Here is a 144,179-nt window from a genome sequence, read left to right on the forward strand (position 1 = left end):
AACTTATTTAAGAAACGCGATACTGTAATGGGACGATAATTCACACATGACGTGGGGTCCTTGCCTCGCTTTTGGATAGACGTTACACGGCCACAAAGGAAACTATCAGGAGCAAGCGACTGTGCTAAGCAAGACCGAAAAAATGTTTTTAGATGGTTAAGTAGAGCAGGAAAATCATAAGCAAAAAATCGGTAAGAAAGTCCGTCACCATCAAGGCTATTTGAACGCTTAATTTTTCTTAAAGCCCGGCAAATTTCAGATATTGCTACAGGCTTGACATGGGCCTGCAGGAGACGGTATGGTAAAAGCGATTTAAGCAACTTATAATAAAAAGACTGAAGAAAACTATTAAATACACTGAACACACGCTTATAATGATCAACAAAATTAGCTAGCTGGAGACAAGATAGGGTATATGGGGAACGCTTCTCACTATTAATAACTTTATTCCAGGAGGCCTTATCGGTGGGGCCTGGCCATGCATTCAAGCGTGCCCTCTTCAAACTAGCCTTATATTCAAGTTTACACTTCTGTTTCACAGAGTAAAAAGCTCCGGAAGATGGTTGGTCACATGATATCCACATACGTAGCCAAATTTTTGCTTTTTGCTTAGCACGTTTTACTTCAGGATCAACGTTCCAATTAGGCATTCTTGTACCAATCCTGACTTTATCCACAGGCACTGCAGCTTCAAAAGCTGATTTAAGGCAATGGAGGATTTGACAATAATAGAAATTTAGGTCAACTCTACTTGAAGGCGAAGAAACTGACGTTTGCAGCAGGTGATATGGCACCTTTATGGTCGACAGTAAAGCAGTTAGCGTAGCAAGATATAGTGGGACATTAGCATGATCCCAATTTAACTTTGTAAGCCACTTCGGCTGAGCCGAAAGTGTTTTGCCAGATAGCTCACAGGACAAATTACAGCTAAGAATAAGGTGATCGTCATCAATCTTCTCTTCGTCCACCCTGACAATCGATGATATTAAGCTGGAACTGGAAGAGATCACGTGATCCAGGTTCGATTTTGAGCAGCCTCTGTTATGAATATACGTGAATGGGAGGCTCTTAACTGCGACGTGATATATGCTAGGAAGCGATTATAGCAAGAGGATTGATCTATCGGAGGTACCAAGAATGTCACAGCTAAGGTCACCAGCTAAAACCCAATTTAGGTCTTTCAAACGTAGACTTTCGAGTAGAGACTTTAAACTGGAGCAACATATAGCGAAAGATGGGAACGATGCTATAGAACGTCGTTCGCAAGTTAAGTAAACGTTTATAAAGGCGGTACTGTCACACTGAATCCCTAAGATGTTATCATCACAATGAATCACAGAGGGCTTTGATGGGGAACGGAAAAAAGTTGCTAGGCCACCGGAAGGGCGGCCTCTAGTTTTCTTGGCCTCTTGCGAAAAAAAATGATGGACAGAACATCGCTTCAGGCTAGAAACGTTTGATTTGGTCAAAAGATGTTTATGCAAGAACACTATGTCATGGACTAATAATTTATTAATTAACAAGTCTTAGTCTTTTGTGCCGTTAATATTAAGAGAAGCAAAACTAAAAATAGTGGTTTGGTTGATTTTGGAGCAGAGTTCAGAGCGCGTTTTATCACTTGGCAATTCATACTATAGGAAACATGAGCTTTACCGCAGTTGGCACATTTTGGAGCCTCTAAGCAAGGATTGTCTTTAGTATTGGAATGGCATCCAGAACATTTAGAGCACTTCATCTCATTCAGGGCACATGGGCAGTGAGCTTACAAATGATGGATACTTTGGCATCAAAGACACCTTCTGGGCAATTCTTTGTATTTCAATATTATAAAAGACTCATAACCCAAGCGCAGACCTGTAGCGATGGCATATTTTAGTGCAGCAGAATCAAGGAACTCTAAGCGGAATGTATAAGAAGAGTTGATCTGGCTGGCCTCAACAAGACCAGGAATAACGGAGATGAGTATACTGCTAGAAACACTATCGGGAAGTCCCCTAATTACTCCAAGAGGTTTGCGATCAATGACTATAGCAAGAATATTTGGATAGCTCGCAACAGCAGATGCGGCAAGAGAATTGGCGGAAACTTTACCCCGCGTAACAACAACCCATCTTTTCCTTACCGGATCGGACTTTACCGACACAATACCGTCATGTCCGGAGAAAGAATCAAGATTTTCCATGCAAGAAACAGGGTCTCTTAGTTCTGGAGGTGGATATTTAAGAACGACAGCGTACGAGGGTTTGTGATTGGTACCCTTACTATCTGAGACCAAAGAACTATTTATAGACGTTGTTGGACTATTGAGGTGAGCAAGCGATTTTAACTGATCAAGGCACTGGTTGACTTTGGCGGTAAGGATAGAATAAGCTGACGCCGGAATGCTAGGGACTTCAGAGGGGGATTTGATCACGAACTTTAGAATATCAATATTTTCTTCAGAGCAGCGAGAAAGAGTAGCGATAATGTCCAACAATGAACCATTCTTAGCACTGGGTCCCGAACGACGAGGTATAGGCTCATCTGGGAAGCAATTGCTATATAAAAGTTTCTTAGCTCCAAGAACATCTTCATACGGGAAAAAATCACTAGCGTATTTCACAATAGACTGATGGTCCAACCCCTCATCGAGAGTTTGCTGAGCAAAATTCAAAACTGGGCAATAATAAAGCGTACTGGTATTCCAATTGTCCATGATAAGCAAATTTCACTCACGACTCGGCATCAGTCCAAAAACAATTAAGTGAAAAAGGTACATCCACAGAGAAGTTCTCAATAAGCACAATTATGAAATGATCCACACTGGCTAAATGAATGCAATGAGAATAATAATAACTTATCTTTGAGTGGGGCAAGTAAACCAGTGATTTGCAAGTAATCCAAATATTTAAATGCACAAATCAGATGATAGTAGTGCTGAATACTAACTTACAGCCACAATCCATAAATAATCCTTAAGCCGTAATCATATACAAGTTTATCTAACAAGTTTCAATTAAAAGTTCAAAAGTATTTCACTCGTTTTTTATTTTATTTTTTTATTTTTTATACGGTCGGTTTTATGGCACTTGGTATTTACCAAGTGATACAGCAGTCACAATTTCTGCCAGTCTGTCTGTCTATTGGTCTGTCGGTCCTGCTCTTGCTAGTTAGGGCGCTTCCAGATAAGCTAGGACAATGAAAGTTGGCAGGCTTAAGAGGAACAAACCAGATTAAATTAGAAATAGTCAATTCTCCGATTCGACCATCTGGGTGAAATTATAGAGTATTAATTCAGGAAAATTTGAAGAAATGAGTTATTTTTAGCTTGCAACTGGATGATGGCATCCTAATGAAATTTGATTGGTGACATTGAAGAGATTTGAAGAAATTGGTGACATTGGGAGGAGTTGGAGGGGGAAACTAGAACTCCTTTAAAACGCTTAGAGTGGAGATATATGGATGAAACTTGTTGGGAATAATGGTCATTAAGTCCTAGATACACGATCGAAATAACCAGACCAGATCCACTCTCTTTGGAGGAGTTGGGGGGGGACTTTCAGTGCTTTAGTGATTTTGGTGCTTCTGAACGTGCGAGGACGATGAAAATTGGTAAGTATGAAAGGTACCTGCACAAATTGATTTTATGACGGTCTTTTCCCCAATTCAACTATATAGAGGGAGAGGGCTGGAGGGATGGGAAATTCTGAAAATTGAGATTATCTTTATTTTACGAATGGGTGATCGGATCTTAATAAAACTTATTATATAGAAAAATCTTATGTCTCAGATGCTCCATTTTCAATTCGAGTCGGATGCGTGGATATAGGGGGTGGAGGGGGAAACGAAAATCTCGGGAACCGGAAATCTTGGAAAAAACCCAGAGTGAAGAGATCGGGATGAAACTTAATGGGAAGAATAAACACAAGTACTAGATCCTTGATTGGTATAACTAGACCCGATCTCTTTGGGCAAAGTTGGTTTTTCTTAGTGGTTCGACGAGTTTGGTGCTTTTGAACGAGCTAAGACGATGCAAATTGTTAGATGTGTCAGGGACCTAGACAAATTGACTTGATAACAGTGCTTTCCCCGATTCGATCATGTGAGGGACTGGAAGGAAAGGGAAAATTGTAAAAATGAGGCATTTTTAACTTAAGAATGGGTGTTATGATCTTAATATAATTTGATATTTATAAGGATATTGTGTTTCAAAAATTCTTATTATAAATACCAATCGTATTCGGGGGAATTGGATACCAATCGTATCCGGTATTATTCGGGGAAATTGGAGAGGGAAATGGGAAATTTTTGAAAACGCTTATAGTGGAAAGATCGGGATTAAACTTGGTTGGAAGAATAAGCACAAGGCCTAGATACATGACTGACATAACCAAACTGAATCTGCTCTCATTGGGAGAGTTGAAAATTGTGGTATTTTAACTTATGAACGGGTGACTGGATCTTAATGAAGTTTGATATTTAGAAGAAACTCATGTCTAAAAGATCTTATTTGAAATCCCGACCAGATCTGGTTACATTGGGGGGAGTTGGAGGGTTAAACTGAAAATCTTAGAAAATACTTAGAATGGAGACATCGAGATAAGAACTTAGTGGGAAGAATAAGGAAATGTCTTAGATACGTGACTGACATAAGCGTTCTGGATCTGCTCTTTTCGGGGGAGTTAAGGGGGTCCAGTACTTTGGCAAGTTTGGTGCTTCTGAACGTGCTCGGACGATGAAAATTGGTATGCTTTTCTAGGACCTGCACAAACCCATTTAATAACAGTCGTTTTCCCGATTCAACCATCTGGGAGGAGAGCTGATGGGAGAAAAAATTAGAAAATTGAGGTAATTTAACTTAAAAATGGGTGATTGGATCTTAATGAATTTTGATATTTAGAACGACCTTGTTTCTCAGAGCTCATATTTAAAATCCAAACTGATATCAAGCATCTGATTTTCGTTTTAGGTCAATCTATTGAATCTTAGACTTTCTTTGGAGCTCATACCATATGCGTTTTAGGCACTTGGCTCTTCTGACTTTGTCAAAAGTGCCAAATCAGCTCTTAGCCTGTTTTTTGTAGATAATAACCAACTTTAAAAATATTCAGTCCCCAAAACATACGACTCCTTGAACGAAATTTTATGGGATATATAAAGACAAGCGTATTTACTTTCCGTACCAACATCTTAATGACTTTTTTAGTTTCATCACTCGTTATTAAACAAAATTGTTTTTAACTTTTACTGTGTATTTAAAAAAAACATTAATTTAAAAAGCAAAACTTTTTCTGCAGAGCTAAAGAGCGTAGTCAAAACTCTGAACGAACATATTTTATTGCATAGTGGATTAGTTTGAGACATACCTCAGAGAAAGGAAACCATGATCAACCCACACAGTTATGATCACATCCAGAGAGGAGGGAATTTTGTTTTCTTTGAAAGCCTCTCTAACACTCACCTCCCAAGTAAACAAAATTTTTCCTAAAATGAATAATTTTCTGGATCCATAGAAAGATGTTTAAAGGTTTTGAGTTGACCGGAGTAGTAAAGGGTCTATACGAACGACTATCCAAGGGAAAAATACATCCTTGTGTCCTCCCGGATATTTAATAAAATTTGAACATCCAAACAAAAATAATTTCCTTGATCAAAATAACCAGCATGGAGGACCAGTTGTATCACCTTTCCCAATAGAGAACCAGTCATAAAAATTCCTATCCCACTAAAGGACCAATAGTAATCATGCCTATATCAGTGGAGGACTGTTTTCTGCCAGGAGTCTCTAAACCTGTATTGTAACCATCTCCCATGTAATAATATACCTCTGACGGCACTCATTACCCAAACTTCTTATTTTCCGTCTCTACTCTTCAATGAATTATTTTTCAAGAATTGAGGAAATTTTTATTATATATTTAACTGCTAAAAGATTTGATTTCATCTTTTAAGCATAATTGGATGACGGCCAAACAGAGATAACTTTCAAAAAGTTTGTTTTAACTAATACGTTTCGAAGGTTTTTTAAAAGTTTCCTGAGGAATTATGCAAACCCTTTCTCGTAAAAAAATCCATCAGAATTATATGAATTCATGACAAAGGAGAATACGGGCATTGATTTGTAAGTTTTCTCAGAAGCGAGATGAAATATCAAAATATTGCCTAAATTCTTTAAGAAACTTTAACTTTAATTTTATCAATAATGACATATTGGGTTAAAATACATTTGATTTTATTAATATCATATTAGCAAAACTTGAGAAATAGTAATTTTGGTTAGCAATTTCATGCTAGTAAGCGTAGGATTAATATGAATATTGGAAGGTACCAGTTTTAGCAGTAATCAGCCTTCCTTCAATCAAAGTGACAGTACCGTTGTTTTCTTGCACCAAAAAGTAAGGCCATTTATAATTAATTCCGCTAATTTTAACATTGGTTTTCGGAAATTGTCAAGATTCCCACCATTTGAAAAATGGTGTAAGCCCAAACTTTTTTTATAACTGATCCAAATATACTTATTAAGACAATATATATATATATATATATATATATATATAAATATATATATATATATATATATATATATATATATATATATATATATATGTATATATCAATTTTATATATATATATATATATATATATATATATATATATATATATATATATATATATATATATATATATATATATATATATATATATATATATATGTATATATATATATATATATATATATATTTATATATATATATATATATATATATATATAAATATATATATATATATATATATATATATATATATATATATATATATATATATATATATATATATATATATATATATATATATATATATATATATATATATATATATATGTATATATATATATATATATATATATATATATATATATATATGTATATATATATATATATATATATATATATATATATATATATATATATATATATATATATATATATATATATATATATATATATATATATATATATATATATATATAAATATATATATATATATATATATATGTTTGTGTATGTGTGTGTGTGTGTTTGTGTTTGTGTGTGCACGTTTGAGTGTGTGTGTGTGTGTGTATATGTGTGTGTTTGTGTGTTTATGATTGTGTTTGTGTGTGTATGTGTGTGTTTGTGTGTGTGTGTGTGTTTGTTTGTTTGTGAGTATGTGTGTGTGTGTTTGTGCTTGTGTGTGTCTGTATGAGTGGGGTTGTGTTCGGGTGGGTGTGAGTTTTCCCTTTGTTTGTTTTTTGTACCTCCCATCATATCTGTTATTTTGACTTTGTTTGGGCCTGTGGATTTTACTTTGTGTGGTTTTGTTTGTGAATGACTGCGTGTGTGTATGTGTGTATATGTCTGTGTGGTATCCCTCAATTGTGTTTTGTCACTATCTCCGTGCTTATTTGTTTGACTAGGTTTGCGAGTATACCTGTTCTTCTGACTTTGTGCGATAATATTTGTTTTTGTGTTTCCTTCTGTGCGTTATTGCTTCTCCCCTCTTGCCTGTGTATCTGACTTTGTGTGTTCTTGTGTGTCCAACTTTTAGTGGCTTTGTATGTGCGTGTGCGTTTTCCCTCTGTTTGTTTTATCTTTCTCCATGCCTTTGTAAGTGATCTCGTCTTCTTGCCTTTGTGCTTTACTTTGTACTGATGTGTGCGTTTGTTGGTGTGTGTATGTGTTTTATATGTGTTTCTTTGTCTTTCCCTCTGTGTGTTTTTGCTTTTCACCAATGCCTATGTGTCTGGCTTTGTATGTACCAGTGTTTCTGTGTGGTTGTGTAAATGTGTGTGTTTCTGGGTGTGTGTTTGTGTGTGTGTCTTTTTCCTTTTGTGTGTTTTTGTTTCTCCCCTGTGCTTATATGTCTGACTGAGTGTTTGAGTTTTTGAGGCCATCTGTGTGTGTTTTTGTGTGTTTTTTACGTTGTTGAATGTGTATGTGTGTGTGTTTGTGTCTTTCTCTCTGTGTTTTTTTCTCTTCCCTTGCCTGTTTGCCTGACTGTGTGTGTGCCTGTTTCTCTGACTTTATTTGGTTGTGTTTTATTTTATTTGTTGTGCGTGGATTTGTACATATATATATATATATATATATATATATATATATATATATATATATATATATATATATATATATATATATATATATATATATATATATATATATATGTATATGAAAAAATACTTTTTTTGAAAAGTCTGAAAAATGATCAATTTTTTGGTTTAAGTCAGAGACACGTGAATGTGAATTACAGTTTTTTTACTACTGTTGTCTACATAATCCTTTTGAGAACATTAAAAAACATAAATATGGGACAAAGTTATCGTCAAAATTGAAGTGAATAGGAGAGACTTTTTCCAATGACTCAACATCTGAGAAGCGAATTCTTGGTAACAGGGTCAAAACTGGCCAACTAGCTGTCCGTTGAGTCAACCGTTTATCATTAATGGCTTCCAGAAGGGGCTCCTCTCCCAAAAAGAGACCAAGTCTCCCTTAGAGCTTATATGACTAATCTCAGATTCCATCCAGATCTTTTCCAATCAAGCCCAAAATTCAATAAATATCGATTTCCCCCAATCAGTTCAAGATCTCTTTGTCCCCCCTATTATTTACTTATTAATGCTAGCTAGGTATAGCCCATCTATTAATAAATTCTCAATATATATATATATATATATATATATATATATATATATATATATATATATATATATATATATATATATATATATATATATATATATATATATATATGTATATATATTACAAGACATCAGGCCGTTAGCATTCCCGTTATCTGTCCCCGGTCTTGATTATTATTTCTGAATTTTATTCTTGGAAGCACAGGGACAATTTTGCCAATCGTTTGTTATCTGGCCGCATTGAATTTAGCCATCTTATCTTAATGGCTAAATTCGTCATTTTTTTAATTTTTCGTCCATATACATAATGTTTCAAATCTGGAATAAATCTTTGGTAAGGTCCCACCGATCCCAAAAATAACCAAACTGTTTTCTTTTTATTTGGGACTGCTGCGTTTTGAATTTTTTTCCCCTTAAAGGGGTTATAATATCGTTCCCCATTTTGTATCCAAGGTACTCTGTCTGCTACTGCATTAACTAGCATTTATCCGCGATTAAAGTTAATCCTGTTTTTCTGAGCCTGGTCAATACTTGTTTCATATGGTTCATATGCTCATTGAACGATTTTGAAAAAACTGTAATGTCATCTAGGTAGGCTCTTGTATATGGTAACGATTTTAAGATACAATCAACTAGTCTTTTGAATGTTGCCGGCACCTCTTTTTTGTCCAAAAGGTATTAAACCTAAACTGGTAAAACCCAAAAGGCTTAATAAAAGCAGTTTTTGCTGAATCTTCTGGGTGCATTTTTACATGCCAATATCCCCTTCTCAAGTCTAAAATCGATATAAATTTTGCGGAGCCTAGTAACTCAAATATTTCGTCTTTTTTTGTATTAGATAAGCGTCTAATTCAGAAATACTATACAGTTTTGTGTAGTCTACAAAAAATCAATTGGAACCATCCTTCTTCAGGACTAATACGACTGGCTCTGTATATTCCGAGTTTGATGGTTCTATAACCCCTAAATCAAGCATTCGGTCTAATTTTTTTTCATTTTCTGCCTTTTAGCTTCTTGTTTTAAGTATGGGTATTGTTTTATTTTGTTTATTTTCTTTTACTGGTATTTTATGTACCATATCCTCCTTTTTTCCGAGTTGGTATGTTAATGCGTCCACAATTCCTCGAATAACTTATTTAATTGGCATTTCTGAGTTTGGCTCAGATATGTCTCTGACGTAAGTCTTTCAATGGCATTTAAATATGTTTGTGCTGGGTGTATTATACCCCTGGGGGATTTCCTTGTCGTTTTCTGAGATCAAAATCACGAGGAAGCACTTCTATGGATCTTTGTGGCTTTCCTTTCCATTTTCTCTATTAAATTTCCCAAGTATATTCACATGGTTAACTTCCTTCTTTTTTTTGCTCCATCTAATACTGTCCTATAATTTACATCATTAATTTTCTTTTTCACCTCTAAGTAGTCCTTTTCATATTAATTCCAATTTAATATTTCCGTACAGTAACAATGTGATGACTTCATCCCCTTCCACGAATTCGCATATGCGTGCGGATTTACCTAAGCTTATTTTTTTTGGCGTATTCTCCCTCTGCCTGTATTAGTATGCAATACATCTACTGTAGAAGATTTTTGTTCCCTTCTGTTTCTTTGGTGGAGGTATGTCTCTCACTTCTTCTTGACCACAGAATTTTCTGGAATATCTTTTCCTGTCTTGAAGTTCACTGAGCATATTTGATGATAAACAGTATCCTCTGCATGAGGGTCAAGAGTCTTTGAATTTATCCGACCAAGCACTGTCATGGCCCACTGATCGTTCCTGCTCTAACAGATTTCACTAATCGAGTAGTCGAAGCTATGAGTTCATACTGCATAAGCTTCAGCGAATTCACAACTTATGATCTCGCGTAATTTCACTGCTTCATCACAGAATAGGCAGTTCTTCGAAAAATTAAAGCGTGGAGCTCAATATCTGGTCCGGGGGGGGGGGGGGGGGGGGGCTGCAACCGGTTCCTTCTGCTCAAGTTTCCTTTGAGTGTCTTTTTCTCTGTCGATCCGACGTCTGTCACAGAAGTTACGACGACACGCGGTGTGGACTTCATTTCCAGTCGTCACAGCTATGCTACTACCTCTTTCATTGCTTGCGTTATTCACGGCATCGGCTCTTTTCTTGGATAATATGTTTTCACCGGGTTTGATGCTGCTTTGGCATATCGGGTAGACCGTGTTCTCTTCATTGATGGCTCTAGAAGAAAAAGAGACTGATTATTTCATACAACTTGTTCGTTCAGTAAATCCAGGCACAATCCAATCGGATTTCAACCCATCACCACCTAGAAGAACAAATTCAGCTTGAATGATACACAGTAGATGGTATTGCACAAATGAAGTTGAAAAGCAGAAATGAATATCCGCTCTTTTCGAAAATCAGAAGCATGATCTTAAACACTATCTCACTAAATACTTTTAATCAACGCTCGCGGATCCCAGTTTATTATTTTGTCTTTTCTTTGCGGAAGTAAATAAAACGGCACAAACCTTGTATATAGCCTTGAACACACCAATCATCTAGCGAGTACTATGGTAGATGGATCTACTGATTAGATCACCTAAAGAATGACACTAAGGAATGGAAACTGAAAACTGGAGAGGGAGTCTGGAATGCTGGTTTGAAATTAGACTGTTCGAGATTCATATTCTAAGGCACCATTCCTAGCTTGATAGGAAATGAAAATAGCGACGAACACCACACTGCCTTTCCATAACAAACAAATATAACGTAGAGACAATAGGGAAAATTTCAAGACAGTGGAAATTATTTCTGTAGATATTTCGGCCCTATGTCCAAGGTCCGTCTTCAGCACAACACAAGAACAAGAGAGAAACTATATATAAAAGAACTTACATCAAAATGTGAGGATTAAAACTGAATAATTAAAAACCCTTTTTAAAACTTAAAAAAAAAAAAAACACAAGTATTTCAGAAAACACACTAGTTAGTAGTTTCGACATTGTTTCAATGTATACAAATATAGATGTAACTATTTCAGAGGAATTATTAAAAAACAAAATAGAAGAAAATTACCACTTGATCGAGACTTCAGCGACGGGAATTGATTGTGAAGTTTTAATGACTCTTGTTAAATTTTGTAATAAGTTTTTTATGTATTTTTAATTTAGAGATTCTTTTTATCAGCAAAAAAAAATGGGTTACCCATGGGAGCACCTTTTTCCAGGCTACTAGCAAATATGGACGTAGAGAATCTTGAGAATTGGGCATTGAATTCTCATTTTTTAAAACACATATATTGGGGTCGTTACATGGATGACGTAATTTCACTTTGGAATTATGGGGAAGCTGAGCATCGGGGCTTCTTAAATCATCTTAACACTTATGACCGAAATTTGCAGTTCACCCTAGAAGTTGAAATTGAAAATAAACTTCCGTTTTTAGATGTATTAATTATTCGTAATGCTGATGAACGGGATTTTACTATATATCGAAAGCCAACACAAAACAATAGATATCATCACTTTAATTCAAATCACCCCCCACAAGTTAAAAGAGCAGTTGTAACTTCCCTCATTGATCATGCCCTGAATATTTGCTCCAATTCATATATAAATGCAGAAATAAACTTTATCAGAGATATTCTTTTTGGCAATGGATACCCCATTCCTTTTGTAAATAAAATAATTAACCGTAGAATAAAAAGACATTCTTGTAAAATCGAAGAAGATACTTCACAATGTGAGGCTACTGATAAGCCCTCAAATATTGTCTATCTTCCGTATATCCCAAAGATCACAACAAAATTAAAAAATATTTGCACAAAAAATAATCTGTACGTAGTTTTTACTAATTATTTTAAAATCATCAATTTCTTAAATTCGGGTAAAGATAAGACCCCAGTTACTCGCCAAAGAGGGGTCTATCAAATACCATGTGATTGCAGAAAATACTATTTCGGCAGGACCCATCAGAATCTAGACAAACGGTTACAACAGCATAAAAATGACATAGACAAGGCCTTAATTTCAAATAGTTCCAACAACTCCTTTGATTCTGCTTTAGGTTGGCATATATTCAATAATCCGTCCCACATGATACTTTTTGAAAACTCTTCACTCATTAGTAATGATTTGGGAATAAAACAAGTGGTTCGAGAATCAATCGAAATTAATCTCAAAATAAATAATAATATTTCTTTGAACAGGGACTTGGGGGAATACTCACTAAATTCTTTATACTCAAATTTAATTAAAAAGGACCTAACAAAATGTTTTACTAAACCGATTTATAATAGTACTGAACCAACTACGAAAAGGCCTTTGAGACAAGCTGCTAAACAAGCAAGATTAGCTTTAAGAAATTGCATCTAATCATTTTATTCTTTAGTTTGAATGAGCTTATATTCTCATTTCATTCTTTTCGCCTTTCCTGGTTGAACTTCGTTGAAGTAAGGATGCTAGGGCTATTTTTAAAAAAAAAGTTTTAAAAGGTGTTTTTAATTATTCAGTTTTAATCCTCACAATTTGATGTAAGTTCTTTTATATATAGTTTCTCTCTTGTTCTTGTATTGTGCTGAAGACGGCCCTTGGACATAGGGCCGAAATATCTACAGACATAATTTCCCCTGTCGTAAAATTTTCCCTATTGTCTCTACGTTGTATTTGTTTGTGATAGGAAATGGCGAATCAACCGACAAATGATTAAAATAACTAGTTTATGTAAGTCAACTTTCACTGCAGATTTAGGTAAGATGAGGTACAGGACCACGTAAAATCAAGTTTTTAACTTCATTTTCGAATTCACCACCATTAATTCCAAAGGTAACAGCCAAATATGCAACAACCTCTTAATTTCGAGTTTTGCCCCCCCCCCACCCTTTAAGGGAGAAAATGGGTACTAGGGTACGGAAAAAAGGAACATCTGAATTCAGATTTGGCCTTGAATACTTGATTTAATAGGAAACGACTATTTAAACTCAAAAACTTTTATAAGCTCAAAAGTCGGTTTTTCCCCCTCATTTTTCCCCTTCAAGGGCAAATTTTGGGATACTTTTGCAAGGGGAATTTGGGAGGATTTTTTGTGTGATTAAACTGATTTTTTTAAACATTTTGGTGTCAAAAAAATTATGTTGCAATTTTCCCGAGGTTTGACCATTTTTATCCGTATCTTTCCTCCACTATTAGGTAAACCAAAAGACACTACTTGGTATAAGGTTTTCAAATTACTGTATCTGCAACGTCACTTTGCTCTTTTCCAAAATCAGAATTTTAATCTTAAACACTATTTCTCTAAATACATTTAATCAACGCTCACGGATCCCAGTTTATTATTTTGTCTTTTCTTTGCGGAAGTAAATAAAATGGCACAAACCTTGTATATAGCCTTGAACACGCCAATCATCTAGTGAGTACTAAAGTAGATGGATCTACTGATTAGATTACCTAATGAATGACACTAAGGAATGGAAACTGAAAACTGGAGAGGGAGTCTGGAATGCTGGTTTGAAATTAGACTGTTCGAGACTCATATTCTAAGGCACCATTCCTAGCTTGATAGGAAATGGTGAATCAACCAACAAATGATTAAAATAACTAGTTCACGTAGGTCAACTTTCACTGCGGATTTAGGTAAGATGAGGTACTTGACCACGTAAAATCAAGTTTTTAACTTCATTTTCGAATTCACCGCCATTAATTCCCAAGGAAACGGCCAAATAATGCAACAACCTCTTAATTTCGAGTTTTGCCCCCCGCCCTTTAAGGGTGGAAATGGGCATTAGGGTACGGAAAAAAGGAAAATATGAATTCAGATTTGGAGTTTGCATACTTGATTTGATAGGAAACGACTATTTAAACTCAAAAATATTTATAAACACAAAAGTCAGATTTTTCCCCTCATTTTTCCCCTTCAAGGGCAAATTTTGGGATACTTGTGCAAGGGGAATTCGGGGGAATTTTTTGTGTGTGATTAAACTGATTTTTCTGAACATTTTGGTGTAAAAAAAAATTATGTTGCAATTTCCCCGAGGTTTGACCATTTTTATCCGTATCTTTCCTCCACTATGAGGTAAATCAAAAGACACTACTTGGTATAAGGTTTTCAAATTACTGTATCTGCAACGTCACAGGAATGGCTTGGGGTGTCAAGTTTTGACGTCCAACTAATGTGCGGGGGCTGAATGGTCCACTTTTAAGGCCCATACTTTCTTCAAAATATTTACTCCCTTTGTATATTTTTGACCCCTTGTATATATCTACACAAAGTTATAAGCCGATTGGCGTCGGGACAAGCCTGAGCCAATTTTTGGTGTCACGAATCAGTCCAACAAATAAGTTTCAACGGTATCTGTATTCATTGAGATTACCTGTTTGTATGCCCTGTAAGTTTGGGCCAATCTGAGGCAACAGAATTGCTTGGACTATGTCCAGTTGTAAAATGTATTTGTCCTTGTACTAGCTTCTACTTTGGCAACATTTCAAAAAAATCATAAACAGATGTTTCAGCCCAGTTTTAAATTTCAACCCAAGGCCTCTTTCCACCATCCCAATGGTCACTAATAATTTTTGGAAAAATATTAGTTGGGAATTAAGTTCTCTCTGATTCTCAAGGTAAAGTTAGTTTTATTGGTATATGTGAAAGTTTTTTGAGTCAGGAATACTCTGTCTCATTGTACTCTTTTCCAGATTATAATTTCGAGATTAAAAACCTGACGTCACTTTATAGAAGGGGACTCGCTTGTTTGATTTCTAAGTCGTTGACCTACCAAGTGAGAAATGATATTGATGTTTGGATAGAGGGTAAATTCGAAAGTTTTAGTCTGGATTTAGATATGGAAAATAGTAAATTTTTTATTAGTGTTGTGTATAAAACACAAAGTGCTAGCTGGAAAGAATTTGAACGTTGGTTTGATCAGCTTGCACTTGCGGGTTTCGGACAGGTTTAGATTTTATTTGTATGGGTGATTTCAACTTTAATCTGTTTACATTGAATGGAGCGAATTTTGATTTTTTTAATTTGATGGTTGCTCATGATCTTTTCCCCATAGTAAATATCCCAACACGTGTTACGATTCATTCAGCCACTCTCAATTATAATGTTTTTGTTGGTTCTAAGTATCTGGATTGTAGTTATGCCGATGTGGTTCTATACCCTTGTTTGGACCACTTCCCAGTTGTTGAAGCGGTACCTTGTGGCCCAATAAAAAAAAGTAACGACTGGGTCGTTAAAAAAGGTGAATTTACAGAGGTTTGGCAAAGAGTTGAGTACCATTAATTTTAGTGAGATTTTGGATATGAAAGATGATGATTCTGGTGCATTTGATCGTATGATGGGGGTCGTACAGCCAATTTATGATAAGACTTGCCCAGTGAAATTCTTGAAACCACGTAAGCCTGAACCCAGGCAGCCCTGGATAACTATTGAAATTCTTAAAGTGTCAGATTTTAAAAATCAAGCGTTTGTGGAATATTTAAATAGTGAATGTCCCAAGAAACTGGAAGTATTCAAAATAATACGCAACAAAGTAAACTCGATGAGAAGAAAAGCTAAAAAAGGATACTTTGCCAACCAATTGAGTTTAAATAAGGATAACACTAAAGGAGTTTGGAAAGTTATTAATGACCTATTGCGAAAGAAGAAAGAAGCTCCACCTAATTCGCTACTGATTCAAGGAGAACTTCTTAATGATCAAATAAGTATCACGACTAAATTTGCTGAGTTTTTTTCAAGTGTTGGGCAAAATTTACAGGCGCAAGGGTTAGTGAACTTCAATAACGATTTAATGAAAGATGAATTTGTGGATGATAGAGGAATTGGAAATGAAATTGAATTTCAGCCTTGTAATAGAGCTGAAATTCTGAAGGTTGTGAAAACAATCAAATCGAATTCAGCAGGGACAGAAGGCATTAATCTGAAAACTTTCAAGTCAGTGATATGTTATTTAATGCCATGTCTAGTCCATATAATCAATCTTTCCCTCCAAACTGTTATATTCCCTGATGTACTTAAAAGGGCAAAAGTAATCCCCATTCACAAAGGTGGCTCTAAGCTAGAAATTGAAAATTATACACCCGTATCAGTCCTACCCTTGTTTTCGAAAATATTTGAAAACATTGTGCATAAAAGGCTTTATGATTACATTATGAAAACAGGGATGTTAAGTGAAAACCAGTTTGGCCTTAGGAAAGGTCACTCGACGTTGGACGCCGTGCATTCCCTTTGTGATGCTGTAAATAAATGCTTTGAACGTGGTGAAATCCCTTTGACTGTTTTTATCGATTTTAGAAAAGCATTCGATACAGTGGATTTTAATATTCTAATCAAACGTCTACAATCCCTTGGAGTTCGTGGTAACTATTTAAAGTGGTTTCATAGTTTTATAAGTGGATAATCTATTGAAGTTGTATTAAATGATGTGTTTTCGTCTCCTTTTCAAGTGAGGTGTGGCGTATCTCAGGGGTCTGTTTTGAGAACACTTCTGTAGCTTGTGTATGTTGATTCAATGCTTAAGAATGTACTTCAACTATACCATATTCGGGAAGTATTAAATGGTTGGGTCTCTTTTTTCCACGTCACTTTTGTCTACTTGCTCTGCCATTACGTCCAACATGCTGAAAAGTATGCAGGCTGGTTATGGAAAAATTTCACCATTTCGTGGTTCGTATAACCAAAAAGGACAATGCCGTCTTTATTCTAGTTTTGTGCCCCTTGATTAAGAGCAGTTAAATGGCTCTCAAAGATTTCTGGGAAAGTAGGTTTCAGCTTTTAGTTTCGGTTGTTTGTTCGGATCCCAGAATCCATGCTCTACAAGTTATGGCAAGACGACCCAACCAATCTAAATAGTTTGGTCACACAAATAAAAAAAAAATTGCTCTGTTCAACAAAAAAAAATTCACACTCTATAAAAATCTAAGTTTCATTAAAATTGAAGAACTATATCTCTGACACAAAACAGGAGCAGTTAAGTGGCTTTCAAAGATTTCTAGGAAAGTAGGTTTCAGCTTTGTTCTACTACTACTACTACTACTTTGCAATTTTTTAAACCTCTGGTCTCATTTCATACTTCTAAATCTTTAGATTCAGAATCTTTAGATTAAATCTATTGCACTATACGAATACGTAGCGATATTTTATATTTTTATAATTTTATTGCGTATATTAGGGGGCTCTCCCCCCTCGCCAGTACCTTTCTCTCTACATAAAAGCTTGAATTTAGTCCCAATTCCTTAAGAATGACCCTGACCCCAGAAATGGGTGGAAACAATAGATGGCAGCACTGTCGGACCCGTGGGAAAATGCCACTTTTTTGCTTCTGTCAATTTTTCTATTTATCACTCAAAGAAGATATATTGTCTGTGGGGCCAGGAAACTGCCGCATATATTTAATACTTATAGATTTTAGTCAATCTTCAATTTTAAAGTGATGCCTGTCTGCTTGCCTGCTAGAACGGAGCTTTCCACTCGAAAGCAGAAACAAAGTTTGATGAAACGAAAGCTTGGCTGCAAAACTTCAGATACTCCTCTCTGACATAGGCTATATAACTCCACTTCACTTCGCACACCATAGTCTCTGTCTCGTGGACAAGCAAAAACCATCCTTTTTGGCCCCAGGCAAGAGTTCTGCGGAGCTTTCCAAAATGTAATGCCATAGTCATCAATCTGGCCCGAGGTCCTACTTTCCGTAAAAACCACACAGATTAGACCCTTACCAGTTTCCAGGAATAAGCCGAGATCGGCGGCATAGGAAAGAAAAAAACGGGACAAATTCAAAGTCTTGCTCTCGCAACACAATTACATCATCAGATTCCGAGTGTCAGAAAACCCTATTGTAGAAGTTTCAAGCTCCTATCTACAAAAATGAGGAATTTTGTATTTTGTGCCAGAAGCCAGATCACAGATGCGTGTTTATTTGTTATTTTGTTTTTCCTCTTTTTTCCCCAGGGGTGATCGTAACGACCCAGTGGTCCTAGAATGTTGCAAGACGGCTCATTCTAGCGGAAATTAAAAGTCCTAGTTCCCTTTTTAAGTGACCAAAAACATTGGAGGGCATCTAGGCCCTCTCCCGCACTCAATTTTTCCCAAAGTCACCATATCAAAATTTTGAGATAGACATTTTGTTCAGCATAGTGAAAAAACCTAATAACTATGTCGTTGGGAACGACTTAATTCCCCGCAGTCCAAAGGGGAGGGGCTAGAAGTTGCAAACTTTGACCATTGTTTACATATTTTAATGGTTATTAGAAAGTGCAGAGACGTTTCAGGGGGACTTTATTGTGGTGGGGGGGGGGGTATGGAAAGAGGTTACGTCGGAGGATTTTTTCTTGGAGGAATTTATCATGAGGGAAGAGAATTTCCATGACGGAGGCACAGGATTTTCCAGCACTATTAAACAAAAAGTGAGAATATAAATAAAAAAAAGTTTTTTCAACTGGAATTATGGATCAGCATTAAAACTTAAAATGAACTGAAATTATCAAACAGTTCGTGGTAACGAACTGTAGTAAGGAGCGATCCGGCTCAATAGGAACCAAAACTCTAAAAAATTGAATTTTGATATCAATAGCTACATCAAAAGAATCGCATTTTAATGCTGATTTTAAATATATAAGTTTCATCAAGTTTAGTCTTAGCCATCAAAAGTTAAGAGCCTGAGAAAATTTGCCTTATTTAGGAAAATAGGGGGAAACACCCCCTAAACATCGTAGGATCTTAACGAAAATGACACCATCAGATTCAGCGTATCAGAGAACCCTACTGTAGAAGTTTCAAGCTCCTATCTGCAAAAATGTGGAATTTTGCATTTTTTGCCAGAAGACAAATCACGGGTGCGTGTTTATTTGTTTGTTTTTTTTTTTGTTTTTTTTTTTTGTTTTTTTTTTTTTTCCCCAGGGGTCATCGTATCGACCAAGTGTTCCTAGAATGTCGCAAGAGGGTTCATTCTAACGGAAATGAAAAGTTCCAAAAAAATTGGAGGGCATCTAGGCCCCCTCCCACGCTCATTTTTTTCCCAAAGTCAACGGATCAAAATTTTGAGATAGCCATTTTGTTTAGCATAGTCGAAAATCATAATAACTATGTTTTTGGGGATGACTTACTCCCCCACAGTCCCTGGGGGAGGGGTTGCAAGTTACAAACTTCAACCAGTGTTTACATATAATAATGGTTATTGGGAAGTGTACAGACGTTTTCAGGGGGATTTTTTTGGTTTTGGGGGTAGGGTTGAGGGAGGGGGCTATATGGGAGGATCTTTCCTTGGAGAAATATGCCATGGGGGAAAAAATTCAATGAAAAGGGCGCAGGACGAATGTGGTCACGTTAGAAAAAAACGTCAAATTAAGAGCTTAACATACAATGCTGGGTGTTCGGAGCCTCTCTATTATGGAGTATAATTTGAAAATAACACAACTATACGAGCGATAAAACATATATACCACAACCATAACTCAACTAACGAAAGAACTGCTAAGAGATAACACAACTATCAAGCGAAAACAGGTGAAAACTAACGGGAAAATAAACGAACTAAGAGGTGGAAGGGGCCCAGAGAAAAAATATAATCCTTTTTCAATTTTGAGCCTAACTTCCGCAAAGGAGTAATAATGTCAGAAGCCCCGAAATACCGAATTATTTTCTTTTCAAACAGTTCGTGGTAAGGAACTGTAGTAAGGGGCGACCCGGCTCAATAGTAAACGAAATTCTAAAAAACGGAATTTTGATGCTAAAAGATACATCAAAAGAATCGAATTTTTACGCTGATTCTAAATATATAAGTTTCAATTAATTTAGTCTTTGTCATCAAAAGTTACGAGCCTGAGAAAATTTGTCCTATTTTGGAAAAAAGGGGGAAACATCCCCTAAAAGTCATAGAATCTTAACGAAAATCACACTATCGCATTCGGTATATCAGAGAACTCTATTGCAAAAATTTCAAGCTCCTATCTAAAAAATGTGGAATTTTGTATTTCTTGCCAGAAGACAAATCACGGGTGCGTGTTTATTTGTTTTTTTTTTGTTTTTTTTCCCAGGGGTCATATTATCGACCAAGTGGTCCTAGAATGTCGCGAGAGGGCTCATTCTAACGGAAATGAGAAGTTCTAGTGTCCTTTTTAAGTGACCAAAAAACTTGGAGGGCAAATAGGCCCCCTCCCATGCTCATTTTTTTCCAAAAGTCAACAGATTAAAATTTTAAGATAGCCAATTTGTTCAGCATAGTCGAAAACCATAATAACTATGTCTTTGGGAATGACTTACTCCCCCACAATCCCTGAGGGAGGGGCTGTAAGTTACAAACTTTGACCAATGTTTACATATAGTAATGGTTATCGGGAAGTGTACAGACGTTTTCATGGGGATTTTTTGGTTTGGGGGGTGGGGTTGATGGGAGAGGGCTTTGTGGGAGGATCTTTCCTTTGAGGAATATATCATGGGGGAAGAAAAATTCAATGAAAAGGGAGCATGATTTTCTAGCATTACTATAAAAAAACAATGAAAAAATAAACATGAAAACGTTTTTTCAAATGAAAGTAAGGAATAGCATTGAAATTTAAAACGAACAGAGATTATTACGCATATGAGGGGTTCTAAAAATACTTTAGCATAAAGAGCGAGGTATTTAGGAGGAGATAAATACCTCGCTCTTTATGCTAAAATATTTTTAGTGATTTCAACTATTTATTCTACGGCCTTTTTGATTCAGGGGTCATTCTTAAAGAGTTGGGACAAAACTTACGATTTAGTGTAAATAGCGAGGTATTAACGAGGGTACAAACCCCCTCGTACACATAATAAAAATATAAGAATATAAAAGTTGGTTACGTAAGTTAATTCTTAAGTTACGTATATTTTTTACTAATAAAAACGTTCGTTGAATATTAAAAGTTCTAGTAGCCTTTTTAAGTAACCAAAAAATTGGAGGGCAGCTAGGCCTCCTTCCCCACCCCTTATTTCTCAAAATCGTCTGATCAAAACTAAGAGAAAGCCATTTAGCCAAAAAAAAAATAATTAATATACTAATTTCATTTCAATAATTTATGTGCGGAGAGCCAAAATCAAACATGCATTAATTCAAAAACGTTCAGAAATTAAATAAAAAAAAACTAGTTTTTTTAACTGAAAGTAAGGAGCGACATTAAAACTTAAAACGAACAGAAATTACTCCGTATATGAAATGGGTTGTCCCCTCCGCATCCCACGCTCTTTACGCTAAAGTTTTTAATTGTTTTAAAAAGTAGAATTGTTGCAAAGAGTCAAACTTTAGCGTGAAGAGCGTGGGATGCGGAGGGGACAACCCATTTCATATACGGAGTAATTTCTGTTCGTTTTAAGTTTTAATGTCGCTCCTTACTTTCAGTTAAAAAAACTAGTTTTTTTTTATCTAATTTACGTATATAAGGGTGTTAGTCTCTTCCAAAATACCTCGCTCTTAACTCTAAAGTGTTTTTAGCAATTTCAACTATTTATTAAACGGCTTTTGTGATTCATGGGTCCTTCTTAAAGAATTGGGACTAAATTCAAGCTTTTGTTTACAGAGCAAGGTACTGACGAGGGGAGTACCCCCTAATATTTGTAATAAAAATATAAAAATGTAGAAGTTTGCAACATATCCGTATAGTAAAATAAACATCTCATAGCAATCAACCCCCCATAAAAACTCCCCCCTTGAAAATTACTCATGTACTCCAAAAACAATAAGATATTGAGAAAATTGACAAACAGAACTACTTATTTAGCTTTCCAGCCACACAAAATTCCCTTCCCCATTAGATAATTCCTCCATTTAAAATTCTCGAATCTAGTCTCCCTCAAGAAACCTCCCCCTTCCGGATAATGTGTTTATAAAGTAATTAAAATAAGTTTGACGGCACTAGATCCTTAAGGTCCAAACTGGCAATGCCTACTCCCAGTGGAATCTTGGGGGCTAGGGAATCCTCAAATACATGGTTATTAGATCTTTTGACTCTTCCTTCTTTGTGAAAATTCTCCCCCCTTCTCCCTGAGAATTCCTTCTGTTTGAATGTTCTTAGGGTAAACAAAAAATTCACCCTAGCTCAAATTCCTCTTTTCCTCTTAAGGTTTTCTCCGAACCATTTCATCTTCACAGAAACTTTCCCCTTTACAATTCCCTCTAACAAATTCTCTTTAATTTCATATAGGTTTTATTTTATTTCTTATAGTTTCTGATATAATTCCAAGAATCTCTTTATCTTTCTTGAATAAAATTATCCGAGTAAAAATCCACCTCATATGAACTCCCCATTTGAAAATTAGTCGTATATTTAGAAGTAACAAATTATGTATTAAGAAAAGTGATAAATAGGGCTACTTACCCGGCTGTCCTACCAAGAAAATTATCTTCCTCCATGAGGAATTTCCTCAATGTAAAAATTTTCCATTCTAAGCTCCCTACAGAAAAATAGACCCCTTCCCCCTGCCCCAAAAATTATTTTTATAAGGTAACTAAAGTAAGTGTTACAGCAATAGACCCTTAAAGTCCTAACTGACGATGCCTCCTCCCAGTAAATTTTGGAGGTCAAATCTTGCTAATAGACATGGTTGTTACATATTTTTAACTATGTTGTACAAAATGGCTATCCCAAAATTTTGATCAGATAATTTTTAGTAAAAAAGGGACATAGGAGAGGGGGAAAAGCGAGCTGCCCAACAAACTATCAAACAGTTCTTGGTAATGAACTGTAGTAAGGAGCGACCCGGCTCAATAGTAACCGAAACTTTTATAAACGAAATTTTAAAACCAAAATTTACATCAAAAGAATTGTATTTTTATGCTTACTTTAAATACATAAGTTTCATCAAGTTTAGTCTTACCCTTCAAGCCTAATAAAGTTTGCCTTATTTTAGCAAATAGGAAAAATCTCCTCCTAAATTCACTGAATCTTAACGAAAATCACATGTTTAGATTAAGCAAATCATGAAAATTTTTTCTGTAGAAGTTTCAAGCTTCTACCTGTAAAAATGTAGAATTTCGTATTTATTGCCAGAAGACAGATCATGGATGCGTGTTTATTTGTTAATTGTTTTTTTCCAGGGGTGATCTTATCGACCCAGTGGTCCGACAATGTCGTGAGAGGGGTCATTCTACCGGAAATTCAAAGTTCTAATGCCCTTTTTAAGAGACCGAAAACATTGGAGCCTAGGCCCCCTCCCATGCTAATTTTTTTCCCAAAGTCACTGGATAAAAATTCTGAGATAGCCATTTTATTCAACTTAGTCAAAAAACCAAATAGTTATGTCTTTCTAAACGACTTAATCCCCCACGGTCCCCGTGGGAGGGGCTGCAAGTTACAACCTTTGACCATTGTTTACATATAGTAAGGGTTATTAGGAAGTGTACAGACGTTTTCAGGGATACTTTTTTTGTGTTAAGGGTTGTATGTTTGTCGGAGGAGGGGGTTACCTAGGAGGATTCTTCCATGGAGGAATTTATCATGAGGGAAGAGAATTTCTAGCATTATTAAAAAAAGAGAAAAAAAATTCAGCTGGAAGTAAGGAACTGCATTAAAACCTAAAAAGAATAGAGATTATTACGTATATAATGGTGTTCGTCTCCCCCACAATACCCAGCTCTTTAAGCTAAAGTTTCTTATTGTTTTAAAAAGTAGAGTTGCTAAAAAGAGTCAAACGTTAGCGTAAAGAGTGAGGTGTTGAGGAGGGGACTACCCCTTTCAAATACGAAATAATTTTTGTTCGTTTTGCAGTTGAAAAAATATTTTTTTTTTATTTGAATCAAGAATGAGCAGAAATAGAGTCAAATAATATGTCAGGTGTAAAACTACCACAAGTCATCACAATAAACAAATACTACCTAAAACAAACAGATATTACAAAAAATAATCGAGTTAAACTCAAAACTAGCAGAAACTAACAAGGTTAGGTTCTTCAACCCTCATGCCTTCTTTACAATGGACATAATTTGCACTTACCCCAAATCCTTCTCAAGACCAGTATATAATTTGCACTTTAGTGACAAAAAAATAGTTTTTGCTTTCTCATGCTTTTGTTCCAGAATCTCCCTGAAAAAACATTCTGCCAATGAAAAGGGAAAAATAACAATGAAATGGGAGATTATTTTGCAAGCCCCCTGCATCACTTTCCCGAAGATAGCACACCAAACTCAGCCATCTTTAAGCACGAAGAACCAAAACAAGCCTCCCATTCCCTAGTGATACATCTTTATTAAATTGAATAGTGGTCTCATTTAAGGATGATCAGCTTTAATGCTTCAAAAAACTAATTCAAAAACAAATGCTTCAAAAACAAATAACCCGATGAAAGGTGCTAAGAGAGCACCCAAGTTTAATTTTTAAAAATGAAATATGAATCTGAAAGGAAAATCAAAGAGATTTGTCGTTTGGCGATTAATTTCTCCATCAATCTTTCTTGGATTTGGCAATAATTTTCATTGAATTTTTTTTTTAATAATTTACAAGAAGTTGTTTTACTCTATTGCCTGAAAACTATAAAATTAATTACGCTTTATTTAAAACAATAAAAAACAATAAAATTACGCTTTATTTAAAAGTACTAATCACTTTTTCTCTTTTTTAGAACCCAACCCTATTTTTTCTCTTCCTAATTTTTTTTGTTTCCATGCTATCTCTGTATTTTTCGTTACTTATGAAAAAACTTGTCTTTGCGACTTTCAATACTTTTTTGTCCTTAGTTAAAAAAAACAGTGTTTTGTCGTACGTGGATATAAAAGTGATATCTAGAGTTTTTAATTAGTTGTTCTATAGTTTAGAAACCAGTTTTGTAAAATATATATTTTGGATATGATAGTGATATTTTGAGTTTTTGCCTCTTTGTAGTATTATTTGGAAACCAGTTTTTATATATATTAAGTTTTCTATATCAGTTTTTACTATTTAGGTTCTAAGAAATGATTTAAACGAATGTAAAATCCAATAAAAGTATTAACTTTTCAGCTTGTGATCTATTTTTCGGGTACCTTTCTTTTTCAAAAAATATCATAAAATCAAAGAAGATTTAAAAACAATGGAGTAAATGTGAACTTCTTGAGGATTAGTCCATCCCCTGCCCCACCTGTATAGTGAACCAAAAGCCATTATACTTGACGCTCAAAGATTTATTCTTATATGTTATATTAAAACAAAATTAACAGACTCTAATTAATTACTTAATAAATTATTTCTAATAAATTTAGTGACTCTGTAAGTGCAAATTCAAATTTAAACTCCCTTTGAATACCAGAACATAAGTTACAACAAGAACAAAGTACATACTTTATTCCTATGTTCACGGCTTCACTTACTTAAAGATATTTTATATACCACTACTCGATTCCCTGGTTTTCAAACCCTGTGGCTTTAAATGTCTATTCTAAATTCTTCTGATTTAGTGTCATGAAGAATATTTTTAAAAAACGTCCTCATAAACATCGTTCCAGATAGAAGTGCAACGCTGGATGCAGCTCTTCCTCAACTTTTCGGTTCTTGGAATTCCTTCTATAGATAATTGGATCTATCTATACCTTAGGGTCTGCCATGGTTGGATAATGGGGGAAGAATGTGAGAGAGCTCGTTTGAGGGAGGAGAATTCATGTAGTCTGAGAAAAAAGTCCAAGATGCTACAAAAAACCTTTCATTTAGAGGGTAGAGAGAGACATATATAGAGGTACAGCTCATCCTTTTTGACCTATTCTGATCTTCTGGAGTTGTTCTAAGAGTGTTTTAGGGAATTCAGCATATAGAAGATATTCTTATTCACCTAATGGTGTGATACTGGAGTTCTAAAGTGGGATAATTGGGATGGATGGAAGATGATTTTGTAGCGAAAAGTCATTCTGAGCATGCTTGGGCAGGAGTAATTTTTACTCATTTTTTTTAATCCTGATAGATTTTACGATATTATTTTGAAAAAGTAAAAAAGATACCCGAATAATAGATCAAAAGATGGAAGGTTAATACTTTTTTTTAGGAAGTTACATTCTTTTAAATCATGTTTTAGAACCTTTAGAGTGAAAACTAATATAGAAAACATATTATTTATATGAACTGGTTTCTAAATAATACAACTAATAGGTAAAAACTCAAGATATCACTTTAATATTCAAAAATATAGATTATATAAAACTGGCATCTAAGCTGTAGAACGCATAGTTAAAAACTCTATACATCATTTTATATCCAAGTACGACCAAATATTGTATTTTTTTCTTAACAAAAAGGTATTGAAAGACGCACAGATAAGGTTATTCAAAAGTATAGAAAAATAAAGAAATGGCAAAGAGACAAAGAAAAGACAAAAGAAAAAGAGGCAGACAGGTAGAGAGTAAGGTCTAAAAGGGAGAGACAGAGATTACCACTTTTAAATAAAGTGGTAGTCTTAATATTATCTTTTTCAAGCTATAGAGTAAAACAACTTCTTGTAAAATATTAAGTAAAAAAAGATAAAAATAATAAAATCAACCAAAAACATGCAGTGTTAAGTGTAAGGAGCAACATTTCAAATGAACAAAACATTTTATCTCTGATTTAGACTTCCCTTTCCCATACCTTCTATCTGTAAGCTATTGTTTTTAAGGTTGTAACTTGCAGCCCCTCCCCTGGGACTCTCGGGGATTAAGTCAGATAGAAAGACATCTCATATTTTTTGATCCGGTGACTTTGGGAAACAAAATGAGCGTTGGAGGGAGCCTAAGCCCCTCTCAAATGTTTTTGTCTTATAAAATGGGCACTAGAACGTTTAATCTCTGTTAGAATGAGCCCTCTCACGACATTGTTGGACCACTGGGTCTAAAAGATTACCCCTGAGAAAAAAAAATTAACAAATAAACACGCATCCTTTTGGTCTTTTGGAAAAAAAATACAAAATTCGACATTTTTGCAGATTGGAGCTTGAAATAGGAACTACGAATACGTAGCGAAATTTAATATTTTTATAGTTTTATTGCGTATATCAGGGGGCTCTCCCCTTTCAACAGTACCTTTCTCTCTGCACAAAAGCTTGAAATTAGTCCCAATTCTGTAAGAATAACCCGTGAATCCCAAAGAGCACTGAATAAATAGCTGAAATTACTAAAAACACTTTAGCGTAAGACCAAGGTATTGTGGAGGAGACGAGCCCCCTTATATACGTAATAATTTCTCTTCGTTTTAAGTTTTAATGCTCATCAATACTTCCAGTTGAATTTTCTTTTTTATTTATATTCTCATTTTTTTATTTTACATTGCTAGAAAATCCTGCGCCTCTGTCATGGAAATTCTCTTCACTTTTGATAAATTCCTCCAAGGAAAAATCCTCCCGCGTAACCTCTTCCCATCGACCCCCCCCCAAACACACCAAAAAAACGTCCCCCTGAAAATGTATCTGCACTTCCTAATAACCATTAAAATGTGTAAACAATGATAAAAGCTTGTAACTTGCAGCCCCTCCCCTGGGGACAATAGGGGATTGAGTCCCACTACAGAGCGCCTAGGGCCTAGATGCCCTCCAATATTTCGGTCGCTTCAAAAGTGGACAAGAACTTTTAATTTGCGTTAGAATGAGCCGTCTCACAACATTCTAGGACCACTGGGTCGATACAAAATCAAACAGTTCGTGGTAACGAACTGTCGCAAGGAGTAACCCAGCTCAATAGTCAACGAAATTTGAAAGAACAGAATTTTGATACTAAAAGGTACATCAAAAGGATTGTATTTTTTGCTGATTCTAAATAAATAAATTTCATCAAATTTAGTCTTTGTCATCAAAATTTAAGAGCCTGAGAAAATTTGCCTTATTTTGGAAAATAGGGGGAAACAGCCTCTAAAAGTCATAGAATCTTAACAAAAATCACACTATCGAATTCAACGTATCTGAGAACCCTACTGCAAACGTTTCAAGCTCCTATCTATCAAAATGTTGAATTTAATATTTTTTGCCAGAAGACCAATCATGGGTGCGTGTTTTTTTTTCCCCAGGGGTCATCTAATCGACCAAGTAGTCCTAGAACGCCACAAGAGGACTCATTCCAACGGAAATGAACAGTTCTAGCGCCGTTTTTAAGTAACCAAAAAAATTGGAGGGCACTTAGGCTCCCTCCTACACTCATTTTTCCCCAAAGTCAACGGATCAAAATTTTTAGATAGTCATTTTGTTCAGCACAGTCGAAAATTATAATAACTATGTCTTTGGGGATGACTTACTCCCCACAGTTTTCGTGGGAGGGGCTGCAGGTTACAAACTTGACAACTGACAGTGTTTACATACAGTAATGGTTATTGGGAATTGTACAGACGTTTTCGGAGGATTTTATTGGTTTGGGGGGGTTAAGGGGAGGGGGCTATCTGGGAAAATCTTTCCTTGGAGGAATATGTCGTGGGGGAATAGAAATTCAATGAAGTGGGTGCAGGATTTTCAAGAATTATTACAAAAAAAACAATGAAAAGATAAACATGAAAAATTTTGTTTTAACTGAAAGTAAGGAGCAGCATTAAAACTTAAACTAACAGAGATTGTTACGCATATGAGGGGTTCCTCTCCTCCTAAATAACCTTCTCTTTATGCTAAGGTATTTTTAGTAATTTCAACTATTTATTCTACGGCCTTTCCAATTTAGGGGTCATTCTTAAAGAATTGGGACAAAATTTAAGCTTTAGTGTAAAGAGCGAGGTATAAACGAGGGGATTAACCCCCACATATACATAATAAAAATATTAAAATATAGAATTTTGTTACGTAAGTTAATTCTTAAGTTATGTATATTTTTACTAATAAAAACATTTGTTAAAAATTAAAAGTTCTAGTTACCTTTTCAAGTAACCAAAAAATTGAAGGGCAACTAGGTCTCCTCTCCCACCCCCCTTTTCTCAAAATCGTCTGATAAAAACAAAGAGAAAGCCATTTAGACAAAAAAAAATTAATATACAAATTTCATTTTAATAATTTACGTGCGGAGAGCCAAAATCAAACATGCATTAATTCAAAAACGTTCAGAAATTAAATAAAAAAAAACTAGTTTTTTTAACTGAAAGTAAGGATTGACATTAAAAATTAAAACGAACAGAAATTATTTTGTGTATGAAAGGGGCCGTTCCCTTTTCAACGCCCCGCTCTTTACGCTAAAGTTTTTACTGTTTAATAAAGTAGAATTGAGAGTAGAATTACTTTCAGTTAAAAAAACTAGTTTTTTTTCATTTAATGACAAATAAACACGCATCCGTGATCTGGCTTCTGGCACGAAATACAAAATTCCTCATTTTTGTAGATTTGAGCTTGAAACTCCTACAATAGGAATTTTTGACACTCAGAATCTGATGATATAATTTTTGTTAAGATATGGCTCTTATGAGGTATGTCCCCCAATTTTCTAAATTATGGCAAATTTTCTCCGGTTGTAAATTTTGATGGGTATAAATAAACTTGACAAAATTTATATATTTAATATCATCATGAAAATTTGATTCTTTTGATGTAAATATTGGTATTAAAACTCCCTTTTTTAGAGTTTCGGTTATTATTGAGCCAGTTCACTCCTTACTACAGTTCTTAACCATGAACTGTTTGATTATATTATCAAAAATGAAGTGGATCTACTTATATTGTAAATATAAGTTAAAAACCAATTTTAATGTTATTCGAGTTGTTTTGTTAACATTATTTCTTGTAAACTATGTGGCTCTGTAAGTGCAAATGCAAATTTGCACCCTCTTTGAAGAATAACATCATTTGTATTTTTTCTGAATAGAAAGTATATTTGAAATGTATTCACTCTTATGACTTTAATACATGAAAAATTTTAAGGAACAAATTACGCTTTAAGGAACAAATATTAGCATATGTATTTTACACTTAAAATATACTTCTATTTGTGTTTTATTCCACTTTCATTTTTGTTACTTTCATAATGCTTTCCCTCAATGACTTTAAAAAGAATTAAGATTTTAAGCAATAAATACTACTATGTGCATATTAAGCTTAAAATCCACATTCATTTGTATTTTTGCTTCTTATTTTTTAGTATAGTACAAGTTCTGTTCTGGTCCTGAGTAGAATTTTCCACATACCATTTTGTCCTCGCTAAAATTTCCTCTTGGTAGTTACCTGGTTAATCCTTTATTAGAAAAAAGACGAGAAACAAGATCAACTGAGTGGACCAAGCCTGATCCTGTTCCGCTAATCAACAATACATAATTTTCGTAAGAATTGTAGGAGATATTAGTGTAGTCAAGAAAACAGGTGGATTTGATTTCAGTCAACACATGATTAATGCACATTTTGAATAAATATGTGGATAAGACTCCACCTTTACAAATGCCTGACCAGACAGGGATTTTCCCAAAAACACGTGACTACATCTTTAGGCTAACATAAGAATCACCATACCAAAAACACAGCAATAAAATAATTGAAAAATTTACTCCTGATACAGCGAGAGAATGGCAAAGCTCAGCATGGTAGACAGAATCAAATGCCTTATCCAAGTCAAGCGTACAAATGTGAAGTTCATGACCGTTGGGAGGTTCATCCTGTAATAGAGTAGCTAATGCAAGATGAGCTTGTTGACAATTAGCACGTGATTTGAATCCGAACTGATTCACATCAAGGTCACAGTTTGTTTTGATATGTGGTAGAAGAAAGTATTCAAATACCTCACTTAGATTCCAGGCAACTGTAATTGGTCTATAAAAATTGCACTTCAAGAGGTCTATTCCGTTTTTCAAAATAGAAGTGACAGTTCCGCATAAAAATGTATCAGGAACACGGGAAGATGACAAGCACATATAGAAAAATAATTCTAAGTGTAAAATAAGAGCAACTGACTCTAAATTCAAGTGATTCACACAAATACCATCATAGTCAACGCTTTTTGATTTAAGCTGCTTTTCACAATATAGAACAGCCGCAAGGAAAACGGTAATAACATGTTTTGTTGAACATTTGTGGGCAAGAGTCTGGAGCAAGGATCGGTTAAAAAACAAGGCAAATTATTATTACTTATATCATAAATCCCTGTGTAATGATTCAGCCAAACGTCACTAAAAATACAAACACCATTGTCGGTAGAAGTATTCATCTCGGTTAAACTGAGTTAATGTGTCTCCACTGAGCTGTATATTTAGGAAACTCAGAGCCGTTATAGTAAATACTGCGTGAATACCGTTCGAAATGCAGCTTAGACCTTTTCTAAATCAAATGCATGTCCACTCTTTGGTTGGCCAGAGGCGATCCAAATCCCCAGCCACAATTTGGCATCATTATTGACAGATTTTAATTCAGGATCTTCCTTCCAGATAGAACTACGGGTATTAGAACGAACTCAGATTATAGGAACAGCAACTTCTTCAGCACGTTTTAAGCATTCAATGATACGGTAATATTAGAAATTCAAATCTAATCGATCTAGAGATGAGAAAGTACTAGTACAAAGCATGTAAAATGGAACTCGTAAAATAGTGGGGAGTCCATCTAGAGCAGTAATATGTAAATCAATATTAGAATTTGACTAATCCCTTTAGTAATACCACTTCCTTGTACTTGTGCCTGCCAAATTATGGTTAGTCTGGTTCACAAAAGGAGAAATGGCTAGGGGTAAGTGGTCATAATTGCGTTCAGCTTCATTCACGCACACTGTTGAACAAGATATAGCAGTTGAGCAAACACAATGATCAATATTAGATTAAGCCCCACTCTTATGAATGTAAGTGTAAATAAGGTCTTTTTTCACAATTTGGTAGTACTTTGAGAGGGATTCTATGATTAGGTTAGTACGCGTGGACTGGTTAAGCACAATACAGTTGAAATCATCAAAAAGAGCCATTTGAAGCCACTATTTTCTACATCTTTGACTAGATTCAAGTGAGGGAGGCAATGCCTTTTTGGCTACATGGCCGGTAAATATTGATGAGCACACAATCTCTGATGATTATTGCAATGAAACATCCCAAACTTGGGATGATCCCAAAACTTAGCTTAATGATGCAAGCTAGACCAGTAGGGGGTCTCCCTCTGGTGTGCCGGGCAATGGTAGTGAGCACAAAATTCAGACTGGTCTTTTGCAGCAAATTTACACTGACAGCAGGGAGAAGATGCTCTTCTAAAGGTCAAAGATGCGAAAGGGAGAATATACTTGACAATTATGTCGTAGTCTGACATTTTCTGGCTAATTCTGTGGTCCTTATCTTTAGTCCAATTAATATTAGAGGAGCACAAACTTAAGTCCTTCGATTCAGTAGTTTAGGCATGATATTCTTTTTAGACAAGACTACAAAATGGATACGGCAATTGAGACTAAGGGAAAAATGGGGGCCTCCGCAGTAGGTGAATTTCGCATTCACTGCTTGACAGGGGGAGTAACTAGAGGATTCGTGCTGCCCAGCGAAACGAGAACAGTGCACATAACTATCACAGTTGGATATTGTGTAAATAGGAGACTGACATTTGTAGCAACAATGAGGTGGGCTTACAAACATCTGAAATTGAAACACTTCGTATCCCACTGTTATACCAAGCCACCGAGAATTTGAGAGTTTGATTCCATTTGTAAAACTTACTTTTAGTGTCATCGATTTTCTTATTAATTTCGTATCAATCACACCATCAGAGCCCTTAAAAATATCAAGATTTAATTTCTCCCGCATAATTTTCAGTATTGCAAGGTGTTTTTGTTCATTTAACTTGACGTGACAGTCCTTCAGTACACCAGGGATTGCAAGCAAAATCTTTCGCAGCATATATCCAATGCGAACTAATAGCTTATTGCCAGAGGGCTTCATACTCTGTACAGTTTTGGGCTCGCAGACTCAGTCAGCTGCTTACTTTTGCTCAGCAGAATCATTCAATTCAGACGAAAAATTTGAGATAACAACTGTCATAAGATTTTCTGAAGGATGGGGGCTAAGATTCAGTAGTGATAGATAGTTAAGATCATAGGTTCAGTTTAGATTTTTGATAGTCACCTTATCACAAATGGTATCTAGTGTAGTTTCCATTAAAGTTAGTTTAGAGGCAAATTTTGAATAAGCTGCTGCAGATATTACCAGTACTTCCATTGACGAGATGATAACAAAAGTGTGCAGGTCGACTTGTTCATTGTCACATTTTAGCAAAAATTCAAGCATATCATTTAAATGCCTCAGTTTGGCCAGATCACTTTTTTCTGGAGAAGATCACCTTTTCCTGGAAATTCCAGATCTTGAAGGTTTGGTTTAGAGAGGCATAAGACCATAGTTCCGCTTTTGCGCTCTCTATATTATTCTCATCAAAAAAGCCAACGGTATGTTTAGCAACAGAGTCATCATCAACTCTTGCCCAAAGATTCACTTGTAAAAATTTCAGCACAGGTTAATAAATACAAGAAGCGGATTGACTTATAGAATCTAATTCGTTGGGTTTTACCATATCGTAAATAAATCAAAACTCACAATCTTAAATCAGACCAGTAATACGCAAACAAAATCCGTACTATAAAAGCCGATATTAATGATTACTTTTGCAAATTGTATTTGCCGTGCAGGAACTAAATGAATAACCCAAATATTTACAGGCTTATAAATCCAAATTGAATCTGCGGGAATTGCGTAGACTCTATTAACCTATCCCCAGCAATTTAAGGTTTTAAGAAATCAAGCCGGTACCACGGCACTTGATGTTCGCTCTCGCTTCCTTCTGCACAATGAATTTTACTATACGATACATTTACTATATATTATTTTTTTATACAATGAAATTTACTATATAAATATCAATTTATTTACAATAAGTTACGCTTAACTTCTTTGACATATTTTTCCTACCAGATTCTCTTCGGTGTAGATTGTGGGTTCTGCTTCTTCCATCCGTCCTGGTGTATGGCAAGCGTTTGTGTTTTACTCTTTCTGATGTTGATGTCACAAGAAACTTGGACAAGCAATCGAACCATCGTATCTTCAGCATCGTTTTGTGAGGTCACCAACAACCACCTTTCGTAAATCAAGGCCAGATATCGTAATTACAAACAAATGCAGTAGAATTTGAAAACTAATTGCGTAGTAAATTGATTAAGTAAGCCAGAAATTCAGAAAATATTAAGACGAAAAAAAAAATTGCAAAGTTTTGAAACTACTACTTTTTACTAATAGTAGTAGCAGTAGAACAATTTTATTAAAAATAAACATTTCTTAATCAATAGCACAACATAAGGGAAGCTTGCAAGGCTGTAAATAAGAGTTTGAATGAAAAAGCCATTAAACAACCACATAAACTGTGTTAATTGATTTTCTTTGAAGTATACACTTTAAATTATCCTGGACTTCTATAACATGATCAGTAGGTACATTTCATATAAGTAGTTGAGGCTAGCCCTAAATTTGGCGTACTTATTCAGTGACCGTGTAAACTTACCCCCTTACTCCCTCCAGGAGTGTTAATTTAACAACTTTACCACATCTGGTGGAAGATGAAAAACCATGGCCGATAAGACAAAATAAAGGTTTATATTAAAAATAAATAAATGGGAATGGGAACACAAAATGACTTCCAATGTAGTGGTGCTCGAATTAGAAAAACTTCGAATATCTTTGCTCGAAATTTGCTTACTAGAAATAAACATTATGGAATAATGGCTCAACAGTTAATTTTAAAATGAAAAAAAAAGTATTTATTATTTAAAGGCTAGAATTAAATCAGGTGTATTGTTAGTACGCAAGTATTATCTGCCTTTTCCATAGCTCAAAGTCTTCATGATAAAGTTAACAATTGGTGCTTGTCAAAGGGTATGGCTCTTAACAGCAGGTAGAGTGCCATTATCAAATTCAGGACCCTTTACCGTATGAGACACGTACAGGAGCAAATCACCTTTACTTATGGGAACGATATTATACCACAAGCTACTATGGTGAAGTTTCTTGGTGTGTATCTTGGCTGATTTTTTATTTTAAACTGCATATAACTCAAACCCGTTTCTTCATCCACCGCCAATCTTCAATGTTGCACTGGGTTAACTCATTTCTTTCTCCAGATGCTATGGTATCTCTTTAATATGCTTTTTTTATCTTTACATTTCTTATTGGTGCTCTGTCTGGGGTAATACTAATAAATCTCTTCTCTGCTTACTTCAAAGAGGCTAAAATATGGCACGGAAGACTACTTTTACTTTCCTTCAGCTTTACCCTTCCTCTGATCTGTACATTCATACTGGAATAGCTCCACGGGATCGTATTGTAGGTAAAAGTAATCTTTATTTAGCGCATTCTACTTTTCTAGGTACATTTCCACCAGCTCTTCACCAGTTTTTGTTACAGACAGACTCAGGTAGGTATTCTTCTTTCTTACGAAATTCTTCTCGCAGATTTATTTTACCCAGAGGGTCATTGACAGTAGCTCAGAGGTGTCCTGCTTATCAATCAGTTCTATTATGGAACTCCATCCCTCCCGATGTACCTCTATTTCTCTTTGTAAAGACAGTTTCTTGTCTGGTATTTCCAGTTTCAGATTCTTTTTTTGTTTTTTAATTATTATTGTTATTTTGCTGTAATTTATCGTCTCTCTTATGATTATTTAATATATTATTCTAAAACATTTTTGGACCCCATCTTAATTTTGCATCTCCTTTTTTCATTCCAATTATTTTTCAGCTATATGTTTTATTTTTCTTCTACACCTCCTATATGATAAATGTCCTTCTCTTGTTTCAGTTTTTTTCTATTTTATGTGATTTATAAGTGTTTTATTTTTTGTTTTGTTAGCCCATTACACGCTAAGCTTCCTGGGTTTCGTATTTTCTTTACGTTTTGTAATTGTTCCTTTTTAGTATTAATAAATTGATTGATTGATTAGTATAAATGGTTTTAGTATACAAGCGTTAGTCATTAATGCACACTGGGTAATGCAGTGGTCCTTGCTTTGGCTACAGGCTATAGACTTACCATTTTAGGAAAATTCCTCAGCAAGTTAGCATTTGGAACAAAAAAAGGATTGTTATCACAACCATCGTAGGCATGAAGCTACGATTTCTGTGAGTTTTAGGAGTGAATGCAATTCAAAAATCTGGTATTTTATGGGACCAAATAAGTATTAGAGTGGTTCTTACCAAAGCTAACCCAAATACTAGGGTAGTTGTGTAGCGTCACAAGCAAAGAAAAGACAAAAAAGTAAAAATTTGTAACTAAGCACTTAATAAAAGTGTTGGAAAAAATTATCCTAATAAGGAAGAAACAGAATGTGGAAGTTAAAAAGAAATCACTAAAAGAGGTCCAGAAAATTGTTACCTTGTTGATAATGCTAGTGCAAGCCTAACAAAATCCAGTAAAAGTAAGCGATGATCGTGGAGAATGGAGACACAGGAATAGGCCTTATAAAATGCCCTCCTCTCCTTAAGAAGAGAGCCTCCATCTGAAAAGATATATTAGTCGTGTCAGCAATGGTTTAGACTTAACTGAGCTATCCATACAATATATGTCGGAAGAAAGTTTAGATTTGAACTTTTGGCCATGGCTTCTTCTGAGCCATATTGATGTAAAGCAAAACTAGTGTATGAAAATCGTTATGTTTGTTTACATAGAATATAATCCCAAACTAGGACAAACAGTAAAGGTAATGTATCAGTTTGGATAGTCAGTGCTGATAATTCTGGTCCATCCCTACTGCTACTAAATAACTAGGTTTACACTTACTGAGCCTCCAATCTGCTCTCATTTCTAGTCTAAGAAATAATCAGTACAGCTTAGTCGAATAGACAAAATACTAGAAAAGAGATTCTATGGCCTTAAGCCAACACACATGTATAATATGCCAGCCAATTTCTACTAGCTTAGCAGAACACTAGATGCAATTTAGAGCAGCTAATCAGTTTCTTTCTCCTTCCCAAACCCTTCAAACCCTCTCTTCTTACAACCTTCCTATGAGTCAAATTTTTGTTTAATCCTTCTTGGTATTAATTCTTCTCACCCAGTTCAGTGAAAGATGCGTTTTGTTTAGCAATAATTTGCCAAAAAGAAAGATATGTAATTTTTAACCCTTAAACTACATAATTTGTCCGAGCCTTCTCAATCCTTTTCTCTAAATAGCCTTAGAAAGGAAAATTGTACAATATTTTTTATTGGGTTTACTGTTTTAAATAAGGTCAATCAGAAGGATATTCAAGAGAATCCGTTGACAATTCGTATGGAGAATGTCTGACAAATTATCTTTCGCATTTTGCAAGTACCAACTTCTGGTTTTTATTGTAAGCCCCCGATTTTATTACTTATATTTAAAATAGCTATATTACCCAAAGGAATAAATTCATAAATAATAAGTATCGAAAAGATACAATTTCTAATGAATAATTGAACAAGGATTATTGTACAGATTTAATAGGCATGCCAGTATCTGTGGTGGCCCTAGGCAAGGGCATACCTGTAGTTAGATTGGCCCTAGGCAAGGGCTTGCCAGTATCTGATTAGGCCCTATGCAAGCGTGTGCCAGCATTTGTGTTGGTCCAGGGCAAGGGCATGCCAATATCTGTGCTGGCCCTAGGCAAGAGTGTGCAGCTAGATGGGTGCTAAGCAGGGTGTGCTTGGATATGTGTTGGCCCTAGGCAGAGCGTGCTCAGATGTTTGTTGGCCCCAGGCAGGGGTTTTTTACATCTCCGTTGGCCCTAGGCAGATTGTGCTAGAACCCATTTCCCTTTTTTCCAACTTCTCTTTCAATTTATTTACATGTAAAAATTTAACGATTTCTGTCAATAAAATTTACAATGAATTTTTTATTACCAAAGGCCTTAGATTTGAATACTGGAAATCTTCAACGTGTATTATAAGAACTACAACTATACAAATAAAAACTAGTAAATTCTAAATTGTTGTAAAACAGGATTTAGTTTTACTATTGGTGTTTCAGCTTTTGAAAAAAGTCGCGGTAAATCTGTGTTAATTTTGTTCGATGATGTGATTCGAAAATCTTTGTCATGAGTGTAGTCATAATTGGGTGCTGAGTTTGTATGAGTAGAAATTCGCTTAGAGCCAAGACGTAAACTGAAGTTGAAATGAGTAGACGTTTAAGACTTATTTTTATATTATTTTTGCTTTTCCAAAACAAAAGAACAATTTCAAAGTGCTTGCCTTTCAAAGAATTGGTTTTGGAAAAAATAAGTATGGAAAATGAATGCTTAATAAAATACATAAGAAACTTAAAACTCTTCCTTCCATCAAGATTGCCGTATAACTTTACAAATGTACGTACAAATGCGCAACGATCTGTTTCTCCAAAAATAAGTCCAGTTCAAAGTATTATCCAGAACAAAGGAGCTCCTTGGATTGAAGCCTTAATTGCAACTGAAATACTCGTACCAAAGGTAATATTTTTATATTAGAGCTATGAACGGTAAATGGAAAATATCCGTTAAATTGATGTATTTATATTAGTTTAACATTTGAATTCAACCATCTCTTTCTCATGATGTTTTAAAAGGCATTTAATTTGTCCAAAAGGTTCATATAATTAAATGAAGTGGCTTTTTTATGGATATTTCTGAATCCACATTGTCTCAAAATAACAAATTGGTGTCCAAAATTTGAAACTGGGACGTCATATCTGATCGGCTTTAAAATAATGCCCGTAAAGTTGGCTCAAACTCCAAAAACTATGCCCCCCAATCCCTCATGGGAATTCCTCTGTGAAAGTTTCACCCAACATATAGTACACCCATCGTTAATATTGCTCAATTCATTTCCATCCTCGCTACATATCCTCCCTCGTAAAATTTCTTGCGGACAAATCCGCATGAGAGATTCTCCTTAGCATGGTTTCATTTTAAAAAGACTAGTTTCTAATTGGTTTCATAATCACTCTGAAAATGCCCTCTTCTACATATTTTATTCTACAAATAAAATGAAAGCTATTAAGCCGAACTGGCTAGAGATGACAATAAACAACAAAGAGAGATAAAACTCTACGAAAAAAAAACCTCAAACGAGATGACGGCCAGTAGAGAGGAAAGACTGAAATAACGTGGATATTTCACCTGTATCCCAACAAGGCGTCCTCAGCACAAGATAAAAATAAAAGTAAACTAAAAACTAATAAAATCACTACCAATAATAATAAATACAATTGTTGGTACTTATCCAGATAGGGAAAAGAAGCTATTCGAGTTACTTCAATGAGAGCGTCAAAGCAGCTGAGGAAATATTATGAAAATTTAAACTTAGTTAACTATTCTGTTGCAAAATAATTCTCTTGTAACCTAATATTGAAGCAACTTTTTTGGTCTAATAGGTAATCTTGTCCCCTGGTGAATGCATAAATTTTAATTCCCTTATTGATTATTGGTTCATTCTTTAAAAGAAAATCATAAATTGGGTCAATATTTAAATTCCCTGTATCTCTATTTATTGAAAGATTAGCAAATATATGTTTATTAATTTCTATAGCCTCCCTCACCCACTGAGAAAAACCGTTATCATTAGAAATAGCTCTAGCCTCATCAAATTGTGTAAAATGTTCAGGATGAAAGAATGTATGTTCAGCTAGGGCCGAAACAAAAGTTTTCGGAGGCTTTATTAATTGTAGGGTTTTTTCTATTGAGTTAGGATAAATCTTTCAGTAGGTTGTTGGTGAGTTCTACCAATAGTAAACTTTTCACAAGAACAAGGAATTTTATACACCCCACTAACTAAATCTCCCCGGGTTAAATCCTTCCCAAAATTGAAAAAACTACCTAATGGTCTCACTGATTGGAAACAAATATCAATGTTATGTTTATGCAAAATTTGCTTAAGAATCTCCCCCAAAGTAGGTACATAAGGCAAAGAAATGAACCTTTTCGGTAACTTTAATTCCGTGCACTGTGAAACCCCAATAACCCTAATGTTGTGTTTAATGCGTCTATTTTTTATTATTTTATCGATGAATTTAATCGGGTAGCAATTACAAAATAAAACATCCTTCAAATACAACAATTCAGAATCTAAAAACTCCTGGGAACAAATTCTGAAAGCTCTATCCACTAGTGCAATCACAATCCCTCGTTTTACTGTAATAGGGTGGCACGAGTGAAAGTTCAAATACCTATAACTGTGTATAGGCTTTCTATTATACTGAAAAAAGTAAATAGAACTCACTTTTAATCAATAGGATATCAAAAAAGATAGTTTTTCATTTTCTTCAAACTCCACTGTAAGTTTTACATTTTTGTCAAAACTATTTAAATGTTTATGGAAAAGGTCTAAAGACTCTAAACCGTGTTTCCAAATGCAAACCACATCATCCATTAATCTGAACCAGAAACAAGGGGAGGGCCTAAAACTGTGTATAGCGGAGGTTTCAATAGATTCCATGAAGAGATTTGCCAACAAAGGAGAGAGAGATGCCCCTATAGCCAAACCAAATACATGTTTGTAAAATTCACCTCTAAAACCAAAATAAAGAGAATGTTCATTGGCAAGGATAACCAACTTCATAATGACTTCAATCTCCAAACTAGCCATGGTCACATCTTGTATCAAATCAAAGGGTTTTTGTAATTTAATCCTTAATATATCGTCGCACTTTTTCACGTTACAATTTGAATGCTCGGACACCACATCAAAACTACAGAGAATTGAATTCTCCTCCAATGTAAAACTTCTTAACTTATTAGTAAGATCAGTGCAGTTTTTATATATATGATTTTTGTGTTCCTAAGAGTGAACACAATGCCACCGACAACCACTTTCCTAATTTTGCCACTGGTGATGAGAAAATTGATACAACGGGACTGAGGGGGCCTCCCATCTTATGAATTTTGGGTACATAATAAATCTTTGGTGTGGAACAATCTCTTGGATAATTTTTTTTTGTAGAGTTTTATCTCTCTTTGTTGTGTACTAAAATTCAAAATATGCAATAGCCTCCGGTTGATTCCTCTGGAACATCTCTCTAGAAAAATTGAGTTGGCAAAGAAAATATAAGAAAATTAAAAATAATTTCACATAGGAAATTCCTGTTTCATTACCCCAGTGTTCTGCTTGAAAAATTCACTCCACGGAAATATCCCGTCCCAATGAATATTCTTCCTATGGAAATCCACCCCAAGCCGAAAATCCCCCCATCAAAATATATTTGCCTACTTTCTCATACCAATTACTATTTATAAGCAATGGGCAAATTTCATAGCTTGCACGCCTCTCCCCATAGACTCTAGGGGGTCATTCTATCCCTAAAAACAAAATCATTTGATCTTTCAACGTAGTAAACAAATAACTATCTCAAGATTTTGATCAAATACATTTGATGAAAAATAGGGTGCAGAATGGGGACCCAGTTGCCTTCCAAATCTATTTGGTCACTTAAATAGTGCGCTGAAATTAGTCAGTTTACGTTCAAATGCACTTTCTGCTGGTATGCTACAACCATTATTTCAATACAATCAGCCATTGGAAAAACAACAAAAAAAGAAATAAACACGAATCCTTGATGTTTCTTCTGGTAAGAACAGCAAAATTACATTTTTTTTGTATATAGGAGATATAATTTTGAATTAAAATGGAATAGTTGTGGGCATCAAATCATGACTTATTGTAGAAAAAGCCATGACAGATAGTCTAATTGAGTGAGAAGAAAAATCTGACATTCCCCCCCTCATTGTCGACGATACTATCTCCCACTTATGCTAGACCTCTCATGTCACTTCACAATGCCAAACTAGAGTCAAGTTGTTGAGGTTCTCTTAGGTTATTCACGCTTGGTTCTTCCATTACAATGAAAATTTGGTACTCTGAGTACTCTGATACTCTGAAACTGATTACTTTGGTATTCTTGGATCCTGAACTTCGGTATTCTTTAATCCAACTTGGTGCAAATATGTCTATTATATCAACTCTTCGTTTTTGGTATGCTAATTCATATGTTCGACTCAAGTCAGGTGACTCCTACGTTGATAATTTCCCCATCCGTTTTCGTCTTAGGCAAGGGGGAGTCTTATCCCCTTATCTTTTTAATGCTTGTCTTTATTCTGTTTTGCCACGTATTAATCCATCATGTTTTTTAGGCTTAACTAATATTTCGTCTATTGTATATGCATACGATTTACTTTTGATCAGCTGCACAAAATCTAGCCTAATTAAGTCGACCCAGCTTGTTTCTAAGTCTTTTGAGGAAATTGGCCTCAAACTTAATACTGAAAAATGTGAATATTTAGTTTTTAATGCTAAGCATCAAAGTAGTGATCTTGATTGCGGAGTAGTGATCTGATATTAGTACTTGTTCATCTTTATCGGCTTTTCGATCTTGTGGGCTTAATGATATTAAAAGTAAGCTTAAAATTGGGTACGCGAAAATTGTCCCGAACCGAGGTAAGGTAGATTTTCACGAAAGGCTTTATCTAGACTTTACTCTACATATTGCGATCATTCTATATTGTTTCTTTCCGGTCTGCGCCCGTTTTTTAATAATCAAGATTTGCAAGGTATAAGAGTTCTGTTTTTTCGTTATTGTAAATATCTACTGTATCTGCCGCGTTCTTATAGAAATCAGAAGATTATCAGAAAGTTTTGTGCCACTGATATTATTTTTGTTTATAAGAAACTCTATGCTAGATTATGTGCTGAGGCCTGTCAACGCTTGGGTTCTTACCACCCTTTAATAGACTGTATTAATTGTATTGTTTGTGTTATCTTGTTTTTCGTTCCTTAATGTTTTTACTCCACTTAAGTTGTCAAAACAAGCGGGTAACAAATAAATTATTATTATTATTATTATTATTATTAATATATCTTGATTTTTGGGAGTTTCCCCTCCCCTTTTTAAGAAAGCAGGCAAATTTTCTCATACTTTTAACTTTTAATGGGTAACACAAAACTTGATGGATTTTATATATTTAGTATAAGCATGATAAGGCGATTCTTTTGATGCATATATTAATATTGAACTTTAGTTTTTTCGCGTTTCTTAAACTATTGTGCCAAGTTGCTCCTTACTTTCGGTTCGTTACTACGAACTGTTTGAAACTTCTCCATGCATGAAAAATCTCATTGTCAATACTTTTTTACACAATTATGACCACAAATTTACTGCTAAGACCTTTCATTTCGAAGTATCTACACACAAAAATCCTTGACCCTATCTTAGTTGGAATATGGTAATTCTACTATGCTAGAACCTGAAGTAACTGAGGTATAAACGTATTTAAACAAGGAACGAGTTCTTTCAGCTTCGGTCAAAGCAAAGTTAGTAAAAAAATGTGCATATTGTCACTCGCTTCCCAAAAGAATACAAAGTTTATAAAAGTTCTTGAAATTATAAAAATGAAAGAACTCCAGCCTCCACTGACTTAAAAATTGAAATAAATAATGATTTAAATGATGATGCAACACATATTTCTTTTGACAAGATAATGGGGCACAAGTATATTTGTAAAATTTGCTTCTGCTGGGAGTTCTGGATTATTTGACTGACTTCACTACCTCACTTTTTGGTATTCATCTTTAACACTTCGAATTAAGAAAATGCAAACTAAGAAAGCTTTTCCTGTGTGTAGCTATATTTGAAAAATAGTACATTTGGAATGATAAAACTAGAGAAGAATTATCCGATAAATGATAATTCAATTACATCCACTTAGTGCATTGAAAAGTATGAAAGTTTAGAGTAATTTACACATGCCTATTTTTCTACATAAATAGTAAGTAAAATCTTCAGAATGACAGATGCAGGCACAGCCTATAAAGTCTTAAAATAAAACAATGTGTTCTTGGATAAATTTAACAATTTTACAATAATTGATTTTGATTTTCTTATATCAGTGGGATTTGAAGGCACAGATCAGTTCTATATTAATTTATATATTCCACCTGAGCTCGTAGACAAACTATTAAATGATATCTTAGGTCCCGTAGTCACTTGATCTATAGCAGTAATTAATCAAAAAACAAGAAGTTATTTCAACTAAAAGTAAGGGACAACACTAAAACACAAAATGAACAAAATTTATTTGAGATGGGTTGCCCCCCTCACCACCTCAATTTTCACGCTAAAGTTTCTTAAGTACCTCTAAAATGCTGCTTATTGTTCTAATTAAACGAATCTTTTGGATTAGGATTCCTTTTTTAAGAATTTATGACAAAATTCAAACTTTACCGTAAAGAACAAGGTATTGAAAAAGAAGCAACCTCCCTCATGCATGTTATCATTTATATTCTTTTTAGTTTAAATATTGCTCCTTAATTTTAATTGAAAAAACTTGTTTCTCTTAATATTATTTCTGATCAATAATGTAATAAAATCTGGCTCCATTTTCCGGAAAAATACCTTCTCCCGAAGGATTTTTAAGATAATTCAATCTTGGTGAAAATTTACGCCACACAATCATCTGTAGTATTTCCACGCGTAAAATTGAGTTGACAAAGAAAAAGCACGAAGAATTTCGTGTAAGAATTCTGGCAAATCCCCCAGTCTAAAATTTTATCAGGAAATTACAGCCAAACAGCCTAATAGTAAAATATTAACTGGTGTATCAATATTGACACGGAAAAGCCCACGTGGCTTTGTTTCAGTTAAATGTGTATACTTATACTTGGTGCAGCACTAGACATAGACGCATTATCGGACATCTAGAAAACTTCACATGGCTGATTCCCATTTGCTGCGGTAATTAGATTCGTTTATGTTTTTTCATGAAAATTTATTTACCTGACGATTTGCTTCCCCAAGACATACCCTCCTCCTTTCTCAAGGTGGGCCTGGGACTGGTTATTGTTGATTACATCAATGACAGTTGAGGAAAGAATTCAGAAGATATGGTAAAAAAGATTTGTTATTTTTTCTCCTCCGCAACTTGTAGGGCATTTAGACGTCATAGAGGTCTAATTATTGATCTCGTTTTAAAGTAAATTGCATAATTTATTATATTCTTTAATCAACGAAATGCAAAATTTCAATAATTCATTAAATAAAATAATTTGGGTATCCAAGATGGCGAATGAAGTCATAACTGTGGGTTATGCCCTATGCTAAAGATTAATTAGGAGTTTTTCAGAAGGTATAAGTAATAGAAAAAACTTTGTTGTTTCTGACTTAATTAACAACATAAATGAAGCAAAACAATTACTGAAACTAAATTAAAAATAGATAAAAGCTGGGAAGAAATTATATAGCATATATAACGACTGGTGGAAGAAGACGAATGAGTTCAAACAGATAAAGCGAAAGATATAGGAAATCTTGCATAGGTTAAAAATATTAAAGAAAGAACTTTATTCCAATGTAACAGAAGAATTTAAATGTTTCATTAAGGAACAAGATATTTCACTTTTAACATCAAAAGAAGTTAGTAAAATAAATGCCAAATTTTTTATTGCTTCCCAGGAGAACACAAATTTTATAAGAGCAATGATTTTATAAAATTATAATACAGAAAGAGAAAATACCCAATCTGACTGAAATATTAAAATAAATAATCTTACGTGTGATGATTCAACGGACTTATTTTTTGACAAGCAAATGAATTCAAACAACTATATATAAAGTACATTTTGAAAAGTTTTTTTCTGTGGTTAATGGGGGCATATTATATTAACTTCACTTCCTGATTCCTCAGAGTTTGTCTTCAACTATTCCAACTAAGAAAATGCCATAGGCTTTTCTTGTTTGTATTGATTTTTGAAAAAAAAATATTAAAAAAGCATAACATGAATAGTGAAACTTCACATAACCAATCCAGTTAAAAAATTCAATGACTCTCACTTAGTACTTTGAAAAGTATAGAGGTTTAAGTGAATATACAACTGCATCTGTTTTCCTATTAATAATAAGTGTAGTCTTGAGAACGGAAGAAACAGATATTGCGATTAAAGTCTTTAAATGCAGAAATATGCTCTTGGACGAATCTTTTAATATGACAACGATTGACTTTGGTTCTTCTAGATTAATAAGATATTAAGAAACAAACCAGTTCTATTCTGATAGATATATTCCACCTTATTTCGAAGATAAACTATTGAATTATATACTTGGTCCAGTAAACACTTGGTCTTTTTGGTTATTGAAAAAAAATTAAACTGAAACCAGGGAGTATATTAAAATTTAATACGAACAGATATTATTATGTATATGAGGTGGGTTGCCTTATCCTCAACCCCTCGTTCTTCAAGCTATAGTTTCTTTGTACTTTCAAAGAGCTTCTTATTGTTCTGTTCCATTACAGTTCTTATACTGCTCATTACTTTGAGTTGAAACAAACCTTTAATTTTTTTATTACCGCTAAAGACCAACTGTTTAATGTACCACCTATAAAACTTAATAGTTTGTCATGACCTAAGGGAAAAATATCCATCAGAATAGAAATGATTTTTGCTTTCTAATCCCAGTAATGTAGAAGAACCATACTCAATCGTTGTAAAATTTTAAAATTCATGTTTTCTTAGACTAATATCCACAATAATATTTAATACTAATACCCTCTTTAAAATTACTGAGAACTTGCCTAAGACACTCTTCTTTCAAATCTACGAAAGATTTGAAAATATACAAAGGCGGAGTTGAAGAATTTAAATTCACTAGTTTTTCAAGAACATAATAAACTGAATGGGAACCGAATTTGGACAAAATAGGTATTGAGTTTGAAAACTACGAACCAAACTCTTGAGTATGACTAAGAATCAAGTCAAGACAAATTAGAGAAAGATTTTTATATGAGTTAGGTAAGACTAAATTTGGCAATATCTAGGAAGTAGAGTTTATTTAGCTTTATTGATGACTCATGTAGAAATATAACATGTATAATCCAAAATTTCGTATTTGAGCTGGGGAAATAATTATATTTAAATGAGGCATTAATTACAGGAGCAAAAAGACATTTATCTAGCATCATGTGCGTGATATACTACATTTTCAGAAAGTAGGATATTTTGAAAGTTATAGATGGATAGTGATAGCTACTTAATTCACCCAGCCTCACCTACCTTCGACATCAAGACAAAGTCTTTAGCTCAAAGCTATTTGCAGTGTCTTACATATTAGAAACGTAATATTTGAAAATTCTGGTGCCTATTATTTCATTTGATTTACTTCAACACGCTCCAAAACCTTCCATAAAAATTCCGATTTAGCAGTGTAGTAGAATTATGGTTTAGGAGATTTATGGTATCTCGAAAAGTGGCTGTAAAAAAGAAGATCAAACTTTCATAAATGGATATGCATAGTTAAAAATGTCCTGGGGTAGTATTTTAATGTCATTTTCTCCCTACTCCCCCTCTAGTTACTGGATATTGTTACTTATTATTGCTTATTTTCTGCGCACATTTATGTAAATCTTTTCTTCACTAAGTTGAATTTTATTAATTTTGTTCTTCCCAGCCACTTGTTTTCCATAAAATCCTACGAAACATATACAAGGCTAAAACTGGCTTAGTGACACTATAATATAGGTCCTGGCCGTTGTCTGTCTTAATATGACCATTAAAGCTATCGAGCAACCCTTTAAAATCAAACCAAATTTAGTACAAACGGACCCCAGCTAGTAAATTTTGAATATTGAGTTTAAATTTAGTAAGTTTTCGAAAATTTAGTGAATTTTTCAGTAAATTTATATGAAATATTAAAAAAATTTAATGAAGATAATTTTGAGTATTCTAATAGGTGCGTTCGGTACACAATGTTGCATGGTCAGTTTTTGCTCAGTAATTATGAAAAATTGACAGAAACAATATGCAGCTCCCACTGGTGTGGGAAGTTTTCTTGAAAAAAATAGTTTTTTTTCCAATGATTAGACAGAAACCGAAAGCTATTGAGTCCTTAAAAACATTTTGCCTAGCTTTTCCTAACGAATGATTCCTCTATATGCTCATTGCTAAAGAAGGTAAAACACAGACCTTGCCTGTTTCTGCGTTTTTCTCAGAAAAATGATTGAGACATAGGTAATCAAGCTAGCCTTCGTAATACAAGCTATTTTTGTGGGTACTTATTTTCGTGTCCAAGTTTAATTCCAAGATATTTCATAAAAATTGAAGTTTCTTCCATAATATCCATAGTAGTAACCTCTAAGTATTGTTTTGATATAATATATATACTGTATGATCTAGCGGTTGACCCAAATCCAGTTGACCCGAGTTCGATTCCCGGTATAAGAAATTTTTACCTTTGACAATTTCTTAAGAAAAAAATTAAAATAAATTTGTGTTATATTATCTTATCTAAAGATAAATATGTAAGCATCATAATCAATTTGATGAATCCTTTTAATACTTCCGTTACTAGGGGATAAATATTTATTTCCTTAATGTAATGCAACACAGATTTTTCAACAACTATGAGCTAGAGTTGGTTCTTTACTATAACTCTTTTGTAATAAACCATATTGATCGTTTTTGTAAAATTTTAACAATCCATGACATAAAATTATTTTATTTGAAATTTTCAGGAAATGCTCTAGTTTCAATTTACCATTCAAACTTTTTGTTAAAACTCTAAAGGAATTAATACATTCTATCTATATGTCTTTAATATGTTAAAAAAAAATGATCTTCATATGTAAGATGATGTTAAAAAATTTGCTATTACAGTGTTGTACAAAACTAATTTTATGTATAAAAAAGGCTCTATTTACTATGCACAGTGGTATAGTTAATTCTTTAATATAATATTTCTAGTATACTACTGCTGAGACCCTGATTTGGTTATTATTGGCCATGTTCATCTTGTATTAAGTTGTGTACTGTCATTTTACTTAAGTATATAGTTCATTCTTTATTATAAATCTGAAAAAAAAGAAAGTGAAAAAAGTGCCCTTAATACAGAATATCATAGTTCAAGCAAATTTTCTTGTTTTTCCAATCAATGGATTATCTTGTTTGTTGGAGAAAAAAGTTTTAAGTTTCCTATATAAGGGTTGTGGACAAGGTAATTTTAATAGTATACTTTTTATTTTGATCGGACTTTAGTTTTAGGACTGTACGTGATCGTCTCTTATTAAGTTACAAAATACTGCTGCAACCCAGATAGCAGAAATGTCAATTTGAAGTCTAAACAAAAGTTCAATTAATAACTTCTCTATCAAATTCTTATGACTGACACCATATATGATGAACTTTGTCAATCCTTTATGTAAAATCATTATGTAATAAATTTTATTTGAAATTTACATATTAACAAAATATCTAAGAATTTAAATACATTTTTTCAGTTTACAAAATAACTTGTAGTAATCTTTATCTCCACTTACGTTGAAATAACAAACAGGAAAATTCTACGGCTTTTACTACGCCAAAACAGTAAGAGACAAAAGTCAGAGAAACTAGCACCTAAGTAAGTCGAATATGTAAATAATGATGAAGTCCACTCTGCCTTTCCAGCACAAACATCAAAAACAAGGAGAAAAACAGTGAATTAATTTCGTAAGACAGTAGATTTCTAATTTGAATGAACATTGCCAAACATAAACATATAAAAAAAAGACTTACAACAGCATACTATCAGTAAAACTAAATTTTTGTTCTTTTTATTTTTTAAAACTGTATTTTGAAAACAGCTAGGTGAAACAAGGCAATTCATTGAAATGAAAGAAGAATATTTAAAAACACGTTTTTATGGCTAATATTGCCGTTTTGGCAGCTAGCCTCAAAGGTCTTTTAGTAACTGGCTTTGTACTAATGTCCATTTGTTTTTAAGATATTCTTAAGATAGCTTTTAATTAAATTTCTGTATAGAATGAATGGATGAATGAATTTTATTACCCGTAAAAGTATAAAAAACACAAAGTACGAAGTATTATAAGTAAAAAAAACAAAAACATTAAACAGCGAAGAAAAAATTTAAACTAACAAAACACAACATGGACTAATTTACCAGTATCAATATGGAAAAAAGGCTGCAGAGGCTCATAAACGTGAAAAAATTGATAGTCTTTTACATAAATCATCACTGAAAGACCGAATCTGAGAAGGAACATCAATTAAACCAAATCGAGCAATTATTTTGTTGTTTCGGTGCCATCTAGGAAGCCGGACAAGGAATTTACTATATCTGAAATAAGTTATAAGTAGAGTATGTCGATCTTTCTTATGAAACAGCTGAGCCATGCCTGATAATAACAAAAGCACAGGCGCGCAATAAAGGTTATAAATCATGCACAAACTGTTGCTGTTATAACGGCTTTTGTTTGGGGATATTTTTCCGTAAGCGACGCGTAGGTTTTTCATGGCTTGATTCACTAGGGATGAACAGGTATTGGAAAGTGTTGGGCCGAAACCAAGACCAAGCCAACTAATTATATTAGAACATGGTAGAACTGCAGTCCCAGCAACGAATGGTACGACCACATAAGGGCTACTAAAACAAACAAACTCGCATTTTGACGCATTAACTGACAGTCCAATCTTAGATAGTTCATTGGTTAATATAGTAAAATTAGAAAGCAATCCACGGCGAGTTCGGGCAACAAGAGGAACGTCATCTACACATGCAATAGAAGAAAAACCAATATTACCGTAAAAAACAGAACTCTTAAGGGGAGGCAGGCACGATGAAAGCACGCATTTAAATATGCTAGGAGACAAAACGGTACCTTGCCGAACTCCCTTATTAATTTTACCGGGTCAGATATTTGGCCATTCCAGGTAACTTGAATTTTAAACTTTGAATACCAAGAAGGCAATAAACTTGGCACGGAAGGATTAACACCTGAAGACGCAAGGGAAAATTGAGCCTGAGAATGCACAATAGAGAGAAAGATGGGTTTATTGATATAAATAACAAAACAAAACAAATGGCCCAAAGCAAAGCATGTTTGGGCTTACAACCCCAATGCACATACAAATAAAAAGCAATACGAGAAGAAGAAGAAAAGAAAAAGGAAAAGAAAAGGAAAAGATAAAAGAAAAGAAAAGAAAAGAAGAAAAAAAATCAATTACCCTGCAATTCAATCGTCATGGAATTACACTTCAAAAAATACAAAACAAAAAGAAACTAAAACCACTTGACCAGTATCACCTAGAACAAAACCAGCATCTTGGCTCCACTTGAGGTCCGCTCAACTATGAAAACCATAAATATTAAGACAAAATAGCTTTAATTCCCGCCGAAATTCAGGAAAATTAGCCGTGTTTCTTAAAGTCGTAGGTAAACAATTCCATGCATGGGGTCCTAGATGCCGAATAGAAAATTGAGATGTCGATATTGTCAAAAGCTCCAGAAATATCAACAGCAAGAGAGTATAAGGACATTTTAGTTTTTAAGGCATCTTTCATAAGTCGGCTTAAAACATGATGTGCATGGGAGCAACCGAAATCTTTCCGAAAACGAAATTGAAAAGGCGTAAAATCACAATTCGACTCAATTTCTGGTAGGAACCAATGTTCAAGCAACTTACTTAAAAAACACGATATTGTAATAGGACGATAATTTTCACATGACGTCCTTGCCTTGCTTTTGACTAGATGTTAAACGACCACAAAGGAAACTATCAAAAACAAGCGACTGTGCTAAGCAAGACTGGAAAAATATTTGTAGATGTTTAAGTAGAGCAGGACAATCATAAGCAAAAAATCGGTAATAATGGCCGTCACCATCAAGACTATTTGAGCACTTAATTTTTCTTAACACCCGGTGAATTTCAGATATTGCTACAGGCAGGAAATGAGCCTGCATGAGAGGGTATGGTAAAAGCAGTTTAAGCAACTTATAATAAATTACACATTAAATACACTGAACACACGCTTATAATGATCAACAAAATTAGCTAGCTGGAGACAAGATAGGGTAGATGGGGAACATTTCTCACTATTAATAACCTTATTTCAGGAGGCCTTATCGGTAGGGCATGGCCATGCATTTAAGCGTGCTCTCTTCAAACTGGCCTTATATTTAAGTTTACACTTTTGTTTCACAGAGAAAACCACTCCGGACGATTGTCGGTCACATGATATCCACATACGTAGGCAAAATTGGGTTTTTTGCTTAGCACATTTTACTTCAGGATCAACGCTGCAATTAGGCTTCCTTGTACCAATCCTAACTTTATCCACAGGCACTGCAACTTTGGAAGCTGATTTACTGCAATGGACAATTTGATAATAATAGCAATTTAGGTCAACTCTACTAGAAGACGAGGAAATTGACTTTTGCAGCTGGTGATATGGCACTTTTATGGTTGACGTTAGCAAATTAGCGTAGTAAGCTATAGTGGGGCACTAGCACTATCCCAGTTCAACTTCGTATGCCAATTCGGCTGAGCCGAAAGTGTTTTGCCAGATAGCTCACAGGAAAAATTACAGCTAAGAATAAGGTGATCGTCATCAATCTTCTCTTCGTCCACCCTGACAATCACTGATATTAAGCTGGAACTGGAAGAGATCACGTGATACAGTTTCGATTTTGAAAAGCCTTTGTTACGAATATACGTCAATGGGAAGCTCTTAATTGCGACGTGATATATGCTAGGAAGTGATTCTAGCAAGAGGATTGACCTATCGGAGTTACCAAAAGTGTCACAGTTAAGATCACCAGCTAAAAACCAATTTAGGTCTTTCAAACGTTGACTTTCGAGTAGAGACTTTAAGCTGGAGCAAGATTTAGCGAAAGATGTGAACGATGCTATAGAACGTTGATCGCAAGGTAAGTAAACGTTTATAAAAGCGGTACTGTCATATTGAATCGCTAAGATGTTATCATCATAATGACTCACAGAGGCATTTGATGGGGAACGGAAGAACATTGTTAGGCCACCGGAAGGGCGGCCTCTAGTTTTCTTGGCCTCTTGCGAAAAAAAATGGTGGACAGAAGATCGCTTCAGGCTAGAACCGTTTGATTTAGTCAAAAGATGTTCTTGCAAGAACACTATGTCATGGACTAATAATTCATTAAATAACAAGTCTTTGTCTTTTGTGCCGTTAATGTTGAGAGAAGCAAAACTTAAAATAGTAGCTTGGTTCATTTTGGAGCAGAGTTCAGAGAGCCTTTGATCACTGAGCAATTCATACTATAGGAAACATGAGCTTCGCCGCAGTTGGCACATTTCGGAGCCTCTAAGCAAGGATTGTCTTTAGTATTGGAATGGCATACAGAACATTTAGAGTGATTCATCTCATTCGGGGCTCCTGGGTAGTGAGCTAACGAATGATGGATACGTTGTCATCTAAGACACCGTCTGGGCAATTCTTCGTATTCCGATATTTTAAAGGACTCGTAACCCAAGCGCATGCCTTTAGCGAAGGCAGATTTTAGTGCAGCAGAATCAAGGAGCTTTAAACGGAATGTATAAGAACAGCCGATCTGGCTGGCCTCAACAAGACCAGGAATAGTGGAGTTGAGTATACGGCTAGAAATACTATCGGGAAGTCCCCTAATTACTCCAAGAGGTTTGCGATCAATCACTTTAACAAGAATATTTGGATAGCTCGCAACAGCAGATGCGGCAAGAGAATTGGCGAAAGCTTTATCCCGTGTAACAACCCATCTTTTCCTTACCGGATCGGACTTTACCGACATAATTCCTTCATGTCCAGCGAAAGAATCAAGCTTTTCCTTGCTAGAAACGGGGTATCTTAGTTCTGGAACCAGATATTTAAGAAAGTCGGCGTACGAGGGTTTGCGATTGGTACCCTTACTATCTGAGAACAAAGAACTATTTATAGACATTGCTGGACTATTGAGGGGAGCAAGCAATTTTAGCTTATCAAGGCACTGGTTGACTTGACGGTAAGGATAGAATAAGCTGACGCCGGAATAATAGGGACTTCAGAAGGGGATTTGATCACGAAATCTGGAATATCAATATTTTCTACAGAGCAGTGAGAATGAGTAGCGATAAAGTCCGACAATGAACTATTCTTAGCATTGGGTCCCGAACGACGAGGTATAGGCTCATTTGGGAAGCAATTGCTATATAAAAGTTTCTTAGCGTCAAGAACATCTTCATACGGGAAAAAATCACTAGCGTATTTTACAATCGACTGATGGTCCAACCCCTCATCGAGATTGTGCTAAGCAAAATTCAAAACTGGGAAACAATAATGTGTACTGGTATTCCAATTGTCCATGATAAGCATATTTCACTCACGACTCGGCATCAGTCCAAAAACAATTAAGTGAAAAAGGTATATTCACAGAGAAATTCTCATTCACCACAATTATGAAATGATCCACACTCGCTAAATGAATCCAATGAGAATAAATAATAACTTATCTTTGAGTGAGGCTAGTAATTCAGTGATTTGCGAACAATCCAAATATTTCAATGTACTACTCAGATGATATTAGTGCTGAATACTAACTCAAAGCCACAATCCATAAATAATCCTTAAGCCATAATCATATACAAGTTTATAAATTTATCTAACAAGTTTCAATTACAAGTTCAAAAGTAATTGAATCGTTATTTATTCCAAACAGGTACAGAGTTAATCTGGCTTAAATTCAATTAGTTGTTGACTGGTCAAATACCAAAAGAGTACTGTATAGAGTATTTAGTGAATATCAACATCAATCTTCTTGTTTTTCCTCGAGTTCCGATTTAAAGAAATATTATTATTAACCCGAAATCTATTTTCAATTGCTTCTCACATTACCTGCTTTATGCCCAGATCATTGCTAAAAAGGGCAGATTCATAAAAGAGTATCTCTTGGCTAGGATTTTCAAAAGCATGGCTTCTTAAAGATAGAATCAAGAGAAAAATTAGCAATAGTAGAAATTAGAGCTTTGTGATATCAACTTTATGCTGTATAAGACGTTTCTCTAAATTCTGGTGAGTTCTACCTATATAGTATTTGCCAAAGTCGTGTGGTATTTTATTACTCCTCTTTGGGGAGTAACTGGGTTTTTATCTTTGCCAGAATTTACGAAATTTATGATTTTGAAATTACTGGTAAGTACTATATCTATATTCATTATTTTTCGTGCAAACCTTTCTAAGATTCTTGGTGACTTTTGGGATTTTCTATAATACCCCTAAATTTATTTTTACCTAATTTCAAAGTGAAATTAATTGTCAAGAAATATGAATTAAACGCCTAATTTTCAATATGTTTAAACGGGAAAGTTGTGTCCCAACTTATTCCGTGGAGGAATAGAACAAATCGTCTTTTACGCAACAGAACAAAAAATTAAAACCATCACTTCTGCTTTGTTGAGACACCTCCCTTTTGGTCAGGAGTTAATGAAATAAAGGAGAACCATAAAATAGAGGAGAACTATGTTATAGGAAAAATGAGTTTGGATTATTCGAAAATTATATTCAGTTTGTGAAGCCAGAGCCATAAAATTAGTTTAAATTGTTTTAAGTTTTAAAAGTTTCTCTCATTCGAGTTTGACTTCATTGCGCTTTTCTTTCTGGCTTGAATATGGAGCTCGCTTGGTCTGAACATCATAATCCTTGTTCCTGGAAAAGAAGGAAAAACCTCTTCTAGGTGGCACTCACATGGACAACGGAGGCGACGTAATTAGTGCTAATATGGTCCTTACGTCAAAAGTTAAACTTTTTCAACTTTTGACTTAAGAAAGCTTTTGATGAACCAATAGAGAAGTAGTTTTTTGTCAAAAATGTCCAAAATCAGACGTGGTCGGTTCATTAGAAATAAGGGATTAACATTATCTCCTAGAAATATAGATTAAAATTGTGAATAAAGAGAAGTAGAGGAGCATAGCTGATGGTGAAAGGGCTTCTTTTCAACAGGCTTTAGTCCTGTATTCCCCGTTTAGTTGATTTATAGCCTCACTTGAATAAATGCTTTTGGCCAATGCTCAATTTTGACTCCAATTTTGATCCTGAGTGAGCAGAACAAAAACTTGTATCTTATCAGTCTCTTAAATTTGCCTCTTGGGTGCCACCTCAGCCAATCAGAAGTAGCTCCACTATTTTTAAATTAAAAATTGTGAGCCCTTGTGTTGGGTTGTTGCCTCTGAATTATTTGAGTTTTTTTTTTATTTGTTTGCAGTTCTTTTATTTGGTAAATGACGACTTATACTTACGGACGACACGACTGCCCGTCCATCGATTATTCTTTATGGTTGATTGTGTATGGTTATGCTGTTTGACCTTTGTTATTGTATGGATGAGTAGGGTTAAGGCCTCATTCAAGCACTGATCTATACTAACCACAAATGTAGGAAAACAGTCTTCCTTTTCTCCTTCTGTCTTTCTTTTTTCTTTCTTTTTTTATGTGTTTGTGCCGTTGCATTGATGATTTCTCTTTTCATTATATATATATAAAATATATATATATATATATATATATATATATATATATATATATATATATATATATATATATATATATATGTATATATATATATATATATATATATAAATACATATATATATATATATATATATATATATATATATATATATATATATATATATATATATATATATATATATATATATATATATATTATTGCTTGATAGGTCACGACAGTTGGTTTATTTCGAGAAATACAAAAGAAAAAGAGAACCAGACTGAAAAAAGAGGAGAAGAAAAGGGAAGAGTAGAAGAGGAAAAAGAGAAAAAGACAAGAAAATACATCAATCCTTTTTATTATCCTCCCATAATATAATCGAAGCTTAAAGGGACACTAGTGATAGTTGCCAAGCCAACTAAAAATTTTTAGGCATTTGGGAAAAAAAGACACAATTTATTATATTTTTTCCTGTTAGATTGAGTCAAGTCTTCCTTGTAATTGTGTCAAAGGTACAATGACGTTCAAAAGTACAAATAAAAGTTCAAATACTGCGTTCAAAGGTAAAAGTGACGCTGGCTAATTATGTTTTACTTTTGAATTTCAAGCTGTATGTCATTGACTTGTATTTATTCATTGTATGGAGACCTCTAGAATCGTCAGAGCTAACCAGAATTTACGAGGGTGCCTGAAATTTTTTAATTTAGATTAATAAGAAGTTCAGGAAGAAATTTAGACCATAAATTATGTCAAAGGAACATGTTTTTGAATTCCTCCCTCCCCTCAACTGAAATATTTCAAAACACTTATGACTCATGACTTTAGGACTCTAATGAGCCTAACGATGCACCAAAAGTAATTAGAGCACGATTAATGAAAATTCTAGAACCGTAAGTAGAGCATAAATTATGTCAATGAAAGACGTTTTTGAATGCCCCACCCTTCCAATTTTAGTAATTCAAGCTTATAGACTTTAATGACATATTAATTTTGATTAGACCTAGAACCTAACATTAGTCTAATTTGAGATGCTGAAAATATACCAGTTTGACAATGTTGGTTGAAAACAGTTTCTCTTGATTAATCTTAATCATTAACCTTGAATGAATTAATAGTTTTATGTGATTTGATTTCGAGAAGTGGTTACGTCAAACTTCATTAGTAAAAATATTGTCCAGCCCGTTTTTCTCTTTCTAAGATTAAATTTGAATTTAGCATAATTTCCGCACATTCCCCTTATTTCCTTTGCTAAGAATTTACTGCAAGCTGAAAGTTTGTTCTTCACCCTAACACCATTCTCAGTATTTTCAGATCTGGAATCTTGACTACCCAAATGCATATACTGTTTTTAGATTCTTTTCTATTCTTTTCTTCATATAAAATTTTGATCGCACGCCATTTTTGAGAAACTCCAAAAAAAATTTCGAAATCACCATAGATTCATTTCCACAGTAAACTTATACTCATAAGATTATCTGAAGTGATAATTGGTATTTCTAAGTTAAAGTCAGATGGCAGTTTTATTTCTCATTAGGCATTTTTTTTCAGAACGTGTTGTTTTAATTTTGGTTACTATAGACAGCATTTTACTTGGTTGCAGCAAGTACTTCAACCATGAAAACTCCCTAGCACAAAGTAACGAAAAATTTCAAAGACAATTTGACAAAAAAAAGTCGTCTGAATTCTTCAAAGATCGATAAGCTTGCCGATTGGCGGTAGATATAATTGGAGAATATCAGAAAGATGCAGCCCAAGAGCCTAGTTGTAAAATATTATGGTTGTATAATAAGAGGCTTAGAGGAAATAGTTCATATGGGCACGTCTCAGTTAAATGTTTTTACTAATACTTGCTGCAGGGGCAAATGCACACACCACATCTGTTATTTAAAACACTTTGTATGTTTAACTTCCATTCGCTGCAATAGATATATTTCTTCATAGATTTTTTGTCAAAATTTATTTACCCCAAGTCTTTCCACCCCCTGTTGATCCCTCCTTCCTTTTCAAGGCGGGTTTAAGACTGGATATGGCAGATTACCTTAATTATAGTTGAGGGAAGAGTTAAGAATATGCAGGCAATACGATTTGCCATTTTTTCTTCTCCACAGGTAGCAATGGATTTAAACATCATTTAGACATGGGGGTACATTCTATGGGAACTCTGAAAATAATCCAAAAAATTTTTCTTGTCGTCTCGTCAGTGAAGATGAAAATGAATAACAGTAAATAACTCTTTGATTTTGAATTCTTTGATTTTGAATGAATAGTTATCATTTACATGTTGTTGTTTTGCTGCTGAAGAGGGACATTTTAGGTCCCTAAATTGAGTAGTATATTATTGATTGTAAGTACAATTTTAGTAGTTTTTTTTTTGGATGGAATATACGCATACCTATCTACCTGCCTGCCTACTTTTCGAAAAGTTTGAAAATTTGACATTACGCCCCTTCTGTTACTATTAATCTCATTACTTTTTTTCTAGAAGCTACTGAAAGCTACTGGAAGCTACTACCATTGTAAATCATACTTTTAAATGTATTAATTTTTTTAGGAAGGACAGAGAAATTTTTTGGAATACAGAGCTTTTGATGGACTCACATTCTCTGCAACCTTGCACTTGGAAAGATTTTTACAATGGACAGGCGTGTTAATTGAGCCAGATGACCAATTGTATAGTGACATGGAGTCAGTTAACCGAAAATCTTACGGAATACATGCTTGTATAAGCCCAAATGAACACCCATGCAATGCATTTATTAAGCCGTTGCTTAATAGCATTCCAAAAGGTGCGTATGTAAAAACAAAAAAGAGCAAGTTTAAGACCAAGAAATAAAAATAATTTAACGTCTAGTACATGAATAATATGTATATCTATATATATATATATATATATATATATATATATATATATATATATATATATATATATATATATATATATATATATATATATATATATATGTATGTATATATATATATATATATATATATATATATATATATATATATATATATATATATATATATATATGTATGTATATATATATATATATATATATATATATATATATATATATATATATATATATATATATATATATATATGTATATATATATATGTATATATATATATATTAAATGAATCTAAGTTCGTATATATATATACATACATATATATATATATATATATATATATATATATATATATATATATATATATATATATATATATATAATGATGATAGAAGGTAATAAGCTTACCTAAGCTATGGATGTCAGGTGACTGATTTTTCTTCTAACGATAATTTCGACAGGACCTGTGCCTGTCATCATCAGGAATTAACCTGATGATGACAGGCACAGGTCCTGTCGAAATTATCGTTAGAAGAAAAATCAGTCACCTGACATCCATAGCTTAGGTAAGCTTATTACCTTCTATCATCATTATGTATGAAAGTCAGGTTGGCCTCAGAGAATATATTATATATATATATATATATATATATATATATTATATATATATATATATATATATATATATATATATATATATATATACATATATGTATACATACTTGCAAAAGTCTTAGGACTCTTTTTTAATTAACAGGTGATAGGAGGGAACAAGACGCCTCTCTTTTTTCCACTCTTCCAAAGGTTTCCGATCAAAATTTTAGATGAATCTTTTTTACATAATAGTCCAAATATCATATAAGTATCGTTCTAGGATTGATTAAACAAAAAAAACAAGTTTTTTTAAATGAATGTAAGGAGCGACATTAAAACTTAAAACAAACACAAATTACTCCGTAGATGAAAGGGGCTTTTCCTCCTCAATGCCCCGCCCTTTACGTTACAGTATGACTCTTTCTCTTAACTCTACTTTTTAAAACTTTAAAAACTTTAGCGTGAAGAGCGGGACATTGAGGAGGTAAAGCCCCTTCCATCTACGGAGTAATTTCTGTTTGTTTTAAGTTTTAGTGTCACTTCTTACTTTCATTTAAAAAACTTGTTTTTTTTTTAATTTCTGGACGTTTTTGAATTAATGTATGTTTTGATCTTGGCTCTACGCACATAAATAATTAAAATGAAATTTGTATATTAATTTGTTTTGGCTAAATGGCTTTTTCATAGTTTTAATCGGAAGATTTTGAGAAAAAAGAGCGAGGGAGGAGGCTAAGTTGCCCTCCAATTGTTTGATTACTTAAAAAGGCATTAACTTTAAATTTTTTACGAACGTTTTCATAAGTAAAAAATATACGTAACTTCCGAATTAACTTACGTAGTGGACTTCTGCATTCGTATGTTTTTATTGCGTCTATGAGGGGGCTCGCCCCTCGTCGATACCTCGCTCTTTACACTAAAGCTTAAATTTTGTCCCAATTCCCTAAGAATGGCCCCTGAATCACAAAGGCCGTAGAATAAGTAGTTGTAATTACTAAAAATTCTTAAGCGTAAAGAGCGAGGTATTACAAGGAGGTAAACCCCTCATATGCGTTATAATGCCTGTTCGTTTTCAATTTTAATGCTGATCGTCACTTTCAGAAGAAAAAACTTTTCATATTTATTTTTTCATTGTTTTTTTAAATAATGCTAGAAAATCCAGCGCCCCGTCCATTGAAAGTCTCTTCCCCCATGAGAAGTTCATTCATGGAAAGATCCCCCCACGTAAGTCCCCTCCCAAGGGGACTGCGGGGAGTAAGTCGCCTCAGGTGCCCTGATTCGATCCAGTGACTTTGGGGGAAAATGAGCGTTAGAGGGGGTCTAGGTGCCCTCCAGTTTTTTCGGTCACTTAAAAAGGGCACTAGGACTTTTAATTTCAGTTAGGATGAGCCATTTTGCAACATTTTAGGACCACTGAGTCGATACGATCACCCCTGGGAAAAAAAAAACAAATGAAAAAAAAACAAATAAACACGCATCCGTGATTTTTCTTCTGGCAAAAATACGAAATTCTATATTTTGTAGATAGGGGCTTGAATTTTCTACAATAGAGTTCTCTGATACGCTGAATCTGATTGTGTGATTTTGGTTAAGATCGTATGACTTTTAAGGGGTGTTTCCCTCTATTATCTAAAATAAGGCAAATTTTCTTAGGCTCGTAACTTTTGATGGGTATAACTGATCTTGATGAAATTTATATATTTAAAATCAGCATAAAAATGTAATTCTTTAGATGTAACTAGTGGTATTAAAATTCCAAGTCCATGAACTGGTAACAGTTCGTTACCATAAACTGTTTGATAATTCTCAAAACAAAACACTACGCGCTCTCCGGGTGTGAAAAGGGAATATTAGCAATATCTACAGAGCGACTGAAAGTAAAAAGTTTGTGCTTTAAGGTATGTTTAGGATATTTTGATGATATTTCAGGGTAATCAGCCCCCTTGCTTAACCGTTTGGGTGTTTTCAAATTCTGACATTCTTTGATCGTATAGTAAATTTTACATCGGTGGAACGTACAAATTATTTGTAAAATGTTTTAATGAGCATGGATTTTCAATAGATAATACTCTGGAATTATTAAGCAAAACAAAATTTTTACTTTAACTTAAGCAGAATATACTTCATAGTAATCCAGACCATTGTGTAAAGTTTGAGGGAGTCATTACGTCTTCCAGTATTTATAAGAATAGTGCTCTTCTTTGCTCTATTGCATTAATTATATACTCACCAGCTTACGAACTAGGAAAATGGCTGGCAACATTTTTTCGTCAATTTTAAGGCACTTAAATATCTTTTTTTGCAAAATTTAAATTATTTTATTAATAAATTAACCAATGGTCGCTTCAACGAAAATACAATTTTCTACAGTTTTGATGTTATATCAACGTACACAAACTGTTGTGTTAAAAAACAAAACAAAAAATCTATAATAACATAGAAGCATTTTGATCTGTTAATGCATGTAACTATAGCAAGCATGACTTTTGAAATTACAATAAAATTTGTCACTTTGGATTACAAGTGCTCTTCTTAGTTCATTCAGAGAATTTACCAGCAGGCCCTTGGTTTACCCCTGTGTACTCTTTTAAGTCTAAATTTGGCTAAGATTTTCTTGGATGTAACAAAATGGGCACTATTTAGGGTGTTATCTCAATTCTTGTTTCTGTGGTCAGTTTATTTACGACATTTTATTATTTTGGGAATATGGATTTGAGTCATGTAAATATGAACTATTTAATAAAGATTGAAAAATGTATACTTGAATTTGAAAAAGCGGAAAGGCTGTTTTTCCGGGGTATTTTGTTAAGAAAAAGAAGACAACGCTTTACATTTTCAAAATATAAGAAACTAATTCATAACGAAAGATATCTAAATTTGAATTCAGGTCATCTAATTTTGGTTAAAATGGGAGCAGTTAGATCATTGGTTGATAGGGTGTATCGGTTCTGGTCCAAAGAGTATATTGACTGTGAATTTTAGTTTTTCAGGAACATTTTATTTTGAATTGGCTATCCAATTATATTTATCCACGAAATAACGAAAAATACAAAATAAACAGATTTTGAGAACGATAAAAGTTGTAGTGTTTTGGTGAGCAAAGTGAATAGCATTTCTTGCTCGTTTGGAAAAATTCAGACCGGTCGAACGTACCAACTTTTTTTGACACCAAAATTCAATATATAATGCTCTCAGATTATAGTTTATAGTTTTATGATTTGCATTTTACAAACTGTTTTTTTTCTATGGGAGGCCCAAAGGCCTCCTGAAAAGTCTACTTTAGCTTTAGCACAACATATTTTGTGTCATCCGGACCAGTTTTAACAGTACCAAGAATCAACTACCGTTACTAATGATGAAGGTTGCACAAAATGGACCATTGAATCAAGAAAAAAATTTAAATATTCTCTCATATTTATCAGTGAATCAAAATACTGTTAATTTAAATACTGATTATATTTATGGTATTATATAAGAAATAAATCTATATTCCTACCAAAGCCTTGTAAAATCTTCGTGGGAATAGCAAGTGTAAATCTAAAAAATGAAAGCAATAGATACTAGCCAAAGTATTATTCTAGCAAAATAGTAAAGTACAATTTAAATTTATAATCTTGTTTTTCCAGCTGCTTTTCTGTGCTCTTTTAATAGCTTGCTAAATGTATATGTGACTATTAATAGTATATATGCTCGCTAGTTTGCTTCAGATTTATATCTATTTTGAACTATTTTCAATTTCAGATTCTAGTTTATTTTCCTTTTAATTTAGTTTTTCTTAATTGTAATTGTTGCTTAAGATTCCTTCTTTTATATGGGTGAAATCTGTTTATAATTTCCCTAGACCTATTTGTGATTTCAAGATTTATTTCTTTGTTTTGTCATGGTTTCCTTAGCCTTAGATATTCTGAAATACATATTAAGACTTCTGTCTCCCTCCAAGTATATATTTAGCACTGGTTGCCGTTACCAAACCCGTATTTTCTGAAGGTTTGGGTTGTTTTTAGCTAATTCAAAGTAGCCTCAATAACTCTGTTAAACACCTGCAAAACTGAAGCTAATTTTGTTTTGGATTTGGCGCATAGTTACGATCTATTTAAATAATATATATGGGAATTCACTGGCCTAAGCATAGTCTCAATAATAAATACCTTATAGTTTAAATCTTTGCAGAATCCACTAGGGGGCACGTAACTTCGAATTAATTAGTTAAAAATATAAACACGAAAATTTGACAGAAAAAAATGATCGATAATAAAATGGAAATAAGTTTGAGCCAGTTAAGGAATTTGGCTTATGTTTCATCTGATAATAGAGCAGTAGCATCTTTCCTGTTAAAATTAAAAGTGCGGAATTTCAATTTCAGTTCAGCTATTCTATCAGTGCAATATTTGTATCATTCGTTTTCTGAGTTTCCTTATTTTTCAATAACCCTTGTGATTTTATTTTTTGTTGGTTTATTTGACACTTGAAATATTTGTTTAAAGCGACTAAAAAGCACATTCACTAATTAAAGTTTGAATTCACCGAAAATCCAATGGGCTAGTTGAATTTTCGGAAGTATGTCTATTGGATCCAAGACGAAAACAAGGTGAAGGCTTCTCAGACACGGAGAAGATCTTTTGGAACTACATGTTAACTGTATCAAAATTACCACAGTAAATAGATGAAAAGGTTTGTTCAGAAAGACAATTTATATGGAGTTCCCTGTAAAGTCATACGAGATGATGAGCAGCCAGGCAATGAGCAAACTTTATAAAAAACAAATTGTTATTAATTTGCAAGATGATAAATTCGGACTCTGGTTATGCATCTGCATAGTCTACATAGACAGCGAGATCCCCAATTGGCTCACAATAAAAGTATGATTTATATGAGCCGTGGTATCAAAGAGAGTTATTTCAGGAAACAATATCTTTGGATCAGGCAAAGGCTTGTCTTGACATGAGATAGTCGAAAATGCTACAGCATACGTATAGTGCCAAAGACCTTAGGTGCCAAACACCTAAATGTTGATTGTCCAGCTCTAGTCCAACATTTACAACTTCTGTTTCAAATGTGTTTATGCACCTCGGTTGTGCCTGAAAGTTTTTGTGCGGAACAGTTACTTCGATCCTGAAAAGAGGAAAGATTCCGACTGAGTGTGCATCTTACATGCCAATAATGGTTTACTGCAATATAAGCAAAATCTTTGAGTATCTTCTCTTCCCATCAGTTAATTTTTCAGCATATTTTGCTGAATATCAGATTGGGTTTTCAGCTGGGGTAGGTTGCCAGCTCGCTCATCGAGTTTGGGCTAATGTTCTTACTGAGGCTGCTAAAAAGGAATTTGAGTTACATTTATGTGCTTTGGATCTCTCCAAAGCCTTTGAAACTGTTACGCAGTCCCAAGCTATATTTTCCCTTTTTAGTCATGGTATCAAAATATCGGTAATTTTTCTTCTTAGATATTGGTATTCAAATTCCTTTTTGCGGATTAAATGGATATGAGGGTTTCAGAGAGTAAAACTCCAGTACGACGTGGGGTCCGGCAAGGTGCTGTTCTCTCCCCCTCTATTTTCAAACTTTGTATATCATATGTCCTTTCCTCTATCCAACCTAATTGCATCCTTTATTCTGTAAACATTTCTTATCTTACCTATGCGGATGATATTCTTTTGATCAGTAGGACTAAAAAAAAAGGGCTCTCTTTGTCTGTTTAAACAGTATCATCTAAACTTCATGCGATTGGACTTTTTCTTAATTTTTCAAAGTGTGAATGTCTTTCATTTAATAGTAATATCACTACTTCTGCCTGGGGTTACCTAGATGGGAATCAAGATGACAGCCGAGGCCCTCTCTTAGCACGGCTATGGTGCGGTTTGGGTCGCCGAAGCTGTATCTCCGTCTCTAGTGTATCCTTGGGAAGTCGACCACACTACCTCAAAGTGGTGAAGCGGTGGCAACATTCCGTAGCTACATGCCTAGCGAAAGAATGGCTAAAGTGTGGAGGCGCCGACGGACTGGGGACCTGTCGGTCAATAATATTCCCACGAAACGTTATGAAAAAAGCAGGTCAAAGAGTGTTAAAACAAGCTACGGCATTCCCGACAAGCGATGCGTTGGATGATTTACCGGCGTCTCCTTCGAAAAATTGGCGAGCTGGACACCTGTTGAAACGAAGACAATCCCTTGCAATAGGGTGCTGGAACGTCTGTTCGATGAAATGTTTGACGACCCAGACTTTCATAGCTGGTGAAATACATCGCCTAGGCCTCGACATCCTCTGTGTATCAGAGACAAGAATAAATGACACACTAGAAAACCATGAGATAGCAACACCAGATTCAGAGAACTCTTTCTTCTTTTATAACTCAGGACCCAAAGATGGTAGTGGCAGTGCAGGGGTTGGATTTCTCCTTAACATCCAAGCACAAAAAGCTCTAATAGAATGGGAGCCCGTATCATCTCGCCTTGCAAAAGCTAGATTCCGAAGCAAACTGTTTAATGTTACAGTGTTTGCGGTCTACGCACCCACAAGGGTCAGCTCTGAACAAGCAATAGATACGTTTTACGCCGAACTCAACGAAGCTGTAAAAAAGACCCCCAAACGTGACCTCCTCATTATCGGTGGCGACCTCAACGCACACGTCGGCAGCAGACAGGCAAACGGCGACAGGAGCCTTGGAATTCACGGGTACGGCGAAAGATGCGAACGAGGTACCAGGTTGGCCCGATTTGCCCAAGCGAACATCCTTGTAATAGCAAACACCCTTTTCAAACACAAGCCCTCACACGTCATAACCTGGAGATCTAGAGATGGGAGGACGTCTTCCCAGCTGGACTATCTACTCGTGTCGTCGCGTTGGAGAAGCTCGATCCAGAACTGCAGAGCCTACAGAGGACCTGACACAGGTTCCAAGGGCGGGTCGGATCATACCTTGGTCAAAATGTCTGTGAAGATCAGGCTAGTGGCTCGTAAACGGAAGGAACCCCCAAAAAGATTTGACGTTGCCCGTCTTAAGGACCCGACAGTAGTAGAACAATTCCGTGTTCAACTTTCAAATCGTTTCACCACCCTCGAGCATGAACACTCAAATGAGTCTCCTGAGGACGGGAACTCGAGCGGGTCGTCGGTTAACGAAGATTGGCAGAAGTTCCGAAATACACTACAGGAGGTAGCTCTCGAAACTCTTGGAAGAGTGAAGCGAAAGCGAAGACGGTGGATGTCCGAAGAGACCATCCGACTTGCAACGAAGAAAAGTCTGTTACCATCACGCCACTCAGCTGAATTCAAACAGCTACGCAAGCTATGTCACCAGTCGGGCAGAAAAGACAGAAGGAAGTACTGGGAGAATATGGCGGTGGAGATGCAAAAAGCAGCTAGCCTGTCTGATACTAGGAAACTGTATCAGCTGCTTAAAGAGTCCACTGGGAAGAGGTCGAAGAACTCGGCCTCTGTAAGAGACGAACACGGTAACATCCTAACGAGTCGTGACGAAGTCGTTGACCGTTGGAAGCGCCATTTCCAGAAACTCCTAAATCCCCAAGTCGACCCTTCATCACCTGCTCCAAATCTTCAAGTGACCCAACCTCCCCCACCTCCTTCATCAACGCTCATTAACCAATACGCAGGAGTCAAAATAGAGCCCCCTGACGAAGAGGAAATCCTGGCAGCAATAAAGAAGCTGAAGAATCATAAAGCGCCGGGAATTGACGCCATACCAGCAGAAATCTACAAGGCAAGCCCCAGGCTTCTTGCACAGAACCTAGAAAAACTGCTCAAGAAAATTTGGGTACAGGAGGTTCTCCCAGACGATTGGAAAGTTTCAATTATCATCCCCCTGTATAAAAAAGGGGATAAAGCTGAATGCAAGAATTACCGGGGGATATCGCTCATAAGCATCGCTGCCAAAATATTTGCCATGATTTTACTCAACCGCTTCAGCTCAATCAGAAACACGACCACACGCCCGAACCAGGCGGGCTTTCGGCCAGGAATGGGCTGCATTGATCAGCTCTTTACACTCCGGCAAATTCTCGAACACCGCATGAAACACAATCAGATTACTATAGCCGTCTTCATAGATTTTATAACGGCCTTTGACTCGATCGTTAGAGATGGCATATGGGCTGTGATGCAAGAGGACGGCGTCCCTGATAAGCTGATACGCCTTATTCAGGCATACTACCAACACGTTCGTGCCTGTATACAAGCTGATGGAGAGCTGTCCTCCCTCTTCGACATCGATTTCGGGGTGAGACAGGGCTGCATCCTGTCCCCCATCCTCTTCAACTTTGTTATCGATTGGATCATGAAGCGCGCCATGCAATCTGCCAGAGGCGTTGAAGTAAGCCCTGACTTCTCCATCAAAGACCTTGACTACGCGGATGACATTGCCTTGCTAGAAAACGATATAGATCATGCGCAAGCCATGCTGTGTAATGTTGCTGCTACTGCAGATTTGGTTGGGCTGAAGATCAGTAAGGATAAAACCAAAATTCTGACAAATTCTGAGGATGTACTCACAAGGGGCATCTCTATCGACAACTCCCGTTTAGAGGTCGTTGACCAGTTCAAGTACCTGGGATCCCTCATCGACATTTCCGGCGGCTGCAGTACGGAAGTCCAGAGCAGAATATCATCAGCATCGATAGTCTTTGCTCAACTTAGGAAGAACCTGTGGAGACAAAGAGACGTCCTACTAAAAACAAAAATCCAGATCTTTGAAGCAACCGTCCGCTCCGTACTCCTTTACGGATGCGAGACATGGCCCCTGAAAGCAGCGGATGTTCATGCTCTCAAAGTATTCGACCACTCCTGCCTGAGACAAATCCTCGGTGTCTCCCTCCGAGACAGAATTAGCAACGTCGAAATTCGTAGACGATGCCACCAGAAGCATGACATTGAAGCCCTAATAAAAAAACGCCGCCTAACTTGGTTTGGCCATGTTTGTCGGAGGTCAGATGACACCCTCACTAAAAAGGCGCTATACCGCAAACCCCTCGAACACTGGAAGAAGAAGCGAGGTGGACAAGTCAAGACCTGGCTTAACACACTCAAGGTGGACCTAGAGCCGATTGGTGGTTTCTGACGACACGGCCGAAGATGGGACAAGCAGTGGCTTGAAATATGTGCACCACACACACACGACCGAGCGGCTTGGCACTCAACCGTCTGCCAGATCATAGCGCCAGGGAGAGCTGAAGAGCTTGTGTCCTGAAACAAGTACAAGTACAAGTAAGTAATATCACTACTTCTCTAATCTGTGGATCTTTTTCTATCCCGTCGGTTTGTTCATCTCGGTGGCTAAGAATTAATATTAGTAAAACACTAAAATTCTTTTGGACTCTCGCTGTTGCTGTTAGCAAGAAGAAAATCCAATTAAGTTACTCTAAAATTGTTGCTAACCGAGGTAGATACAATAGAAAGTCTCTTTCTAAATTATACTCGGTTTTTACAGATCATGTGGTTTGTTTCTTTCTGGTACTTACCCTATTTTTCATAAGAAAGATATCAGTTCAATTCGTTTTTATTATTTCTGGTTTTTCCGTTTTCTATTGTATCTGCCTCCATGGTATTGGAATAGGAGCCTCATATATATTTATATTTTCCCGGATATTGGGTCGAAGCTCAAGGAGCTTGCTGGCAAAGTACCCTAGTCTACTTATAAGTAGTTGATGAATGATAACACGGAACTGATAACTTCGCAAAATATATTTTAGTAGCCAAGAAAATTTTGAATTTAAAGTGGACAAACAGTCACAGTAGTCTAGCCTAAGACTCTATACACGGGGCTACATATCTAAAAACATAGATTTAAACATCACTTGACCAGCCAAAAGAGGAAGCAGAGAGAAAGAAATTGGAGAAATGTTGTTTAGCCTGCCAAAGGAAAGAGTAGACAGACACGGAATATAGTAACTGACATAATTTCCGAGAAAAATTCTTAAGAACCTAATCAATCGTCTATAACTGATTTAATGAGGCAGGTAACCCTTCAAACATGAAAAATAATCTAGATATACCTTTGAACATCTACAAATCTGAATAAAAACACTGAATTGAATGTGTGACTGAGAGAAGAATAGGTGAAAACAATTTAACCTTTTCTCAATCTCAAAGCACGAACGGCACTTGCAGCATTGCCACTTTATTCAGACTTTCAGAAATGAAAATAATCCATTTAAAAAAGATAAACTTTTGCTCAATTACTTTCAAAGAAAATTCAGGAGAGAAAGAAAGGAATACTAAGAAACTGACTAATAATTCAATTATGAATTAAAGGATATAGTAACAGTGTTAGTAGCGGTAATAGTAACACTGGTGGTGGTAGTAGTAGCAATAGCACACGCACAGTGCATTTTGGCTATTTTAATATCCCCTTATTATTACACGAAGGCTTCACAGCAATAATATAGGCCTTTAAAATTAGTTGTAGTAGTAGCTTAGCACCATTTCCTTAAGTATCAATGGTGCTATTAGTCATGGTTATAGTAGCAGCATACACTTTTTTTTCCTTTTGTTTGATCCCCCTCAACCATTCTCCAACATTAACTTAATACCCAGACTACTCATTAAATACGTCATTTTGAAAACATTGTTGGCATATAATGCATCAAGGTCTATTGAACATCCTGCCCAATAATCCCTTAAAGCTTTACCTTAGGTCTTTGGTCAAATTGGAAGGCCAGGATCAATAATGCCCCCATCCCCGATAAGCTGTACAGGTAATGTCACCACCAGGGGTATAAGGCCTAGCCAATGTAACAAAGCAGCCATTGGATGTCTTTTGGATGAGGTAAAAAAACTTGTTGTAGAAGGAAGGCTAGATCCCTCCTATCACAATACCAATTCAGCCAAAAAGAGAAAATTCTAGTAAAAGATATTCCTTTTTGACCAAAGCAATGATATTTCAGACTAAAGAAAAAGCCCTGAAATTGTGATATCTGTGTTATTTTTCTACAAAAATTATTTACAAATCTCTTACGAGATTGACAGTGGCAAAAAACCAATAAAATATGAAACATGCAGCAGAGCCTTCTTATAAATTTCAGTTCTATCTACTCATATGATACTTCACAATGGGTAAAAGCCTTAGACATACTACCTATTCACTAAAATATTTGCTAAGGTCTCTAGCATAAAAACCAATCAGAGTGTTCATACTTAAGATAAACCCTTTACACTGCTTGCTATGTGCGAAGTTATTTTCTCATAACTCTAGCTTATGCCATCATAATAGACTCTATATTGGGGAAAAGCCTATACATGAAAGATATATGTGAAATTTTTTCTAGAATTTCTAGAAATTCCTAGTTTTTATTAATAAGAGCTTATAGTCCTCTGTCTGCAAATTTTTCATGAATATCCTCTCATAGTTCTGAATTATACACCAACTATAAGACTTGAAACTAGAAAAACCATTTCGTTGAAAAATATATACTAAAATAATTTCTCACGCCTCCACCTTTTACCAACCTATAAACCTTCATATATAGGAAGGAATACCCAAATTTTCAAGTAAGGAACTATAGCTCCAAGTGATTCAATTTTGATTTATTATATATGATATACGAAAATCTTGCAATATATTCGTTTTTTATTATTTTAATCACACATCTTTGACGAATCTAGGTTAAATACTTATTTTAAAATAGAGAAAGTCTGTAAATAAATTATTCGATCTAAAACGTTAGAAGAAACTTTGAGAAGTCAGAAATAAATGTGGATCATTTTCAAACAAGAAAAAAGCCTATAGCAGAATTTTAAAACAAAATATGAACCTTTGGTAGATTTTCAAGCAAGAAAAAACTTTAGTAGATAATTTCAAACCAGAGAAAAACCTTAGACCGAACTTTTTAGTCCAATGGGCTTGTATTTGTAATTTAAAAAACATTGAGATTTTAAATAAAATTCAAAAACTCCCGAATTAAAGAATTCAATATACGTCTGAAACACAAACTTAAGAAAGCACTTAAGCATTGTTACCCTGACCCCAATCGGTGCCAGAGTGATAATGCATGTTACTGCATAAAACCACGGACTCCCTGCCCCTGCTTGAACAGTGACAGCTCTCGTCCACTGGCTTAACAATTTTTTTTCCAAAATGCTGGCTGAATGCAGGGGCGTCATACTATACCACTGACTAATGTGGCTTGGGTCTTTTTATATATCATATGTATATTCCTTTCTTGAATCCGTGATTTATTGAATTTCCTTCGTATGTTCCCTGTTTTTTTTTTATTTTTTTTTTATTCAAACAAAAAAAAATTCTGGGAATGCCATTTGTGAGTGTTTAAGGTTTTAAAAATCCTGTTAAAGTTTTTTTGTAGTTTGAAAATTCTACTATGTGTTTCATTTAATAACATGAGTCTTATAAGTTTCTGTTTAAGTTTCAGGTCATATATTACGTTGAAAGACTTCTACACGCTTTATATAAGCACTTAACCCATCAAAATCAAAGATCTAAGTTAAGAACTAGGAATATATAGCAAAACTATTGTACGAAAAATATGATATATATTTACTATTGCAGAATCAAGTTGAAAAAAATTGTTTTCTTTGGTCTATACTTGCTTCTGTAGAAAAAAAACAAGTCGCATCTCTCATGAACCTCCACGCTTTGGAAAGTACTTTAGTAGTAATTTTACAACTGTACGATTTTTCTCCAGTATGAAGTCCATTATCTCTTTATAGGCCAGATACATAACAAAATGGTTTTTACATGTCTTATAGATATAACACTTTTATAGTATGAATTACCATCTTGTGGGTCATGCAAGAAGTTTTGAAAATTATTTCCAAAGATATCTGGCATATATTTGGTTTTTTACTTAAGACATTTCATATACTTGTAGAAGCTAAGATTCTCAAAAATTATATCATAAATATCTTCCTTGCGAAAAATGAAAATTGAAATTCCTTATTTGCAGAAATTGGATTCTGGTTTCAGTGCATCCAAACCTATAAGATTCTATGCTGTTCTTAGGTATATTGGGACCCAGACCTCGAACTCCAGTGTATGAACATACTTGACACACGGGGTAATTGAAATAAATCAGGGTTTTGAGGACAAAATCAAAAATAGTCCTGCGATTAATCTGAATGGTTTAAAATAGTATTTTGATAAGGAATTGTGATGAGAACGTTGATAATGTAATTGACTTAAACTTAGGAGCCTAAAACATAAAAGTGGTTTTAAATTAATCAGAAATATTAGCTCTGCTTGGCATATCATAAAAATAAAAGACAAAATGCTTCTTTGCGAAAATATCCAATTTTTTCGTCGTGCTGCATTCATTTTCATTGCTTTAATATTCATAATTAATACCAAGCAGAATAAGTAGATATTATATTATGTAAGTGCCTAGAATTTAGTTTTTAAGGCGGTAATCGCTGGGGCAGTTTTCCAACACTTATTCTTATATTGTACTAACACAAACTGCTGATATCCCTTCCAATTTAATTAGCCAAGTACAGATTAAACACCAAACTAGGACATAAAATACTCCAAAAAGGTGCTGCCTAAGAATATAAGAATTTCATATTATATTAATGTGATATTTTGGGAAATCTCACACAGAGGACGCAGCCTCTATACTCTAAAAGGAAGAAATATAAGTACACTGAAAATTTAATATATATTTTTATTAATTCCATGAAATCTCATAAATTCAATGTCTTAGTTCAACTAATTTTTCATAGCTTTTAATGTTATAAATATAAAAACCCTTTGATTACACTAGCAGTCACAAGTAGTCCCTTGAAACTCGCAATGAATAACAGTATTAGTGGAAACACTTTTGTACTTGAAGTGTTAGATAGCTCAAGTCAATGCCAAAGGCTGTCACAGGCAAAAATTATGACAGTTGTGAGAATTAAGATTTCTCAGTATTCTTAAGCGTAAGTTGTCCTAGTCCAAATTGGACATAGTTACAATATTATCTTGTTTTCAAACAGGCAAAGTCGCAGAGAGTCACATTTAAAGGCATTTTTAGTCACAATTATTTATAGTCAAAATCACCTAGTAGCCTTAGTAAAAGTCAAAGTCAAAATAGTCAGAGTAACTAGAATACCCATTCACTAATATTTACCTTAATACCCTCAGCTCTTCCTGAGATATTACTAATTTACTCTTTTGACAACCAGCATGCAGACTATGCATTTATTACTAATAGTTGTTTCGCTAAACTAAAAGTTGAAAGTAAAAGTAGCTCCTGTTTCAAGAAATCGTAATCAGAGTTATAAGCTGTTGCAGTTACTGGCAACAGTAAAAGTCGTAATTTGTCACAGTTGCAACTCTAATAATAGTTATTCCCTATTGCGGTTTCTAATTTATCATAGATTCTTACTTTTGCTAGTCTCTTTTTTACCCTTCTCAAAAGTAAATTCTGAATATGAGCACTTGGAAAATTTCTTTAGTTTACAAATCTTGCCATGAGAGCTCCCGGGGAAGGAGGAGTGGAATCTCTAGATGAAGGGCGGATTTTAACTATTTCAAAATAGAAGTAATACTGAATAAAGCGATCAAGATTGATAAGGAGGTATTCACATTGGGCAGTCCATAGATGCTCTAACTACCCTCTGGTCATTCTTTTCAGCATGCCCCGAAACTTTCTGCTTTTTGTTCTACTTAAACCCTAAGATAGTTCTGTTTTGTCATCCTGACAACCTGTGTCTGCATGCTTTGTTTTAGTCTATCTCCCTCAACATTTTCTGAAAGCAGATGAAAATGCAAGAAGTCACAGTCGCAATGTTGCAGCAACAGTCGCAATTAGTCACATAGACATAGTCAAAGTTCCAGGTAGTCAGAGTTGTTGGTATTCACGACACCAGGTAATAGTCACAATTAGTCACCTTAGCAGTCGTAAGAAGTAGCATTTGCAAGAAATTTGCCGTTGAGGCCACAGTAAAGGCAGTAGTGGCTCTTAAAAATTGAGTTATATAATTTATTTCTAAGATATTGCTGAGAAGCCTTTAAAATACGGTGGATGAACATATAGTCTTTTTATTTAGTTTATCATTCCGTAAAACAGTCTCCAACATTTCACTTCAATACTATTAGTCACTTTGAAGACATACATGAAAAAAACACTCCGCAACTTTCCCAATAATAAATCTTTCATAAGAAATTGGAAAGTTTTTTTTATTACCTCTGACTGCTGTAGGGTTTCTTGCAACTTCAAAGGTACGAACTTTTGACCATTAGACTATTTTAACAAAATAGTATTTGAAATTTCTTTTAGTGATAAGGAATACATCTTAAAGTACCAAGAAAATAGTCCTGTTTACATTAAGATTCATGTTTACCTCCCCCTCCCATCATGCTCGATAGCTTATTTTTTAGATTTTACTACGATTTAATTTTTCCAATGCAAGCCGAACATTTCTTGATATTTTCACTTTATACTGTTAGGCCGTTTTAGAAACCCAAGATTAAATACCCTGGCTTGCTTTAGACTTGGTATAAAAGGTTGGAACTTTTTGTGTTGTATGAGATGGTTTGATCCCGCCCCTCGGTCACAAGCTCCTATCTTAGTACTTATCCCCGACAGGGAAGTCCTGACTGCTTGGCCACATAGTGATATCAGGGTGGACATTACAAAAGTCTTTCTAATCAAGATTGTGACTTCTAACAGTGCTGAAAGGTGACCTTGAGGGTTGGAACCCCCCGATGAAATTAGATGCGGTTTCAATAAGGTGAATGTCCATATGGTCGTTTGATTTAGTTTATCATTCCCTACAACAGTCTCCGATATTTCACCTAAACACTATTAGTCACTTTGAAGATATCCACGATCAAACGTACCCCAACTTTCCCAAAAATGAATCTTACATAAGAAATTACAAAGTTGTATGATTATCTTCAAGTACTCTTGGGGCTATAGGGTTTCCTGCAACCCCAAGTGCACAAACGTTAGACCATTAAACTATTTAAAAAAAATGATATTTAAAATTTAAATTAGTGTTGAGATGCATCTTAAAGGACAAAGAAAATAGGGCTGATTGCACAAAGATCCATCTTTACCTCTCCCCTCTTCCCATCATACTCAAAACGTTAAACTTATTTTTTTCAGTTTTTACTAAAATTCTATCTCTCCAACGTAAATTTAAATTTTCTTGAAATTTCAACCTTAGACCGTTAGGTCGTCTTAGAAATCAAAATGAAATACCATGACTTGGCATAGACTGGGCATAAGAGATTGGAGCTTTTCTAGGGGTATGAGAGGGTTTGAAGCCGCCACTTGGCCATAAGCTTCTATCTTTGTCCTTATCTCTGACAGGGAGGCCCTGCCAACCAGGCGACATAGTGGTATCAGGGTGAACATTAAAGAGTCTTTCCCTACCAAAATAGTGACTTCTAACACTGTTACTTCTGCTGAAAGGTAACCTTGATGATTGGAACCCATCGATGAAATAATTGTCAACAACACAGTATTTTCACTTTGAATTCTGCTGAATTGATATTTTTTCTTGGGTTCAACTGCTTTGACAGTCTTAATTGGGCTGAAAAACCTTTACTGTGCTAAATTTTCTGAAAAACCTTTACTATGCTAAATTTTCCATGGTAATTCAGCTCCAGTTAGTAACATAATGTTTAGAGGAATACATATATATTGAGTCAGAGTTAATAGGTGAAATATTGTCAAACAGTTCGTAGTAACGAACTGTAGTAAGGAGCGACCCGGCTCAATAGTAACCAAAACTCTAAAAAATTGAATTTTGATATCAATAGCTACATCAAAAGAATTGCATTTTAATACTGATTTCAAATATATAAGTTTCATCAAGTTTAGTCCTACCCATAAGAAGTTACGAGCCTGAGAAAATTTGCCTTATTTAGGAAAATAGGGGAAAAAACCCCCTAAAAGTCGTAGGATCTTAACGAAAATGACACCATCAGATTCAGCGTATCAGAAAACCCTACTGTAGAAGTTTCAAGCTCCTATCTACAAAAATGTGGAATTTTGCATTTTTTGCCAGAAGACAAATCACGGGTGCGTGTTTATTTGTTTTTTTGTTTTTGTTTTTTTTTTTCCCAGGGGTCATCGTATCGACCAAGTGGTCATAGAATGTCGCAAGAGGGCTCATTCTAAAGGAAATAAAAAGTTCTAGTGCCCTTTTTAAGTGACCAAAAAAATTGGAGGGCATCTATGCCCCCTCCCAAGCTCATTGTTTTCTCAAAGTTAACGGATCAAAATTTTGAGATAGCCATTTTGTTCAACATAGTCGAAAACCATAATAACTATGTCTTTGGGGATGTCTTACTCCCCCACAATTCCCTGGGGGAGGGACTGCAAGTTACAAACTTTGACCAGTGTTTACATATAGTAATGGTTATTGGGAAGTATACAGACGTTTTCAGGGGGGATTTTATTTTGTTTGGGGGTGGGGCTGAGGAGAGGGGGCTATGTTGGAGGATCTTTCCTTGGAGAAATCTGTCATGGGGGATGAAAAATTCAATGAAAAGGGCGCAGGATTCTCTAGCATTGCTATAAGAAAACAATGAAAAATAAACATGAAAACTTTTTTTTCAAATGAAAGGAAGAAGTAGCATTGAAACTTAAAACGAGCAGAGATTATTACGCATATGAGGGGTTCTAAAAATACTTTAGAATAAAGAGCGATGTATCTAGGAGAAGATAAATACCTTGCTCTTTATGCTAAAGTATTTTTAGTAATTTCAACTATTTATTCAACGGCCTTTCTGATTCAGGGGTCATTCTTAAAGAATTGGGAGAAAAGTTAAGATTTAGTGTAAAGAGCGAGGTATTAACGAGGGTACAAACCCCCTCATATACATAATAAAAATATATGGTTATGAAAGTTTGTTACGTAAGTTAATTCTTAAGTTACGTATATTTTTTATTAATAAAAACGTTCGTTAAAAATTAAAAGTTCTAGTAGCCTTTTTAAGTAACCGAAAAATTGGAGGGCAACTAGGCCTCCTTCTCCACCCCTTATTTCTCAAAATCGTCTGATCAAAACTAAGAGAAAGCCATTTAGCCAAAAAAGAATTAATATACAAATTTCATTTTAATAATTTATGTGCGGAAAGCCAAAACCAAACATGCATTAATTCAAAAACGTTCAGAAATTAAATAAAAAAAACTGATTTTTTTAGCTGAAAGTAAGGAGCGACATTAAAACTTAAAACGAACAGAAATTACTCCGTATATGAAATGGGTTGTCCCCTCTGCAATCCCTTGCTCTTTACGCTAAAGTTTGACTTTTTGCCACAATTCTACTTTTTAAAACAATTAAAAGCTTTAGCGTAAAGAGCGAGGGATTGCAGAGGGGACAACCCATTTCATATACGGAGTAATTTCTGTTCGTTTTAAGTTTTAATGTCACTCCTTACTTCCAGCTAAAAAAATCAGTGTTTTTTATTTAATCTCTCTAAGAATCCAACTCTTGTTGATAAAATAGAGTCGCCAAGTACGGAAAACCGGGTTGTAACCAGGATTGCCATAGGATTGCAAAGGCCTTTGATATAATTGGTGATTCCAGGGACTTTTTGTTGTTTGGTTCTAAATTTTTTTTCATATTTGAGATGTTTTATTTCCCTTATTGTATAGCTTTTGGACTGTTGTTTTAACAGTTAATAGTTAAAATTTGTAATATTAAAAAGTAAAGAAAAAAATAAATCTTATGGATGTTTTGACTGACAATTTTGGACATTTCGTAATAGACTTATTAGGAATTTCAGAGACTCATATCTAAAGGTTGAAAAATACTAGCCTAAATGATATTGAATTAGTTTACCCAGGCAGGAAATATGTGGTACATAAACAGGGAGTAGGTTACATGATGGATAACTCACCTGTTAAGTCTTTTTTAGGTTTTTAATGTCTTGATAATTGAATACTTGCTGCTTATTTTTAAACTAAAAAGTACAAGGTAGTAATAATAGCAATATCGACCTCTCTGCAACTGACTGACGGAAGTATTAATAACTTACGATTTTATTTTTACAGTCAGAAGAACAAATAGACATATAGTCCCAGTTACAAACATGAAATTTTATAAAGGAATCATAAATCTAAGATAGGAAGAATAAGGGAAGGATGGTATCTAGACTAGGTACATTTAGCGTGGGAAAGATAGCGGGAATGGTTACAGAATTTTGAAATTTTAATTTGTAACAAATAAGTTATTACAGACATAGTATACGGTTTTAAAACGGGTAATAAATTAGCAAACGTATTGGTTATGTTATTGAAATACCAAAGTGAGACGGTCGATAGAAAATACATTGTTGCATATGCTACTACTACTACTATCAACTCACCGCAATACCAAGCCGACCAAGACTAACAAAACTAACCAAACTCTTCTTCAATCTCAATCTCTTCAAAGCATCCATATTTATATCCTCCTTCTAATTTCCCTTTTCACTTAGATCTCTTTTTTCGACTTCCTCCCTACCCGTACGTAGATGACCTGTTTTCCGTCTAGCCCTAGACAGTTGAAACAAAAGAATAAATTTCATCAATATATCCTCTTTCATCTGTAAATTTTGCACTAGCCATCTCAGCTTTTCTCTCATTATAGCCCTAAAAAGCGAGACTGAACCACACTTTTCGAAGAGTCTTCTGTTTGAATTATGGTCAATGAGTAGGGAACCCAGGATAATCCGTAGGCGATTTCTCTGTAAAAATTTTCATCTAATGTTCTTATAAAAAATTTTTGACTACTGTCATCACTTAGCTTCCAATATGTTAATTAATCAAAGACCCACGATAAAGAAAGATCACTACAAAAAAGTGACCAGGCTTCATCAAGCTGAAGCAGGTTAAAATATGGAATGTAGGAGAGAAACAAGTGCTTAAAACGAATGTCAGTCGGCAAATTTGAAATATTTTGTACCAATGGGGAAAAGGCGTATCTGCCAAAAATAACTAAAACCAAGATTGGGCATATTTTTATTCTTGGGAGAATTTTTGAGCATTGTGTCTAGTAGAACGTTTTTCCCTGAATGAAATTTTGGATCTAATTCCACTAGTGAAGGATTTTAAGAGTAGAGGGGGAGTAATATCTGTCCAAACTACTGTTAACATTTACCTTACCTTAATTTATGCTACTAAGCTTTAATAATTTATGAGTTCTTCAACTGGTCTACATTAGTGTGAAAGGTTATACTGAAGGAATGAATGAATGTATCTAATATCCATAAATGAAAAAACAGATTGAGCGCAGAAAAAAAAAACAGAACGGAAAAGCAAAGAACACAAATTCATCTGACATATACAAACCAAAAATTGCATCAGATTCAGCATTCAAGCATCAGATTTCGAGTTAAAAAGCAATACTTCAGACTTTTGAGTAATATACTTGAATCTACTATGGGTCTACTCTTAAATAAAGCTTTTAACCCCTGCAGACAGTGGCTCGGGTTCAGTACGCCATTTTGATAACCAATCAAAGACAAATCAAACCGTAGAGAATATAAGTCAGAAGTGACTTATAATAAGTGACAGCCTTAGAATCCGGCTATTAAATGCTTTTGGTGACGAAATAACACCTCGTGTTACCCTCTTCTTTACTAGGAGAAGGAGATTTCCAAACGGAGAAACGGCAAATTTTTATAAGAAACTAGCACAATCATTAGCTGGTAGAAGATGCTTAAGATCTTTTTTCAGGTTTTCAGACATGTCAGCCAGTGAGGCTAGGATACTGAGGTCAACACGGGCCAAACACAGATCAAATATAATCTCCTCATGAATTAGTGAATATATTATACGTCTTACATCATGTAGAGCTAAAGCAAAACTCTCCCCGTGATTTTGTGCATCAACCAAAGCAGATACTAAAGCAGAAGGGGCGTAATCAAACCCAGGGCGGGAGTGAAAATTGGACTGGTGGGCCTGAAGTGCAAATTTAGTTCAAAACTCATGAATTAACAATATAAACCTGATTGTCAGGGACAACTCCAAGATTAAATATCATTTGGTAAGGGAGGACCCTTTTTTTTCGTAAGTAATTCACCACTCAACAGCAGACACTGTGCTGAAATTCAATCATATCCTCTAACATTTTTTATCTTCAGTTTACGGATTGCAGAAATTATAAGGCCCTTTGTAATAGCCTACTCAGTCCTGGATTGGAAGCATACTCAATAAAATCTCGGAGATCGACTTTATAACTATTTTGCAGACGTAGATCTGGAGCAGGAAACTATGTCTTATAATGCTGAACCGGCAAAGGAAGTGGTATATAAGATAGTGATATATATATATATATATATATATATATATATATATATATATATATATATATATATATATATATATATATATATATATATATATATATATATATATATAATGCAAAGAGAAATCACCAATGCTACAGCACAAACACAAAAAAAAAAAAAAAAAAAAAAAAAAAAATATATATATATATATATATATATATATATATATATATATATATATATATATATATATATATATTTATATATATATATATATATATATATATATATATATATATTTCGCAAAATGTAATTATTTGACGGACCGAGATCTTTGGTTCCAGCTTTTACTCGCCTAATAGGTAATGCAAATTTTATCTGAATGAGTTAGGGCGTGAGTAAGTTTACTGCAATAAACACTCAGCCTAGCTCGGGAATCACACACATTTTTTTGAACTCTGCATCAATAAATCATACGACATACAAACTTTCGCGGCATCATTGCATGCATTTTGGAAAAGAGCTGCAAAAGCCTTGTCCCAGTCATTCGCATACAGTACAGATTGCTTTTTTGGCAGCCGGTTAGAAGAAAGACCATTCTCATCGATTTGAGCAGTAAGAGATAAAGGAAAATGATCTGACGTCAAATTGAAATCACAATTGGAAACTCTCGGACGGCAAGTATTTTCCCCAAACGTCACTAACCATCCAGATTACGACAGCCCCGAGCTGTTTCTGAGCCTATCCCAGTTTTGTCCCCATTCGCTGCAGTACTTCCAGATATGAAAAAACCTTTGTCCCCTTCATCACAGAAAAAATAAATAAAATAGCCCACTAGTTTCTCCCCCCCCCCCTTTTTTCATGTGAGGTGCTCTAGGTTGTTACACTAATTTGCTTGCCCCCCGCTGTTTTGGTTTAGTTTCCCTTTTAATCATATGTGTTTTACGTGTGTTTTATGCTTCGTTCCTTTTTTTGTGAATTTTTGGACTTTTTTTATTGTCCCTTTTAATTTGTAGATATATACATTTATCTCTTGTTCTTTTCTGTATTATTAGATTTTTTTGCCCCCTTCCCTTTTTTTCTGACTTGTATTTGTTCAAGTTTAGGCTGACAGATTTTTTTCCTTTTTTTTTTACTCATAATTTGATTGTTCATTATTATTAGTGTTTTTTGCTTTGTTTGCTTTGTTAGTCGACTCCGAAGTCCGAATTCGGCCCTTTAAGGGCTTGTGATAGTGATCTTTTCGAAATAAATATCTTATCTATCTTATCCTATCTTACAAACAACAACCTTCAGGATAGCTACGGACGACGTATGACAAGCATGGTCTGAGCTAGATGTACTACCTAAATTATGGGTATAAGTTAAACTCTCATTCTTCTTTGCAACTTTATAGTCATCACTGAACAGACTAAAAATAATACTTGGGCTATCCTAATCACCAGAAGAATCAAGTGGTTCAGGTAGATTACATTTGAAGTCACCAGTAACGACATACCATAAACAGAGCTCTTTTATTTTTTAGCAAGCATTTAGTTAAACAAGTGACTCTAATGGGAAAAGTCTCTCACATCAGTCGTCAAAATATATCTTGGGCAGATAAACGTTTAACACAACAAAATTCTGGATTTAAATTGCTAAGAAGTCACTTGCTGAATCAAAAATTGACGAAAGAAAACATGACTTCACAGATTTTGCTAGACAACCACGAGGCCAGCCACAGGACTAAAAGTAACGTGCAATGATTTAGAACACTTTACGACTGGCTGATAATTCCAAACGACTCAGGTTCAAAGTAATTGCAAAGTGCTCCTGAATACAAATTATGTCAAATTTATATACAATAGTCCTTTAAAAACACAAACCAATTTAGCAAATTTCCATTTCGATTCATTGAGGCGAACGTATAAGGAAGGAGGATCCTTCTGTTTTTTTCTTCATTATGCCTTGCCCGGGTAGGTTTAATATTCGATTTGATTTTAATTTAGCACTGATTATCGCTTTATTATAATCTTACACTGCAGCATGTAAAGCCTTTCCCTTTACACAAAATGCAGAATATTTCTTTTGTGCTCCTATTATCGTTCATGGAGGTGTGGTCAAAAGCACCGCAACAACCAAAAATAGAGTCAAAATAGAATTGAGCGCTATGCCACCAACTCCATGGCAGAAAAATACCTTTTCGGGAGAAATTTAAACTCTTCTGCAGGCAGCTTATCATAGCCAACCCAAAGTGATACAACAAGTCTATCTTCAAAATTCTTTCTGGTCCCAAAATACAGCTTAGACACTTTGGAACACTCAACGTTACTTATTTCTATTGCCTTTGATCCACTTGGAACAAGGAATTCTGCATCAGCATGAGTCATTTTTATTGGAACCTACTTCAGGAAGGCAATAAACAGAATTTATTTTAGCATGACAGCAACCTCAGGCTTACAATCTTTCATTTCCTCAAAAATTTTCTCATCAAATATTTTAGACTTGATGCACAGGTAAGGTCACTGAATTTTTATCACAATAGTCAAGAACTTTCAAAATATCCACAAAAGTGTCAGCAGCTTTTTTCTCTCCATTCACCCGAGATTGTTTGCCGAGCAACAAAATGATTTTTTTCACTGCGTTAACCATACTTTTTGTGAAAAATTGCAACCAATTTTGATGATATAGGTGCTCATGTCTCCTTTTGATTTCAACCTTACAGCAAAATTCATCAAATCATTCTGTACTAGTCGATCTGGCAGCGTCCTAGGATGTATTACAATAAACAAAGGAAGTGTAAGCCCTGGTTTTCCCCTGATCCCTGCAGTGTAAAGGAGACTCTCCCGGCAGGTACATCGGAATTTGCAACGGAGAACTGCCCCACTTCTGCTTGACAACTATCGCTAAGTTAAAACGGGTTGGCACACTTAAATTGAAACCGTCACAAATCTATTTCTTACAAAATATAAATAAATATCGAGAAACTGGGTCAGTGGATTAAAACATTTGTAATTTGTTTTAAATGTTTTGAAATAATGGTCTTACAATTAACAAGGGTCAGTAAATTAATTTAAGATCCTACCGAGTTTCAAGTTGATAAAACCCAGAAAAAGTGTTTTAATTTTCAAGACTAAATCAATATTCTGTGCAGAACTAAGTGTTCTTGCAGGTTCACTCCCATCCGCTTACCTAACTCCCCTGATGTTATCCAGATATTTCCTTGTTGGTACGCCATCTTTGCACTACACTTACTTTAAATTTTAACGTTATCATTTCAGTATTTATTAAAAGATTTCCTGGTAAGTGCATTTAAGCTAGCTACCTTTTATAGGCCAAGGGCTTAGTTTTGAGTTTTTTTTATTTACTCTTTGACTTCTCAAGCTCTGGTATAATAATAACAAGGACAACCTTCGGACATCTAAATACAAAATATAAGTCAAAGGTAGTTTTGTGTTTTTGTAATTATTGTGCAAGGCCTCTTGTTAAATAAACACCAAAGAAGATGAACGCTATAGTTTTTTTTTCAATTGCCTTATACTATGGGCTAGTAGACATCTACTGGCTTAGAGGTTGCTACAATTACATTTTGTCCATCTTGAAGTCACAAATTGAATTAACGCACTACCTTTTATTACCTCAGTTTTTTCTGCTTTGTATGACCATGTTATTAATATGAATATAAATTAATAGTTTGATTCTCCATGTCACTAAGATAGCTCAGAATTTATCAAAAATCAGGTGATGCTTTTAAGACCGGCTTTGTCTGTATTGCATTGTAATGCAAACCCAATTAATATACTTGAAGAATGCCTTATGAAAGTGATAACCAGTGAGCGGGCCAGCCCATTAGTTGCGAGCTCTTTACTTGCAGCTAAGCAAAAAGGACTTGAAGCTGAATCTTAGTCTGTCGAATGGGATATTAAAGCCTTTTCAAAAGTGGAAGTAACCCCAATCAATTTCGCTTCAATAAAATCGGGATAAAAACCGAATGCCATTGGACAAAGCGGAGTTTTTTTTTAAAGCTTATGACAGTAAAGAAAACCCTGATGTGGGATAGATTCCAGCACTAAAAGTGAACTGAAATGGCTGAAAAATATTTTGAGCTATGCACTCGTTTCATATACTCCTTCAATTTCTTAGCTAACGCTTTCTACGTCGGCGCTTTGAAGTGGTATCAAGTCTACCCTGCATGAATTGTTTAAGAGAAACCACTGGCACGAATGGCCTATAAACCCTAACTTTAAAGAGAAATGCTGCTTGTATGGATGTAAAGCTTTTGTTATACACTTCACGCCACTGGTTTACCAAAAGCCACCAGCTAAACGGGAAACGATTCATATTTATGCCATGCGGTTGCTTAAAGCCGTCTTGAAAGGGATACCTGAAACAGCAAGTAAAATTCATTTCGTTGGTGACAGGTATGATGCACAGCTGGTCACACTGATCCAAACTCAAAAATTTGAAACTTTACAGATATTGTTGCCAATACAAAGAGCAAAGCAAATATTTTGAAGGTGATTTATGAAACATGGAGGGCAAATGAATTTGACTGTATAAGCAGGATATTTACTACTATGACCTTGCGTGCATGGCCATCTGGAAAATTTGAAGACATAATAAGAGCTGTATGTTTTAGTCATGATGTTGATTTTCTTAGTTTTGAGGATTATTTGTGTTGAACACATGAACAAGTAGACACCAAGATGGTAATGCCATTTGCTTTTGCTTCAGAAACGGCTTGGAAAGGGTGACTGTTTATGCTAATGATACTAATTTAGTTGTGAAACTAGTGGACAATCTCTCGTCTTCTTAACATTTTTTTGTGGGACAATATTTTACTTTAACTCTTTGTAAATTTTTTAAATTATTATGTCCCCATTCATCTTTTGTTCCAGAAAACGGAGATGTAAATGTTGAACTCCCTGGCGTTCATTCAAAACATTTTGGGGTGTTATACAACGAGTTACCTTTATCCAAAGAAAAACAAACATTCCTAGCATCCACCAAGAAGAACGATCTGTATATTTAGATTCAATGTGCAATACAGTAGTTGAGAGATTAAACCTTCACCGCAGCCAGTAATTTCTTTTCCCAAAATTTTGCACGAAAGCTGATATGCAGCGTTAATAGGTAAGATCCTAATCAGTTGTTCTTCAGGGATTTACGAGTAGACTTCTCCTCTTAAGAAAGAGCTGAAAGCGTTACCTCCTACAGAGGGGTCATTTCTGGAACATTGTAAGCTTTCTTACTATCAGCTTGCAATCTGGAATGTCTCATTGATTGCAAGGTCATGTCTGCTAATCCCTTTATTTTATGGATGGCAGTTTTCTGGAAAAAATGCTGTTCCTGTTGTTCTAGGAATTTCCTCACTTCTGTCTCTGGCTATTAATAACTCTTTTGTGAGTGTAGTAAAAAGTACACCAGGAACTGTAAATTCCTTCCTCGATTTCCTGATGTTTTCCGTGCTAGTTCCGAAAAGCTTATTGATTCTCCCAAAAAAGCATAACATTTTTGTAATTTGTTGTCATTCCTCTTAGATTCTTTTTTTTTCTCATTTGTTCATCAAAAACTTTACATCTGCAGCTTTTTTTTTATTTTGGCCGTACTTTTGTCGAAGTTAGGATGCAATGTCTGTGTATCTTCATTTATTCCAAGTGGCTTCTGCTTTGACACCACTAGCAGAATGGATTAGCAAAAGTGTTGCTAACTTCCTGTGCAGCCCCAATTGCTCTGACTCTTCCGCTTTGAACATAACCCTAATATAAATACATGAAAGTTGGTTTCTAATGCCAACACTTAGGTATGTTTTAATGTACATATAGGAAGCTTAATTTGGTTGTAAATAAAAGAATACGGCATTAGACTTTACAGTCCCTACCGTCAGTGCTGATCTCCATTTCTTGGCTTTTCAGCCAGGAAGTGCAATGGGGGTTTGGGGCCAACCATCCTGTGCTTTCGCACACGCTTCCTGTTTACCTTCCCCAGATTTCTCTAGTTATCCATTTAGAGCTGGGTCGACTCTGGCTAAGCTTACAGAGTCATGCCACAGATCCCCGTCCCAAACTAAACAATTGAGTAAACTGGGATTTGAGCCTGTGTCCTCTCAGACAAAGGATCCTAAATCCAGCGCACCAATCCACTCGGCCAGGACGGCTCCTGTTCATTATTTTTTCTTTTCTCTCTTGGTACCTTATTCTGCTTCACTTTCTAAGCTCTAGTTCCTCTCATCTAGGGTGAAAAACTAAAAATATAGCTGATGACGTAATCAATTAAGGGTATTAGGTGACATATCCCTGGGCAAACAATATATTCGTTGCTCCTTCTTATATTGGTTTTCAGCAACCAATTATGCCCCTGACAAATTCCTCAAAACCTATTTAGCTCGTTCAAGCCTCTGATGCTAAAAATTTTTTCGCTTGGTCCCAGACTTAATCTAGGTTTGCCGACATATCTTACTATAATTAAACTTATTTTAATTGCGGGAAACACACTGAGACAAGGTTGTTTTACTTTCAATATATTCACTACCCCCATCATCCTTACTAATAATATTGTCACACTAAATGTAGCCGTTTACCTGACCAATCTTTTCGTTATCCAACGTCACCTTTTCACCTTCACTTACTTTTAGCCTTAGCGCCTTAATATTCTTAAAATTAGTTTTCAAACCTATTCTAGCTCCCTAAACAAACAGAACCTCCAAAATATGATTCCTTTTGCTGTCACCATCCCTTAGGATGCTTAATTCATCAGCAGGTGCTAAGCTTAGGAAATTATTTCCTCTTCATTTGATTCCATATTTTCCAATTGCCTTTCATGTACTCCTTAGGACAGAATCCATTAAATTGATCCACATAAGGGGGATAGAACATAGCCCTGCTTAACTACTAATTTAATTAGAAACCAGATACTAAAGTCATTTCCTACCTTGACTGCATAAATGTTATTATTGTGCATTGCAATAATCACTTTAATGTATTTGTACGGTACACCATGCAAAAATAAAACCTTTGATGAAGCTGTTCTATCAAGAGAGTTATACCTTGCTCATAACATACAAAATTGAGGCCCAAAAAGTTGTTCAAAATTCAAGCACTTTACAATTATTACCCTAAGAGCTAAGATTTTGGTGACGCATCCTCTAACCTTTCTATGTCTATACTGTTGTTCTATTACAAGTTTGTCTTGAGCATCTCTCAGTCTAAAAAACATCACATTGCGAAGTAATTTTCCACCTAGAGAGACTTGGCTAATGCCTTTATTATTTCCTCACTTACTCTTATCACCTTTCTCAGAAAGTGGTTAATTGGGGTTTAAATCACTAGGTATTTTTTCCTTTCCAAAACACATATAAAAGTCAAGAGTTACTTATTTCTAACCTAAGAGCCACCATTTTTAATAAAAAGATTTACCACACTATATGCAGCGGGAGTATTATTATTTTTGAATCCTTTTATCACCGTCTCTATATAATTTCCTATAACTCTATCTTGGTTTAGAACATTCTCAAAATGTTCTGTCTATTTTACTTTAACTCTTTTCCCTTTATTAACTGTCCCCCAGCTCTTATCTTTAACAGGGATAAGTATGGATTGACTACTCCTACTCAGTTGACTAACATGCCACTACATTATCCTATTATTTTATTATACCAGTAAAATATTTATTATCTATCTATCTCTTTCAAATCCTTGGCAATTTTATCCATAACCAGGTCTTCAAACCTTCTTATTTCATAGTTTAATTATTTCTCAACTTTCCTTACACAATCTTTTCCGCAGTGTCTATGATTCAGATATTTGTTTTATAAGCCCCTTCTCCTTTCTATTCAACATAAAGCATTTCCACAAATATTCATAATCATGCTAGGAATATTTCTTGTTTTTCCACTATTCTAGTCATGCTCCTGACTTTTTTCAATTAGATACCATCAGCAATTTCACAATTTTGCTTCCTAAGATTATTCTATCAATCTTCTTTATTGTCAAATTTGGAATTCTCCTGTTTAGAATTCAACTGTTAATGCAAAGCATTTCTCAAATTCTTATCCTGGAGACTACTTATATAATAACTTCTTGGCAGGTAGTTACCCTTTTAAAATTTAAACTTTAAATCAATTGCAGACACTACTAGATGTTGATCTTTACTTGTAACACCAATTTACGCACTCCTATATACCTTACTATCATGTATTAATCCTGCTAGTCTTCGATTTGCCAAGAATTAGTAAATTATGTTTCATGTCTTACCATCACGTGAATACAACGTTAAATAATGGGTCATTTACAGCCCAAACATCCTATTTGTTGTGACTAGATCGTTGCATCTGCAAAATTGGAGTAGTCTGTAGCCATTACTGTTTTTTCCTAAGCCAGGATAACTTCTACACCAGATTTCTACTACCTCCGGCTTTTAAACGATAACTCTACCTTGGATCCTGTCTATTTACGCCTGTAACTTTAATTAAAATTCATCTGAGTCACAAGAATCTTCCTCAGTTGGTTCTAAAGGGATATATACTACTATGACCAATACCCTGAGCTTTTTAGTCATAAAGTAAACTATTAATATTCTATTACTAGCCTACAAGCATATAAGATACTTAGCAGCTTCATTGTTCATCTTCAGGTCTACTCCTTGACTAGGTACCCCAACCTTCCTTCCAGAGTAAATAAACTCTACATAACCAAATGTCTTGCTTCAAACCCCTGGGATATGAGTTCTTGAAACTCCTAATAAGGCCAGTTTGAATTCTTTGAATTCTTCGGTCAAAATACTGATACGATAACTATTAATAATAAGGTATATCATTGAAATTGTTTCGGCCTCAGGAAAGCAATGGTCCAGGTCACCAGTACAGGACTGAAATCAGCCCATATTTCAAGTCGACAACAAAGCGCTAAGCTGGCTTAGAACCAGAAAGCAAGGAGTCCGTAGGACCTCCATTATGAATGGTGGTTTTTTGAAATCGTGGACCTATCTTTGTCATACCACGGTCTTCAGCTCTTGTCGATTCTCTTCTATCATCAAGAGTGGAAATCCTGATCACACATTCTCAAGCTTCTTAGTGCTGACTTATTTTGAATTCCTGCCTACAAAAACATGTGATTACGGGGAGGTAACGCAATGAATATTTACTAGCTATAAAGATGTTGTTCAGTCAAAAAACGCTCACCAGAACAGACGAAGCCCAGAAGAATTATGCATTAGCCACAATTCCGTGTAAATACTGTGTCGTTTCCTAGGCTATAATTTCCTCTAGGATCAAAACTCCTCAAGTGGGAAAAATTCGTTTGGTTTGCAACCCCAAAAGGTTCGAGGCATCCCTTTACAGAGGCTAGAGTCCATAGATCTGGTCTGAATTCCTGCCGTACTTGTCTTTCTATATACAATCCTCCCACTATGTTGTTCTGCATCACCATGCAGTATTTCTATTGTTAATTTAAGGGAGACATTTTGGAAAATACCAATTTCATGTTATTGAAATTCTTGGGACTTCTATATTATCAATAGCTATAGTTAAATTATGGCAGAACGTAAAGGCTAAAATGGTCAGTCAGCCGGAGCTCTTAATAGACTAAAACCCATTTGGAAGAGCAGTAAATATTCTTTACTAGTAAATTCACATTTCTTTTGTAGCAATGTGATCTCCATACTCCTCGACGCTAGACAGTAAAAGAAAATAAAGTCTAAAAGGGAGTTTTACATTTTAAAATATGTGCCTAAGGAGAATATTAGGTATGAGCTATCATCAGAGAGCTAGTAACCCTTAAATTCATAATAGAACAGACCAGTCTCTCATTACTGCTGTTTTAAGGAGGAAGAGGTGGATATATTTAAGACTTTTACTGCAAATAAAAGAGAACAGCCTTCCTCTGAGAGCTTAAAACTCGAAACCTAATAACAGAAAAAGACCAAATGGTCAAAATAAGACTTTGTGGTGATTTTTAGTCCCAGGTCTGGGGTTGGCTGAAACTTCGTTAGTACATGAATGGGAGAAAATTTATCCGCTGCAGATTAGCTCCAGGACGAGTGGATGGGCTTCGTGTAGAGCTTATGCACCATTACTGGTATCTGAGGAATTAGGTTAATGTATGATTGCCCAATCTAATAATGGCAATGGACCATACAGTGATTACCATAAGCTGGCGTTGACGACATTGGAACGCCCCTGGAACCCCTTTTTTAACGAAAATAACAAATAAAATTGGTTTTCAGAACATCAGAACTATGGGAAATATATACAAAATCAAGAAGGTTATAAAAGAAGTGCATGATTATCGTCTGGATATACTAGTGCTCTCAGGGATCGGCTTAATTGGAGCAGGTAAACAAAGTCTATATACGGAGTATACTATACTGTCCACTGGTCATAAAAGAAGAAAGTAGCAGGTGTAGCCATAATGCTCACAAAAATAGCCCCAAAGGTTTTGACAAATTGGACCCCCCATAACAAAGGGACCATAACAGTAAGATTTTTGGGTAACAATGCAAATTTAACCGTATTGGCATGCTATTTACCAAGAAATGGCACAGATGAAACAGCAAAGGATAGCTTATACTACAGCCTTATAGCAATGAAAATAAGTCTATCCCTGTTATGATTTATATTTTGTTTTGCCAGTAACATCACTGCTAGAACAGGAATAGATATATCTTATTGCTCGGAGGTACCTGGAAGTGAAAGACTGAAGAAAATAAATAGAAAACGACCTTACTTGAGGACATTCCTATTGTAAATGATCTAATAATTGGGTGAACTATTTTTGATCATAAGATCATCCATAAATTTTCTTGGAACTCCCCTGAGAGTAAAATGCAACCAAATTGACCAGCTTTTGATAAAATTGGAAGTCCAGTACGCAAAATTTAAGAGGGTTCGGAAGTGTTAAGCTGTTTTCTGATCGTACCCTAATGATAGCGAGGATAGAATTGAAGCTAAACGGACCAATGAAGATCAGGTCAAAATTAAACCCAACCTTTGACTCCTCAAAGCTTTTTGCTGTGGCAGTTCAAAATGAGTTAATCATTAAACCCTCTAACAAATTCGAAGCCCTCTCCTTAAGTTTTTACACCAGTGTCAGACTAGAGTCAACCTGGAACACCATCAAGGGACCAAAAACCCAATGGCTATCAGAGAGAAATTGCAACCTGCTATGTAAGCGTCGTAACTTAAAGCAGGAGCTGCTAAAAGCTGGTTAAAAAAGTGACAAATTTCTGAACAACCAAATGTAACAAACCTAGATAAACAACTCAATAGGAGTGCAAGGGGGTATAACTGCAATGGTTTGGATGGAAAAGCTATCATCGTGGAGAAAATGGAGAAACCAGGCTAATTCAATTTCATATGCAAGATTATCAATAAAATTTTAATAAAAATGACAAAACAAAAACGTACAAGTTAAATATACAAGTGGCTAAATTGTCTCAGAAAAATTAGATATACCCAAAGTAAAGTCCTAGATTTTGAAAAGATTTTAAACCGACCACGCCCTTTCGATATGCCAGATATCCCGACGACCCCATTTTTGAACCTCCAATTCGTAAAAAAAAGGTGTTAGGTAGATTTAGAAATATAAGTGTGATGTAGAAGTTTTACTGGCAGCCTGAAAGCTAAAGAAAGGCAGAGCTGAACAGAATTAGAGAATAAAAGCCAAGATGATACGCATATCACTGAGTACCTCTATGGATGTGTGTCTTAATATTTTTAGTACTTCAAAGTCTTAAAAAGTAATCGATGTTAGGACAAAAAGTTGGTCATCAAACTTTTAAATAAGGGGTAGGCATTAAATTGTGACAAAAAAAGAGGCGTCACTCTTTTATCTATTCCAAGTAAAGACTTCTCAAGGATTAATATCCAGCGCATCCAGACAGTCGTTTGATTTAGTCAGACAAGTCCTTGGCTTACAACCATTCTGATTATACACGGATCTCATCTAAACGTTACTAAAGATAACGGAGGAGAATAATTTATGGTGCAGAGAAATGTATATGTCTTTCTTGGAGTTAGAGAAAGGTTTTGACTCTATTGACTGAGACTTTTTATGGAAAATTCTGTGATACTCCGGAAAATAGTAGCCCAAGTTGTTGCAATGTATGAAAACAAATAATTCTTGGTTCGGATCCGGGAAGGATACAAGATAGTTAAGTTTCATGTCCGTTCTTCTTCGGCTTTGTCCGCCACTCACTCTTTCATTCTTTCTCCATTCATATTTGTCCCCCCCCCCCGTGTACTACACACAGCTTGATTGTGCAGGGTTCAGGATCCAAACTTGAGAAGGCAAATAGCTAGATTATTTTTCTTACGACATTGCCTTTACCGAAAGTAACAAGACCAAACTCTAGGATCATCTCAATACTATCCATACGAACGCTGGCCTCCTTGAGTTGAAAATTAACACAGAGAAGACAAAAAGCAGGGCAAAATTTGATTAGACTGGCAATAAAGTGTGGAGATTCAACTGTCAAGAAACTGTTTCAAACAACTGTGGAGATTCAATGTTCATAGAGTTCAGGTACCTCGTCAACACAGTGAAAAGTGCATTTGAGGATAAAGTAAGTTAGTGAAGTTTTTTAACCAATTATCCAGTATGACAATCGAAAACTGATTCTATAAAATAAAAATGAGGCTATTTAATAGCAATTCCCTTTTGCACTTTTCTACAGCAGCGAGTCCTGGAATATAGAACCAACAACCATATTGACTAATTCTTGCCTTCAAGCAAACCTGTCTCTTAGAAGATTCTGAACATCAGCCGCAGATATCATGTCATATACCAGATAGTATCACCTATCTAAGGCCATCCCCTAGTTACAAACGTTATTCGGCAATTTAGGTGGACAAGCTTGGGACGTGTGATTTGCATTAAAGACGATAGGATCCGAAGACAAATCTTGGAGAGGTTAATTCAGGAGAACACAGGAAATTTCAAAAAAAGAACACCTTACGTCACAGATATCAGCGGAGCCTGTTCAACAGTCACATGATTAGAAAATATAATCGGAAGATATGTTTGTGTTGGCGCATATGCAGGATTACTAGTGGCTCTTCGTGGATTCCCTGGGATTATCTGTTGACACAGGAGGATTTCAGGTCTCAGATAATCTTGGCGTGGTAAATAGCTTCGGATAATCTACAAGGTTTGTAGACTCCAGAATAAAAATTTGAGATAAAATTGCCATGAACAGTTGAAGACAAAAATAGAGAGTTGAAAACTTGACAGTGTTGATGAAAACTCGAATAATCTCAAGAAAAGAGTTGGTGAAGTAACTGATGGTGTCTTAGGGAGTCAGATAAGCAGCTAGGCATATTAATGAAACTTCTTTATATTTAATAAATGGGAGGGAGGCCTTCTGTAACAAATTTTGAGGGAAGGATCAGACGAAAATAAGTGGAACACAAAGAAAGTGGAAAAAGCATAAATTGGAGACATGGATAAAATTGCCAAAGATCTGAATGATACAACCTGACAGCATATTAGTAATGTATTGTGCTGCCATGTTAATCGAAATAGAGAACTTTTCCCAGTTAAATATTAGAACAGGCCAATGCTAGTGATAAGGAAAGAGGGATTGACAGAATATTTTTAAGCGTGAGGGAGCTATAATAAAATTTATTTTGTAAGGGAACATTAGTGACAGCACTAAAAGAATTAATAAAATAAGATACCATGTGCTGATTTCGAGGTAAATGAATATTATAATTATGTTGGTTGTGATGTTATAGGTACGCCACTACGAACTGTGATTATGGATTTTGAAAAAGCAAAAGTACCTACCGCTGTTAAGAAAACTTTAAATGAAACCCGTCTATTAGAAGGCTGATAAGAGTGAGTGTTGTAATTATACAGTAATTAGAATGGCTTCTGCTAGAAAGCAGAATGCTTAGTATGATCATAGTTCTTAGACTAGGTGATTCTGTTGATAAGGTCTTAAAAGAAGAGCAATTGGTTCTTAAGAAGGGTGTCGGATTCATTAACATAATAATTGCTATTAGATTAATTATTTAGAAACACCCCAGCAACCAAACTGCTTTAATTCTCAGTCTTTTTTATTACGATCAAGTTTTTGATTCAGCTGAAAGAATAATTTCATCAAAGGTCTTTTTCTTCTAACCTATACCAAACAAATATATAAGGTAATTAGTACCCTGCATGAAAATAGCATTCTTACGGCTAAGGTAGAAAGAGAGGTTATTAGCTGGTTTTCCATTAAATCGGCAGTTTAGCAGGGTTGTTTTCTATCTTCGTCTATGCGAACAATTTTCATGGATTTTGTCCTAAGGATCCTAGCAAAGGAAATGGAAGAAATAGAAAACAAAATTAGAGTTTAGCACTCCTCTGTACTTGGATCTTGCTGATAATTTGAGCATCCTAGATATAAAAATTACCAAAATAACTGAGGTTCAAAAGGCTTTGCTACTACAGGGTACAAGAATAGGCTTTAAAATTTATATTAAAATGACTAAATTGTTCTTGCCAGTAACAAGTAAAGACGAAAAAGTAATGTTGAGTTACGAGAATACAGTTGATTTAAATTTCGATCGAGATACAGTGGGCAACTTCATATGTTTAAATAGTCTTATTAGTAAAAACGATAGGTGAGGTGAATATCATAAAAATAAAATAGCTGAGGTCCTGAGTATTTGTTTAAAGTTATTTTTTTTTAATAGGAAGATATGCCTATAAGCCAAGATTAGATAAATGGAAACTAAATGATGAGAGTCATCTTATAAGGCTCTGAATAGTGGGTGTTCCGATAAACAAAGATAGTTTTACTAATTGTTTTGCCAAAAACTGGTCTGTAAATTATTTTGGGCACCTGACTTACTGACTGTATCTCAAACATTAAGCTGTAAAAACCTGTGGTTCAGTCTTGTTTTCAAGAGTTATAATGAGAGAAGGTCTTAGATAGCTAGTTCATGTTTGGCAGATGAGAGATTGCCATAGATTTTCCGTGTTGGCCAACCGTCCAGGGTAAAATATACAGCAAGTAGTCCCAAGATAGGATAGGAAGATTTTGTAAGAAAGATTTAAGACAAATCTGTACTTCCTAAGTGGCTGCCAAAAAGAAAGCCTGGAAAAGATTATGAGAGGGAGTAGTGTGCATAGCTATATTGGACTTAGGTGAATTGGCTCCACAGTGGTATTTAGTAACAATAGTAGTAGGGTTAATTTTGCCCTATTTTTCACAAAAAAAAGGTATATTAGCAATTTACAACTTAAGAAACTGAATCCCTTGCCCAAGGGTTCAGAAAGTTCTTATTACTTTATATTATTTTAGAAAAATAGTTTTTTGATATAATATCTTTCGGGGAAGGAAATTGAGAAAAACATGGCAATAGGACTGTTAGCCCTTCCATCAATTTGCAATACTTCTCTCAACATGTCCTGAAATTTTTAACTTAATATCCACAGCCACGCCTTAACATACTGCAGAAGTTTTGTTCACGAATGTTCAAGATTCACTGATATTTTACATTTGTTTCCCTAGCCTTTGCCAACACCTCAACAGTCAAGCAGTCTCTATCATTTATTTCTGTAACCTGAACAATGAGCTAATTTCCTGACAAAAAATCCTGGCCACGTGAGCTATATGAGCTATAGGGGCAAAGCATTTCCATAGTTATAGCTAATACCCATTTTTAAAATGTTGAACAAAATTGTTTTACAAATTTCAGATCATCTTAAGGGAAGGAGAAACATAAAAGAGCAAAGGGATAGACTGACAAAAAATTAACTACTTAACATCGCTCTCAACATATCCAGAGATTTTTAACTTAGTTGCCTGAAAAAAAAGTTGCTTGAATGTTTTACAAGAGAGTTCAGTGCTCCCACTATAAGAACATAGAGGAGATCTTTGAAAAAAACCTTGACCTTGTTCTTTCAAATAAGACCAAATCTCTCCTGGTTGTGTCACAAAGTACTGTTTACTCTTTGATTCTGTAATTAAAGAAAAATTTTCCTTTGGTATTGATTTTATCTCAGCAAGACACCTGCAACTAGCAGGTTGTTTAATCGAGCAACATTTAGCAGTATTGTTTCAGATGATTCTTGTTTGTGTTGTAGTCTCTTTGCAATTTTGTATCGGACAAATAACTCCCATTTTTAGAAAGGGCAAAAAAGACACTTCTCTGTGCAGTTCTTATCGCCCCATTACCATCTTATGTAGTACTTTTCAAGCTCTTTGAGTCTTTTTTAGACAAAAGATATTAAAAAAAGTGTTCCATCTCTCCTCGTCAGTTTGGGTACCAACATGCATGCTTTCTTTCTACTTTATAAATCTTATAAATCTTATATAATCTTTCAATTATACAAGTGACTTGTATGTTATTGCCAGAGTTATTGCAGCTGAATTTGCTTGTTTTCTGTTAAGGGGATATGGCTATTGCAGTGCTTTGAGGTTATCTTCACATTGATTTATACCCTCTAATGATAGATGTATAGTTCAATTCATTTGAGAGATTTTCTCCACTTCCTAGAATAGGTATTTCTCTCTGGGTATTTTTATTAGCGCCATCTTTTTTCTCAAGTAGACTGGTCCGCCATCTATATTGCAAAATTTATAGAGCGGCATCTTTGTTTCCATTTCATTAAGGTGCTGATTTTTTCTCAGAACAAGCAGAAGAGGGAAGGAAGCGCCGTACTGTACCCACCGGTATGCAGTTACCCGTAAATTGCGGGGAATAGGTGAGGGGGTCCTTACGCTTCCCTTGTTCCTGGGTGATATCAGTAACTTGCTTAAAGCATGGGGGAGACTATATTACTAAATCCTTTGTTAAACTACATATCGTGTTCAATGAATAACGGGATAAAGAAGGAAGTTTTTTTGAAACGAGCTGTGGAGTTTTTCTTATAGAGACTCAATGTTAAAGGCTAAAGAACTGTTGAGTAAGGATGCCAAAACTAGTGATCGATTTACGAAATGCGTCCAAGATGAAGACAATTTAATGGATATTGCTAAGATTTTCGCAAGAAGCGCTAAAGAAAGAATAGAACTTCCCAAGTTCGTTATATTTGATCCTCAAGAAGTACCGGCCAGTGGAGCAGAAGTAGACGAATGTGTCAAGTCGACAGTGAATGAAATGCGACGGCAGTTCTCGGGTTTTCTCGAGCACCACAACCAAGTCCCAATCCCGTGGCCTCCCGGCAAATCTATAAGTGACGGAAACCAGCCCAATCCTGCACCAGATAGACTTTTTCCACTACCCTATTCCGTAGTTTTCAAGAACCCAACCCCCACTACCATGCCAGAGGAACGAAAACAATTTTTGATGAGTATGTGTGGAGAAGACCTGTCAGCCGAGGATGTTGAATTGAAAAGAAGTCGATCTGAATGGCGGCTTGTAGTTAAAACGGAGGTCAAGGCAAACAGCATAGCCTCTTCTATCAACCAGAAGTCGCAATGTGCAGAAGCTAGGGTGAAATCCCCAGTTTTTATAGGCGTGATCAAAAACATTCCGACTACATATGATGCCAATAAGGTGAAAAACTGCGTTTTAGGCTGCGAAAGGGCAGAGCAGTGTGGTAGAAGTCGAACCTATAAGTTGTACTTTTCTTCCCGCTATGAGCTAGGTCTGGCCATGAAAATTCTGCCAAAAATAGAGTTTGAATGTTTTCTGATTGAAGAGTTTGTTTACCTTCCAAAACGATGCTATAACTGCCAGATATTCGGTCACGTTTCAGCAGAGTGTTCCGCTCCCCAGGTTTGTCCCCGTTGCGGTGTCCTTGGCCATACGTCAAATGCTACTACCACATGCACGAATCCAATTGGCTGTGCAGCATATAAATCGACAAAATATACCTGTCAGTCATTCCAATGTCCTGAGATGAAAAAGCAAATTGGAAAGAAAAAACGCTCCTATGAATGAACAGCATGCAAGTACTAAGATCGTGTCATGGAACATGAACGGAAGTGTGTCTCACAGAATCCCCTTAATTGAAAAATTATGTCGGCGAGGCAATATTCTATGCATCCAAGAACATCTGCTGACAAGTGATAGTCTCAGCCTGCTCAAGTTTTCAGACAATCATACATTTTATTTTGTCCCAGCAAAGTCTTGTCAACGTGGAAGACCCTCTGGCAGACTAGCGATCGTATGTAGCTCTGCAGTTGATTCCGAGAGTCTTGATACAGCTGAAAACCTTATGGTTATAAGAGCTGGGAATCTTGTGATCGTCAATGTCTACCTCCCCACAAACTACAGCGACGAAGAATCAGATAACTGATTTTCAAAGGCAGTGCGTGCTCTTGCAAAGTGCCTCAAGACCATTATGTTGTCAAAACTGGAATGCGTTATCATCGGAGACTACAACTATTACCTAGCCGACGACTCGTCTCCTCGGTCCCAGTTGATCCTAAGCACATTGGAAAATCGGTATTGTGTGCTTCCAAAAGACAATGATTTTACTTTCGTATACACTAGTGGTTCAGTCTCAAATATAGACCATGTCGCATGCACACTAAATGTGAGTGGCACAGTTAGCGTGCTAATGGGAAGTCACTCCTGTGACCATATACCCATTGAAGCATGTGTTAATGTGTGTATTCCTAAGGAAAAAAGTTCTTCACAGTGGTACGAAATAAAGGATTGGTTAAAGGCCGACTTTCCTCTTTATCAGACAGTGCTCGACAAGACACTGCAGAAGATCAATGTGCCATATAATCTCCTACAAGCCAACGTGCAAAGGAATATCCAAGAAACTAAAATACAGGTCAATGGCTTTTGTGCTGAAATCACCCATGCATAAAAAACCGCAGAAAAGGCTGCTGTTCCCGCTAGGAAAATTCGTAAACATACTGAAATCCCTGGGTACTCAAAGAATCGAGAGCTAGTTCTCGGTATGGAGGGAAGGCGGACATCCAAAATTCGGCATGTTGAATTGTCTCCGTAAACACACAAAACGTAAATTTGAGAAAGCCCTCAAGCAGCATCGTACAAATTTGAAACATGAATATACAGAGAGAATAATCAACGATCCAAGTCGTCTATGGAAAGATCGCGTGAAAGACCACCAAGAAACACCTAAGTCCATGCCTTGTGACCCAAACGACTGGCGAGCCTACTATACGAGCGAATTTAGTGCCCCAGATCCCAGTGTAGCAAGGCCATATATCGAGCAACTTGAATCTGTGCTATCAAATTCGAGTTTTCCGGACTTTACCGTAACTGTTTCAGATGTAACTGCAAATGTCTTTAAGTTGAAAAAGAAAAAATCGCGCGGAGTTGACGGTTTGTGTGCACTTCACCTTGTGAATGGTACTCGTCTTTTATATGAAATGTTAACATTATTGTACCAGATCATATTCGTAGTCGGTATTGTGCCTGATGTTTTTTGTAGAGGACAACTTACGCCCATCCTGAACAAAGGGAAGCCAGCTAATATATGCTCCTCCTATTGCCCAATTACTGTATCGCCAGTTTTATGTAAGCTTTTTGAAATGCATATATAGCCGAATGTTAGAAACTGTTGCCAAATACCAAACTACCAGTTTAGCCTTACGGTAGGTCTTGGTTGCGCTGATGCTCTGTTTGCACTTGCTGCTATTTTGTCTGATTCTGAGGCAACGGGTGACCAAATAGTTATTGGTTCTTTTGATTTAAGACGGGCGTTTGACTCGTTGGTGCATGTGCAGATCCTTTTAGAAGCGTATAAACAAGGGCTAAATCTGTGTATTGTCAGAGCTATGTATTATTTGTACAATAACCTTGGAGCGTAAATTAAAATACCCTCATGTTCGACTCAATCCGGTGTTGTACCAGTTCGTAAAGGGGTCAGGCGAGGCTCAGTTGTGTCTCCGACTTTGTATAACTATAGCTTTCTGCTGGCACAAGCCCAGGTAGCTACGTCTCGTGTTTCAAAAGGGATCGATGTTTCGTTGATGGCGTACGCTGACGACCTACTTAATTTGAACAGGTCTTCCGATCGATAATGAAGAATTTTGATGTTTTGAGTAGGGAATATAATAAAATAGGTTTATCATTTAATGTGTCTAAATCGGCCGTACTGTTCTTCAACGCGGGGGATTATGAGAAATTAATTCCTTTAGGCGATTCAGCTGTTAAGCCATGTGAGAGCATTAATGACCTTGGTTTACCAATCGGTCGAAGCCTCTACTCGACAGGAACGTTGCTTTTACGACACGTAGTGGCGAAAATCCGGATTGCTAACAAATAAATCATTGGTAACAGACATCGATTCTGCCGTGGATTTCTTGCGTCGCTGTATAATGCCATTGCCCTCCCACATGTACTGTATATAGCACCTTTTTGGAATTATTTTTCGTCCACCCAATGTACAAAAGTAAGAATTCTATTTTTCCGATTCGTGAAGTATCTTCTGAGACTTCCTCCGTGGACGACGAACTCGTATATCATGCGTAAATATGGAGTGTCCGATCCAACAGTTTGCATTAACCGGGTCATACAGAATTTCCTAGAAAAGGCTAAGGGAAGGACGAACTCGTAGCTAGCTATCATGGGTCAGTAGTTTTGTTAGTGTACATAGTGTGTGTTCACTTACGGTTATGTTTGTAGTGTGATTTTCTTCATTCTTTTCTTTTTCATTCGTACACCGATGTAATTCTAGTGAATTTTCGGGTAATAAAAGTACTTACTTACTTACTTACTGAAGTATATTAAGGATAGAGGTGATTTCCTGCTATTATGTGCACTCGATGTTGCAATAGCTTTTGACTGGTATGTATTTTCCAAGGTTTTGCTCGAGGCCCTTTTGAAAGGTAATGACGATATGGTAATCACTTGTTTAAGATACATGTATAGAACTCTGAAGGTTAGAATTAAAGATGGTAGTCAACTATTTTCAACTTTGAAAGGTTTATGCCAAGGAGCTGTCACTTTTCCGGTATTGTCTAACAATTGTGTTACTAGTGCTCAGGATAGGCTGAACTGTAATCAAATCAAACAGTTCGTGGTAATGAACTGTAGAAAGGAACGACCCGGCTCAATAGTAACCTAAATCCAAAAAAATTGAATTTTTATACCAATAGCTACATCTGAAGAATTGCATTTTAATGCTGATTCTAAATATATAAGTTTCATCAAGTTTAATTCTACCAATCGAAAGTTATGAGTCTGAGAATATATGTGGTATTTTAGAGAATAGGGGGTAACACCCCCTAAAAGTCCTAGAACCTTAATGAAAATCACGCCATCAGATTCAGCGTATCAGAGAACCCTTTTGTAGAAGTTTCAAGCTGTTATCTACAAAAATGTGGAATTCTGTATTTCTTGCAAGAAGGCAGATCACGGGTGCATGTTTATTTGTTTGTTTGTTTTTTCCCCAGGGGTGATCGTATCGACTCTCTTGTCCTAAAATGATGCAAGAGGGCTCATTCTAACTTAAATGAAAAGTTCTAGTGCCCTTTTAAAGTGACCAAAAAAGTTGGAGGGCACCTAGGCCCCCTTCCACGCTAATTATTTTTTCAAAGTCAACAGTTAAAAATTCTGGGGACGAAATACTCCCCCAAAGTCCACGTGGGAGGGGCAACAAGTTTCGAACTTTGACTAGTGCTTACATATAATAATGGTTATTGGGTACAGACGTTTTCAGGGGGATTTTTCGGTTGAGGGGAGGGGTTGAGAAGAGGGGGACATGTTGGGGGAACTTTTTATGGAAGAATTCGTCATGGGGGAAGAAAATTTCTATGAAAGGAGCGCAAGATTTTCTCTTAACAACATTATTTAAAAACCACAATGAAAAAATAAATATGAAAAAGTTTTTTCAACTGGAAGTAAGGAGCATCATTAAAACTTAAAACGAACTGAGATTATTACGCATATGAGGGGCTCACCTTCTCCTCATACCTCGCTCTTTACGCTAAAGTATTTTTGGTAATTTCAACTATTTATTCCACGGATTTTGCGATTCAGAGGTACTGACGTGGGGATGAACCTCTCATATATGTAATAAAAACATGAGAATACAAGAGTTCGTTACGTAAGCTAATTTATAAGTTACGTATATCTTTTGCTAATAAAAACAGTCGTAAGAAATTAAATGTTCTAGTTGCCTTTTTAAGTAACCAAAAAACTATGAGAAAGCCATTTATCCAGAAAAAAATAAATATGCAAATTTGTTTGAATTATTCCTCCGCAGAGTGCCAAAATCAAAACATAAATTGATTCAAAAACGTTCAAAAATAAAAATAAAAAAACAGTTTTTTTAACTGAAAGTAAGGAGCGACATTAAAACTTAAAACGAACAGAAATTATTTCGTATATGCAAGGGGCTGCTTCCTCATCAACGCCCCGCTCTTTACGCTAAAGTTTTTTACTGTTTTAAAACGAAGAGTTGAGAGAAAGAGTCAAACTTTAGTGTAAAGTGTAGGGTGTTGATGAGGAAGCAGCCCCTTTCATATACGAAGTAATTTCTTTCCGATTTAAGTTTTAATGTCGCTCCTTACTTTCAGTTAAAAAAACTTGTTTTTTTTATTTCATCTTCAAAGGAGTTGATCTTTCATTAGTTTTGTTTGCAGAAAATCTACTAAGCCTTTCCTGCACTTTTCAAGGATGCTCTTAAACCTTTCAGTTTCTCCGAGAAGAGTGTGAACACATTAGTTTGAGCTTCATTACTGATTAAACATTTGTCGTACAATTGGAATTTTGATGCCAATAGTTACATCAAAAGAATTGCATTTTAATGCTGATTTTAAATATATAAGTTTTATTACGATCAGTTATACCCATCAAAAGTTAAGATCCTGAGAAAATTTGCCTCATTTTAAAAAATAGGGGGAACAACCCCCTAAAAGTCATACAATCTTAAAAAAAATCACACTATCAGATTCAGAGAATCAGAGAACCTTATTGTAGAAGTTTCATGCTCCTATCTACAAAAATGCAGAATTTCACATTTTTTGCCAGAAGACAAATCACAGATGCGTGTTTATTTGTTTGTTTTTTTGTTTGTTGATTGTTTTGTTTTTTTTCCCAGGTGTGATCGTATTGACTGAGTGTTCCTAGACTGTCACCAAAAAGCTCATTGTAACGGAAAGTAAAAGTTCGAGTGCCCTTTTTAAGTGACCCAACAAATTGGAGGGCACCTAGGACCCCTCCCCCGCTCATTTTTTCCCAAAAGTCACCGGATCAAAAATCTGAGATAGTCATTTTATTCACCATAGTCAAAAAACCTAATAACTATGTCTTTAGGGGTGACTTACTCCCCCGCAGTCCCAGTGGGAGGGGCTGCAAGTTACAAACTTTGACCTGTGTTTACATATAGTAAAGGTTACTGGGAAATGTACAAGCGTTTTCAGGGGGATTTCTTTTATTTAGGGGGAGAGTAGGGGGGGGGGGTTACTTGGGAGGATATTTCCATGGAGAAACTTCTCAAGGGGGAAGATAATTTCAATGAAGGGGGTGCTGGATTTTCTAGCATTATTTGAAAGAAATGGAAAAATAAATATGAAAAGTTTTTTCTACTGAAAGTAAGAAGCAGCATTAAAACTTAAAACGAATAAAATTTATTACAGATATGAGGGGTTTACCTTCTCGTTAAACCTCACTCTTTACGCTAATATATTTTTAGTAATTTCAACTATTTATTCTACGGGCTTTGCATTCTTAAGGAATTGGGACGAAATTGAGCTTTAGTTTGAAGAGCGAGGTATCGACGAGGGTTGAACCCCCTCATATACGCAATAAGAACATACGAATATAGAAGGTCGGTACATAGGTTAATTCGTAAGTTACGTATATTTTTTACCAATGAAAACGTTTGTAAAAAATTAAAAGTTCTAGTTGCTTTTTAAGTAATCAAAAACTTGGAGGGCAATTAGGCCTCCTCCGTCACTTCTTTTTTCTCAAAATCTTCCGATTAATTGCAATTAATGAATATGCAAATTTTGTTTTAGTTATTTATTTGCGGAGAGCCAAGATGAAAACATGCATTAATTCAAAAATGCCCAGAAATTAAATAAAAAAACAAGTTTTTTAAATGAAAGTAAAGAGGAACATTAAAACTTAAAACGAACAGAAATTACTCCGTATATGAAAGCGGCTTTTCCTCCTCAACTCCCAGCTCTTTACAATAAAGTTTCTTACTATTTTAAAAATAGAGTTAAGATAAAGAGTCAAACTTTAGCGTAAATAGCCACGTGTTTAGGAGGAAAAGCTCCTTTTATATACGGAGTTATTACTGTTCGTTTTAAGTTTTAATGTTGCTCCTTACTTTCATTTAAAAAAAACTTGTTTTTTTATTTAATTGCAAAAGAAAGCAAGTTAATCTCCTTTACTTTAAATTTGTAAATTAAATTAAATTGCAACTGGAGCAAGTAACTCTTTTCTGAAAAGATATTATCATTTGGTAAACTCAGTTGGAGTTATAGAGAAGAATATTTTTGATTTCACTACCAAATGCCAGAAAGTCTTCCCATCTTTGGTCATTTCTGTTTGTCCCATGTTTGCAGTTGTCAAAGTGTGTTTTTATTTTTGTTGTCTCTTTTTTTTTTTGACTTGATTTTTACTCTGTCTTTTTCTGAACGTTCTGCCCAATTTTTTTTATGGTTTATAAATAAAATAATGATGATGATGGTGATATTACTTCTACACCCTTTGGACAATTAGCATGGATTTGCTGTAATTTCATTTTGTTCTATATCACTATAAGCATTTCCTGAGGCTTCACCTTAGTATCAAAATCCATTTTGGGGCAAAGGACCATAAGTTACTCACTGATACAGTTAAAAACCCTTTATATAAACAGTCTTGGAATTGCAAAACTCATATCCCATATTCTTGGAGCTGTGAAGGATTTTAAAACCCAGCATTGTTCTTGTTAGCGTTTGGAATATTTGAAACTTATTGTACACCGGTAGATGATTTTTCTTACAGAATTAGAACTCTTAGTTTCTTGTTGAAAAAGTTCCTTCTGAAGATTACAGGACGACCTCTTCCATAATTTGCCTCAACATCCTTCTCATCACACTTCTAAAGTTCCAAACGCTTAAGTGTTTGAAACTTTAGTTGTTTTTTTCTGATTAATATGAAATTTTCTATATTCCTTTTAGGTAGTTTTGAAGCGAAAATAAAAAACGATACTAATTTTTTTGATGCAATACTCATTTTTAAAGATAAGAAATGTATGGGAAGCGTGAGCTTTAGTTTATCATAATATATAAAACATTTTGAGTAAACAATGACTTATAGTGTCTTTTTCTTTGCCAATGACATCATTTGTGTCTCATTATCCCCTCAAGCAATTTTGGAAGGAGAGCTATTTATCCCTTTCCTATACTGCAATTACTCCCTTTTGTTGAGCTCCTACAAACCTAATTTCTGATTTCTTGTTCTATTTACTAATTTCTGATTTTCGAACAGGGTTTTTCTAGTCATTCCCTTTTGCTAATGCGTTTATATATCTCATTCAATCCTTATACCTTTTGTAAACAACAGTTTTAGCAAATTTCGAAATTGTTATTGCTAATAAATGTTTTTCAATTGTATACTATAAAAAATTCAATATTGTTATTTTACTAAAGTGTTGATAACAGCTTATCACGTTATTATATACAAAATTATTTGTTTAAAGTTCAATGAGATAACAACAATTGACGTATCAAAGAGACACTAAAACAAAGTTACGCGAAGAGGTATTAGAGCCGAGTTTTCCCTACTTTCTTAATATCTTTTTGAATAAATTTATTTGTTTTATTTTCATTTTATTTAGATATCTTTTTCTAGCTTTGTGATTTAAATTTGTTTTTGTAGTTGCTTATACTACATTTCACCATATGCCCACTGTTCTTAAAACTGGTGAAGTTGTGTTTAATCAGAATGCTCTCCACGTGCTGTGTATTCCCTTATATTCGATCATGTTAGCTGTAAATATGATAAAGATCGACTTATTCCTTTTGGCTGCTGAAGACGCTGAGATGAATATTCTAGAAACAATTCCTTTTGATATTGTTAGTATTGCTGTTTTTATGATAGAAGTCGGCAGTAAGTCAGAAGACCAAAATCAAGAAATTCACAAGTTTCTTGAATCTAAGAAATACACATTTTATGACAGATTTAGTGATGGAATATATAGAACAACTGATATTTTCATAAGTCAAAAGTACTTAGAAAATAACTACGACTGGAGAAAACTACTTAGATCGACTGTGAAAGATATATATAAAATTCTTACAGGGAACACAGACGAAGAAATAAGTGACAATGAAATAGAGTTACTTGAAATTCTTTTTTAGGTTTTTCCCTTTTGAATCGAAACACACATGTGAGAATAAATTTGACGAAGAATTTGTTTTAATATGTATCATTACAAAGCCAAACATAATGACTATTGTAATTAGAATCAACTATTAAGAAGGAAAAGACACATTATATCAGCCAATATATAGTAAAATATATATGGTATTTAATATACGGTAAAAACATATGATAATGAATAATTGGTTATATATGGAAAATTTTATATGGTTAATGGCTTAAATATTACGGTCTACATATATATATATATATATATATATATATATATATATATATATATATATATATATATATATATATATATATATAATGACAAGAGAAATCATCAATGTAACAGCACAAACACAAAAAACAAGAAAAAAAAGAAAAAAAAGAAAGGAGATTGAAGGAGAAAGGGAAAACAATTTTCCTAAATTAGTGGTTAATATATACCAGTATTTGAATGAAGCCTTAACCCTACTGATCCATACAACCACATAAGTCAAACAGCATAGCCATACACAATCAACCATAAAGAATAATCGTTGGACAGGCAGTCATGTTGTCAATAAGTATAAGTCGCCATTTACCAAACAATAAAAACAATAAAGACAAATAATTCAGAGGCAACAACCCAACACAACGGCTCATCAGGAGAATACACTTGCCTATAGGGTTTCGGCACTTTAAATTCTCTACCCAGTCAAGTGTTGTGCCTACCACACCAATACCCATGGCATCCCCGTGTCAGGTATCACCCCCAAAATATATGCCTATGAAAAAAAAACCGCAAATGTAGAACAACCAAGTAACACCAAAACAAACTTATCCTGTTAATTTATTCCTCTTTTTAGCTACAATAGGTAAACTAAATGTGATAAATTTTACCTAATCACAAATATTAACACTTTGCAAAAAACCTAAGTGAACTAAACAATTATAGAATTCATCTTTACCATTAGGCTATTTTTTTAAAAATCCGCTCTATTAGAAACACAATTCAAAATAAATGGCACTGCATCATTTTTTTGCGAACCTCCGAAATTAGCCAAAAAATTTCTTAAGTATTTCCAGATAATTCTTTTGGTATTTATTTAAAAGTTCGTTATAATGAAAATTAAATTTTTTAAATTGCCAAGTTAATTTATTTGCAGAAAAACGTCTTAAAATCAATTTTTGGCTTAAGATTTTACATCTATTTTTAAAATCAATATAATTACTACAAATCCTTGCATAACGAATTAACTGTGAGAAAAAGGCCGAATATGTGATATTTGAGTGTATATTACTTTCAGGAAATGGAAAACTAATCACTTCAAAATCAAAATCATCCGTTTTATTATACATTTTAAAACTTAATTTATTATTATCAGAAATATTAATATTTAAATCTAAGAAATGATCTTCCTGACCAGCGCCATGACTAGGTTCAAGAGTAAGCTCTGATGGATATATATTTTTAGAAATATCAATGAAATCCTTACAATTTCTGACCAAATTATCATTTAGATATTTTTTATTATTTCACAAAACAAGTTTTAACTTATTTGGATTATTCTTATCCATCATATATTTATTTTCTAGTTGACTTAAAAACAAGTCAGCTATAAATGGACTGGCATTCCCCCCGTGGGAATTCACACAATTTGCTTGTACAAATCAACACCAAATCTTATATAAGTATAGTATAAAACAAATTCTAATAACTCCAAAATCATATCCATCTCAGGCTGTAACATCTCAAGTTAACTGTAGTCTTAAAGCAATTTGTCCATATAGCTTTTTTATTATAAGTGTCTATTTTTAAGAACCTTTTACTAGATAAGAGAAAATATTTCTTGATAACAGTTTTTAAGTTATCTAACACTACATTAAGTGATAAATTAGTATGCATTGTCGCAAAACCGAGAGACTCAATTCTTTTAAATGAAACCATTGTTAAAGAATCTATCACCTGCAGTGAATTATTAACACTCCAATATGGATTAAAATCCGAAAATTTTTTAATACCAGAACAATAGGTTTTAAGTTTATTCATAATATCCTTTAAATTTAAAGAGAGGTCAGTAGCAGCATTGCGAGTTGGACATTTAGCTGCTCCAGCAATAAATCGTGGTTTAGGGGGATTCTTATGAAATTTTACAGTCCAATATAGGAAAGGGAACTTTTTATCATTGGCATTTAATTTAATATTAAAATTTTCAAAAAGTATTTCTTCAGTCTTTTCAATTAAATTTTCATCCTCTAAATTCACCTTTTCGTAAACATTAGTTGTGCATAACTCCCTTTTTGAGATATCACAATAGGCTACAGCTTCTGACAAATTATGGCAAAATTATTATTAGCTTTATTACAAATAACTGGCACAATTACAAATTCACTCTGTAGATTAGCAATTTGTTGTTTAATCTTAGCATTATAAAATAATAATTTAGTGATACTATTTCTTAAGTTAGAATATATTTTATTTCGTATTCTACTAATAATTAAATTCCTCCAACTTTCAAAACTCTCTTTATTATTATTCTTATTCTTACACCACTTATCAATAAATAAATCAAAATCATTTTTCAAGCCATCAAGAACATCAATGGTTTCAGATGATGAGAAAGACGAAAATTAGCCCCTTTATTCATTATAATTTGAAGATCATCATTCTTTATTATTGACAAGTCCCCTGTTATAACATATTTGTAAGTAGGATTTACAAATGGGCCAAGTTGCTTACAGTTACAAACCGGTTTCCAATTTATATCACTATCTAATCTTTTAAGTGTTAAATTATAATTAAAAATAATTTGCCCAATAGTCTTTGAAATTTTATAAGTTAAAACTGGACTATCATTATAATTCAAATTACTAAGAAGGGCCAGTTTCACATTCCGCTGATTTAGAAATTCCGGTAAATTAATATCTTCAATCTGCTTACAAGTAAAATTAATAGGTAAATATAATCTGTTATCCTTATTACCAATATTATCAAACTTTTTCTTTTTTGAAATAAATTTCGTCTTAGTTAGAAAGCAAATTATATCACATAATACTTAGAATTATATTCAAGAGCTGTATTATTCATAACAATCCAGAAAGGTTTGATTAAATTCCTCTTGGATAAATTATTTAGACATTTTAGTACAGAAATCCTACCACTAGATTGAAGTAGCTGGCATAGATCTATAGAAAGCATATGTAAATCTAAATATATATATATATATATATATATATATATATATATATATATATATATATATATATATATATATATATATATATATATATACAAAAAGCAATCACCAATGCAACAGAATAAACACAAAAAAAAGACAGAAGCAGAAAGGAAGACTATTTTCCTACAATAGTAATTAATATAGATCATAACTTAAATGAGGCCTTAACTCTGCTCATCCATACAATCACATAGGTCAAATAGCATAGCCATACACAATCAAGCATAAAGAATAATCCATGGACAGGCAGTTGTGTCGTAAGTAAGTATAAGTCGTCATTTACTAAATCTGAAAAATAGTAAAAAATTACAAATAAATCAGAGGCAACAACCCAACACAAGGGCTCATGAGTAGAATACACACTTTCCTATAAGGTTTCGGCACTTTAAATTCCCTACCCAGGCAAGTGGCATGCCTACCATAAACTTTCTATGGTATCCCTGTGCTAGGTATCACCCCCATAATATATTCCTATGAAAAAACAAATGTAGAACAACCAAGTAACACCAAATCAAGCTTATCATACCTTGGTTCTGGCCCTCGTATATTTGTGTTACGAATTCACAATCTATATTAACACTAAACAATTATTAAAACTTTTCACAATATCAAAGTTTCTCTATTGATGAAAATATGACCCAGATAAAAATCAAGGAAATGAATGAAAAATAAGATCATTTGAAAATAAAATATATGCAAAATCCTCCGGAAATCCACCGTCAAATATTAGGGACAAGCCAAACTCCATAACAAAGAAAATCAAAATCAACCAAAGATCCTTATAAGTATTTCAAGATAATTCTTTCAGTATTTATTTAAAAGTTTGTTCTAATGAAAATAATTTTTTTAAATTGCCAAGTTAATTTATTTGCAGAAAAATATCTTAAAATCAATTTTGGCTTAAAATTTTACATCTATTTTTAAAATCAATATCAAACGGTTCGTGGTAACGAACTGTAGTAAGGTGCGACCCAGCTCAATAGTAACCAAAACTCTAAAAATAGAATTTTGATACCAATAACTACATCAAGAATTGCGTTTTATTGCTGATTTTAAATATATAAGTTTAATTAAGTTTAGTCTTACCCATCAAAAGTTACGAGCATGAGAAAATTTGTGTTATTTTAGAAAATATGGGAAAACACCCCCTAAATGTCATAGAATCTTAACAAAAATTATACCATCAGATTCAGCGTATCAGAGAGTCCTGCTGTAGTCAAAAACCTTTATAACTATGTCTTTGGGGACGACTTACTCCCCAACAGTCCCCGTGGGAGGGTCTACAAGTTACAAACTTTGACCAGTGCTTACTTATAATAATGGCTATTGGAAAGTGTACAGGCGTTTTCAGGTGGATTTTTTGGTTGGGGGAGGGGTTGATAAGAAAGGGATATGCTGGGGTGTCTTTCCATCGAGGAATTTTTCATGGGGGAAATAGATTTCCAGGAAGGGAGCGCAGGATATACTAGCATTATTTAAAAAGAACAATGAAAAAACTAATATGAAAAAGTTTTTTCAGCTGGAAGTAAGGAGCAGCATTAAAGCTTAGAACCAACATAAATTATTATCCATATTAGGGGCTCAATTCCTCCTAATATCTCGCTCTTTACTCAAGTATTTTTAGTAAAGTCAACTATTTATTCTACGGCTTTTGTTATTCAGGGGTCATTCTTAATGATGGCTGCTTCCTCATCAACGCCCCGCTCTTTACGCTAAAGTTTTTTACTGTTTTAAAAATAAAAGTTGAGAGAAAAGGTCAAACTTTAGCGTACAGAGTGGGGTGTTTATGAGGAAGCAGCCCCTTTCATATACGAAGTAAATTTCTGTTCGTTTTAAGTTCTAATGTCGCCCCTTACTTTCAGTTGAAATTTTTTTTTTTAATAATTACTACAAATGCTCGCATATCTAAGTAACTGTGAGTATAATACTGAATATGTGATATTTGAGTGTAAATTAATTACAGGGAACGGGAAATTAATCACACAAAAATTGAAATCATCCGCTTTATAATACATTTTAAAACCTAATTTATTATTATCAGAAATTTCAATATTCAAATCTAAGAAATGATCATCTAGACCAGTGCCATATTTAGTTCATGAGTAAGCTCTGATGGATGTAATTTTTAGAAATATTAATCAATTCCTTACAATTTAAAACCAAAATATCATCTAAATATATTTTATTATTGGACAAAACATGTTTTAAATTATTTAGATTATTCTTATCCATCATATATTTATATTCGAGTTGACTTAAAAACTATTCAGCTATAAATTGGCTGGCATTCTCCCCCATGGGAATTCCCACGATTTGCTTGCACATATTACCATTAAATCTTTTATGCGTATTATATGAAAAAAATCTAATAAATCAAAAATCATATCTAAGCTGTAACATCTCGAGCTAACTATAGTCTTAAAGCAGTTTGTCCATATAGATTTTTTATTATGAGTGTCTATTTTTAAGAACCTCTTACTAGATAAGAGGAAATATTTCTTTATAACCTGTATATATATATATATATATATATATATATATATATATATATATATATATATATATATATATATATATATATATATATATATATATATATATGTTCTGGTATTAAAAATTTTTCGAATTTTAATCCTTATTGGAGTGTTAATAATTCACTGCAGGTGATAGATTCTTTAACAATGGTTTCAACTAAAAGAATTGAGTCTTTCGATTTCTTGACAATGTATACTAATTTATCACTTAATGTAGTGTTGGATAATTTAAAAACGGTTATCAAGAAATCTTTCCTCTTATCTAGTAAGAGGTTCTTAAAAATAGACAAATATAATAAAAAAGCTATATAGACAAATTGCTTTAAGACTAAAGTTAACTTGAGATGTTACAGCTTGGATATGATTTTGATTTATTAGAAATTGTTTTATATAATACTTATATAAGATGTAATGGTAATTTTTACAAGCAAATCTTGGGAATTTCCATGGGGGGGGGGGTGCCAGCCCATTTATAGCTAACTTGTTTTTAAGTCAACTAGAATATATTTATATGATGGATAAGAATAATCCAAATAATTTAAAACATGTTTTGTCAAATAATAAAAGATATTTAGATTTTATTTTGGTTTTAAATTGTAAGGAATTCATTGATATATCTAAAAATATAAATCCATCAGAGCTTACTCTTGAACCTAGTCATGGCGCTGGTCTAGGAGATCATTTCTTAGATTTAAATATTAATATTTCTGACAATGGTAAATTAAGTTTTAAAATATATTATAAAACGGATGATTTCGATTTTGACGTGATTAATTTCCCATTCCCTGAAAGTAATATACGCTCAAATATCACATATTCGGCGTTTTTCTCACAGTTACTTCGATATGCAAGGATTTGTAGTAATTATATTGATTTTAAAAATAGATGTAAAATCTTAAGCCAAAAATTGATTTTAAGAGATTTTTCTGCAAATAATTTAACTTGGCAATTTAAAAATTTAGTTTTCATTATAACGATCTCTTAAATAAATACCAAAAGAATTATCTTGAAATACTTAGAGAAATCTTTGGTTTATTTTGATTTTCCTTGTTACTGAGTTTGGCGTGTTCCTAAATTTTGATTTCCGGAGGATTTTGCATATATTGTCGTTTCAGATGGTCTTATTTTACATTCATTTCCTTGAATTTTATCTAGGTAATTAAATTAATAGAGTATTACATTATTCACATCTACATTAATAGAAAAATTTTGAAATAGTAAAAAAATTTGAATAATTGTTTAGTTTTAATATAGATTGTGAATTGCTAACTTAAATACATGAGAGCCAGAACTAAGGTAGGATAAGCTTGTTTTGGTATTACTTGGCTTTTCCACATTTGCTTGTTTTTTTGCATAGGCATATATTTTTGGGTGATACCTAACACAGGGATACCATAGGTAATTTATGGTAGGCACACCACTTGACTGGGTAGAGAATCTAAAGTACCGAATTCTATAGCCAAGTGTTTATTCTCCTGATGAGCTCTTGTGTTGGGTTGTTGCCTCAGAATTATTTGTCTTTATTGTTTGGTAAATGACGACTTATTCTTATTGACGACATGACTGCCTGTCCATGGATTATTCTTTATGGTTGATTGTGTATGGCTATGCTGTTTGACGTATGTGATTGTATGGATGAGTAGGGTCCATGCCTCATTCAAGTGCTGGTCTATATTAATCACTAATGTAGGAAAACAGTCTTCCTTTTCTCCTTTTGTCTTCCTTTTTTATTTTTTTATTTTATTTTATTTATTTTTTATTGTGTTTGTGCGTTTTTTTTTATTTTGTTTTCAGTTTTCAAATACTCAAAGGACGTCGGGCCGGGTACGTTAACCAGAAGCAGGTGGAGAAAGAAGCATTTACCTTGATCGGACTGAATGGTGTAGATTCTTCCTATTGCGTGTTTTTTTGGCCGTCGACTGACTCACCCCGTTTCCGACGGTCAAATGATTTTTTATTAGCATTTTACGTGTCATACGTCAGCACTTCAGAATACAGCAGTTTTTTGGCAAAAGAATCAGTTTGACATAACACGAAGAAGGCAGTTAACGTTGTATCCGGTGGATTTAGGGCTCTTTGATGCAAGCTGGACTACGAAAAATTAACACGTTGACCATTTTTTAAATGTAGCGCTAAGCGAACAAAAGCTGGACTTCGTTCCTGTATCAAAAATGAAAGAATACGCCACACAGCCTCGTTATTCCTTATGTATTTCCCAGCCTGATACTGTACAACTTCATTGATATCACAGATTTCGGACTGCAAGCCAAAAACTGCTTTGTCACTGCCTTTGTTGACGTATTTACAAATGTATTTGATTGCCTTTACGGAATTACAAAATTTACACGTTTATGTGTGCATTGTAAGTTTTCGATAGTAAAGGTTAATATTGAACCACCCACTGGCTGTATACTTTGATGTAACAGTTACGTGATTTCATGATTGCTGATTTTCCACCATCTTTGGTAGACCTTTTTCTATATAAAGGCTATCCATCATTGCCGGTAATTTTGTTAGGTACTAAAATTCCCGGATATTGCTTTGTGCACTTTCCTCTGTCCATGCATGGTGAATTTTCATTCAGTTCACCGCAAGGTCCATGTATCATATGTTTACCACAATATCATGTAAGCCCCTATCGAAATCTACATCAGGTATTAAAGTGAAAATCACGTCGTCAATTTCATTAGAAGCAATATTGTTAATTAACCGTAGTAATATATGTATTTGTGACAATCCTTGATTTTTCCATTCCACTGAGTACAACTGGCATCGCACTGGCCCAATAACTTTAAGTTCTACTATGAAATTAATCAGTAATTTCAATTTTTGCCGGAAGAAGCGGGCCGTAATCTCATATCTATTCCTCGGTGATTGTAAGTTGCTGTATGTCGTCTCAAGATGGATTACATTTAAATGTAATAAATAAATTTGGATGACCATAGAGACGAACATATGCAATAGCATCTTGAGCATACTCATGCATATGAAGCAGACTTCCAGCAGATGACAAAGGTAAAGTCGTTGTTCTTCCAATGTTAGCGGTATTACCGTCATTTACAACTGCATCTTGCAAATGAATGTGTTGTTCAGAGCGGAGCTTGGTCTCATTCAGACGGATGAATAGCAAAAATTCTGATTCATAAATCAAACCCCTCACCGAAACAAAAATGTTTGTGGGATGCCTTAGTTTATTAGATATAATAAAAAGTACACTCCATTAATAGAAATGCTCCTAAAGAATATACTAATTGAAATAATAAAAGATCCCGACTACCGTAGGTTACATTTCCTTCTAAGAATCCCCGAGGAACCATTGAAGGATAGAGTTATAATAAGAATCATGATGCTCTTATCTCTCGTTAACCTTATCAAACGCGACATATCGAAGTCTTTTGAATATATAAGAAAATCTGCTAATTTGACATTCATAATTTTCATCAAGACTATTCCATAAACCAGTTATCCCTTGATAGCGAAGAAAACTGCAGAAAAACTTTGGCACACAAATGTTGAGGATGACAACATCCGGCTACTACGATTCCTTTTCATACTAATCAACAAAGAATACCGACCAACCACAATAAACTTTCTGAAGACTGTTCAATATTACCAAAGGTAAACCTGTTTTGAAACCGCAACAGAAACCTTTATTTACCAAATGTCCATACAAAAATCAGGATATATAGAAAATCACCTTAGACTTACTCCAATAAGATGAGAATTTCGGATGCAAAGTAATCCCTGGTATTGATATTATATTATTTGAGCAAGAATGTTGCGTCAACTTCCATATTCAATTAATTTTCACCACAGTGAAAGTCACTAGAGATCCCTTTGCTCTAGCCAAAATTTGTCCCAATGTAATTCCCGAAACGATACAAAAATTTGACATCGTCACTTCGTTAAGAGGCCTTGGCATTCTTAACGAATTATTCACCTATATAATTAATCTAAAAGGCAAACAGTGTGAAAGAGATAATATAATCTTTTATATAAAATTCATAGGTACAAATATACTATTTGAAGAGAACACCGTGCAACACAAGGGTTAACGTTTCCTAAAATTGAGCGCAAATAAAGATGGAGTAAATCGAGTTTTTCTCTAATATAATTCTTGTTCTGTAATGAAGTCTATGAACTTTCTTGGTTATTAAATCCAAAGCGACGACAAATTTACTTTTATAGAAGCATAATTTTATGTAGAGTTAAACTAAGTATTAACCATATGGAATATCTAAGCATACGAGCAAGCTCAGCCATGACCCATTTGGAGCTATTGACCCTCAGAGGAAAAAAGGGAAAGAAAGTGTATGAAACATCAATTTATAATATATTTTATTTTTTTCTCTATTATTTTAATGGATTATTATTCGATATTTCGTGAGTTACAGAGTGATGTTGGTTTTATCCATTTATTTGGCTTTATTTGCTAGTATAAGGCTATTCTTTGTTGAGCCAGTCTTAATAATAATGGCTACTTTGTTTTGAAATTACGTAGCTTTGTGGTTCAAGCAGCCCATCTTTGGAAAAGAACTCGTTTCCTTAAGTAGTTTTAGTATAAAAAAAAGGGGGAATCAACAAGAAAAACAAGAGGTTCTCCGTTTCATAGGGAAAAAGAGAATTGACATTGGAAAAAACTGAAACTTTATAAAACAATTTAACATAAAAGAGCTAGTCTAGAAAACCAAAGATTTAGTATAAAGAAAAGAAAGTACAAAAAGAAAAATCAATACAGAAAAATAACAAATTGATCTAGAGAAAGCGCTAGCCTAGACAGTGGAAAAGAGAGTGAATATAGTGAAAAAGGGAGCTAACAGAAAAATAAAGTTAACATAGGGAAATAGAGAGTTACTGTATGAACACTTAAAATTGAAATAAAGAATCAAGTACTAGAAACCACTAGCCGCAAACGCTTGAATAGAAAAAAACAGTTGGGAAAACCACATGAAGTTGCAAATTTGTCCAAGTGTAGTAAAGTGGTTTTTGAAAATAGAGATTTTCTTTCTCGCAGGCACTTTTAAAGCTTGAGTGCTGAGTTACAAATATGAATAAGTTTTTGATAACTCATGAATATAAACAACTAATGAAAAAGTTAATTTTAGAGACCAAAAGGATTCATGTAACAATATTGATGGTAATTCTTGTTTTTTCCAAAATAGCCCAAGATATAATTAATAAATTTTCTGTTCTGACTTAAGATATCGTATAGTATGGAAACATATTTAAGCATAAGAAGTTGCCATAAACTAGTCATAGTGCATGGAAGATACAGATGAAACAAAAATTTCAAAATGGAAAAAAGAGAATAAAAGGCGCAATGTCAATAAAGGAAATTGCTTAAATGATGGGAGTTGTATCGAAACTATGGGATAGAAACCCAAAAGATGATCGGGCTGGTGCATTCCAGGTGCTTCCTCATGTCTTCAAACCGCAAACTACTTAAACCCCGTATGTCGAGAATATATCTAAGACAAATAATTTGGAGGAAAATATCACACGAGTGAACATAGAGGTATTCATTTGCACATACCTATATCTGATCCCTATTGTTATAAAACAATTGCTATGTACAACTGCGCGGCTCTGACGATGCAAAACATGTTTCTTAAACAGCGCAGCTGTACATCCGCAATGAAAGACATGATATCTTGTGTTAAAATAGACACCTAGTAGAAGTTGACCGTCCCAAACGAGAAATTCAATGCAGATAAAACCAAGTAGCATCCGTCATCACAGTTTCTTAACCAACAAAGAGTAATCAATGAAGCCCTAGATAGTAAAGCTCAAAATTAAGCCCACCACTGTTACAATCTGTTGACAGGCAACGCAATCAATAAGCCTCAACAACTAAAATATCCCTTATTAGTCATTGTCAGAATGACTATCTTAAAGCCCCTACTATCACCAAAGTAGTCTCAGTGAATAAACCCTTGATGACTACGATTACCCTAGTCCTAAATCAAAGACAATGTGTGAAAACAGACTTTGAAATCAAGTTTTGATCCAATTTTAATGTATACGTGTTATTTCTTTGACAATGAAACTAGAAACCTAACCATTGCACGTGATGAAAAAATCCCAAAGTAAACAATTTTATACAGGAAATAGGAACTATGAAATGATATATAATTTCCTGGAAATAACGTGCCCGAAAGTAAACTTAAGAAGACCCCATACCAAATGAACAGTTTAACCATCCAGACAGAGATGCAATAAATGCCAATGTTACCCATAAAGAGAAAGAGGAAAATATTTATTGATGCAAACTTTAAGTATAATACCTTACCCAAGTGTGACAAATACCTTATTTGATAATTAAGATCCCAATTAGACTAATGAACATACAGTTATTTCCCACATATACGGTGTGAACTGTTACATACCACCCTCAGAATTCCTACTTCTAAGTTAAAACAATATATTACTGAGTTTGCAAATGACTTTGATTAATATAGAAGAACAATTACCTAATAAGATGACTGTAAATGCAAGTATGTTAGAGACACGTAAGAATTTCAAAATAGGCATGAAATTAAATAAGTATCAAATAAGTATAATTTACAGGATGAGAATTTAATTGAAAAAACTGAAGAAGTACTTTTAAAAAAATGTAATTTAAAATTAATGACAATGACAAAAAGTTCCCTTTTCTATATTGGTCTGTAAAATTTCATCTGTATTCTCATGAAATATTTCAAATGTGTATTCTCCTGATGAGCCCTTGTGTTGGGCTGTTGCCTCTGAACTATTTGTCTTTGCTGTTTTTATTGTTTGGTAAATGACGACTTACACTTATTGACGACACGACTGCCTGTCCATGGATTATTCTTTATTGTTGATTGTGTATGGCTATGCTGTTTGACCTATGTGATTGTATGGATGAGTAGGGTTAAGGCCTCATTCAAGTGCTGATCTATATTAATCACTAAAGTAGGAAAACAGTCTTTCTTTTCTCCTTCTATCTTCCTTTTTTTTTAGTGTGTTTATGCTGTTTCATTGGTGATTTCTCTTTTCATTATATATATATATATATATATATGTATATATATATATATATATATATATATATATATATATATATATATATATATATATATATATATATATATATATATATATATATATATATATATATATATATATATGTATATCCCTCTTTTATTGACTCAAGTAGCTAGTATATTGTAACACAAAAATCATCACTATCATCTCACATGTGGTGGATGGACTTGTACCTTACAGAATATCCTATTCTTTTGATTATCATGCTTGAGGAATTTCTAATAAAAATGCAGCCAAATAATATTTTTCAAGCCTCAAAATTATGCCTCTAATCAAGCTTGAGTGGAAAATTTTAAAGTACTAAAGAGGAGAGGACTAGCTGATCAGTAGTGTAGATTCAACCTTGTAGAATCTTTCTTCCTCAACAAGACTTAAGAAAATCACAGGCAGATTGCTATAGATTCTGTCAAAAGTCATCAAAGAAACCCCAATTATTTCAAGGCTTGGAAGTATTCTTAGGATAAAACTGTGACTAAGCAGAAAATTGTCATACTTTGTCATAAGCAGAAAAGGGAAGAAAATTGTCTTCCCTTTAAAAGTAGCATAGCAAACAATTTTTGTCAATTATTTTAGTAGCTTGGGAATCTCAGATATAAGCTATAGGTGGGACAGCAGTATTATTTGTGTGTTGCCAATTGGTTTTGCTATGTTTTTCAGAAGAATGGATTAAGAAAAAAAAAAATTAAAACAGTACCAAAAATCAGAGTTTTTTTATCAAGCCATCTGAGGTCAACACAGCTGTGTTAGTGTTCCTCTTCAATCTCAATATATTCAAAGCTTCACTCTTTAATCTTCTTCTCGGAAGTTCCAGTTTCCTTCAAACCACATTTTTCCTCCCAATTCAGGATGAAAAGCTTTCATTTGACCCCAGGTAGATGCCCAAGAAACAGTCTTTTGCAATTTTCCATCCTTCTTCTGTAAAATGTGTGCTTGGCATTTCATCCGTTTCTATATTACAGCCATAGAAAGTTAGATATAACCACATTTTTCATATAACTTGTTTTTTGACATGTGTTTAGTCTAACTGGTGACTAAAACTATCTGTAGACAACTGCTTTGGACATTATCTAACAATTCTTTTCTATCTTTTGAAATACCCACGTTTCAACACTATACTTGACCACTGTCATTATTGTAGCCACCAGTATTTTAAAGGCTTATCTTCCTATTCTTTGAAACCTTTTTTTACTGTGAAATAAATACCCAGGGCCTTGCCTATTCTACTTTTTACATGTTTACCGCATCAACCATCATTGCTACTAATACTACCCAAGTAAGTAAAGATATCCAACTTGAGTAATTTGCGTTTTCCTAGCATCACCTCTTAACCTTCATTTACCCATAATATAAACAGCTTAGTCTTCTTTGCCTGCCTCTCTGTAACTCTTTCCTTATCATTAATTGTGACCCTGTTCCTATATTTAACTTGGACAAGTCTAGATTGACGACCCCCTCTCAATTTATTAACATGTCATTACATTAGTTTACTACTATGCTGTCTAGTTGTATCTTCCAGATCCTTGCCAATTCTTATCCATGGCCTCCACTTCACACTCCCTTATTTCATATTTTAGTGCTTTTTTAACTTTTTTTACATCCCTCATATTTTCATGTGATCCATCACTCAGTTAATTCTTGTATAAGCCCTTCCTCCTCTCCGTTAATATATAAAGCGTTTTCAGTAATATTTCTAGCTGCATTCCCACCTTTTTTCCCTAAGACACCATCAGCAACTTTAAAAATTATTCTCCTAGACTTATCCATCTTCTATATTGTCAAATTTCCAATTCAAGTTTAGTATTTAACTGTTCCTAGAAAGTTTCTCTAAAATTTTGATCCTTGAGTGTACCAACGTCACAGCTTTCCAAAAGGTTGTTACTCTTTCAAAATTTCAGTTTTAAATTAATCCTAATCACTGCTAGATGCTGATCTTTACTTTTAACATCAATAACATCGCTCCTATATACCCTAGTATCTTGTATTGATCCTGAAAGTCTTCAGTTGACAATAACATAATCAAGAAGGTTGTCTGTCTTACCATCATGTGTAAAACATGCCGACATATAGACCTTTTGATGACCAAATACTATATCGGTTTTAACTTGATCGTCACACCTATAAAATTGCAGCAGTCTGTAGCCAAAACCGTTTTCTTTTCCTACACCAAATTCACCTAAGCTAGGATACCTTCTGTACCTATTTCTACTAGTCTGGACGTTAAAATATCCTAATAAAAGCACCATGTTTCTATTTGGGACCCTGTCTGTTTATTCCAGTAACTGTAAGTAAAATTCCTCTGAGGTGCTACTATCTCTATCAGTCGGTTCTAAAGGGGCATACACTACTATGACTATAATCCTGCTTTTTTTTCATAAGATATCTAAGACAGAAAAACCTACCAGGTGTTGTTCAGAATCTCTAACCCTAGGTGTCATTACCTGGTTGATCTTATGTGGAAAAACCCAAGTAAGTTTATATAACTTCGAAAGTCAAACTAAAGGAACTTTAGAAACTGAGTATAAAACCAGTGTTTTCAATTAAGCCTTGGAAAATCCCTACCCGAGCATTAAATGAAAGCTTTTAGTATGCATTTAAAAAAGCTCTATTGTGCCATGATCTTCGTAATAGGACCACTCCTGAAATGTTAGTTCAATTTCGATAAGTCCTGGGGTTAGCCAGATGGGTAATATAAGTTAGAAACTGCAAACAAATCAAGAAGCAAATTCTTATCTTCTAATCAGTACTAGCTTAAATTTATTCTTAGGTCTCTTTTTAAGTTGAGTCCAACAGGGCTTGATTTAAATGGCGATAGAGTTGCACGGGCCCTCAGTTGAACGAGCTTCCTGTTAAATGCGGTTGAGTTGCACGGGTTTTGAACTAAACAGGGTTTTAGTTAAACGAGTTTTCAGGTGCACGTGCGTTCAGTTAAAAAGAATTCAGTTACTAGCTAGTGTTAAATCTTTATGTAAACTATGTAGCTTTCTTGGATATTTTAAATCAACTTCGTAAATGGCTCTCACGTTATCCTTATACATTTTTAACTAAACATAATCTTTTAATTGTGGTTAATAGTCTGAGGTGTTTTCTTTTAGATGGACGGGTATATTAATAAATGTAAAGTTTTTCAGGTAAACTTTGCGATACTGCCCGACCATATAAATTATTAACATCTAAATACATTAAATAATTTGAAGATTGTGTTTTATTTAACTTTTTCATATATTTATTATTTGCTTTAGCATATCTTTTCATACACTGAGATACGCCTCCTCTTAATAATTGTTCAATAAAGGTATACACATCTTTGTCAGAAAATAATGAAATTTCGGCTCTAGAATGTTGAGAAAAGCTTCCCATGTTAGTCCTGGTGCTGAGAAGAGGTGCAGTGGATCTAGTTAATAATTTTTTTAGCATACGCTTCTAAAATTTTCAGCAACATCTGATAAAATTAAAATATCTCTTTTTAGGTATAATTTAGTGTAATCTAATAGTATTTAACCTTAAAATAATTTCCAAAAAAATGTTTACATATTCTTGTCCAGAAATATTTTGTCCTGTTAATCTAGAATAAAACTTGTCTATTGGAGGTAATTTTGTATCTTTTATATGCTCATAGCCATCAATATATTCATTGGGATATATATCTTTCTTTATTATTTCTTTGAATTTCTCAGTATTTTGAAAAACATCAGAAATATACTGGAAATAATTTCTTAAACAATTACAATTTATTTTACATCCATATTTAGCTAAACTTTCAGAAAGCTGATCTAACGATGAAGCCATAGGAAAAATGAACCTATAAAACGTATTTCGTATTTGGTTTTATTAACAGTTATTGTTTCATAAAATGATGTAAAACTCTCCGCTGAATCAAAAATACCGTTATCAGGTACTAATTCTCTAAGAAATGAATGAGAGTCATATTTTGAGAGATTATGTATTACAATAGGGATATGTTTAGGAATTCTAAAGTTTTTATTACCTTCTGCATGAGTAAATCCACGGATATTACAAGTCATATAGTCGTGATCTAAATAAAAATTAATATCTACTTTTTCCATTTCATAAACATGAAAGTTTTTAATAGTTGTATTTTTCTGTTTTTCTATTTCTTGTTCTTGTGTATAACGATGATCTCTATGTCTGTTTTCACATTTATTGGCTATTTCTGTACAACATTCTGTTATGATAGTTACAAAATGCCCGCTAGTATATTCACCAAATTATTCGTAATATTCATTTTTTTGTTGTATCAGAAGAACAACATACTTGGAATCCATAAGCATATGGCTTTTGCTCTGCTACTTTAATTGTCTTCATACCTTTTTTGTGATTAAACTCTTAATTATACTCTTCAAAATCAGCTATAATACAGTAAGGCACTCATTTCCTTAGCTATATTTTTAAATTCAACTTTAGATCCTATTTTTGGTATAATGATGTCAGGATCTTCACGATAATCCTTTTAGAATGTTTTTCAAACTTTTGCTCTTCTGTAAAATGTCTTCCACGATAGGTGAAAAGATGAATTTTGATTTATATTTAGTAGTTTGAGTACTCAATAAACTACTTTGATCTTTAATTAAAACATAATGATTATCAAAATGGAGTAAATTAATCATATGTGTAGCAGTTTTCCATTTATGTTAGTTTTAGGAATATGAGCTCTAACCACTTTATTTTTACTTAATTCAAATAAACAAAATTTATTATTATATGCCTTTTCAAATTTAGAAATGTTTTCAATATCCATTGGTAAATTAGTTATCCCTATTAAGTTGAATTCATTTCCATGTTTATATAGTTCGATAGTCTGCCTAGATCGTTTTTAGCCGGATGAAGATGAGCGAGTATTGACCAAAGAAAGCATTTATTATCGTTATTTTGTATATTAATGCAAGATTTTTTATTTTTTAACAAATTCAGGCAATTCTGTATAAGTACCTCCCATATAATTTGGTAATCTTGTCATTCGGTAATCAATTTCATCAACACTCAAAAATTCTAAACCCAATCTGGGTGTATTCTCTATGACAAATGTGAGTATATTCCTGTGATTACTGCTTAGATGGCTTTGTTCAATGTCACTATTTTTATTAAAAATCCAGGAATAGCTATGACAGTGAATAGGTTCGAGTTTTTCATTATCCTTATGAGAATAAAATATTGCGCATGTTGTAAATTGAACTCGGTAACTATCTCTATCTTTCATTCGATTATTAAATCTTTAAAAATAGAGTAAAACAGTGGTCCAAAATAGGCTCCATTTGCATTTATTGAAATATTAACTGTAAGGCCATTTTCTCTAATCCATTGAATGTTCAGATTATTATCGTGTTCTGCTTTTTATTCAAACATATACTCTGGGATATCCAGAACTTCTCTTTTTTGCTTATTTACAAATAAATTCGAAATGTTAATTTACCGTTCTTTTTTAACACTCTCTACCAGTTAAATCTCGAATGAATTGTCGATTCTGATCAATATCCTTTTTATTGACTTCTATTTGATTATTAAAATAACTTTTTACTTTATTCTTTACTTCATTATAAACCTTTAATCGTAATCTTCATTTCCAACAAGCTGTGGCAGAAGACACAGTAAAACCTATAAAGATGTATAGAAATTTTACGAGCTTCAATTACCAGCCATTGGGACCCTTCAATATTGCACATATTAAGGGATGAGCTCTCTAATTTTCGGAGCCAAGAGTAGCAAAAAAGGTGATTCATTTTAAGATTACTACTTGTGTCGTCAAATTGCATTGCCAACTCATAAATTTCCTAAGAAATCTGATGGCCTTTTCAGGACGTCATTTTATCTCTTAAGAGTACCTCAAATGAATGTGAAACCTTAACTCATTCTTCCCTTGTAGCTTCATTTAACTTAAGTGATTAATGACCCATCAATAGTCACAAATATTTTAGCTATAAATTAGTTTGGCAAAATTTATCAAAAATTGATTTATTGGCATATCCATCAAAATTTACTGAAGATGATTTTAACCGCTTTCATATGATCAAATGTACCTTCTAGACCCCAACGAAGCTATTGAAAAGTGTCTCACACATCTTTTGAATTATTTGATCGATGGTAACCTAATATATATCTTTGAAGAAATATTGTGTAACAATAACAACTAAACCGAATGCTATTTGAAAACGAAAAAATCAGACAAGGAAATAAATAAACGAGTTGCTTCACTGAGATAACAGCGTCAAAGTGTGCTGTACATTCTCACCGTACCAAATTATGTGGATTATGGACGGTTCAACCATCTTGCATATAATGAACTAGATGTTGTTCTTACTATTAAAAATGAACTTAGTTTTCAGTCAATGTAATGATTGTAAGACAACGAGGAAAAAAATATTGTCAAATAAAAAAATACCGATCATCATGTGAATTTCTTCACTTAACCGCTCTTCAACTAAACTGCAATTTTAAACGCCTTTGTCAGTTCTGCAATGCTTTACAGAGTTGAGACGTGACATATACCAGCGGCAATCTAAAGGGATATTGATGAATTCTTGTGGAAAAACCTGAAGAGGCTGAATTGTCTACGGTGGCGTGGCTTCTTGAGTAACTTGAAGCTACTGTATCTCACCAGGCAGTCCTAGCTTTTGATCCAATAAACCAAGCAAGTCTTTCAATGATTTGGAAACCTGCTTCAAATGACCCTGCATTTAACCGTAAAGACAATTTTCAGCTATGATCCTACAAAACACAATTGGAAGTGACCTCGAATTTGGCCGAATATTCGACGGTTAAACAGCTTGTCAGAACTTCTCGTGATGGCGATTATCAGACAAAGCAAAACATAAACGCGTGCTCTTAAAAAAGCGTACGGATAAGGCAGAAGTCAGGCTCTATGCCCAGCAACGGCACAACTAAGTCAAAGTAATTTAAGTTTCATTTTGGTCTTGTAAATAAAAATACTGAAAAGCAAAGTTTATTGGATAGAATATTTATTGTAAAGCAAAAAGTTTTGCATAATAAAATTTATTGAATTGTAAAATAATTTGTGTAATAAAGTTTATTGTAGAATAAAATTTATGGTATAGTAAAATTAAGTGTACACTAAAGTTCATTTTATAGTAAAATTTATTATATATATAAATATATAAAATTTTAAAACAAATATGAATACATTTATTATATATTTATAATATTATATACATTGTGTGTATATATTGTATATCATTAAAAATTTTGGTAAAGAAAAATGATGGTGTAGAATGATTTATGGGACAATAAAATTTATTGTAAAGTGAAATTTACTGGGGCAACTTATACAAGAGCAACCAGAAATGCAAGTCCTAAAATCCTAAGTACTTTATGTTAAATGATATAATTCTTTCAATAGTTTTGATGTCCATAAAGAATCGAGATAAAAAGTATTCCGATAAAATATGATTAGCCAATTCCTTATCAGAACTGTAAACATTATCTTGTAAAATGTGCCACTGCATGATTTGGCACTCAAGAGGAAATTTCAAGGACACGACTATTAAGGAAAGTTGAGTATTGAACAAGTCCTAAAATCCTAAGTAATTTATGTTAAATGATATAATTCTTTCAATAGTTTTGATGTCCGTAAATAATCCAGATAAAAAGTATTCCGATAAAATATGATTAGCCAATTCCTTATCAGACCTGTGAACACTATCTTGTAAAATGTGCCACTGCATGATTTGGCACTCAAGAGGAAATTTCAAGGACACGACTATTAAGGAAAGTTGAGTATTGAAGAACCTTCTTTAGATTCTGAAATCATCTCATGCGCATTTCATGCTACTTGGGTCCGTCAGTTCAATGAATACCAGTTCTAAGTAGCACTAGAGCTAGCCGACTATTACTTACAATCGACTTACTTCGCTGTAGGTGAAGTATATAGGTGCTTCAGTAGATTTTCCCGATGATGATTTGTCCCGGATCCTGCAACATAACGTTTATATGCAATATTTACAAAACTTGGATAGGTCCCTTATTATTGATATTTTGACTTTACGTCAGCGTTTGCAAAAAATCCAACGCTAGCGTTAGCGAACCCCGAACCAACGGTGCTATCTTATGCTTGCTTTGCGAGAATCCACCAAGCTAAATTTTCAATCTGGTCCAAAATCACAAGAAGACACTGCAATTGATCATGGCTGATTTTGACAATAAAATACTGACCCACCGAGAAGTAATGGAACTTAAAAATCGTCAATTTTATTGCTATCACCTACGTCTTGATCATAGAGTATCTCTTCTCAGCTCCAGTTAGTTTTTTTTATTAAGCCGATAGGACGTTCCTTCTTATCAGGACAGTATGTAAGGACTGCAGACAATCCTTTGCCGCTCGTGTTCGTTTGTGGTATGAAGGGCTAGGGATAGTTGGGATTTTTCAAAACCAGAACTAAGCAAAATTCTTTTTCAGGGGTTCGAACGTCAGTTCTGAATTGGGACACTATTCGACGCTTTTTTGGGCTTTTATGGTCGTAACGTGGCAGAGTAGTTTGATCAGAGTCAGAAAATTTTAGATAAAACAACCAAAGTATCCAACTAGTCCCATAAATACTCAAACATTTATTTTCTAGGTGGATCTTATATAGTTGAAAATTCTTTGGACCCTATTCGTCTATGGTTTAATGACACCTCTTCCAACTATTTGTCCCAAAAACTCTGTTTCTGTATCCACTGTGCCCATACTTCCAAGATTGGTTGTCATCCCTGCTGACCCTAATATCTACAGTGCTATTTAAATGTTTTGCAAGTGATTATTAAAAGCATCACTCAAGATGACAATATCATAAATCTGATAACAACGAGAGACAATGAGATCTCATAACAACGAGAGAGCTTTAAGTGTCTAAAACGACGATCCATTAGATTTTGGAATCATACGATTGCTGCTTGAATCACAAAAGGAACTACAAGAGATTCGTATTGACCATTTGTTGTCATAAATAATGTTTTGTTTACGCTATTGGAGTACACTTTAATTGCCAGTATACTCAAGTTAAGTTCAGCTTACTGTTTAAAAAACACCTTTCCCAGTCCCTCAAAAATCTGATCTTTCCGAGGTTTTGGATGATAAATTTACTGTGAAACTCCATTGGGTTTGAGAAAGTCGGCAAGAAACTGCACTTTCCCATTGTTTTTGATACCAGCACTGTCGGTGACACAAAATAGTTCTACCAAGGCATTATGATGTCTTCTTCTAGAATCTTAAGCATTTCAATTTCCAGCAGTTGCTGTTTTACTACATATATTCGTTAGGGTATCTTCTGTACCGGTGGGTCACTACCCCTATAGATATTAAGCATCAGGACATTGTTTTTTTTTTAGTTGCTCAAAAGGGTTGTTCTGATTCTTCTCAAGACTCTAGTCAATTTAATTTCCTGACTCTGACCCAAAATTTCATTTTTGTATTTTCAGTTTGGTTCCTTAAATTTTTCATCAGTTCCTACTTTCTTGTAGTCAATCATTTCTTCCAGGATTGGATCTACATAGTTGTTCGCTTGAATAAAAAAGATTTCGCTAAGATTTGCCCTGTGGTACTTTTAAAATATTTACGTAGAAAAGTTTTGAATTCTTTGTCCTCTCGAGAAATCCCATGGCATGATTCACGTTCCAAGCTTTATTCAGGATCTTGTATGGGCCTCGCAACTGCATCTCAAATTTCCCATTTCCACACAGTAGGAGAACAAGTACTTCCTCACCCACTTCAAACTTTCTCAATTTCCGATTCTGATCATATCCGCTCTTCCGTCGTTCCTGACACTAAGTTTTCCATGAAGCACTACCGCTTCTCCTACTGAATCCTGTGAGGGGGGCTAGTTGCCTTCTGATAACTGTTGACTTTTAACAAAGGCCAATACAACTTTCAATTTTCAATTCAATGAACATCCTCCGAAGCTAATACAAAACCCCTTGCTTAAAAGTCCCTCTGGGGAAAAACGATAATAATAATTAATAAAATACTGGAACCTGTATGGGCCTTGCAACTGCATCTTAAATTTCCCATTTCCACACAGTAGGAGAACAAATACTTCCTCACCCACTTCAAACTTTCTCAATTTCCAATTGTTATCATATCCGCTCTTCCGTCATTCCTGACAATAAGTTTCATCGTAAAAATTCAGTCCGTTTAGTAATTTGTTCCTGGGTATTGACCAAATAGCTTACTATCATTTCAATTTTTAATTCAATGAACATCCTCCGAAGCTAATGCGAAAACCCCTTGCTTAAAAGTCCTTCTGGGGAAAAACGCAAATAATAATTAATAAAATACTGGAGCCTAAATGCTAAAGTGTTGCCTCTAATACTACTTCTAATAATGCCAACATTACTGCTCTGACTTCTATTACAACTATGCCTAAGAGTATGAAGCTAAAAATTTCACACAATTTTAAGGGTGAAGGTGAAATGAGTCACAACACGCCGTCTCTGTGTAGGTCTTTGAAAGAGTCTACCAGAAATATCTTAGGAACAGTTTGGTGTGTGAAGTTGAAACTAATAGAGTTTGTTGTGGGGGATGTTGAACTAATTAAAAGAAAATATTTGCTTCCTAGTACTATTGCTTTTACTCATTCTACCCTTACTGCTCTTACTATTACTACTTCTGCTACTACTGCCACGAAAGCTAAGGCTACTAGCATAAATTCTATTAATCTACTTCTACTGTTTTGATTTAGACTAGGAGTAATAAGGTAAAAAATTCAGATATATTGAATCGATACAGAACTAAATAGAGACAATTATACCCACGCAGGTTATCAATAGGACGTATCAGAAATTCTTTAGCAACAGTTGATGACATTAAGTTGAAACTTAAGCAGCGTGTGTTGATTGGGATGTTAAAGAAACAAAGGTGTAATGCGCATACAACTCCTAATGCTACTACAACCATCGCTATTCCAGGAGCTAACAGTATTAAGGTGAAGATTTTAAGGAGCATTAAGTTGAATTCTTAACGAAATCAAAACAGTCTATAAGCATGTGGATTTTCAAACAGGAATAAAATCAACAACAGCTCTATATACCTTGAATTGTATTTTGATTCGAAGCTGCCAGTCTTTGGTTTACAATAACAAAATCAAGGATGGCTTGGTTACTATTATTTGAATACCATTATAGATTATGGGCCATTTTAATCCAAATACTATTTTGGTTAGATCTAGATTGTTATACCTAGAAAATTGTGGCAGTATGCATTCATCATAATTTTCTTTCCTTTACCATTTACCTATGCTAGAATACCATCTATCCCTATTTCTAATGACCTGAATATTGAAAATCCCTTTTACAATTACTGAATTTAGAACTAATACCCTATACATTCGTTCCTAAGGATATAAGTAAAATTTATTTGAGTCACTAATGTCTTTATCAGTGAGTTCTAGATTAAAATATACAAATCTAACAGATATCCTCAGCTCTTTAGTCATAAGATGAGCAACTAATATTTATAGTTAATACATCCCAACCCTAAACAAGAATTTGCAGCTTATCTATTCATCCTAATCCCAAGTCCATTCCTATGCATCCCATCCTCGACACCTAAATAAATAAGTTCCATATTACATAATTTCATTTTTCTTACCCCTGGGAAGTGACTTCCTGAAATCCCTAAGAAATCCAACTGAAAAAATTTGAATTTGTCTGTCAAAATTTTGATACATTTTTTGTTTTTAAAGCCATAGCCAAAAATTTGTAATTAATTTTTAAATCATTTAAATTATCATAGCCTAAATAAAAGCAATAGTTAAAGACCAGCACTGGACATGGAGTAGAATATCTTATCTAGTATGTATAAAGCATTTAACGCGACTTATGAATAATCACATCAAACTTAAAACAGACAAAAATTAATACAAACAGGATTTTGGCTACTATCTCCCTCCCCAATCCTTAACCTTAAAACTCTAAGACTTTTTGCTACATTTATATTTTAGTGGGAACTATATATATCATGAGCTGCTCCTTTTGCCTTTAAAATAACGAAAAACAAAAAATGAATCACTAAAATAATGAAGGTGACTGGAAAAACCTAGGGTATATAAACTGATTATTTAATTTATTGTGCCACTCAGTCCTAGAACCTCAAAAATATGAGGGTTGATTTAACTTTTTTTTATAATTCTGTAAATATGTTTGAAAATACTTTTAACAAAATTTGTTTTCAGTAAGGCAAAGGATGCATAAGGCCTCTGATTTTTACTGTTGGAGGATTGGGGAAATTTCTTTTTGTTGTAATTTTTTCAACTTTAGTTATAAATGAGTTTTAGATTAGCAGTCATAGTTCTAGTCAGTTACCATTTACAGCCTCAGCAACAGTAGTTTTAGTAGAAGTAGCAATAGTGGCCTTGAAACTTTGAACCTTATACTCTAAAGCATTATCAAAACTTTGCAGATGCACCTTTCGGTTACTTGGGAACAGTTAGCTAGTTTTCATTTAATTCACCATACTCACCAACATTACCAGAAATTTCACCTCAATGCCTTTAGCCTTTTCAAACACAACTAGGATAAACATTCCCACACTTTCTCTGTGATAGATCCTGCATGTAAAATTAGGACAAGTTGCATGTTTTACATTCCTCGCTGCGTAGACTGTAAAATGGCTTTTTAATCCGTGCTGGTTTTAATGAGTAATGGCTTTATTTTATTAGTGTTAAAAGGGATATTTGAAAGCGCAGGAGAAAGGGGGGAGGGTTGCCCTTGACTTCTTTTTCAACGTCCCTTTTAACATGCAATTGAAGTTTCAACTTAATGCCCTTAACTTTTCCTTCGATAATTCTGTTGTGTCCTTTTGACGACTTTACTGTATATAATGGCTTTTGATTTTTTTCAACTTCTCCATTTGTATTTTCTGTAAGTTTTACCTTAACATACCTAGCCTTTTTGAGACTTAGGATCAAACAGGCCTTTTTTTACCAATTACCAAACTTACATACAAGCAATGGGCAACTTAAATAACTTAAAACACTTGTACATGGGGCCAAAGACCATATGTCGTCCTTGAAGACACAGTTAATTGATATTGCAAATTTTTTAAACAAGATGGGTGTTCAAAAATCAGATCAGTTATCTTTGGGGTGATGAAAACTAAAAAAAAAAATTAGAGGGAGATTGGTTGTCCTCTGACACGTTTTATCAACCCCTTCAACATGTTCTGAAAGTTTCAATTTAGCCTCTTTAGCCTTTGTTGAAATATTGCAGATTCACATTTTTTAAACTGGCGGCACATAGTGTATTTTGAATTAGGTTAATATACCCCAAGACTTTCCCCAAGTTTCATCTTAATAAGCTTTTTCTCTTTTACCGTTTTCATGCCCCTTTTCCCCAATACAAAATGTAATATGTTAACAATAGGCTACATGCATAACTTGCAGCCCTTGCACCGTGGGTTAGAGAAGGGACACTGTCAAACCCAGATGGTTAGTTACGAGAAGTCTGGACTATTCTGAACAAAATGACAATCTCATAATTTTCATCCTAGGTATTTGAAGAATAGGAGGTGATGTGGGGAATTGGTTGTTTTCAGTCTCTTTCGACTCTTAAAAAAGGCATCTTAAGGTTTCGATTTGAAACATAAGGATTCCTTTTTGAAGTACCCAGTACCATTTGTTCGATATATTTTACCTTTGGAGAAACGAATAGAACATATTATATTGAAGTCTAATGGTTCTTTACTAAGGGCAATACTTTTTTGGCTACTAATCAGATACAAAATCTTTTCTCAAATCAGTAAGATTGTAACTTTTATCGTCGATCTGTTGAAATGCTACCTGAAACATTAAACTCTTAGTTTTATTACCCCTAATTTTATCCTCAAGGCATTGTAATAGTGGCAGAACAATTTCAATCTCTGCAAATTTGCATCTCTCGCTCATTTTCACTATAGGTAAGGATTTCCCATAGTCCTGCTATTATTGGTAAAAAGAGCTTAATAAATAGAAATATGTTACTATACCCCTTTCTTAATTGAATCTGTAGAGAGAAGATTCTTGTACAAGAATTATAGGAGTAATGGATCATATCAAAATAAGGGGAGTGTTAAGAAAGTAGAAAAAGAATTTAAATAATAGCCAAGCAGGAGTGAAGAGGACGCAATGAATACAATTGCAAAGGATCATGTAAATACAGCTAGTCGGCAAAAGGGTAAAATATTGTACTGCTATGTTCATAAATTGCGAGTGATTAGTCCTTCTGGCCTTATTCCAACTAAAGATAAAGAGGGGACCACAATTAGCGTTAAGGAAATAGTTAAAGAGGGATGGTCAATACATATCTTGAATGTTCTATACCGGGATAGAGTTACAGGAAAAGAAATAGAGAAAAAAGGAAAAAGCTTGATCATCGATTTCTAGGATTTTCCAGAGTTTGTGAGGAGTAACGGAGTCAAAGGCCGCAATATAGAAGAAGAATATTAAAGCTAGAGGTAAGTTATACCTTTAGAACTGTTGGATAATAATTTAAGTGCCGAAAATATTATCAATGAAGCCTCTGGCTGGTCTGAAAACAGATTGATTTTGGCGGGAATTTTTCACCCGGGCACTTTTGAAACAATTCAAATGAATTATCCTATAGAACTGAGGACCAAACGGGCTTAACAACGAAGGCACTTCTCAATTATTATTTTAAGAGCGAAAATATGAGGACCAAGTTGCAGATAGTGTGGTATATGAGTTTCTTAAATATGGTCACTCTGAGGTTAGAAATAAGTTGCTGAAGGTTATGAATATGATTTACAAAAAATAGAACTAAACAATTTTACGAAAACTCACCTAAACCCCTGTATGGGAAAGTTAATATGTATTACTATCACTAAATAGGCATTATCATACAAGCCTTTCACCTTGTCTGTTTATGTGCTAAATTTCGTAGTATGATCGTAGTTCTTAGGCTGAAAGATACTTTAGACGAAGTTTTAATAGAAAAACAGTGTGGTTTTAGGAAGGGCAGAAGAAGTTTCTATCACATTTACACCCTTAGAATAATAAAAAAGAAAATTCCAAGTCACCAAATACCTTTAGTCCTTAGTTCTATACATTTTCAGCAAGGGTTCAATGCTGTTGCTAGAAAAGCCTTAGCGAAGGTCTTATCCTTGCATGGAAAAGAAATAATGGAAAATGAAAAGACCCTGAATTAATAAGACCTTGAAGGTCTTATCCTTGCATTGAAAAAATATAATTGAAAATGAAAAAGTTTGTAATACTTTTGATGTGGAGGAAGATCTGTTTTGTGAGGAAGAATTAGCGAAAGTACTAAAAAGATTAAGAAACAATAAGGCTTCAGGTGCTGATAGTGTGAAAAATGAGTTTTTTAAATATGGTGGCACTGAGGTTAGAAATAAGCTACTGAAGATTATGAGTATGATTTTTGACAAAGGGGAAGTACCTAATGATTTTAGGAAAGCCTTAATTATACTACTGTTTAAAAAGAAAGGTGACAAGAGTGGATGTCTTAATTATCGAGGCACTAGTATGGTCTCTGTATGTAGCAAATTACTAAGCAATATGATAATTTGTATATTGAGAGATGCCGTCGACAAAGTTTTAAGAGATGAACTGTGCATTCTTGGAAATGGTAGAGGATGTGTCGACAAAGTTTTCGCTCTTAAATTAATAATTGAGAAGTGCCTTCGTTGTTAAGCACGTTTGGTCCTCAGTTTTATAGATTATGAGCAAGCTTTCAATTTTGTTGATAGAAGAACTTTAGAAAAGGTCTTATCCTTATATGTTATATCAGACAAATACATTGAACTGATTCGTAATATTTATAAGAACAACACTGCTGCGGTTGAGGTAGGAAATAAGGTTAGTAGCTGATTTTGTACTGAATCAGGTTCTGTACTGATTCGTCAAACTCCTTTAATCTTCAGTTTAATACACTATGAGTAGGTTTTAGATTTAGCTGGTAGAAGAGCTTTAGCGAATGTTTTATCCTTACATGGTATATCTGACAACTTCATTGTGATTAGCGCTTTTTAAGAGAATAACTCTGCTACAGTTAAGGTAAGAAATGAGGTTAGTAGATGGTTCCACATTAAATTGGGGGTTAAGCAGATTTTCTTATCCCCGTTTATGTGGATTCTTTTGATGAACTTTGTCTTAAGGTGCACAGGAATCAAATGGGGGAGAACAAATTATTTGTACAAGGATTATGTTGATGATTAAACCATGGTTCATTTTGCTAGATGAAGTTTGAGGAAAATGAATAAGATTAAAGAGGTTTTGCGAGTTCAGGGTGCTAGAATAGGATTGAAAATTAATTGTAACAAGACTAAGTCATCATGGCTAGGAATAAGTGAAGATGAAAATGTGACACTGGGTAATGAAAGGATCGACAAAATGCACAGCTTCACTAGCCTTGGTAGTATTATTAGTAAGGATGGTGGTAGCAGTGAAGATATTATAGGTAATATAGCCAAGGCTGAGAGTGTAATTTAACAGCTGAAAAAAGTTTTGAAGAAGGGGAAAATTATTTTACCCACCTATTTCGAATAGGTTATGATGTAGTGAGAGCGGAGGCAGCTGTTTTGGCCTCAAGTGGCTCGATTCTTTGGTTAGTTTTTAGGATTATTAGTAGTATTTTTTAAAATTCTGTTCTACCACCTACTCCAGTCTTATGGTTTGTTTTGGTCTATTATTTGGGTATCTACTGTTTCCTCGTTACTGAAGCTACTTTAAGAGATTTATGATAAAGCAAGGACTCTTGTACAGGACACTATACATTCCCTACTTAAATCTTTGCTTGACTTGAAATCTTTATATTTTCTTCCTTGTAGTTGTCTCACTCTTTAATGTTACATAGTCAGCCTCTTGCTGCCTCGTGTAGTTGTGTATATCTAATTTTAAATGACTATCAGTTGTTCACTTTTATTAACTTAAGGGCACCTAATAATCCGCAAATGAGGTCCGGCTTCAGCCCTCTAACAGGCTGCCGGACCCTTCTCCCAGAGTGTGCAAGAAGCTGCAACTCGTATCATATTTTTTAAAAGTGTGATAAGAATTTTTAGTTAATAAATAAATTTTTCCGGGTTTCCTTTTCTTAGTTGATATCTCTGAATTGGGGTGGGTGTTTCGTTGAATTAGTAAAAATTTGTATTACTCTCCAATCTAGATTTTGGTTCTATTGACTCTTAAGTTGGAAGACTGGATAATTTTTCTTTTGTATGTGTGTCTGCATTTTAAGTCTCTTGAGGGTGTGAATTCATCATGTTCAGCATCTATTTTAAGGTATTTGTTTAATTCTTGTTGCTCCCCTGTTATTTTCTGGCCATAAAGCCTTCTGGGGGATTATGTTGGATTGTTTTTGCTATAAATTTACTGATTAATAAATAAACTCTGAACTCCACCATTCCTGTCAAAACATGATAAGAAATTCAAGATAATACCATAGTCAGTTCCTAGGTATTGCTGATATGGCATTTTAACAATCGGAATGCACATAGTTTTTCTTGATTTAGCTCAAAACTGTCTTAAATTCTTCTTAAATATTTGCATTAATATTCTTAGCTTTAGTAACAGTATTGTAAACATTAGTAGTAGTAGTAGTAGTAGTAGTAGTGGTAGCAGTAGTAGTAGTAGTAGTAGTGGCAGCAGTCTTGGCAGTTGTAATAGAAGTAATAGTAGAAACAAAATTACATATACTAGCAGTAGCATGCAAATACTACAATTTTGGTTAATTTAGCATCCCCCACAACAAGCCCTGTAAGTTTTAACTTCTTACTCAAAGCTGTTCCTAGATATTATTTACAAGCTACTATATTTTATTGCTATTATATATCCCATATGTCGTTTTGAGAATCAGTATGTTCTAATTTATATCAACTTCCCCTCACCATTTCCTGAAACCTTAATCGTAATAATCACAGTAGCTGTAATTGAAGTGGCTTTTGGAGTAAGTAGTATTAGTGGTTGTAGGATTTGTAAAATTAAATCCTGTTATCTTTTTGTCTATTTTTCTTCCCCTTTACCCTTCCTTGAAAGCTCCAATTCGATACCCTAAACTGTTCCTGGGATGCGCACTTTTGACAACCTGCATTGACATAGTGTTTTTTATTTAGTTAAACTTCTTGATTCTGTTAAATTTAGCCTTATTAGTGCTAGTATCATAAAAGTGTCAGTAGTAGCGATAGTGTTTTATTAGTAGTAGTAGTAGTAGTAACAGCACTATTAAAAGCAGCAATGCTATGCTTATATTGCCTTTTGGGCAGTTGAACATCCAACTCAGGATACCCAGGAAGTGGTACTATTACACATTTTGATTGAATAATTTTGGGGAATTAAGGGATGTTGGAAGGGACTGGTTTACCTCCCAGCAATTTCGAATCTTTATATGGGCACTAAAACTTTGAATTTCCAAGGGAAAGAGCTCCTTTCGAAGTTTCGATGACAGCTCCTTCAATACGAAGTGCCTTGGTGAGAAAATTGTACCCATTTCACTCCTTACCTAAGCCGTACTATTGCGCTGCCTATGACCATTTTCCCTGAAATTTTCTGTATCCTCCTTGAAATTACACGGCAAAAGAGTTTCTTCTAATTTTAAGCTAGATGTCAATGGTAGGATACATCATATGCAAAGTCAATAATTAATTTTATTTTTCTTTGGGCTTCATCATAAATTGATTGTCCATGAATGTATTTTCTTGAGGATTTACACTTCTCTGATCACATAGTACTTGAATATGCTTGTCCATTTTGGTAAACTGATATTTAGAGGAGGAGTCAATTAAATTTGAATCAATAAAAAAAATTCAAATAATATTCATAGGGGTGTAATTCCCATTCTTCCATCTTTTCTAAGACAAGCTAGATAAGAAACACATGAATGTAATGTAATTATTTTGTACCTTGGAGAAGACCAGTTTTAAGAAATAAGAGTTTACTATCCATGCTTAGTAAGGTGGTCCTGATTATTGTTTGAACCTGTTTGTCCCCCAGTCAATACGTTTATTTGAAAAAAATGAAACGAGAAATAAGACCTTGCTTCATCAAAACTTCCTTTTTCTATCCCTGTCCCTGATAGGAATTGGCTCCTAGCAAGTCTTCATAGTTTGATTAGGCTAAACATTATACACATTTTTTCTAACCAAAACTGAGACTGCTAATAGTGCTGCAGGGTCGCCTTCAGGAGTGGCACCTTGTCTCGAAATTACAGCCTAGTAAACGAAAAAGGTTTTTGTATTAAATTCTGATTAATGCTTGATAATCTTAGGTTTGATCTTTATTGGTGGAATTATTTTGGGCTTCAAAACCTCTTCCTAGCTATATTATTTATCATAGATTGCCTCCACTTAGTAGCAGTATAATTCTTGGCATTAAAAGATGCAGGTGAAAAGATTGACAATGTCAATGGCAGGTGAAAGGAATGAAAATTGAAATGACTCTTGTTGATAGAAGTATATTGCCAAGTTTGGAAGACTATGCTTCGATAATGATGGGACCAGATTTGAATAAAGCATCCATTCAACTGAAGGTCCCAGGGAATATCTGCCTCCCGGATCTAAGTCGTCTTAAGTGTTTCATGCAAACTTGACAATATATGTTAGTCCCCATCATGTGCTTTTTCTGGGACCATTGTATTTACTGAGGTCATAATAATTTCAATTGTTTTAAAGAATATTAAAATTGTAACTCAGAATAATTTAAATTTTAACCAACTATTGATTAGACATTTTGAATAACAGAATCGGATGCCTCAAACAAGATATAGTGAGATTCTCTGAAACTGTTATCCTAGGAGTAGAAACCATGAAATTAGGTGATATAGAATTGACTTACTCTGACAGAAAGGATGGGGTGCAAAGGCGGACAGTAGGGCTTTTAATCCTTAGGCTTTAGAGCTTTAGGACCTTTTTAATCTTTTCATTTTCCAGTTTTTTTCTTATTTTCAGTTCTCTTTTTGTTTTTTTTCCTTTTTCTATGTTTTTCACTTTTTTTATAGAAGAGAGTTTTTTAATTTTTTTGCCGCAATTTATTTTGTGGGATGCAATGGTATTCATAATGAAATATTAGTTGCTCAATTTATGTCTAAAAATGCCAGTTATCAGTCATGTCAGCATATGCTACTGTAAAACCAACTGTTGGTGGTAGTAGTGACTGAGATAAATTTTATTTACAGACAAAAAACAAATAGATTTCTTTCGACAAGATTTATCAGGTAGAAAAAAGGCACTTTTATTAGAAATTCTCAAAGCCTAGGCTTTTTAATAGGGATACGTGATATCAAAGACAAGATAATTTTTTGTAGGAAAAAAAAACATTTAAAGAGGCTGCATTTTGATAGTTATGAAAATATAGTTACAACTAATATAATATTTGATCATAAAATAGCCCATAAATTAACTTGGCATTGACGTGACAGTAAGAGAGATAATCCTTTTGTTGATGGTATTTTAAACCGAAGACTGGCTGGATCGTTACAAGATGCTAGGGCATATAGGAATGCTGCTACTGATTTTAAAGGCAAAGATGACTATCTATTAGTGCCAAGGGTAAATCAATGTCAGAAATATAAAAATAGCAATTGCCTTTCAGGAAGTTGTTCAGATGGTAGTAGACTACATGGTGCAAAATTGGGGAATATTTTCCATGAAGATTTGAATGCTTGAGGAAATAGTCAATGATATTGCTGATGGTGTAATGGAGAGCCATGTTAGGCAAAAAGTTAGGACTCTTAGAGAAAATGTTTTGTGTTTATCTTCGAGGAGAATGGGCTTGTGCAAGCATTATTTTTGTGATTCATCAAGAAATATGACGTGAATGTAAAAAAGAAAACACATTAAATAATTTAATAATTGTGAATTGGAAGCGAAAGAGAAAATTGGAGGCTAAAGATCTGGAAGACTTAGCCTGAATAAATAAAAATTTAAATATTTTGCTTACAGGTTAATTAGTTGAGATGGAATCACCAGTCTGAACTTGTCCCAGTTGGAACATAGGAGCTTGGACAAAATTAGTTATAGGGAAAGAGTTAAAGAAAGACAGACAGAACATTTTGAGAATATGCTAAACCGTGACAGAGTCCCACGGAAAGATATAGAAGAGACTGAAAAAGTTTGCTGCACTATAGCTGCAAAAGAACATATATTTTTAGAAAAATTTTATGAAAATATTAAAATTAAAAAATAATAAAATCCCAAACGCTGATAGTATGGTAATATTTTTTATCATTGATGTGCTTATGAAATTAGAAATGATTAATTAAAATTATTAATAAGACTTTTGAAAAAGGGGAAGTACCTAGCAATTATACGAAAACTCTAATTGAAACCCCCAAACAAGAAAGGTAATACTACTGAATATGATAGTTATAGAGGTAATGTATTGGCATCTATTGGTAGAATATTACTTAGTTAAATGACACTGTTAAGACTTAAAGACGAACTAGATTAAAACTTCCGAGATGAACGGTGTGGTCTTAAGAGGGGGAGAGGATGCATCGACGATATTTTTCTTCTTAGAGAAATAATTATGGGGTATATGAGCCATTAAACCACTTTAGTCCTCAGACTCATAAATTTTAAGCAAGCGTTGATTCGTTTCATGGAAGGGCCCTAGTCCTTTATTTTTCCGGTATACCAGATAAACAAATTAAAGTGTTTATTGGTGTTTGCGAGCATGACATTGCTGCAGTTAAGGTAGGACATGATGTTAAAAGCAGGTTTCACATTAAATTAGAATTTAAATAGGGCTGCGTCCCTCACCGGTAATATGGTTCATTACGATAGAATTTTTCAAAAGGAGCACAGCTAAGTGATACCTGAAGGCCGTTTATGCCGAATCCGTTCTTCCTAAGACCCAAGATAAAACAGTTTAAAATTTTGATATTTATATCTTAGAATTTGCTATAGCTAAAGCATTGCTTTTCTTAAAGAAGAGAAATTGCTAATATCGCTGTGTTTAATTTTATTGGCCAAGAGTGATACGTTCCCGAGACACAATAATAAATAACAATATCGCTGTTTTATGTAGTTTTCTTTACGATATAACTGCTTTGACCCTTTAAGTAACTATTTTAAAAAGCATTTTTGTTAATTACCATAGATTTTTAAATACATTGACTTCCATAGAATTTAACCATCAAAAAGCTACTTAAGATGCTCCATGTCCCTACAAGCTGCGAAGGAAAAAAACAGAGAAAAAAGATACTTAAGATACAGAATATCTTAGTTAAGGCCACTTACCTTGTTTTTAAGCCAATGAAACTTCATCGTCTTTCAATCCAAGGAGCTGTATGATTCCTGCATAGGGTATTGGAAAAGGTAACTCTAATAGTATATTTTGTGTTTTGATCTTACTCTATTTTTAAGAGATATAGGCTATTGTATTTCTTAATATGGGGCGTGATTGCCACTTACTAGGTTGCTAGCTACCACTGCAGCCCGGTGTTTAATATTGAACGTGCTCGTATCTTACTAAGGAGTTACCTTCCATTGCAGTCCTGATTGCAATGAACCATACTGATCCTTTATATTATTATTTTTCCTATTTTTTAGCATCTGTCCCAATTCCCTATGTAAAAAATTTCATCGATCTTTCATAAGGGTCTCTCATCAGATTTCAAGCTACCGTTACAACCTGGATGTAAAAGGAAAAACAAAAAAAGGAATATGGCTTGATCTTAGTGTGAATAGTAAGAGACGAGCTTCAGTAGGGCACTATACTTCAGACAAGTAGCTTTTCAAAATAATACTTTTTTATCTTGGCTTTTAGTTAGTATGTGCCGCAGTTTCTTCTTTACTAGGTTTCAGCTATATCAGATGAAATTTACATAGTCCCTGTTTATAATGAACTATATAAATCCTCTATGTAATAACACCCACCCATATTATAATGATAATGTCATAATATACCGATGTCATCAGAGCTGATCTCATAATATAGCGTATTTGTATTTATGTCATATATGGTACTAATAGAAACTCTGACGACATTTATTATTGAGTATATGAAAATTCATTTCTTTGAAAGAATTTTTTTTATTCAAATTATTTTTTCCAAATTACCAAAGCTCGTAGATGCTTAAAAGTTCCTAATGCTAATAAAAAAAATACTATAGTGTTATACAAATTGCAGTTTTTGTAAGAAATTAATTCAATTTAATTTTTTTATTAAAAAGGTGTTCAACCACATCATTTTCCTTTAAAATGAGCTATTAAACTGCTCCCTACAATGTTTCAGTACCTTGATCTCTGAGAGAAAAGATGAAGTAGAAGAAAAAAGATATTTTATATGCAGAAAATCTTAGTTCAAGCGACTTATCTTGTTTTTCAAGCCAATAAATTTTCCTTGTTATTCAAGACAAAGGACGGTAAGTTTCCCAAATAGGGGATTTAGATAATACAATTCTAATAGTTTACTTTTGTTTTGATCTAACACTATATATATATATATATATATATATATATATATATATATATATATATATATATATATATATATATATATATATATATATGTATATTGTATATATATATATATATATATACATATATATATATATATATATATATATATATATATAAACCTATTTCTATTTAAAAAGAGCTTTTATTAAAATGGAATGTTATTAAATTTTGCTTTTTATTTAAATTAAGTTTAATATTTTGAAGCTATTGGCCAGTTTTCGTCTTGTGACGAAAACTGTCATGCGAAATCATTTGATCTAGGCGTTTGACAGTTAAACTTGTAAAATGAATATCCCAACCGAAAAGTCACAATTAATGCATAGTACTCTTTACAATGACAGCAAGAAAATGACTTAAACATCACTAGGGTACTGTCTATAACCCTTAGCCTCTGCCCCATACGCTGCTGCCCATAGCATTTTCAATTTTTCTATTTAAAAT

General features: G+C 34.3%; 1 protein-coding gene across 1 annotated transcript; it reads left to right on the top strand.

Moving 5' to 3' along the window:
• Nucleotides 1-38,446: 38,446 nt before the first annotated feature.
• Nucleotides 38,447-107,553, top strand: LOC136043710 (uncharacterized). Its single transcript, XM_065728602.1, has 3 exons — nt 38,447-38,895; nt 59,240-59,474; nt 107,020-107,553. The coding sequence occupies exons 1-3, from the start codon at nt 38,587-38,589 to the stop codon at nt 107,499-107,501; spliced, it is 1,026 nt and encodes a 341-aa protein (XP_065584674.1). The 5' UTR covers nt 38,447-38,586; the 3' UTR covers nt 107,502-107,553.
• Nucleotides 107,554-144,179: the final 36,626 nt, after the last annotated feature.

Source organism: Artemia franciscana, unplaced genomic scaffold, assembly GCF_032884065.1.
Source record: "Artemia franciscana unplaced genomic scaffold, ASM3288406v1 Scaffold_858, whole genome shotgun sequence".
In the NCBI taxonomy this organism is placed as follows: Eukaryota; Metazoa; Arthropoda; class Branchiopoda; order Anostraca; family Artemiidae; genus Artemia; species Artemia franciscana.

Bases quoted from the DNA above. Each gene is read 5' to 3' on its own strand.
- LOC136043710 (XM_065728602.1), top strand. From the start codon at position 38,587: ATGAGTAGACGTTTAAGACTTATTTTTATATTATTTTTGCTTTTCCAA. The intron at 38,896-59,239 runs GTAATATTTTTA...TAATTTTTTTAG, and splicing joins CTGAAATACTCGTACCAAAG to GAAGGACAGAGAAATTTTTT. The intron at 59,475-107,019 runs GTGCGTATGTAA...TTGTTTTTGTAG, and splicing joins GCTTAATAGCATTCCAAAAG to TTGCTTATACTACATTTCAC.